Source organism: Lampetra fluviatilis, chromosome 2, assembly GCF_964198595.1.
Source record: "Lampetra fluviatilis chromosome 2, kcLamFluv1.1, whole genome shotgun sequence".
In the NCBI taxonomy this organism is placed as follows: Eukaryota; Metazoa; Chordata; class Hyperoartia; order Petromyzontiformes; family Petromyzontidae; genus Lampetra; species Lampetra fluviatilis.
Window position 1 is genome coordinate 10,058,264 of NC_136276.1, and position 144,179 is coordinate 10,202,442.

General features: G+C 46.7%; 7 protein-coding genes and 1 non-coding gene across 12 annotated transcripts; 6 read left to right on the forward strand and 2 right to left on the reverse strand.

Annotated features, from left to right (window-relative positions):
* Positions 1–317: 317 nt before the first annotated feature.
* On the reverse strand, positions 318–10,657 carry CCDC47 (coiled-coil domain containing 47). Its single transcript, XM_078865225.1, has 13 exons — positions 10,320–10,657; positions 8,589–9,005; positions 8,168–8,266; positions 7,692–7,866; positions 6,374–6,495; positions 5,571–5,636; positions 5,312–5,413; positions 4,290–4,400; positions 3,638–3,723; positions 2,965–3,023; positions 2,474–2,583; positions 1,306–1,473; positions 318–546 (listed from the first exon to the last, which is right to left on the reverse strand). The coding sequence occupies exons 2-13, from the start codon at positions 8,979–8,981 to the stop codon at positions 466–468; spliced, it is 1,572 nt and encodes a 523-aa protein (XP_078721351.1). The 5' UTR covers positions 8,982–9,005; positions 10,320–10,657; the 3' UTR covers positions 318–465.
* Positions 10,658–12,329: 1,672 nt separating this feature from the next.
* BCS1L (BCS1 ubiquinol-cytochrome c reductase complex chaperone) lies at positions 12,330–18,913 on the forward strand. Its single transcript, XM_078865239.1, has 8 exons — positions 12,330–12,541; positions 13,781–14,202; positions 14,349–14,488; positions 15,361–15,555; positions 16,124–16,187; positions 16,920–17,089; positions 17,490–17,607; positions 18,238–18,913. Exons 2-8 carry the CDS (start codon positions 13,883–13,885, stop codon positions 18,515–18,517), a joined length of 1,287 nt encoding a protein of 428 aa, XP_078721365.1. The 5' UTR covers positions 12,330–12,541; positions 13,781–13,882; the 3' UTR covers positions 18,518–18,913.
* Positions 18,914–20,072: 1,159 nt separating this feature from the next.
* CNOT9 (CCR4-NOT transcription complex subunit 9) lies at positions 20,073–29,095 on the forward strand. The gene is made up of 8 exons (XM_078868742.1): positions 20,073–20,198; positions 22,953–23,108; positions 23,536–23,651; positions 24,089–24,198; positions 24,307–24,416; positions 24,676–24,774; positions 24,900–24,991; positions 27,715–29,095. The coding sequence occupies exons 1-8, from the start codon at positions 20,175–20,177 to the stop codon at positions 27,875–27,877; spliced, it is 870 nt and encodes a 289-aa protein (XP_078724868.1). The 5' UTR covers positions 20,073–20,174; the 3' UTR covers positions 27,878–29,095.
* Positions 29,096–30,739: 1,644 nt separating this feature from the next.
* CYP27A1 (cytochrome P450 family 27 subfamily A member 1) lies at positions 30,740–46,121 on the forward strand. The gene is made up of 9 exons (XM_078868756.1): positions 30,740–31,297; positions 35,806–35,996; positions 36,851–37,044; positions 38,356–38,553; positions 39,450–39,613; positions 40,188–40,354; positions 41,361–41,442; positions 43,145–43,348; positions 44,722–46,121. Exons 1-9 carry the CDS (start codon positions 30,992–30,994, stop codon positions 44,836–44,838), a joined length of 1,623 nt encoding a protein of 540 aa, XP_078724882.1. The 5' UTR covers positions 30,740–30,991; the 3' UTR covers positions 44,839–46,121.
* Positions 46,122–47,523: 1,402 nt separating this feature from the next.
* TACO1 (translational activator of cytochrome c oxidase I) lies at positions 47,524–51,925 on the forward strand. 3 transcript variants are annotated; one of them, XM_078868788.1, is made up of 6 exons: positions 47,524–47,754; positions 48,350–48,655; positions 49,168–49,274; positions 49,855–49,988; positions 50,207–50,381; positions 51,522–51,925. In XM_078868788.1, exons 2-6 carry the CDS (start codon positions 48,388–48,390, stop codon positions 51,732–51,734), a joined length of 897 nt encoding a protein of 298 aa, XP_078724914.1. In that variant the 5' UTR covers positions 47,524–47,754; positions 48,350–48,387; the 3' UTR covers positions 51,735–51,925. The 3 variants fall into 3 exon arrangements, with proteins under 3 accessions (XP_078724914.1, XP_078724923.1, XP_078724932.1); XM_078868797.1 differs by having other exon boundaries at positions 47,524–47,750; XM_078868806.1 differs by having other exon boundaries at positions 47,524–47,641.
* An 86-nt stretch (positions 51,926–52,011) lies between these two features.
* On the reverse strand, positions 52,012–68,416 carry ACAA1 (acetyl-CoA acyltransferase 1). 2 transcript variants are annotated; one of them, XM_078868769.1, is made up of 13 exons: positions 68,105–68,416; positions 65,060–65,241; positions 63,575–63,668; positions 60,726–60,783; positions 59,405–59,484; positions 58,848–58,890; positions 57,517–57,624; positions 56,306–56,386; positions 55,318–55,505; positions 54,853–55,032; positions 53,962–54,017; positions 53,325–53,470; positions 52,012–52,286 (listed from the first exon to the last, which is right to left on the reverse strand). In XM_078868769.1, the coding sequence occupies exons 2-13, from the start codon at positions 65,237–65,239 to the stop codon at positions 52,211–52,213; spliced, it is 1,290 nt and encodes a 429-aa protein (XP_078724895.1). In that variant the 5' UTR covers positions 65,240–65,241; positions 68,105–68,416; the 3' UTR covers positions 52,012–52,210. The 2 variants fall into 2 exon arrangements, with proteins under 2 accessions (XP_078724895.1, XP_078724903.1); XM_078868777.1 differs by having other exon boundaries at positions 68,359–68,415.
* Positions 68,417–84,815: 16,399 nt separating this feature from the next.
* On the forward strand, positions 84,816–117,302 carry MARCHF4 (membrane associated ring-CH-type finger 4). 2 transcript variants are annotated; one of them, XM_078868821.1, is made up of 4 exons: positions 84,816–85,559; positions 96,183–96,338; positions 99,429–99,621; positions 111,608–117,302. In XM_078868821.1, the coding sequence occupies exons 1-4, from the start codon at positions 85,068–85,070 to the stop codon at positions 111,883–111,885; spliced, it is 1,119 nt and encodes a 372-aa protein (XP_078724947.1). In that variant the 5' UTR covers positions 84,816–85,067; the 3' UTR covers positions 111,886–117,302. The 2 variants fall into 2 exon arrangements, with proteins under 2 accessions (XP_078724947.1, XP_078724958.1); XM_078868832.1 differs by having other exon boundaries at positions 84,817–85,526.
* Positions 117,303–134,195: 16,893 nt separating this feature from the next.
* On the forward strand, positions 134,196–134,301 carry LOC144947224 (U6 spliceosomal RNA). Its single transcript, XR_013640010.1, has one exon. It is a non-coding gene; the product is annotated as a U6 spliceosomal RNA (small nuclear RNA).
* The last annotated feature ends 9,878 nt before the right edge of the window (positions 134,302–144,179 follow it).

The window sequence follows — 144,179 nt, forward strand, 5'->3', positions numbered from 1 at the left end:
TTTTTTTACAAGGAGTCATGTTTGCATAGACCACAATACCTGCAGTCATAATGCAAACAAAAAACATAACTCAGATAATGTATGCACTGTCCTTGAAGTTGATTGGTCCACACCCGAGACAGCTTTCCTTAGAGCCTAGTCTCACATGCTGTTGGACCAGATGACGCCAAAAGGCGCACTAGCTGTCTCGGGTGTGGACCAATCAACTTCAAGGACAGTGCATACATTATAAGAGTTGTGTTTTTTGTTTGCATTATGACTGCAGGTATTGTTGTCTATGCAAACATGACTCCTTGTAAAAAAAAAGGTGTCAGTTTTGTTGCCAGATAAAAGGGTAAAAAAACAATTATCACTGGGAACACTCAAATTGACCGCGGAAATGCGTCAGAAAATCGTGATCTCTTGCTTTGCCCACCAGGAGCCAAGCATAGCAACACGTCGCTCCGCCCCTAGCAACAACTCTGCTCACATGGCCTTCACTTTGATCTGCTTCATCTTCATCTGCTTCTTCTCCTTCTTCTTTTGCTCACGGCGAATCTGCACCTCCTAGAAAGTAAACAGAAATGAGAGGCCAAACAGTTTATCAACGACAGCAACCACTATTTGTATTTGCAGAGCACTTCAGTGCAACTGCATCTCAAGACGTTGTACAGAAACCACAAGGGAAAAAAACAGATTAGAAAACGGAAAAAAGAGAGTTCCTGGGCCGCTAATGGGGGATGTGGCAGGCCCTTGCATTCAATTCACTTGAATTGGCTCAGTTGCAGATGAAAACACCCACGTTGATGTGTAGACACAAGCAACGGTAGTCGTGGGTGCAATGGCTTTACCATGTGCCACCATGGTGCCAGGCGACAGGCAGTGTCCATTACTACCGTCCAGAGTGAATTCTCAGGAGCACACACACACAATCACAGGAACACACACACACCTACCCATAGGCACACCTCCACAAGAATACAAAGACAAAATGCAAAGATCCCCCATGGAACTGTCAACAGACTGTTAGGACATGTTCTGTTAGCAAGCACCTATTGAGGCCGGCACGATACACGAGTGGCTGGTTGGCCAGCACCAAGCCTGGCCACCTTTGTCTCCCCAGGGCTGATGTTTACACACTGCACTAGGTACTCATTTAAGGCTGCGTCAACCTAGGAGAGGCCCAGACCCGGTGTTGACTGTAAGCGGGAATGCAATTCGGGTCACTGGGTTCACAGAGCAACGCTACCGCTCCCCCATGCACACAAACACACACACTCACCCACATGCACACACCCATAGGAACACGCTCGGCACGCACGGCACCTCCAGCTTGCGCTGACGCTCGGGGTCCTCCTCGTTCATGATGCGCTCCTTCTCGGCGCGCTTCTTCTCCTCGCGCCGGCTCTGCGCCGCCTCCTGTCTCTGCGCGTGCGTCAGCTTCAGGAAGTTCTCCTCCACGCGCGTTCGGTTGCGCTCCGCCTTCTGCTTGGCCTAATAGGAGCAGGCAGAAGCACGCACACATATTAAGGGTGTCCCCATCATAAACACCAAATGGCATTACAATAGAATGAACATTTACGTAGCGTTTAAAGATGCTGTATAGAAAAAGCAAGAATTTTATTTGGCAGAGTGGGGCAGTCAGTCATAGGCAGGGAAAAATTAACCCGTAAAAACAAAGTTTTTCACTATAAATCCTTTATATGCGTGGCGGCTAGAGTCCTCTCATCCTCTGGCTTGAGATGGCTGCCACCTATGGGTCAGATGATTGCCTGCCACCATTAAGCAATTGGTAATTAAATATAATTAATTTTTTCCTAAAAAGTGTAAAATTTAGGAATTTTTTTTTCACGAAAATAAATTGTCACGCACAACGAGTCTGTGTGCAAAATGTCAACTCGATTGGATCACGGGAAGTGGGTTAAAAAACGACAGAAAGATTTGCACGGTCATAAGCGCGCAAGCAAACAAGCAAGTGAACTTAATATAAAGGATTTTTTAAAAGTAAGGTTTTGAGCCTGGACTTGAACAAGGGCAGAGTTCCTGACAATAATGGCAGCAGAGGAGATTGAGCGACCGCCCACTGAGTGAAGATGGACTGGGGGCTTCAACCAAAATCCTTGGTTTTTGGAGCAAAAAGTACCTTCGGAGGAGTAGAGTGAGGTAGGCAGGGGAAAGTTAATGCATGATCTTAAAGGCAGTGAGTGTGCTATTGAAATCAATCGTGGATTAGATTGGGAGCCAGTGGAGTTATTGGAGTATTAGGATATTGTGGCCTCTTTTGACAGATGCAGGCATGGAGTCTGACAGTGGGAATTTGGATCCATCGAGTTTTGAGATGAGGAATTTTGGAGAGAACATAACACTCAGAATTCAATACAGCAAGTGATGCTCACCCACAGCCCTACTGCCCCACAGAAGTGTTAGCCTGAACCTAGCCTCACTTATAGCTTCTGTACCATGCATCCCACCCCTCCACTACTGCACTGCTCACCTCTTTGCCGAGCCGAAACCTTTTCATCTTGTCCATGCAGTAGATGACCATCTTCATGAGACCCAGCATGCCCTCCATGTCTCGCGGGGATGTGTGGCCTGCTCCAGGCACTGACAGACACGTGCACACACTCATCATGTACACAGAATAGTCCTTACTTGAACAATAGACACATACATAATTTATGAGTGCACGTTGATACTGGCATATAAAGGGAATTGTGGCATAGACATTGTATTTGCTAATTATACATGTAATATATTTTATGTTCAATGGAAACAATTGTTTTTGTACCAAGCATTACGTTGGCAAACTTTTGTTTATGCCAATCCATACCCATAAAATTACAAGTATCGGATGTATGCATTTCCTTGCGAGTTTTGTTTCTAACTGTGGAGCATGTAGCATTTGAACATGCATTCATACTTAGATTTTTGCTCCACAAATCATACGGAGGGTTCCAGTGCCCTATAACTAAAGTTCCAACTCACCATTAAATGTAAACAACAAACACTTTTTTGCATCAGGGAGCTTTATGGGCTGGCCCTCCCTAAAGAGACACAAAGCACACACACTTTACCACACAAACCCATCGCAGCACTTTCCCTAAATACAGCATTTACAGAAAACAACATTTTCCATGAGGAATATTATTTCAATTAAGATGCATTATCTAAGAATAATATGACTTGATAATTGTTTTTTTACCCTTCTATCTGGCAAAAAAACTGACACCTTTTTTACAAGGAGTCATGTTTACATAGACCACAATACCTGCAGTCATAATGCAAACAAAAAACATAACTCTGATAATGTCTCGGGTGTGGACCAATCAACTTCAAGGACAGTGCATACATTATCAGAGTTATGTTTTTTGTTTGCATTATGACTGCAGGTATTGTGGTCTATGTAAACATGACTCCTTGTAAAAAATGTGTCAGTTTTGTTGCCAGATAGAAGGGTAAAAAAGCAATTATCATATTTTTTACTGGCAAATGAGGTTCCAATGAAATAATATGATTTGATACGTTAATTTGTTTATATATTACATGTAAATGTTTTCTGTAATTCTGATCATTTTAAGCTATAGAATATAATATAGGTAGCACGTGGGTAACTGAATGCATGAAGTTGTATATACTGTATGAATGAATGAAGACTTACTCCTGGGTGACCTTGGGCCCTGAGTGCTGGTCGGACATGTGGATGGACTCGATGGTGTCGGCATGCGCCTTTACAAAGCTGATCATCTGCAAACAAAAATTACCCAAACAAAAATGCGACTTGTGGTTTTGGTTTTTTTCACATCTTAGGCAGTGTTCCTGATATGCCGGGGCTCATCTTTCAAGGAAAGAAACTGTAGATTTTTTCAACACAATTAAAAAAAAATAACGTGCATAACGTGCAGAGATCTACATTTTAAAAAAACATTCTTCTACTTTATTGACACATACAGGCTCGTATCAGAAAGAGTTGTCTTGGAAATCCGCTCCATGGCACTGGTTCACAATCGTGTGCAACTGCAAATAAAATTAGGCTTTTAATATCTACATTACAGTGTACTACTATGCCCTTCAATAGCTCAGCAGTAAGCCTGTGTGGAGCCATGCATAGTTTTTGGCACAGTTGATATATCTACGAGTCATCTCAGCCAGTTAGCCATAACACCTTGGTCTGTCCCATGACCTCATGCCAGCGAGCCTTAGACACCTCACGTGGCCTAAAAGTGCACCTAGCCTGGCACAGGCGTTGTGGTAACATCACCGTCGCTTAGTAGAGAGTGGTAGATGTTGTTGATGCTAGGGCCGTGCATCACCTTGGGGTCCAAAAGGCAGTCAGTGATCTCAGAACTTTCGCTGAGCACCACCAGTGAGTCAGGCAGCCCGTAGCGGCCCAGAGGCTTGGGTTTGTCCGTGCAGTACAAGCTCTAGCAATGGGTAAGCGCGAGCACAAAAGAAGGTGAACTAGAGGTAAGAGCTCCTGCACGGTGAATCATCATCAGCAGCCATGATGAACCCACTGCTGGATGAAGACCTCAAGCCATCCCCATTTCTCACGGTCTTGCAATGTAACAATCCATCTAGCAGCTCCACACGAGTATATTTTATCACTTAATCTCTGCAGTGGACGAACTATTGGGCGCAGTCCCTTCCTTGGTTGCAACTCCATAGTTATCTCTCAACCATCAGCCATTATCTATTTTATTCATGTGTTCTGCGCAAGGTCACTTGTTTTTATGAAGTAAAAATATTGTTTTAACCCGGTTTTTAATCCGCGTATGTTATCATGTTCCCCTTTCTATCTCTTTGTAATTCCAAGCACATCCATATCTCACACATGTCTCTTCCACCACCAAGAGGCACACACATATTGAAAAGTCAATATTTACTTGTCATAAAATAATACATTAAATTACAGCTGCAAAAACGTAGTGGCCAAACACATATACTTATTACTTTAGTCTGCCAAAAACCCAACACTGCTTTCACTCGGTAATACAAACACATTTTCCATGCAGCATGTATCCACAAGCATGAGCTGGATTTTTTTTACAAATGTAGTCATAATTACTGGGGTTCAAGTAGATGCACCTGCTCACTGTGACAATGCAAACAACTATATGCAATACAGATAACGACGGCAAAGCACCACGAGTACAACGTAATATTGCTTTTGTAATCGGCATGAGGAGACGGGGTGGCAGAATTGCCAAGTTTATCGCTGTCGTTAGCATAACCACATTGCACAAACACACAATGATCCGTGCCTGCATGAGGCATCCTGTTTACAAATGCAAACGTGCACTGCAGTCATATTTACAAGCAGAAAATGACATACCAGGTCCTGCATCTCCTTGTGTAGCCGGCTGACAGCCTTCTTCGTCCCCACAGCAAACACCATGCTGTCCATGTCATCGATGGTCATTGTTACCTTGATGTTCTACAGGAAAGCACAACATTCAAGTGAATTTCCAACGGATGGGCAGTCGATACGTCAGAGAGTGGCGAATAAATGGGTGCCTGAGCAACGGGCGGCAACGTCGTGAAAACACTATTGCTGCAAGAACCCACCATCCACGACCCTGGGCAGTACGTACCACTTGATCTGATGTGGGCCTCATCGTGCGAGCCAGCACGTTCAGCAGGTCCTGACGCTTGAGGAACTGTGTCCACACCCAACGCATGGCAATACAACATGACAACGCGTCACATGTGAGATGTCTGCAGTCCTCACGTGTTATGTTTGTTTGTTTTCACTTGATTAAAAGCTTATCACCTCAATGACCAGACCGTGTTAATTGTGCTTCATTGGCTGGATCTTCTTCAGTTTTCTTAGGGTAAAACAAAATCAATCAAATGTGTCTTTGTTTAAAAAAAAACATTCTAATTGTTTTATTTTACGTCATAAATGTTGCCCTTCGATACATTCGTCAGCTGAATAAAAAAAAACTGAAATTATTTGTTGGGCTCTGCAGCGTAGTTACATTTAGCTTATGCATGGCTAGAGCTTGAAAACTTTGAAGGTGATTATAACTGAGAGGTAGACAAGATGACACTGTAGTCATATCAAACCCAAAGCAAGTCCTTCACAGTGAATGTGAGAAAATGTAAATGTATAAAATCTATCTTAATAAGTCAAGTGACACTTTTGAGACATTAAATGCGTTGTCAGATTGTCGCTTTCAGTACTGTGTACGTACAAGCAAACAGCGAGCAGCGGCCAGTGGCACGCCTATCGAGTGCGCAGACGGTGCCACTGCACCGGGGCCCATGGGCCGGAGGGGCTCAGACACCAGGTTACGAAGAGAGGGGGCAGGGGTGAAAGGTCTAACGGGGCCCATATATTATTTCTTGCACCAGGGTTCGTGCCGACCACACAAAGCCAGTAACAGCAGCTCACCTTGAGTTGCACCAGCATGCCCTCGCAGCACACGCGACCCGAGCACCACAGACTGTACACGTGCTCGTTCTCCTGGTTCAGCGCACCAGTGCTCATCACTTCCTTGGCTGTGCCATCGTCACCTGCAATAAGGGACTCGTCATATTCACGTCACTTTGTCCATCAAGTGGTGGATGAAGGCCTCCCTGCACTCTGTCGGCTGGAGGGGTTGTTTGACAATATTTGACTATACTGGTCAGTGTGGGTTGGTGATGGTGGGGAGGGATGAGGCAGGATTTGTTCCGATATCTGATGTTAGCTATGGCTGGGAATCAAACACAGAGATCCATGTTCGTAGCACAGTGCGCTATCAACTACACGACTGCTCAACCTGATGACTCATTGCTATGACTTATTCATAGGTAAAGGACAGGTACAATTGTTTGCAAGATATATTAAAACTATGCCAATTCACAATAATTGCTGTTGTGCGGAATAGTCACCATGGAACAATACATTGAATCACTTATTGTCTTTATGAATTCATAGTTTTTTGTATTCTTGTATTTTGTGTGGTTCATATCATTATTGAAACCACAAGAAATGCTAAATGTACTGCACCATTATGAAATATAGTGCATTTTTAAGTGGAATTGTGATCATATATCATGATAATTTATGAAAAATTTGGGGGAGTTATATATTATATGCATGTCCTCTATGTAATATATATGACTTTAAATCACATAAACATTACTCAAGTGTGAAATTTTACGGTCATTTTACAAAAAGTGCTTTACAATATTTTAGGGAATATACATTTCCACAATGCGTGATATATGTGAAGACTTTCGACATGTAACATGACTGTGGTCACAGTATATGGGTCATTTAAATACTATTAGACCATCAACTTGAAGACCCATTAAGTATGTAACAAATACAGTTCGCTTAGGCTAAAACGTGGATACTGTATGAAATGTGGATACTGTATTTATCAAATACAATGTTATATATGGCAACAAAATCATTACAAATTCTGATCAAGTGTAAACCAACCACTGGCTTAGGCTCAGCACTACAAATTAAATACACAATTTCATTACACGGTGAAATTAAAAATGACCAAATACAGTTGTGAAATTCAAGTACTGCTGAGAGAGAATGAAATCCGCAGACAAGTCCATTCAGCGTTATGCGATATTTGCTTAGCTGAAGAAAAAGCTGACTCTGTATGCGATGCTTTACTAAGCGCAAGCGAGTTCAGTGTACTTTTAATATAGTGGCGCTTAATGTTACGCGCGGAAGAAACACGAGTCCGGCAAACGAGATGGCTTACCCACGAGGCAGAAGTTTGCCTCCAGCAGCTCGCGGTGCGAGTTGAACCAGGCCTGTGCAAGGCGGCTGTTCTTGTTGCGGCCGATCATGTAGTTCACGATGTAGGCGAGCAGCCCCGTGACCATGAGGATCTCCAGGTAATAGCTCTCCCATCCGTTCTGCAAATGGTCTGGCACCTGAGCACAGGACCGCCGACGCCACATGTTACAAGAGTGTCTGCCTCAGTCTAAAAACGTAATGTAAAATTCAATTGTGTTTATTCCCGCTGGCTGACGAGGTTAGATATATGCTATATCGATATGTTATTTAACATTGATTAATCTGCTGAAAGTTGTATTCATTAATCAATGCAGGTAATTGTAAATGATGACAGAATTACAAAGAAGCTGTTGTCACACGTCAACCACAAAAAACGATGAACACAGCCAAGGGTTCATTAAGTCCACAACATCGTACCTCTTAGCCAGCATTACTTACCACTACAATGCGAATCGGAGTGTCAATGCTGTGCTTCTTCCCGCCAGACTTGTCCCTGATCCCTTCAAACTCCTCCTCGTCAAACTGTTCAACATCATCCTAACAGTCGCACGCAAATAAACGTGCAGACGCACACCCGCATACACAGGCATGAAGACCCTCACTTCGTGGACAAATAAGATGTATGTATAAATGTATGTACGCTTGCAACTATTAGGAAGTGTGCATATTTTAAAAAGCAAGCTGCAACAATTGCATTTACAGTGGCACACACACACACAAGTGGACACAAATTTGTTTTATTATTGAGCAGTGCGCAAATAAAACAGTTGTTTGCATGTTAATCAATGCATTCGGAAATAGATTTGTGTTACACGGGGAGAATGGGGCCATGTTGTGCTTGTTTGCCTCTGGCTAAGACCTCGTCAGGGTTATCGGAATCTTCAAAGTCATCCGCAGCCTCTCCGTTCACTTCATCGTCCTCATCCGAGACCTCTCCGTCATCGTCCTCGTCATCATCAACGGCCCCTGTCGGACGGGCTGCCCTCTCCGCGCTTGGCCGTGCGTCTTCCCACGGCGCGTGGCTCTTGATGGGGGGTGCTGGGGTACGTTCCCCCCCAGACTCCGGGAAGAAGCCATCCTCGTCTTCACCAAAGTCTTCAAACTCTGCAAAGTCATCCTCATCTCTGTCACGGCCGCCATTGTCATCGTTGTGGTCGTACTGAAAGTGGAGGCTCCCACGTGTCGGACGGCTCCCAAGAACCAACAGGGCAGCAAGCGGCACAGCCAGCTCCAGCAGAGTGTCCATCCGCATGGCACTGGTGGAGAGGCAGGGAGCCTAGGCAAGATGGAGGTAGAGAGGCAGGGAGGGAGATGGGGAGATGGGAAGCCAGAGAAGTTGGGATGCAGGAATACAGGGAGGCAGATAGACTGGGAAAGGAAGAGGGTAAGGGGACACATGCAATCCGATATTGGAATTGGCCACACAACAGCTGCACCACAACAAAAATTGTTAGAGGGTACTTCTAAAACCTTGGGATTTGGGTCACCATCATTCAGTTAAATGCTTCTGTGAACGACTGTCAAGTATTATTTAACGTCCACTTTAAATTAGACTATGCTGTTGTGGTTTGAGTGGTAAGCATAAAAATGAGTAGGCTATCCAGCCAGTTTAACACAATTCCATTATTCAATTAAACACGTTTATAAAAAAAAAAACATTTAGGTAATGAATGGGTCGGCTGCTTTTACAATCTGCATAACTGGTTCATTTGAAAACCGATTACAATAAATTATCAACATCAAGTGTTATTGGTTAAAAAGTTCTCAACCATGTCACGCCATTAATCGCCGGAATTCACCATTCTCTTGAACTTTCCCCAGGCTGGTACATTCCTTCACATCCCCAAGTGTTCTGGAACACCTTCACCATTTTATTCTCTTTTCACGTGGCCTGCCAAAGCTAGATTTATCATACTGCAAATTATGAGGACCGGATACATCCATTAACGTATCCAACTTTTCAGCGTTCCTTTAAGTTCTTCATTCACACACTTCTATTCCCATGAGTTGTTTTAATGAGCACGTCACCATCACATTTCGGACGGCCAACGTTCTCTAAATGTTCAAACGTAACCTATTATTTCTCCAACCCATGTCTGATCACGACAATGATGATCCATTTATATATATATCCATCCTTGCGGCACAATTCGGTTTCACGAGCACTGGGGTTGCCTGCCCAGCTCCCCCACGCCTCCTCCTTCCTCCGGTCTGTGCCTCCCTCATCCCCAACCCCCCACATCATCAGCAGCAGCAGCGGCTATCATCGAAATGTGCGACAATGTTCGTGCTTGGCAGTGGCGTGCCCTGAGGCCACTACAGAAGAGCACTCCGGTGCACCCCGTGAGACATTTCCATTTTTGCCATCACCATCAGCACCGGCAGCAGACAAACTGACGACCCCCAACACTGCAACCCCATCCCACCACCACCACCACCGCTTCAGCCTCAACGCCACCACGCACTGCAAATGCCACCACGCACTGCAAATGCCACCACGCACTGCAAATGCCACACGCGCACGCCACAGTCCATCACGCGAGCATGTTACCGTGCGGTTGCAGCTAAAGAAATTGTACATTTCGCTCACCTCCACGGGTTTTTTCTTCTTCCATATAATTCGGTCCAGCCCGCGTGAGATGCGTCGTCTGGGCTATTAAATACGAGACGCTTTCGACTGCCCGACCACCGCAGCGTTGCGCTCCCAAGAGCGGATAAGCTTGGGCCAGCGGCATCCGCTAAGGGGCGCTACTACACAGCCGTGTGACAATCAGAGCCCTCGAAAATTCATGAAACAAATTGGGACGCACCAGATTTCAGCTCGAATTCCGACGTCTCCACACTCCACCGCGTTTTCGTTTTTGTCTCATCTTCATGTCACATCTCTCATCTCACGCGTGTCTTACATTTCTCAATCTTTAGCTTTTGTCAACATCTCCTATGTCAACCCAGGAGGAATACATCATCGAATGAGCACACCCCCCCCACCCAAGAAATACCTACTTAGGGCCCCCTCCCCAATGGGACAACACCAACACGACCGGACATCTGTGAAAAAGAGCTTCACGGATTATCTGATTTCTCCAGGATGAATATTGTTGGTTCTCGCCAAACCTTGCGGGGCGAATGTGAGCCGGTGGGGAGCGGGTGAATCGACACTTGGGTAATCGCGTATTCGACTCCGGTGAGACCGATTAAAGCGTGCCGACTCCGCATTGCAGGTGAATCTGTAGATAATCGAGATTCGATTATGCGCGGATCTAATTGGAATAAGCAATATCTCTTGACTTAAAGCTTTCGTGACTGCAGGAATTTAAATTCTTTGGGTCTTTCGGTAAAGTCACGTAGATAGGTTCAAAGAAAAGAACAACAAAATAACTAAAAACTACGACGTTTCGATCACAACACAAGCGATCGTCATCAGGAGGGAAAAAGAGGATGACGATCGCTTGCTTGTGTTGTGATCGAAAGGTCGTAGTTTTTGTTATTTTTTTAATTTTATTTGAACCTATCTACGTGACTTTACTGAAAGACCCAAAGAAAATACAATGTCTCCTAGCACATATCTGTCTCCCCACGAAAAACATCTCAAAGTATTTTTCTACGCATGCCATCGGCCCCCACGGCCTTCTGAATGCGCATAATTTCAACATCAGTGATTAAAGACACGCTACCTCAGGATCACGCTTGCTTGAACCAATGCTGGGGAACTGGGTCCTAGTTCAATAATTATCTAATTGCCACAAAATATCCCAAGTCAAATCGTCTTGGTTCCACCAGAGGTCACTATACACCCACTCTCCACCCTGTGCCCTAATCTGCACAATGTACTCCCCATGCATCATTACCAGCGATTCAAGTCGCTTATTTCGTCTCGTAATAATGATTGACAGCCCTTTGTTGCTATCCACTGTGAAGAACAGACCTCACAGCGTGTCAATCACTGGGCTTGATTGACTCTACCTCACCACGCTGATCAATACGGGTTGAATGGTGGGTGAGGGACGATAACCGGTGCATACATAATTTGTTCGACATGGCTTGGAATCTTACTCAGGATAAATACCAAATAAATTGTCAGGCTACATATGAGAATACTATGAAACGTATCGTGCTGTATTAGTGAGAGTAAGTCTAGTTTCACAGTCCTGTTGTAATCCCACTGTTGAAATTAAGGCGAATCCACGCCGTGTAGATGGTGGGGGTTGTATTCTTTATTCTGGTCTGTACGGGAGTGGTGCAAGGTTGGCTCAGAACCTGCTCCTGATATCGCTCGATGTGATTTCATTGTTTCGCCGAGTCCTGGAATCGAACTCAACGAGGTTCGTTTACGCAGTGCACGAAAGCGACTGCGCCAAACCCTCCCCGCCCATGCCAAGTGCTGTGTTCCTCACTGGAAAAGTCTAAGTAGCCGTGGTGTTGTTATTTTTAATTCGGTGTCAGACGAATGTCACCGTGGAAGGGCACTTTGGCCGGCGCGCACGTGGCTTTGCAGACCTCCACGTGGCGTTGGAACGCGTCACGTGACGGCCCCCTGCGTCACGTGACAACGCCCTGCGTCACGCGAGAAGCGTCACGTGGACCCGCAGTACAGTGCGTACAGTAAGGGGGAGGGTGGTGGTGGCTGCGTGAAACGCGCGTGCGTTCGGCTGTCAATGTCAGTGCTGGGGCAAAGTGCTCGGTTGTTGTTTCCCGTCCGAGTTGCGATTACAGAATAGATTAAGAGGGCCCCCTGGGAGGGGGTCAGATGTCCAGGCAGCCTTAATGTCAGGAGAGACAACAGCCCGTAACAGCCCTCACAACCTGGAACGGGTAAAACTGTGCATCTGACAGCTTGTCCAGGGCATAAGCCTCCGCTTAGAATGTGCTCTCTGCCGTGCTTACATGACTGTCTGTCATACATTGCGGTCCCTTCATGCGCATGGCGCCCTTTTCTCAATGCTTGCTTTGCTGTCTCCCGCACGTTGCTAATTTAACGTCTCCCATGCTGACGTTCACATTCATTCGTGCATTGATGTCCCTCCATGCCTCTTTTTACGGTCTCCCACACATTGCAGTTCATCGTGCTGTACAGTGTTCTCCCTGTGGCCTTTGCGTTTCTGTTGTGCTTCGTCAATGCCCGCATTGCTGTTTCCCGTGCTATCATTGCTGCCCCTTTACTTACAGTGCCATCCCTGTTATGCTTGTATAAACATTCCAGGCTTACATTGCTGGCCCTAAATTATTAAATTTCTCTACCAATTGCCTACAGTGCTGTCCCTCTGCACATGCCTTCTCCAACGCGTACAATGCTGGCTGTCCGTGCATTCATATCTCCGATACGTATATTCCTGTCTCGTCCCACGATTATTACATTGCCGTCCCTCGACACATTAGTCTCCCCGAGCTTAGTGCTATCCCACTTGCTTTGTTGTCCTCGCCATAGTTTAACACATCCCTGCGGAGGGAGCTGGTAGTAACGTTGGGTTGCTCGGTCAATGGCCAGGGTCAACGGCGGCGTGGTGGATTCCGCAAATATGCCCGACTGTGAGGGCGGGCACAAGCCGGCATGAGTAGGTTAAACGTTGAGTTTTATAAGGGCACCACGGGGTGAGCAGCCCCTCCCCACCCAGCCCCACCCAGCCCCTCCCCACCCAGCCCCTCCCTGGTGTAACCAGGAGGTTACTACCAGTATAACCCTGCTAGTGCCCCATGCTGACACTGCTACTCAGCTTTTATAACTGGTCAAAAATGCACATTGCTGCTGCCTCCATGCTTGGCCAGATTTTTTTTTATAATGTTTAGCTCTTATTCAAATCACTGCTAAATATAAGTCACCCCACGCCGTCTTAGTCATTGTGGTTGTTTTTTTTTTACCACACTTTGCCATACTAGTCGGTGCGGCTTGGTGAAGCGGGGAGGCCCATGACCGGTTGAGATATCGCCACTGATGTTACTCTTGGCCGAACATCAAACGCGTGTCATTAGATTCATAGCACAGTGTGCTAACCACAGCACCACCGCTCCACCCCATTCTGCATTTATTTTTAAAAAATGTATTTCTCATTACAGCTCAGCCATCGCCACCACCACCACGGGCAAAGGAGGTGGTGAGACATCCTGCACCGTATTTTCCCACGAGGGAAGAGGGTGACTGACTGACGGCCCTGCGCGATGCCGCTGTCGGACTTCATATCCGCCCTCAAGGACAACCCGTACTTCAGCGCGGGCTTTGGGTTGGTCGGGGTGGGCACAGCGCTGGCCGTGGCGCGGAAAGGCGGGCAGGCAGCGGCCGTGGCGTTCCGGCGCCACTGTGTGACCACACTGGAGGTGTCAAGCCGGGACAAGAGCTATCACTGGCTTTTGAGCTGGGTGACGCACCATGCGGAACACACGCAGCACTTGAGCGTGGAGACCACCTTCTTGCAGCACGAGAGCGGCCGCGTGGCCACCCACTTCGACTTCGTGCCCAGCCCTGGCACCCACGTCATCTGGTGCGAGGGCGCTCATCCACCGGAGGAATTGCTCACGTATCCACCACACACACACACCTGGCGCGTTTTCGAGGGACACCGAAAGAAGCGTAAATGCCATTTTAAATAACTGCACGTGGTTCACCCCGTGTGTGTACTGTGGCCAGGTACAAGATGAACTTGATCCGGATCGAGCGGAACCGAGAGAAGCAGATGTTGGATCTCAACACGGGTATTCCCTTTGAAACTGTGACGTTCACCTCCTTCGGACGAAATCGGCAGCTCTACTTCAGCATCCTCAATGAAGGTGATCAGATGTTTCCCACCAAAGACAACTTCACTTCTTGAATTGGACGTCTGGCCAATAGTTTTAGTACACTGTGCAGTGCCCTGTAAACTATGTCCCTTAGTGATATTTTCTTTGTAGTATGTTAATATGAAATGTGAATATGAAAACATTTCAATATACATATTAACAGGGCATATATAAATAGGACTTAAACGCTCAATCAATATGTTCTGGATTACTGATAGACTGGAGTTGGCCTGTGATTGGTATCCACAGTCTTAGCAAGATGTACACTAGATGAACTGCAGGAAATATTTTTCAGGGTGCCAACTCACAGTGAAGTCCTGCATGCTTTTCAATCTTAGCTGACATTATAATCAGTCCACTGCTGGATGAAGGCTTCTAAGCCATCGCCGTCACGGTCATGTGATGTAACAATCCACCTAGCACCTGCACATGAGCTATTCTCATTGCTCCATATCTGCAGTGGACGTCTTTTTGGGTGTAAGCTGAGAGGCACCGTTAATATGGTGGGTGAAATAAGGTGTGTGTATGTGTGTCATGGGGAGCGGTAGTGTAGCGGTTAGCGCGCTGCGCTATGAACCTGGCGACCCGGGTTCGATTCCCGCTCACGGCAAACACCAGTGACGATTATCTGAACCGGTCCTGGGCCTCCCCTAGGTCGACTCAGCCTCAAATGAGTACCTGGTGCGGTGTGTAAACATCGCCGCTAGGGAGACAAAGGCGGTCGGGCGTGGTGCTGGCCACCCACCCCCTCGTGTACCGTTCCGGCCTTAATAGGTGCTCGCTAACAGCACTTGCCCCTAGTCTGTTAAGGCTATTGGGGGATCTTTGTCTTTGTGTATGTGTGTTGATGTGCTCTAATGCAGCACGGGAGTTGGCACTGAGGCAGGAGGAGGGCAAGACGGTGATGTACACGGCCATGGGCGCCGAGTGGCGGCCGTTTGGGTTCCCGCGCCGACGCCGTCCACTCAATTCTGTGGTGCTGCACGATGGGGTCGCTGACAAGATCAAGCAAGACGTGCATGAATTCATCAGCAACCCAAAGTGGTACTTGGATCGTGGTATGCAAGCCTCCTTGTGTGCTTTACATTGGTTATTTTTTTATTTTATTGGCATTCTCACCTGCACCCGTAAACGGTACCACATCACCCTAATCACTCCACTGGCTTCAATCCAATCCCAATTAATTTTCAAGATCGCACTCATTGTTTTCAATATCCTGCATGGACTTGCCCCTGCCCTTTTAATCTCGCGCTACTCCTCAACACGCTGTCTAATCAAGTGACCGAGCCTTTATTTGGAAGCCCCCAGTCAACCTTTGATCAGTGAGAGGTTCCTCTTTCTCCACTGCTGCCTGCATTGTCTGGAACTCATTGTTGACTCTGCCCCTATTGAAGTACAGTACAACCCCAACAATTGATTTCCTCGGAACGCCTTTATCTACAAAATAAATATGCTCACAGTCTCTGTATAGTGTCTTGAGATGTGGTCTCGTTCAACCTATACATTAATACAAATTGTATTGCAAAACAATTCTACGAATTAATTGTACATTATTGCAAAACAATTCTACGAATTAATTGTACATTATTGGCAGTATGTAAAGACTGTTTTGTCTCTTGTGTACAGGCATCCCCTACCGCCGAGGCTATCTGCTTTATGGGCCACCCGGCTGTGGCAAGAGCAGCTTCATGTGAGCTCCACAACTCAACGATGCTGCCTAGACATCACATTCGAGCTGGCGTATATTGCACTGCATTAATTTTGTGAATGAATTATATTAGATACGGTCCCCTCCACTTGTGTATTTCCTACGTAAAATGCAATTTGGTGTTATGCAAGAAGTTACTGGTAACTTTCTTCATGTTAATGAGTAAGCATGTCAGTGATTAATTAAAATTGTATCTTATTGTTGGGATATATGCATAAAATAAAACCTGAAAGATGTAATGAGTTAGTGCTTATGCAAAATATATATAATTGTTACCTTGAGGCTAATGAAGCAAAGGGAACAGATTAAATGATGGCGATTAAATCCGTGTGTGAATAAATCACCCCGAATGTGCTCCATCTGGAAATGTTAGACGCTAACCAGGCTTGATCCTGGATAGTGCTTGGCTGAATCACCACTATGCATATAATTAATATATGTCATAATCTGCTGTGTGGCTGTGCTACATTATCAGCAGAGGGGAGTACAGCAGATTCCATGTATATACTGTACCATGCTATGCCATCTATGTTCCCACCTTCAAATAACCCTCACTTTATGCACAGCATCAGGAGGGCCTCATCCAGAAGTGGATTGAAAGGACTGAATATTATGATCACATGCAAATATTATCTGGATGCTAATGGAATGAACCATATGGAATAAACGTGTCTCTTGGTCAGTGCCCCTTTGATGTGTACTGTCGACCTGCAGCACAGCACTGGCTGGCAAGCTCGAGTACAGCATCTGCCTTCTGAGCCTGAGCGACCGTAGCCTCTCGGACGACCGACTCAACCACCTGCTGAGCGTCGCTCCACAGCAGACGCTCATTCTGCTGGAGGATGTCGACGCAGCCTTCGTCAGTCGAGAAACGTCGACTGAAAGTACGAATGTCCAGTAACTTGCAAACAAAAAAAGGCAAAGGCCACCTATATAGCCTACACAGACAGGGAAAGTGCTGCTAATGCGCACATATTAAGACTGGGATGGGGCACGAGGGAGTGGTGTGGCCAGAACCATGCCAGGCCGCCTTTGTCTCCCCAGTGCTGATGTTTAACTAGATTGTTTGGTGAGCATGGGTACGAATTTTATCTCAGATTTACAGATAGTCTGCTGTGGAAACAGTATTAAATGATTACTCAATATAAATTGTATTCCAAAACTTCACGTGGGTAGTAATTTAAGTTTTTTTCCACTGAGAACAAATGCGCAAAATTGAACTACGTTTCCTGTGTACCTCTGACGTCCAAACAGCCTGGCATCCCTCATGACTTCTTTATGCAGATCCTTCAGCTTACCAGGGACTGGGGCGTCTCACCTTCAGTGGACTTCTTAACGCGCTGGACGGAGTGGCGTCCACTGAGGCCCGCATCGTCTTTATGACCACAAACCACATCGACAGGTAGGAGATTTGACTACACGTGTCTTCTGCTAAGGTTTAAATCTGTATCCCCTGTGATTTTTAATAACGTTTATTTTCAGTGTCAATTTATAAACTAAATTGATGTATGTATATTTGTTATAGAGCAATGGTATTTATTCACAAAGAAGAAAAATCATATGTACACACATTATTTAACTCTGTCCTCATTCAAGCCAGCATGAGGTGACGTCATATGTGATATGACATATCACATATGACGAAGGAGATAACATCACACATAAGGGGAGTCATCGGCAGGAGGCAAGCACATGCTGTGTGACATCATCTTGTCTGAAAAGGATTTTATTTAATCTTTTGTGTTTTGTTATCACCACATTTTACATAACCCTTGGATCAATTTGTCCAGTTTTCCAAACGACAAGTCCCTAATAGCAATACATTCTTAATATGAACATTTAGTATATATATTGGATTTTATCCGAAAGTGAAAGTTATGTCCTCACTATGGAGAGAAACAGGCCAGAGCTAATGTATTGACACTTTCAACCCTTTTTCGTGAAACATTGATAGAACAACTGCCGATCTGCACAGAGAAGCACAAAATAGCTACTTTTTCCCTGTCACTTCATCGATTTCCCTGTATTTCAGGCTGGATCCAGCCCTGATCCGCCCTGGACGCGTGGATTTCAAGCAGTATGTGGGCTACTGCTCGTCCTGGCAGCTGGAACAGATGTTCCTTCGCTTCTACCCGGACGAACCAATCGAAGCAGCGCGTAACTTCGCGGGCGCGCTTGCTGATCTGGCTGTGAAGGTGACTGGGAATACTGAGTCGCTGCAGCTGAGTCCAGCACAAGTGCAGGGGCATTTCATGCTGTACAAAATGGACCCACAGGGTGCCATTTGTAACGTTGGCGACCTCGCAAAGTGATTACCGGGTTGACCCACGGGGCCACAAAAACTCTGCTGACACGTGACAAGCATGCAGCCTGCAGCTTCGATAACTATCACTCTACGAAGGTGCCATGAGAAGAGGATGGTGGACGGAGGCTTGTTATCTTCTTCATTTACTAGAATTGTCAAGGGAAGAGGTTGATTGTGAATGAGGAGCAGCACGCATCGACCAGCTCAGGATAATTGTTCTGCCAGTGGGCTGCATAGACCAAGATTGTTGTGCTTTTACAAACAATATTAAAATGAAGGTTTTCACGTGGAAGTCGCAATGCAGTGATTTGGAGAATTGCAGGTGAACTTAAATTGCTTGATGGACTTTATTTTGATATAATAACGTATATTTATTGTTCATTTGTCATTGCTATTCAGGAATAAAAACATGAGACTCGCCTGTGACGAATAATTGTTCTTTTTACGATGTGTTTTCTTGTACTAAATCAATTTGCTGTGTATATTTGTTCTTACAAATGTAATCACCACTAGCCTTGCCATGTCCATTTGGTTGAATTGGCACAGCATGGTTAGCTGTCATTGAAATAACACCAGTAGGTAGGGTGTCTGGAATTTAAACTTATTCACTGAAAAATGATCACACTATTTGTTTTTGTTTAGAATATAAATTATCGTATTGGTTTTAAAATGTCAGCATGCCTCCATTGCATTGTACTTTGTACAACTACTATATTACTGAATATAAACTAAGCCAGAAACTGGTTTCGCACTCGATTTACACATGCAGGATTTTTTCGTCTTTAAAATAAATTATTAACGTCAAATATACCACGAATATGACTGTCCATTTGTCATGTAAATCAGCAACTTACAGATCAGGGCAGCATTGTATTAGATGGGGCAGTTTCAAACAACAGGAAAAAAGAACTTTCCATTCCAATCCACTTTTCTATCTGACCTATTAACGACTGCTGAAAGGTCTGCCTCTGGGAATCAACTGTTTGTGGAGTCCCCATATCCACACTAAGAGGGCCCTTGAGCTTGGCTTGTGTCAACACACGTTAAATCTGCAAATTACGAAAAAAAAACATAGCAGAAACAATGTGGGCTGGAAAACCATGTTTCAAACAAAACACGTAGTTTCCAGAAGTAGTGCATTGTGGTTCTCAGAGACAGACTTTGCAGATGTGAGCATTGGTGACTGTGCTGATGAGTCCTAATTATAACCAAATTGATCCACAGTTGCCTTATCATTGCATCTCAGCCGCTGTCACGTGTTCTCACATGTAATGTATGGTGCTCTAAGACAAGACCGACCACAATTCCTCTTCTTCAGCAAGCACTGGCGGTGGGGGGTTTTTTCCCTGCCATATGCACAATTGCCGTGTGCCTTTGAGGCATTTTCACGTCTTGTTTGAAACTTCTTTGACGAGAGTTTTACCTCCACCCCTCTCTCCCACACTAAAAAAAACCCAATGGAACGCGTCACACAGAAGCCATTCGAGTGTTTAGACAGATGTCGCCGCTGTCCGTACTCGCACAGAAGCCGCGGTCCACCGCGCGGGTGGTAGAAGTGCGCATGCGCGATCAGCGACAGCCGTTGACGGCTCCACCCGGGGCCCAACTCCGCCCGCTTCGTCTCGCTCGGCCGCTTCGTCTCGCTCGGCCGCACCATCGCAGCCATGCACAGCCTGGCGACCGGCACCGTGAGTTCCGTACCGTCGCCGCCGTCGTCGTCGCCGTCGTCGTTTTGAGTCGTAATCGCTCCGAGTATTGCCCTGTCCGCCGAGTTTGGCGTTCAGGGTTAGAAGGCCCTCGGCGGCGGTGGCGGCGACCAATGGGAGAGTTCGTTGCTAGGGCTCCGCGCCGACGCGGACCAATGAGCGTCGTGCTTACTGCCGTGGTGGTCGGTCGGTCGAGGGGGGTCCATAAATGAAACGCAATTGTGAACAACTTAGTGGATTAGAAGGCAGTTTATAAGAGCTGGCCCTCGTTTTTTTACACGTTTCGGACACTGGCTGTGTGACCTGGCGTATCAACGAGTCGACTGCATAAATGTGTGGTTAAAAAAAAAATGTTTATTCTGAGGCGCCCCGCCACGTGAACGTGGAGTTTCCACTCCTGGCTCAGCGCGTGGGGGACCGTGTGGATTTGAGGTTTTTGTCGCGCCGTCAAATCGACCGATGAGAGAGATTTCCTCGCCAAGCAGCCCCTCTTGTGTTGAGCAGTGCACGTAAACAAGCCCTCCCGTGGTGTGGCGGGCATTTCCACCACGGGAGTTGTTGAAAAGGGGCCGCGTTTGCGCGCATTTTGTTGTTGTTAGGAAAGCCACGTTAATAGACGAGATCGATAAACGTTCGCGTTCAACATCTAGGGGATCTTGTTTACCTTTCGGTCACAAACGCACGGGTGAAGGCGCCCTGCGTTCGTGTTTACGCCCGTGGTCGTCGTCATGGTTGGGCCCTCTCGATTTAACCATGCCACAGCCGAAAGTATTGTACAAAAAAAACTAACGTTACATTTGGCGCCTTCTATGATCAAGACGTTTTAAATCGCTTAAAAAAGACGATTGGTCAAAACAAGTACAATATAAACGCGAAAAGTCAATGCTTGCATTTATAGTGTGTTCGTAAGCATTGTTCTTACATGCTTTGTATGCACTGTACAGTACTATACCGGTACTGTATATTCAACTTGCAGTAGCCAACGTGGTGAAGTATGGTAAAGCAACCACAATGACGCCACCCACGCGTGGGTAAAGCGTTCAGCTGTGGATTGCCAGAGCCGTAAATCAAATCAAATTCTCATATGGACCTTCACGGGGCGACATTACGAAAAGGGACATCCAAACGCAAAGGCCACCTGAAGGTGATGGTTGTGGTGGTAAAAAAAGGCACCACAACCCGCGTTCACAGTGGGGGTTAAAGCGATATGGGTCCGTTGTACAAGTCTTTACCACGTGCGCATCCATTCTCACATCAACTTCAAAAATGTCAAGCGTGTCTTTTATAGAAATAACATTTACAAAATTATTGAGTTATGTTTGTAAATTACACAATGTTACGTCTGAGAAAATATAAAATACAAGTTTTTGTTTTAAATCACGAGTATTGACGTGGCTGTCTTTGTGGACTGTAAAATGCCTTTAGAAACGTTGCACAATAAAACGTCTAACTTCAAATATGCCCCCATCATTTGAGGTTCAACTGGTATATTTGTAAATGTGTCTATGGGTACTCGTTGAACTACGGTCCCAGTTGCGTGGCTCCATACAGCACAAGTAGCAGTTAGATTTTGAATTTGACTGAGCTTCCTCCAAGTCATCTCAGCCTTTATTAGTACCCTGTGTGGTGTAGTGAACGTGCTTACCCCATCTTTAACAGTCGGCCTTCGTACATACCTAGCAGCACCAGCAAACGACTTGTTGTAATCGATTACATATTTATTATAACGCACTTAAGATTTAATCATAATTCACCACGCTGATCAGTGCAATTTGGTATACGTAGGGAGCATAGACGTTGGAGGGAATACAGTACAATTATATTCTTAGGTTTTTTCAGTAAAGTCACGTAGGTAAAACATCAAAATTAATGAAAATAAAATAAAACAAAAATCACGACGTTTCGGAGGCAACACAAGTCTCCGTCATCAGGTGGGACCGTCACAGCCGAATTAGCTGCATCAAGTGAGGCAATGATTCAAGATGTAATCCCTTATAAGCAAGTTGAAGGGGGGAGGAGAGGGGGGGGAGCTCATCAGAATGTGGTAGCCAATGAATGGAACGTATCGGGAGGGGGGCGGGGCTCAAAGACAGCACGGAGTGCTCGGGAGGGAGGGGGGCGGGGCTCAAAGACAGCACGGAGTGCTAAGTACAACACTCCGTGCTGTCTTTGAGCCCCGCTCCCCTCCCGATACGTTCCATTCATTGGCTACCACATTCTGATGAGCTCCCCCCCCCTCTCCTCCCCCCTTCAACTTGCTTATAAGGGATTACATCTTGAATCATTGCCTCACTTGATGCAGCTAATTCGGCTGTGACGGTCCCACCTGATGACGGAGACTTGTGTTGCCTCCGAAACGTCGTGATTTTTGTTTTATTTTATTTTCATTAATTTTGATGTTTTACCTACGTGACTTTACCGAAAAAACCTAAGAATATGAATCCTTGCAGTCACGAAAGCTTCAAATCTAGAACAGTACAATTAATTTGCCTGCACTGCCCTCTGCTGCCCACTAGGTAATGTAGTCCGGCAGCTATCGGATGACCTGATTTGCGTGGTAGCTGCCCATCCAAGCTCTTTCGAGGCGTAAACCCAATTTGCTTTCTAGATCTGCCAAAATTTGGTACGTTCCAGGTGATTAAATTATGTACAGTCGCCTCATCGCGATTTTTTTTCATTGTTCATACACTAATGTACACGTTTCATATTACACGGAATGCAACTGCACTATCACAGGTTGACCGAGAGAAGATCTACACCTGGATCAATGAGTTGTCAAGTCCCGACACGCGGGAGAATGCACTGTTGGAACTCAGCAAGAAGCGCGAGTCTGTGCCAGATCTGGCGCCCATGCTGTGGCACTCGTTCGGAACCATCGCGGCCCTCCTCCAGGTAAAGCTCCTTGGTGTTAAGAGCTACATTGGCCAACCTTTAACTATGCATTACAGCTGATTAACCCATTGACCACCGTTCGACTCACTGGGGTGTATTGCATTTGTCGGCTTTTCCCGGAGGGCCATGCAATCCACCAATGGCCATTGTTGCGTTCTTGACCTCCGCGTGCATTTGGCCACTGAGGAAGGAATAAGGAGATAGTTTGGCTGCCGTACCACTGAGGAGCAGTCCAGTTGTGGGGTAATCGGTGTGTTAAGGGGTGCCCCTTTTCACACAGATTATTTTTTCAGCACTAAGTCATCTGTGAATGAGATCTGGCTTTGTTACATACGTGTCAGAGAAATTTGTAAGCTATAAGTTTGATTGTAAAACCTAAGTACACGGCAAAGAAAAGCTCAAACGGCTAACATATATTTATTTTCAGGAAATTGTAAATATCTACCCATCAATCAACCCGGCGACGCTGACAGCACACCAATCCAACCGCGTGTGCAATGCACTGGCTTTGCTGCAGTGTGTGGCCTCGCACCCAGAGACAAGGCAAGTTTATTCTCGCTAATTATTGTGGACATCTTTATTTAAAAGTTCATGAGAATGATTTCATAAGGTATTAACTGTATATCTAGGTGAGAATTAATTCAGACAATATCTTTTGCAAGGAAGACCTGGTATTTAATCGTGTACAGAGCAGAAATCTCTGTTATGGAAATGTAAATTAAATAAAGGAACAGAGTAAAAAAGAAAAAATGGGCCCATGTATAGAGATAAAGGTGCAGCCCTGCAATTTATTACTCACACCACTGCTGGCAGAAGGGCCTCCACTATAGAGAGCTCTAGAATGCTGGCTTTGGACTTGGAAGAGGTGGTAGTACCCACACTTTACCCCACCAGACACGACCTACCAATCAACTGACAATGGGCTCGTATAGTAATACACATTGAGGTAATATATTACTTTGCCGTTACATTTTTTTCAGGTCTGCCTTCCTATCTGCCCACATTCCTCTCTTCCTGTATCCGTTTCTTCACACCGTGAGCAAGACTCGTCCATTTGAGTACCTTCGTCTTACCAGCCTAGGAGTCATTGGTGAGTTGGATTGTTATTAAAAAACTTAACACGCAAAATGTGTTTCAGTTGACTTAAAAAAATACAGGTTTGACGAATGTTCTAAACAAAATGCATTTGTGGTGATAGGTGCCTTGGTGAAGCCTGATGAACAGGAAGTCATCAATTTCCTGCTGACCACTGAGATCATCCCTCTGTGCCTGAGAATCATGGAGTCTGGGAGTGAGCTATCAAAAACGGTGCGCTTTGGTCCTTATATTATAATATGTTAATGGGATACGCAACTTTAGTGTTTAAACAATATTTTGTTGGCTAAGCTCAATCAGGTATGTGATGCTTTGGGTTCTAGACACATGTTGGCAAATGTTCCTTGTTGTCTCATCTTTGGTGATATAGTTCTGACATATCCACCAACAATAATGCAAGTTGCCTAAATGATGTGTTTTAGGTATTTAATTGTAATGTAATTGAAACATTGTTTTGTTTGCATGAATGCAGGTGGCTACATTCATATTACAGAAGATTCTTTTGGATGATACAGGCCTTGCTTACATTTGTCAAACCTATGAGAGATTCTCCCATGTTGCCATGATTCTTGTAAGTAAATTGCCTCTGCAAATACATTGCATTCAGAATTTAAAAGAGCATTGACTATATATTTGTCCACTTGAACATGACCTTGATGTGACCCAAAATGTGTTTTTTTGTGGGTGTGTTTTCAGGGCAAGATGGTGCTTGCCCTGTCCAAGGAACCGTCCGCTCGTCTCCTCAAGCACGTTGTTCGCTGCTACCTCCGTCTTTCTGACAATCCCAGGTTTATTGATTTTCTTAATACACGACTGTCTTGTATTTGATTGTGAAAGGGATGCTTCTTTCGTATTGCCAATGAAGAGCAACTATTTGAATCTTCTTGGTTCTTTCGGTAAAGTCAGACGCTGTCGCCTCGACAGACCTGGTTTTACCTGAGGACGGCTGCTTGCGTTGTGGCCGAAGCGTCGTGAGAAAGAACCAAGAAGATGAATCCCTGCAGTCACGAAAGCTTTAAATCGGAACTATTTGAATTTCGGTTGTGATTTAGCCATTTATTTGCTTTGAGAGTTAGTGATTGTAGATGCACTTGCCTTAAAAGTTTTCAGTATTTCAGGCAGGGCGAAGTTATATGATCCATGGTTTAGATTTCATAGCTACAGTCGCGCACGGGAGAGTTTAATTTCTCAATTGTGCATTAGGTGTCCACATTTGCATGGTTTGTGTGGATCTAGTTAATTGCTTCCCATTATTTCTGTGGAATAATAAAGCTGGGGCAGTCTAGTAGTGGGATCACTGATCAGATGTTTGTTCAGCACATTGCTCAAAGCCACATTGGTCGATGCTGAAATCCACTCCAGGCATAGTTTGTGTATGGTTCCAAAGCTGCTTTATGGACCAACGATGTGGACATACAATGTTGTTCAGATCATTATTGATTGACAGGTTTGGGTCATCTTCTGATTAGTGAACTTCACAAAGTGTTGCAACATTGCAGCAAATATCCAGTGCTGTAATATTTCACGGTACATAAAGCCAAGGCACTGGCATAGATTTGTAAAGTTCCTGTGATGGTTTGCATCAACATTAATTTGGGTGTCAATGAGTTGATAGTCGTGGCTTTTTTAGAAAACTGGGGCATAGAACACTGGTTGAGTATGGAAGGGTGATGGCCAATGTCTGAAGCCCCAAGGTTTCAATCCTCCAGCTCCGACTGATTATTTTTTTCAGTGTGTGGACAAGTGTCAAGCCAAGGTAGGTCAGCGAACTGGTTCTGGCTAATCCTTGCTAAAACCAGTTTAACCAGTTTTTATTTGCATATTTCACAAATTTAGCTGAACAAAGATACCTCATGTACCCTAGATAATTATAGCTTCTAATTTGGGAAACAAAATTCGACTTTGCACTGTTTATTTCTTCGTTTTATCATGTATCATCCATGTATTGTTGCAAACACAATGCCATGTAACAATACATAAAACATAAGCAATAAACCAATGCTTTAAACATTGCATGGGATCTATCAAATTACTTGGCAATATTTTGCCGTGTAAACATGCTGCTCTTCTAAGACATACGTTTCTGTATGTCCGCATCTCAATCTCTCCTTGTGTCTCTCAGGACAGACACACATGGAGATACAAAGACAGATACAGCAAGAGGAAAACAGACAAGGATAGACAATGAGGCAGACAAGTAGACGCACAAAACAAGGACATTGAGAGACTGAAATACAGACTCTTAACCATTGGTGTATGTGATGATGGCCAAAAATAATAATGGAGTAGCCGCCAAATAATGGAACAATTCCAAGTGGATCTCTGTCAAGGTGATAGAGCAATGAATTCAGCTAATGTGCAGGTGCTGGATGGGCTATTGCCACTGGTGGAGCCAGTGGGGTGGGGTGGCACGTGCCCCCCCAATGATCCGAGCAAAATCCCAAATTTCGATCGGATCATTGGGGGTTATTAGTAATAAATCGGCATTTTGCGACCCCCCACTGCCACTGTGTAGCATATTATTATGTGCCAGGGACTCTATGAGATGATAGGACAATAGTTTGAGTCCATAATTTGCAATAAGTAACGGCAAAGCAGATATAAGTGACTCAGAATTGTGCGCAGTTGCGTATTCAGTCCACGGCTTCCCTGAAGGCAAATACCTTCAGCGAGCGTGATGCCGATCACACATGGTTCGACCCTCGATCGATGGCTGCGCCATTGCCGCACACGCGTCGAATAAAGAGCAGGGGACAAGTCCTTACTTGCTAACAACTATCATTTTTCATTGCTGGAGGGGCTGCCCCCCTACCTGAAAATCCTGGCCATTGGCTATTGCATCGCAGAATCATGAGATGTAGCTGCATCGACTTAGCCTCAACAGGTGGTTGGTAACATCGCTTTCTCCAATAGTAATTTGAAGGCTATACGGGGGATCCTTGTGTTGATCTCTTTACACCGTTGATGCAAAGCATAACGTTTGTTTTAGGGTTTTTAATCTTGGAGCATAACGTGCAGTTTTTGTTGTGGAAAATTAACAGGCAAAACCGGTTTTGCGTTCTGGTTTTTGGTTGAACTCTGTGGCCATGTGTCGTCACAGCTTGTTGTTTGCTTGTCGCCATGTATACGACAATGGTACCCTTGTCCATCACTGGATACGTGAGTTCTTGGAGTGCAAAGAAGACGATGTTGTTCATCGTCAGTGTCTACGAGTTACTCGTGTTTTACTAAAGGTCGTCAATGTTGAGTTGACAAATCTATATACCCGGGACAAATGTAGGAAGGTTTGGCCCCGAAAATGACGTCTTTACAGCTTGTAATGTTGGTGTTCTGACAGATGTCTGATCATCAACGTTTGGTTGCCGTTTTGATGACATTTGTTGTTTTCCACGTGAAACAGGGTGGGACCTGAGGAGGCTGTCATCTTCCGCCTTACAGTGGATGATTGCACAGTATATTGTTGGGAACCAATTAATGTCTCGCTTGTGTTATGTTTCCGATGTGTACACAGGGCACGTGAGGCTTTGCGCCAATGCCTGCCTGACCAGCTCAAGGACAACACATTTGCCACAGTTCTGAAGGATGATACAACCACCAAGCGCTGGCTGGCCCAGCTTATGAAGAACCTGCAGGAAGTGACAGACCCGAGGGGAATCCCACTCCCCACCCAGTGATGCATCTCTTGGGATGTTCTTCTAGCAAGTCACATTGCCCAGGGCATTCTGACAGTACCAGCAGTAGTTGCAGTCTTTGTGTAAAATACAACTTATCATTTTTTATTGAAACACTTATTGTGAAACCAGTACAATCTGCCTCTTGGACTTGTTCTGCATAACATTTTCCTCTTCAAACCTCAGAGCTTGGGGTAATGTTTTTCATATAATGTAATTCATGGAAACAGGCATTTCCCAAGCTTTATCGTGGAACAACATGGTCATGAATTTATGGTTGGTTGGTGGAATGTTTGCTTTAATTTTGGAAATGTAAACGCTGTTTACCATAAAAAATTACAGTATCACCATATTTCAACAAGTTCAATTGTAACAGGAAGCACAATATACTGATCTTTACTTTAAACTGCATGCTTGGAACAGATTTCTGCAGTTTGCCCGAGTTAATATTGTTGCCGATTATATCCAAAATATTCCTATTAAGGCATACAAAGTCTGTGCTATAACTTTTACTTGATAAAATCAGTGTTTATTGATACTAGTCAAAATGGTACTGTAATAAAAAAAATATACCACGTGCAAAACGTTTGCACAGCATTACTTTTGTAAAATAGAATCGTTTAAATAGAATTATTCTTTGAAGTTGTGTGTGGCAGCTAAAGATACCTGCACATTTGGCAAAATTGTTTGAACCCTTGTAATTGGTTCACCAAGATGAAATAAAGCCATGTGCTCATATGCTAGATAGCAAACACACCTTCTCAGTTGTAGGCTACTGAAACGACCATGCGAGTTTTTAACAGCACAACTTATTGATTGACATTAAAAGGAGAAAAGTAATGTTACTTGTTCAGTTGGCAACATTGTTAAAATTGTATTATATGCTTGTGTGTGTATCACAAAGTATTTTTGTATATGCAAAGGCCATAAATCTTAGGTTTAACTCAACGTTTATAAGGTCATTGTGATTGTGTTCTGACGCGATTACATTGTACAAGAAAAGCATTTACATTGATTGCATATAATGCACTGAATACCATTTAAAAGGCTTGTGGGTCAGAATATTGAGTACTTGGCAACAAACGTGCGCTTTGTGAAGGATAGTTTTTCAAGATCAGCAAAGGGATAATGAACTTATGTCAATGTTTACTTTAAGTGCAACTTATGTTGACAATACTTTTTGTATTAAATCTTGAGCTCTGGATAAAGGTAAGCGCAGAAGTTTTTTTCTGTCTGATTTTTTTGCAGACTCGTATTATTTGAAAGATCTAATGCTGCCCTGTGATTTATCTTTATGAGATGTACCAAAACAATTACATGGTTACTTATACCTAGATACAAGTTCAGACTCGTAGGGGAAAGTCCTGGTCCAGTGAGTGAAAAAGTCTGGCCAGCCATGACTTCAATTAAAATCTGTATATAACACCAAGTACGTGTTATACACTCATACTGTGCAGTATAATGTGTTAGACCACATAACAAAACTATGGTGTGCGTTGTACAATACGGACAGTCCCTGACTTGCGTATGGACTCAGTCTGAGGCATTTCCGTAGGTCTACTATAAATGCACATACCGTCGGTTATTAAATGTGTTACGGTTCAACAAAGGGAAGCGTTGTTAAACTCTTATAAGAAATGCAAACCTGTCGACCCCTTATCAGTGCCTACCTTAATACAGACAAATTCAGACTTTATTGGTCACACCGTGCCCTCATAAATCTCAACGTTCATCCGACAAAGTCCCATCACAAGAGAGCAACACAAACACTTTTTTTTTGCTCAATTTCGCTGTACGAGAATACGGGTAAACCGTATGGGTTGACCGGAATGGAAATTTGTACATTTGCAGACCTAAATAATCCCGCTGTTCGATTTGCGAGTGCGAGTTCACGTTCGCAAGTCCGATAACAAAAAAAAATATTCAGGAAGCTCGTTCGTAAGTGCAAATGTTAATAAGTTGGGCACTGCCTGTACTCGTAGTTGGGTTTATTGGTTCGAGGGTACACGGCCGTATTCCACAATGTAATGCACTTAAGCTACACTTTACAATACTCGTGTATTTTATTGTGCATTACATGACATGCTATAGTGTATGTTATGTGAAATATGCATTATTCGCAACTAAAATACAATTTGAGATGTCTTTTTAAATTAACCGACCTGGTCCGGCTAGGCAGGACCATACGAGATGGGAGGCCCCCACGCCCCAACGCCTTCAAACTAAATCATAAGTGTTACATCGACACGCGCCCCCAAGGCGCGGTGCGCGGGGCGATCTTCTCCCATTCGCAATACCTTCGGGACGGCTCTGCGGCTCGGTGTGAAATTCAGTGAAGGCGGGTCCGGCTAGTTGGGGTTTCACCATTTGCTAAACTCAATTGAACGTTCAAACCCCCCAGATTCCATACACAGTTCACCAAAGTACTTACATAATTTTTTTATAACGGGGGGGGGGGGGGGGGGGGTGGTTTCAACCATTCAAACAACAAAAACTATTCAGAATTTCTCAAGAATTGGATTGCTATTGCGTGCTTGTTGATGCAGATGATAGGGCATGTTAAATCACTGCAGTTAATCCACATCCAAAGACGTTCACTGCCATGTGTAACCTAAGATGGACTAAACAGCTTGTAAATTCAACATGTGCGTGACAACCATCAATTGGAAAATAGTCTTCAGAGCGCAGCGGATAACTTTGAAGCACAACGTGTTTTCAAATAAAATACAGCAAAAGCAAAAACTACTCTTCTACACATTCTGGAAGAGAAAAAAAAACGTGAATGCGAATGCATAGTACAGTATTCACAGCAGTGCTTAGAATGTTAGATAGAGGGCGGTACTAAAATATTTTTCCAGCAAAAAAACAAAAGACCTATAACCCACACGTGACGAAATACTGCGTATCGGTTGTGTGTCGACGCATGGACACGACACGAGACGAGAAGAACCAACGTAGACGCGTTACGCGACGCGTGTCGCGGACTCCACTCGATCACGGGACAGCGCCCACCGGGTCAGCAAATGCCGCCGTAGCCAGCGTCCTTGCAGCGCGGGGTCATCGTGAGCGCGCAGTTTGAGAACAGAGAACTCTGCCTAAAGAACATAAAGAAACGCCATGGCTGCGTGGTGGACGAGGATCACCCGCTTCCGTCCCCTCTCTCTGCTACTCCGACCGGCACCGCCCGGATTCGCTCGCGTTGCCGGGGCCGGGACGCGAATTCGGACCTGGACCGAGACGCGCACCGGGACCGGCGCCGAGACGCGCTCACTGCGCTGGGCGCACGGCGAGGCGGCGGCTCCCGGGGTGGTGATTCCTCCCGTGGCGGAGAATTTGCGCTCGCCGGAAGAGCTGACGGGGCCCGGCTTCTTCTCCATCATCTACTGGGTCTTGTGCCGAAACGAGAACGCGCACCTTTTGCAGGTACAGCGCAGACGTCTCGCGCGCAGGTGGTGAACGACGTCTTGCGCAGGTAGAGAACGACGCCACGTGCAGGTAGAGAACGACGGTAAAGAAATTACGTCTTGCGCAGATAGAGAACGACGTCTAGTGCAGGTGGTGAACGACGTCTCGTGCAGGTGATGAACGACGTCTCGTGCAGGTGGTGAACGACGTCTCGTGCAGGTGGTGAACGACGTCACGTGCAGATAATATATTGTGCAGATTGACCACCTGTTACATTCAGGTAGAGAAACATCTGCTAAAAGTGACTGCTGCAGACTACGAGTTAGACTACAACATCTGCAGGACGATGACATGGGTGGAAATAAATGAACTTGTTGGAGTTAGTACAGCACACCGGTGTGTTGGAGAGCAAATCCACAGCATTTACAATCTGAGTATTCACTAGTACATCACACCGGTGTGTTGGATCTCTCCAACACACCGGTGTTGCTGTACTATTCAGATTGTAAATGTTGTGGATTTACTCTCCAACACACCGGTGTGCTGTACTAGCAATCAGTTGCCTAGTTCTGTTTACTTGACAAACCTTACTCATTGGCCGTGTCGGGTGGTGGCGGGTTTAACGACACATTTTATATTTACACGATCTAACCCCAAAAAAACCTTTATTTTGCAGGAGTTAGCTGGAAAACACATTCTCATTGCTTTTTGAGAATTTGCTGCGGGTACAATGATTTAATTAATTATGAAAGGCAAGCAACTGCTGCCTGGCATAGCTCAGAGATGCCTGTTGTAGATAACATGCAAACACGAGTGTTCCTGCAGTACTTCGTTTATTTTTGCACATCTAAAGCCATTGGGCAATACTGCACACGCTCATAATTTAAGATGGGGACTTGGTTACACCATAAAAACATCGTTTCGGCAACAACAAAAACCCGCTAACAAAACAATCCAAAGTCAACTGCACGGGGTCAAATTCCGAATGGCGAGGTCCTGCAACCCGCACAACCCGTCCATGGCTAAGAGAACGCATCACGTACAAAAACACTGATACTGGTAGGAACTTCCTGGTTACACCAGCCCACAGGGGATTATTGTGTCCGTCCGTCCGTCGTCCATCCAAAAATGGGAGGGGTGGGGCTGGGTAGAAAGGGGAGGGTGGGGAGGGGCTGGGTGGGGAGGGGAGGGTGGTGAGGGGCAGGGTGGGGAGGGGAGGGTGGGGAGAGGCTGGGGGGGGAGGGTGGGGCTGGGTGAGGTGGGGCTGAGTGGGGCTGGGTGGGGAGGGGCTGGTCACCCCGTGGTGCCCTTATAAAACCCAACGTTTAACCTACTCACGCCGGCTTGTGCCCGCCCTCAGTCGGGCATATTTGCGGAAAACACCACGCCGCCGTTGACCCTGGCCATTGACCGAGCAACCCAACGTGTTCCTACCAGCTCCCTCCGCAGGAATGTGTTTATTAACGTAATGTGTGCAAAGCAGAGTGATCGCTTGCATGCACACTTTAAGGGCAATCTGAAGTCCAAATGTGATTTAAAATAGGTCAAGAATGTTACTGTTGTTGAATCCTAAACATTTTCGCTTGGACACGACAGAGATCAGGGTGCTGACATGGAGGGGCGTGGGGGATTTCATCAGGGACAGGGATGAACTTCTTATGATACGGAACTTTACATGGGAGATTAAACGATCCAGAAGCTATCAGACCTATTCTAAGAACACGTTTAGGATGAAGATATCCAAATACCGTTCGATGCGTACATAAAGGGGGGGTAATACCAGTTAACATTTACATAACCCATTACAATACAAGTGAAGTTTCTCTTAGGTTATGTTACATCCGATATTACTGTTGTTCTTAGACTGCTGTCGTTAATAAATTGATGTTTTACGCAACTCTCTGCAGGTCTGCAGATACTTCTATTCTGGTTTAATCGTCTAATATTGTTCATTACTGTCAAACTGTAGCAGAAACAAAAAAAACTCACATTCGTTCATAAGTCAATATAAGACTGCCATAAAAGCAAAATAATAATATGCGAAGTTCGGGCAGCACATGGATTCTAAGGCAGTGTTATTGACGAATGTTTTTGGTTGTCCTTGTGGGCCATCATTAACACGGGGTTTACCATGAAGAGAGGTGCTGAAATCACGCCACATTCCCGCGAATTTAAAACCGTCCTATTGAACTTTGTGGTGCGTGTCGAGATAATCAATCGGCCCATTGCTCGTTTTGTACGCTGCTTCTGAACTTTTTTCATTCCACGGCTCACCCCTACCCCTCTTCCCCCTTATCTCTGGCTCCATGTGTCTTTGTCTCTGTGTGTGTCACCCAAAGACAAAGATCCACCAGTTCAATTCCCACTTTCGGTCAATACTAGTGATGATAATTATCTGAAACAGTCTTGAGCCTCCCCTAGGTCGATGCAGTAACTGGTGTATTGTGTAAACATTGTCATCGGGGAGACAAAGGTGGCCGGGCGCTGTGCTGGCTACACTTGCCCCCTCCTCCCCAGTTGCATGACCCTTTTAAGTTACAAAGACAAATGTCCACCACATAGCCTTAAATACTGCTGGGGCAAGTGCTATTGGCGAGCACTAATCAAAGCCAGCACAGCACACGAGGGTGTGGGTGGCCAGCACCACAACCGGACGCTTTTGTTTCCTGAATGGCGATGTTTGCACATCGCACCAGGTACCCATTTGAGGCTGAATCTACCTAGGGGAAGCCCATAACTGGTTCAGTTAATCGTCATTGGTGTTGGCTGTAAGTGGGAGTCGAACTCAAGTCACTACGCTACCGCTCCCCATATCTACATCACATTTATTTAATAAATCTGAGTTGCTCACTGTGATGAAAGAAATTAAAGAATAATTCATTTCTCGCTCTCAAAAGCCTCTCCTCTGAGTGATTCGTGCACAGAAACATTGAAATGTCACGCAGAAAGCAAGGGCAATGAGTCTACTTTTGATTACTAAATGAGTTTGCCTCGAAGCAGCAGTATGCTAATGTAGTCCACTTAATTATCAAAACCATAGTAAACGGAAGCATACAAATAATAACCTTGTTTAGTTATTAGTTTCCCATCTCTTTTTTCGTAGAAAGGCTGTCAGTAAAGAAACTACATTTTGGAGATGACCCACACAAAACAAACGAACCATCGCCAACAGCACTGCAACAAATAGGGCTCACTGCAACAAATAGGGTTATATACAAAGGGAAAACAACAACAAAAACCTGAGAATTCATTTCACAGTTTCAGAATCGATGTGACGGTTTCAAAATGCAGGAACCGGTAATCAATTTCGGAGGAATGTAATGCACGGATTGCCACGTAGGGACGGAAGTACAAACGGCCCAGAGTCCCAAGTCACCACCTGGTAAATTTGCCATCTTGTCTCGGTTAAAGGGCGCAGACCTGTGGTTTCCCTACTGTTGGCGAAAGGGCCTCCCCCTCGAGTGAGCTTTAGAGGGGAGGGGAAGGGGGTTTACTCACCACGCCGACCAGACGTTGGAAGAGGTGCACGTACCCACCAACTTGTTACCCCACCACACACAACCTGCCGGCGAATCGACTAACTGTGGCATACCCATTATTATTGCTCAGTGGACAGAGGCTGAGAGATTTATGAAAATTACCCCATGTTTCAACTGCCATGCCAGGAGATCCAACCTAACCGGTGACCCTCTTTTTGCAACTCCAGTGTGCCACATATCGTACATCACGGTAGCTCACTTAGTTTCCCAGAGGTAAATATATTATAATTTCCAGACATTTCTTTCAGTGTGGTAAATGTAAAAAAATCAGATTTTCATGACCCTAGTTCACATATCACTTTTTCACTGATGTTAGCCGTGGCCTGGAGTCCCATTAAGGTTGGGATTTATGGCGCATTGCTCAAATAACTGCGCCATTGTTCACATACTATTGTATGATAAAATACAGGCTAGTACTTCGGAAACATAATACATCCCTACAATGTTCCAGGATCATTCTAGAAAGTTCGGTGCATTACCTTTATCTTATGCCTATATTTGTGCGTTTTTCCTGGCCTTGAACTTTTACTGAAACAAAGTACAATGTACCCTTTGTTATTGCAAGGACAGCAGATAGCTTTAAACCAATGTATGACAAAGTAAACTCGTAAAAGTTGCTCAACTTTAATGGGTCAAGGTTGTTGGCTTTTTTCAAACATGGAATGTTTGTGCCACATTGCAGCAGTACGGGATTATGATGGTTAAAATATCTTGCCTACGACAGACGCAATTTGACACGTAGGCTTTAGTAATCTAAGAGAGGGTGATGCGGGGACATCATACCATGGAATTTGTAAGATGCACATAGAGTAGCAGTTGAAATATAGTATGATATATCGCTTATAGAATGTTCTGCAGAAATTGACTGGCTCGAAATAGACTGGAGGGCGTGGTTACAATATTGTTTTCAAACAAAAACAGATTAACAGTACCAAATGAAAAAATTTAACTCGCTGTTTTAAGTGTATTTTATTGTCGCTTTTTCAGGTGGAATGCAAAAATCGTTATGGACCTATGTGGAAGTCAAAATTTGGGCCGTACACGGTGATTAGCGTGGCAGATGCAGACCTCATTGAGCAGGTTATCCGCCAGGAGGGGAAGTACCCCATGAGGTTCGACATGAAGAACTGGACCGACTACCGTGACCTGCGCGGATACGCCTATGGGCCCTTGACCGAGTGAGTCTAACACCACAACCTCACGCTGAGCAATGACTGTTGCTGGTCATGAGGTTATTGGTATCATATTTTTGTGGGTGTAAATACCGGTCATTATTTGATTTATAAAGAAAAGTCTTTGACCTCAGTGACTGCAGAGTTTTCAAAATTCTCACCATTCTTCGGATTCAGCACAAACGCCTTCGACATAAATGCATTCTGAGTAACATTAAACCGTTTATTAAATGGAACAGTTATATGCATAAAGCATAACTCATTACTCCGTGTATAATTTTATGCATTATATATTCAAAGAACTTGCCAGAAAAAGAGCCTTCCCACAGTGCAGCAAGTGTACATATTCTTATCTTATATAGATTTATATGCGCCTTGGTTCAAGGCGCTTTCAATAATTATTTAATTGTACGTTAGATGATAGTGGTTAAATTAAAGAGTGGGGTTATTGAAAGTGGTGGTGTAGCTATGGTGACAGTAAGGAAGACAGGTGGGTGTGGTTAAGGAAGAATTGGGGTAGTGATAGGGGTTAGTATAGGCCTGGTCGTAACAATATGCAAATTGGTTGTTTACATTGGCGTTTTGCAAATTGCATTTGCTGATTTTTTATTATTATTGCATTTTCACTTGTAGTTTTCCAGACTTCTCCTTTGCAAGGGACTTGCTGTCTCAACAAACTCCTACAGCCTCTGTCTAATTATTTACCTCTCAACACATCATCCCCTACAACTCTTTATAAGAAAGTGAGGATCCAATGTGTATCCTCCACGGACCCACTCTGCCTGCGTCACAGTGCAGACCAATTCAGGCCCACTAGTCCTCATGGCTGCCCCCTCACCACGTTGCCCGTGTCTCCGCAGGAATGGATCCAAATGGAACCACCTACGTTCCGTGCTTAACCAGAAGATGCTGCGGCCGCGCGACATGATGGCGTACGTCAAGCCCATCAACGAGGTGGTGACCGACCTGGTGGCGCGGCTGCACATGCTCTCGGATAGCAATGGCGGAATGGTGAACGACCTTGCCAATGAGTTTTACAAGTTTGCCTTTGAAGGTACTGAAACGATTCTTAGTGTTTTTCATGTACAGCCTCTTTGATAATCTGCTGCTGCACGAGGGCCTACCCATGCTGTGTGGGATGTGGAGAGAGCACTAACAGGGCACATTGCGTCGAAGGAAATAGGTTTACCGATTTCAGAAAGAAAATCGCTTTCGAATTACTGATACACATACACACGTCATATCCTATCACATGCAGCTAACGAGTGCATGAACATTGTTCCAGTAAGATTTTCTGCACTATTAATTATTTATTTGGGAAACTCTATTTCCAGTTCGGTTTGGAGAGCTTTTATTGTATAGCTCAGAGCTTACAACCATATCATAAAGTCAAAGTCCGACCAGGGTTTATTCAGGCCATCATCTTTCTGCGGTCAGTGAAATAACTACACTGGGAGAGCACTGATTGATGGGATACGTTACAAATGTATTGGTTCTCATCATAGGATTTTTGAATTTCCACCACTTTCTCAGGACCTCAAATGGCAATGAGCACTATGTTTAACAACACAAAGATATGCATTGCTTGTAGAAAATCTATTTTTCTTATGCAGACCGCCATCTCCAAAGAACTGAAGAAATGTGTAGCCTAAATTTCGATTTAAAGCTTTCGTGACTGCAGGGATTCATCTTCTTGGTTCTTTCGGTAAAGTCACGTAGAATGGAAATAATAAAATAATAAAAAATAAAACATTATTAAATAATTCTCACGACGTTTCGGCCACAACGCAAGCAGCCGTCCTCAGGTGAAGACCAGGTCTGTCGGGGAGACAGCGTCTGAATGTCTCATCTGAGGACGGCTGCTTGCGTTGTGGCCGAAACGTCGTGAGAATTATTTTATGATGTTTTATTTTTTATTATTTTATTATTTCCATTCTACGTGACTTTACCGAAAGAACCAAGAAAATGTGTAGCCATTTCGTAGTTTTTAGATTGTCAACTCGAAAATTTGTGAAATTATGGCAAATTTGAATGAAAATAAACGTATCTGTTGTGATAGCTTTTATCGGCAGTCACAGATTTGAATTCTTGATCTGCCAACCTTCCCAGGTAGATGCACCTATCATGTTGGTCAGCAGACCTCTGCTAAGAACAGTTTCCCATACATTGAGACCATGTTACCTAACTCCACAAAAACATAAGAGAAAAATCTATGACCTACAAAAATGATAGGTGGTGAAAAACAAAGTGAGGAACATTCTCCTCCTTTCTAGAGTGCAATCTGGATAGTGACACCCATGCCCTCTTCCCTTTGTCCTCCCGTCCTTCCTCTGTCGACATGAACTAATCTGCTGTGCAATGCAAGGCATCTCTACTGTGCTGTTTGAGAAACGGCTCGGCTGTCTGGAGCAGTCGGTCCGGGAAGAGACGCAGGTGTTCATCAATGCCGTCAGGACTGTCTTTGTTCACTCGGAGAAGATATCGCTTATTCCCACGTGGATTCGAAATTTCCTGCCGTTATGGAAGCACTACTGCAACGCATGGGACGTGATCTTTTCATTCGGTAGAGTCCAATGCACACACCGACACGCAGACCAGTACACAATTTATGTTTAGAAACTGTGTTACTTAGAGCCTAAGAGCCACACTGCATTTTCTTCTTCTTGGTTCTTTCGGTATAGTCACGTAGAAGGGAAATAATAAAATAATAAAAATTAAACATAATAAAATACAATTCTCACGACGTTTCGGCCACAACGCAAGCAGCCGTCCTCAGGTGAAGAACAGGTCTGTCGGAAAGACAGCGTCTGAATGAAAACACCACACTGCATTGTTGCATTTAAGTTTTTTCTATGGAAAAAACACTTATTTATGCACGTGGAATAGCCACTCATCATTTAATATAACATTTAATATGGCCCCTATTACGTGCTCCATTAGAGAGCACTGATATATATTATCATGTTCACATGGTATCTGTACTTCATCTGTTGAGCTATATATGTACCCATATTTATAAGGTATTGCATTTTCTGGTTTCTTCCAAACACTCAAATATATCCTTCAGGATATTGGGCAGCTTTTTCGATCAGGGCTGTTCTGAGTCTTGGTTGGCCATTTAGTATTTACAAACACAATCACTTCCAATGACGTCATTGCACTGGGCATTTTATAATGTATGGGAGTGGCATCAGAGTACTATAACAAAAACATTCTCAAAATAATATGCCAGATCGTAATTTTAAGTTTTATTTTCTCACGAAGGAAGTTTTAATGTCATGTAACACAGCTTCGGGCATAGCTTAGATACATATTTAAATTTAAGAGCGATAAGCTTTGTTGAACTCAACTATAAGTTATTAGTTTATTACAAAAATAAGCACGATTAAAAATAAGCACTATTGGTTTGCATAATGCCATTTTGACAAGCCAGCATTGTACATATGTCACACCGAGCAGGAATGAAAGAGGTAGACAAGAAGATGATCAAGATCAGCGAGATGGTGGCACGAGGCGAGCCGGTGGAGGGCGAGTACCTCACGTACCTCCTGTCTAACGGCAAGCTGACTGAACACGAAATCCACGGCAGCATCGCCGAGTTGCTGTTGGCTGGAATTGACACCGTGCGTGACCACTGCATCATCTATTACACAGAAGGCGCAAGACACCAACCAAGAATATTTAAGCGCAGGGCATGGGTGATGCAGGCATTTGAGGGAGCGCACTGCTGAGACTCCAACTGCCACTTCATTTTTGCGTTTGTCACATCTAAGTGCTGTCTCTCACGATGAGACACAGTTCACTGGGCAGCTGCACTTCGCCTGTCTGAGTAATTTTAAAGGGCGAGGCATCTTTCCACGTTGTTCTATTTTCGCTTTGGCTCTGATGCATGAATGGTCTACGGAGGCAGACGGAAAAGTCCTGTGTGCATACAAGAATGCAATTTTGTGTGAAGATCATTTGTGTTTATCTACACGATCCACATGAAAGGCAGTAACGTTTCAATTGCATACATGATTCATAATAACACATTGGAAAATGTTATTACCAGTCCTTGTTACGGGACAGACCTTGCTGCAAACAGAGTAAAGTTCATGTGTGAATACATGTTATTTATTTTATGATGGTGAATAACTCTTTTCGCTTTGATATAATGTGAAGAGAGATTACCAGTGCAGCTTGTGTTTTTCCTGATAGACGTCCAACACCATGTCCTGGGCCCTCTATCACCTGTCAAGAGAGCCCCACCTGCAGGAGAGGCTGCACCAGGAGGTCGAGAGCGTCTGTCCAGGGGACACCGTCCCCAATGTACAAGATCTGGCCAAAATGTCATTCCTTAAGGCTGTCATCAAAGAGACTCTCAGGTGAATCGCCACACTCGTTTGTGGTCGATGGGAGAATTCGCTGGAATGATCGCAACGTGGCATACAGACGATGATGGCAAACATGAAAACCAATATGTATTGTCTGCTTTTACAAGTACTTATTTTATATCATTTACAAGTACATTAAAACCTTGGATTGCGAGTAACTTGGTCTGCGAGTGTTTTGCAAGATGAGCAAAAATTGTAAATAAATATTAATTTTATAAACGAGCGAGGTCTTGCAATACGAGTAGTACGTGTATACGCTTTGTCTGCCGAGCGTCACGTGATCACAACTGATATACGAGTGCTTTGGATTACAAACACGTTTCCGGATCGAATTATGCTCGCAATCCAAGGTTTTACTGTACTTATTTAATATCATTGTATATGTAGGACTTAACTGCCATTAACGAAAACTAGATCCCTTTGTGTCCTGAATTATATTAAAATTATCTTTCACGTCATTTTAAAGGACATCAACTTTACAGCATAAATCATACATTACAATGGCAATGTACATAACCAAGGTTACAAAACCAAGGTTGCAAAAAACATTAACAATTAAACTGCTCACTGGATGAGAGTACAAGGCATTTTACCAATGTAAAGGTTACTTGAGTGCACTGAATTAATGGAGGTCACGTCCTCAAGCCAATGCCCATCACTTCCAAAGCTCTCTCTCTGTCCATGTTTGGTGAAAATATTTCTAGAGGTTTGTTGAGTACCACAAAACTAAAACAATTGCAATATCGTACAGATCACGGAATCCAAAACCAAGATGAAGTTAAATGTAAATAGAGAACATTTAAGTGACTTACAAACGAGATATAAAATGAAAGGAAATGCAAAAAAACATTCGTGTGCATTCTTCTACATATGTTTTCCAATTTGTGCTGTCCAGCATGTGGAGTGAAACTTCACACATCATGTTGATCAGCATACGGTAAAACCGGAGAGGCATCTGCGTGGGAACTGAGTGCTCATTGTGCATGTGTGTGTGCAGATTGTATCCAGTGGTGCCTTCGAACTCGCGCCTCATTGGGGAAGGAGGATCGAAAGTGGGCGGATATGTCTTCCCCAAAAACGTGAATGTGTAGATAGATTATGCTCACACGTCCACACTCATCACACTCACACAGGCATGTACTCACATCATTGTCTGTCTTGACACCCTGCAGTCTACAGACAATTGTGCATTATTGTAACATTGTAACTGCATGTTAATCCAAGCTTCATTTAATTACGATTCAATTATTAAAACGATATGATTGCATTTCCAATTAAAACCTAATCTTTAAATATCTCTACATTTAAAAATATTTTATATTAACAATTTGCTATCTTACATCAGTGCACGCTACAAAATACAATATGATACTGTGTACCGGAAAGCCACCGGGCCAGACGGAAGCCAAGTTGAAAATCATGCAAATCAAGATCCTGCCGAGGGAGATTCTGAATAGAATCCTGAACAAGATTGAGCAGTAAATTGCGGATAAGTAAGTGGGATTTTGGTCACACTGCAGCCCGTGAGATCAGATCACCAACCTCCAGATCAACATGGCAAAAACCAGAGAACACCAGCAGTCACTGGACATGTGCTTCGTGGACTTCGCACAGGTCTTCGACTAAGTACAGCATTTAAAGCTGTGGTGAATTATGCTGGAAATGGGTTATTTACCACACTTGCATCTTCTTGTGATAACGAACAAAAACCAGAGTCGTATCCGACTCAATCCAGATCCATAAAGAGGTCCAGCAGGGCTGTGTCGTCTCGCCATATCGGTTAAATATCCTGGAAGACATGGCCATGAGAAAGCCCCTTGAAGCTTTTAAATGAGGGGTACTCATAGGGGGCCAAAGGATCTCCAACTTGAGATATGCTGCGAACAACAGAGTCCTGGCAAGCTCGACAGATGAACTCGAGGAACTGATTGATCGTTTAGTCACAGCCGAGAAAGAACATAACCTTGTTATCAATATCAAGGACAGAATTGCAATACGCATCTACGTTGAAGCCAAACAATTGGAAAAGGTAATAAAGTTACGTACCTCAGCTAAGCCAATACAGAAGATGCAAGGTGTATAGAAGGCGTCTGGGAATGGCTCGCCCTGGGTACGGCAGTCATAGCTTCTTTCAAGCCGATCTGGTGTGGATGGAATATCGCACTACCAACCAAGATTCACCTGCAGAAAGGGCTTGTGTGGCCGGTAACATTGTACGGATTTAAGGGTTGGTCACTTAGGAAAGCTGAAGAGGTCAGGATCGAGGCCTTAGTGATGAAAGGACTCCATTGCATACTGAGGATCCCCTGGACAGGCCGCTGAACAAATACAATGATCCTAAATGAAACCGACTACAAAAAGGGGTTCCCATAATTGAATCTAGAAGCGAAATATGTTCCTGAGACACGTCCTGCAGAGACCCACAGGATGTGTCTCGGTGACAAGAATGAGAGTCCAAGGTGGACCGAGAAGAACTCGGATAGTTCATCCCACAGCCAACAATCTGATCGAAACAATGTATTCGCGCCACGTGCAATTCATTTACTTGATGATGTTTCAAAAATACACTGTCCACAGCTAATCTTTCCAAGATTATTCATAATAATAATCTACAACATTAAACATTTTCAACTTGCCTTAATTGCTGATTAATATACACAAATAACAATACAATACAAATATGTACAAATGTTTCCGAATTCTGAACATTCATGCCACAACTAATCTTTATCTCTGTGTTTTCTCCTACGTTGCATGCACATGTTCTGCCATTTCACTCAGACACTGTTTCAATTGTGCCACTACGCGGTGTCACACAATCCTGAAATATTCCCGGATCCGGAGGCATTCAAGCCCGAGCGCTGGCTGCGTAAAGGCACCATGTTGGCACACCCCCCTTTCGGATCCATTCCGTTCGGGTTTGGCGTGCGGGCATGCGTCGGGCGGCGCGTGGCTGAGCTGGAGATGTACCTCACCTTATCCCGCGTGAGTTCGTGAACAGAGATCCTTCACAAGATTCAAATAAAATGCGTTTTTCAGATGTGAATGATATGAAGTGTGCTTGCAGGCCATTAGATGTATTGCTTTCTGTGGTGTTTGGGTCATGACGATCTACTTCTGGGTTCTGGTTAATTCATAATGAAGATCGAGATGCCATCTTGACCACGCCAGCATGTTTTACTTTCTTCCAGATCCTGAAGCTATTGCAGAATAGACACACGGACCTCGAATATATCCCCTTAAACCAAATACCACCATCTGGCCTTCAGTTTTTCCCGTAGTTGCCAGACTTGTGGATATTTACAATTCTGCCTTGGCAAATCGCCTTTTCCCCTTCTCTACACTTTAGGCAAACACGGCTGCACTAGGGTTAATCTAATCTACAACACTGCCATGATCTCTTCGGAACTTTGCACCGCATATCCAGTATTGCCACTAAAATCCTAGCGTCTCTGTCGGATATATGCACTCAAATGCAAGCAACTTTTGTTTGAGCAAATTATTTACGATAAAGCTCTCTGACCCACACAATAATTATTACAGATCGCATTTCTACCTAAAAGCTCATTTCTACCTAAAATACCATTTCCTTTATGCTTGGACGGATTTCTCTTCTCTTACAAAGTGGTTTCCATAGCCAATTGAAATTTGGCTTGCAAAAGCATAGTGCCTTTTGATCTTCTCACAACAGTTTTTGTCATGTCTGTAAGTCGCTTAGTGTGCTTATTTGGTCATCTCCCTCATGAAAGTTTGAGGTTGATAATATTAATGCTCGGTAGTGTAGCAGTTAGCGCGCTGCGCTACAAACCCGCCCACCCGAGTTAGACTCCTGCTCACGGCCAGCATCGGTGACGATTATCTGAACTGATCATGAGCCTCCCCTGGGTCGACTCACCCTAAAATGAGTACCTGGTGTGGTGTGTAAACATCGCCACTAGGGAGACGAAGTCGGCCAGGCGTGGTGTTGACCACATGCCTCCTCATGTTCCCTGCTGGCCTTCGTAGGTGCTTGCTAATAGCACTTGCTGCAATAGTCTGTTAAGGCTATACGGGGGTTCTTTGTCCTTTTTTTGTCATACTCCACTTAATGGCTACCCCTCCCCGTGCTTCAGACTATCAATAACCCACATACGTATTACTAGCTTGACATAACATGCTTATAGGCTTAATTTAGGTTTTGGTATAACACTAACTTATTTCCTTTGATTGTGTCTTTCTTTGTCTCTGAGCCTGGATTTCCTGTTAAAATGAAGTACTGTATACCAAGTAAGGAAGTTGGTTATGTTTACCGCTTGGCGGACCGACTTGAGTATTGCCGGTGTTAATGTGTGTGCCACTGCGTCCCCTGTCTCCTGCAGTTGATCAAGGAGTTTGAGGTTCAGAGGGACCCGAGTCAGAAGAAGATTTTACCACGCTCGTGCACAGTCATGATCCCCAGTGAATCTATTAACCTTAAGTTCATTACACGCAAGTGAGGATGTCTTTTTGCTCAAAATGTTTGTGCAGCATATTTTACAGCTTGCAGGGTGCAGCAAAATTGGCCTGACCAAGTGACGTCTTACGTGTGCATTTTGGGGCAGACATTCGCACGTTTGTGTCATCAGCACTGCATACACGTTTTATCTCCATACATATAAAATGCAAAGTTGTGAATATGTGTGTCTGTTCAAAATGTTTAGCGTACTTTCCGACATGCAACAAACTGGAAATTTTCCATGTCGGTATTTTCCAGACTGTACACCATGCAAAAATTATGAAAATACACTTTCGTTTTTTGTGGGGGGGGGGGGGGAGCTCAATAATGCATACATTTTTTGCACGGCAAATGAGCTGTGACGTCAATCTGTCACGTGACTCGCGCACGTGGAAGCGTAACGCATTGTAGTGTAGTGGTTAGCGCGCCGCGCTACGAACCCGGCGACCCGAATTCGATTCCCGCTCACGGCCACCACCGGTGACGATTATTTCAACCGGTCCTGGGCCTCCCCTAGGTCGACTTAGCCTCAAACGAGTAATTGGTGTGTGTGAATATCGCCACTGGGGAGACAAAGGCGGCCGGGCGTGGTGCTGCCACCCACCCCCTCGTAACATATGAAGAGTGCTTTAATGATGAACACAATGCATATTTTCATTTATGTATATTTCAACAAGTTTATTTTTATTTGAACGTGAAGTTAATATTCACAAAATACATTTCAATTTTACCAATCCTTTATTGCATTGAACAAAACTATAATGATTTCTATATGTATTTGAATATACTAGACTGATTTATATTTAATTTCATACAACGGTAATGAAATGTTTACTCAGACTATGTTTGGGTTAATTTCTCAAAACCATGTTGCTAAAAATCTTAAGTTTGGGATAAAAGTGTAATTTTTTTAGGGTTAATATTTTCATACTGACGTAATTATATATAATGTAACAACAGCTGAGAAACCATTTCATTAGCAGTTCACCAAACCCGCATTTCGACACAAGTGCCAGAAAGGGCTGCATTACGTTTAGCTGTCACCGTGAACTGAAAGCAGCACTTGTGAAACTACTAAACATCTTGTGCACACAGCAACGTCCAATGTTAGCTTTTGTAATGTATACTAATGCCATAAAACCTAAATACGTTGTTATTGAGATGTACCATTGAATTTGGTCAATGTCTTGCTTGGTTATTAACTAATTCTCTATTAACCAATTCTCTATATTCAAATGTCATTTATAGACAGTATGATTTACATATAATAAATACACGCTTGTATGTTCCGTGTCGACTGACTTCGGGAAAGGCTCCGATGATTTAAGTGATTGGTCAGAGTTATGGGGGTGGCTTTAATGCTGCAGGGGTGCGAGAGCAAGCTGGAGCGACTACCCACGACGTTAGTTCGTAATTGGATGGTCCATTTCGTAAGGTCCATCCATTTATCCATCAAAACGCAAGGGCCTCTTGCACTCACTTGCACTCACAAGTGGATGTTGTGTAGAGCTCTGCATGTGTGTAAATCTGAGCCGTCCAATGTGTTTGAAAGCCGTATTCGGTCCTAAGTAGGGAAAGATTCCTCACCCCCGATTTGTTACGGGGTAGGTTGGGCTATAAGTAGGGATGACCAGAGCACATGGATACTTCAGTGACATCAGTGTTTTGGTTCTGTTACATCGACGTTTTGGCGTTGATGTTGGTCCCTTCAATAACATCGAAATATCGATATTTTCATTTTGATGTTTTGTTTTCGATGTTATTCACATTGAAAAAAAAATTAACTTGTTTGTAATGCAGTAAAGTTGCTGGTTTATAACAGAAACCGGCCCCTTCACCACAGTGCCGGATGATCCTAGTGGCAAAAGTAGCTACATGTGTAGTAGCTACATGGGTAGTACCGTAGTAGCTACGGGCCCCGCACTTTCAAGGGCCCCGCGCTAAATGCTTTCAAGCTATCAATTCCGGTTCAATGAATCTGCACTTGCTCTATTACTATAGTACTATACTGCCTTCAACTTTTATGAACGACTGAGTGTTTAATGTTAGCGATTTGTCGTATTATCTGTCTGTATAGCAAATAAAAATACAATTGCTTTACTATGCAAGTAAAAAATTAGTGTTTTCATTTTAGTTTTTAACTTATTTAAGGCCCCTTTATAACATGCTACGGGCGTACCGTACTGAACTACGGTACTGTGTTTGTTTAAAGTGAACATCTTTAATTACAGCCCTGAGCCCGTGGTGGGATTTTCTCTGGTTAGATGGCGGGGCGCCGAGTCTAAACCACGTAACGACCAGTTGTCTATCTCCACAGAAGTTGTCTTTCTCTACAGAAGTGGCGCCACTGACTCCCTATAGAGACCCCCCCCCCCCCACAGTGTGAATAAATCACAAGCAGCATGCTTGGGGCAGAAGGCTGGAATGTGGGGGCGGGGCCTTGGGTGGTGAGTCGGGGTGAGATGGGCGGGGCATCGCTTTTGGGGCGGGGCTAGAATATGAAGGCGGGGGCCTCGCGTGTAGGGGGCGGGGCTAGAGTATTGGGGGCGGGGCATCGCATGTAGGGGGCGGGGCTAGAGTATTGGGGGCGGGGCATCGCGTGTAGGGGCGGGGCTAGAGTATTGGGGGCGGGGCATCGCGTGTAGGGGGCGGGGCTAGAGTATTGGGGGCGGGGCACCGCGCCGGGACCTCCTAGGGGGGCGAGGCCCAAGGAGCCGCGCTGCACGCCGGGAAACTGTCAAGGCGGCCCCCACGCTTGCCTAGGCCTCCTTCAGGAGATTCGAACTTAAATTGGGACGCACGAGGTTTGCGAGCGGATAAAGCGGGTTTAAAGCGTGTCGTTCCGCGGTTGAATGCAGTTTAGTCGCGTTCACTCCCATCGAGATCGCGGACGGTGGCACTTGCCCTTTACCGGCAGGTGACGTCATGCAATTCAATATTCTTACACTGACAGTATCACTGCATGGTTACACATTACCGCTGTATTGTTACGCTTCTACGCCTGTTGTTGGCCAAGTGGCAATGTGTTAATGTTGCTCAACTCGCAACGTAAAAGGTTCGGATTTTAAAGCCTGATCGAGTCGGCCCAATCGGCATTCTCTCGGGCGTTAATAAAATGAGTATGCAACGTTGTGGGGGGGGGCAAGCCAACATTGGTCGTCTTCTGGAGTGACCAGGCTTCGTCACGAAAATGTGCCGGGCCCCCTACTGGCTCAGGATCGCAAATGGAGTTGAGCGCGTCGCTCAAAAGAAACTCAAGATTTGCATGTCTCTAATTCAAGGACGGCTTGGCCGCTCGTTCGACAACTCATTCCTTTTAATCTTCGTGAACAACAAGTTGCGTTGAATGTAATTCAAAGGCACGCGCTGTGCTGTTCGGAGTTAAAATGAACGCGGTGGATTAATGCACGGCGTAATAATACACTACCCAAGACAGTGCATACACATGTAATTATTCCATCTTCCAGAATTGAGATAATTAGTATTTTCATTTGTCTCGGTTTGTACCTCAGAGAAAGCAACCTGAGAAGGCCGCGAGACTATTCTACGAATGGCTTGGGCGGCTACACTTAAACACCTTCCCAGGAGATTCTGGGCACCCCTCCGAGCGTCTCTGCAGTCCGTTTTGCTGGACTATCCCGTGGAAAGTGGCTTCTCTTATTCACGGTGCCAAACCGTCCGTGGGTATCGCGTTTCGGCGCGGTCTCTGGCCGGTCACAACAAGTGGTCCAAAGTGAAGAACATCAAGGGCCCTAAGGACACTGCGAGGTCATTGGAGTTCAGCAAGTTGGGAATCATGATCCGCCATGCGGTGAAGGGTGAGTGCCTTCTTAATTTTGGAGCTTTCGTGACTGCAGAAATGATTCTTTGGTTCTTTCGGTAAAGTCACGTATAAAGATAAAATAATAAATTAAATAATAGCATACGAAGTTTCGATTGCAACACAAGCAATCATCATCAGGTATAAATGAAATAGCAACAAAAAATCTAACCAGAAAACTATAGACAGACATATAAGCAGACAGATATCACCAAGATACATCGAGAGAGTAACACAGGTACAGAGAGTGAGATCGTCTCTGTGGGGTGGCCTTAAATAGACAGAGGGGGGCGGAGGCAGAGAGAGGGAGGGGTTAGAGAAATTTTTTTTACATGTCAATGAGGACGAAGAGACGCGTAGTAAAGTACGCAGGCTTGAACATTAGGAGAGAGGGAGTGCATTCTCCACACAGGTGATGTTACTCGTCATATCTGCTTTGCTGTGGGTCGGAGTGGACACGACCAAGTTTCAAGTGAGAGCTTTGAAAATTGAAAACTATAATCTTTGCAGAGGGTGGACCAAACCCAGACATGAACTCAACACTGGCCAGCCTGCTTGAAGTTTGCCGTTCCAAAAACATGCCCAAAGCGACCTACGAGACGGCAATCAAGGGCGCGGTGAGTAATTAAACCAAAACACAATTTTAACTTTTTCCACAATCAAATTACCCGTAACCGTTGCCCACCATCATGTGAATTTATCCGTAAATCTGTGGAGCACAGGATCCAGTTATACGTTTTCAGTAGAGGGAATTTGGCAATTCACTCCCAATTACTGGTGGGTTATCGTTTCATATTTTAACGTTAAAATATGCCTAGAAAGACACACAGACACAGAAAATTGCACGGAAACAGACGGAGACACAAATATACGGGGACAGAGCGACACATGTTTTTGAAGAAACGCATGTTTTTGAAGAAAAGCATGTGTCAGAGTCCCCTCGCTGTGCTTTAATACTTCAAATTGACGATTTTTTGTGCATAAGTGGAGTCGCGTGGAACAATTCTCCAAATTATCCGTAATTATATGCGATTTTTTCCACGGATAAGTGGAGTAAATTTGCCAATAACCCAGCAGATGTGATGTGCATTATTGATCCCCCACATGACAAAGACAAAGTTGTAACAACGTAATATTTACATGCAACAACGTGGTATTTAACGGAGACCATCTCCCCTTCCTCTCCTGCCACCTCAGGACAAGAGCAAGCCTCTGTCAATCATTAATTTTGGGGTGCGTGGACCAGGAGGCTTCGCACTGTTAGTGGAGACTTGCACAGACAATTACAAAAGAACCAACGGCGAAATCCGCAACCTTGTGAACAAAAATGGGTAAGCTAAAGCACTCTATTACAAGAATTCCGTTCAAGGTTAGATTGCAACAAAAAGTTTAACTTTACAAAGTTTCCCTTAAAAGAAAGTTATCTAAATGTATTTTTCTGGTAATCTTTGGCTTGAAATACTCTATAAATCGTGTGGACTGCAATTTTTTTCAATTATTATTTTTAGAAGTGTGTTTAAAGTGTTTTCATTTCTTGCTCTCTCTAAAGGGGGTCAATATTTGAAGGGGCAAAGAATAGCTTTGAGCAGAGGGGAGTGGTGACGATTCGGAAGGACAGTGACAGGAAGAACTTGGGTCTAGAGGAGGCACTGGAACTGGCAATCGAAGTGGGAGCCGAAGATGTCCGTGAGCAGATCAGCGAAGATGATCCAGTCAACCTCCAGGTGAGGTGCTCTGTCACACCTGCAACAATGGCACCAGAAGGTTGCCCAATAATAAAACGTTGCTTGCCAATTGTTAGTAAGCAGTGCACAGAGGTCGCAATCAGGTACCCGATACCCGTACCCTACCCGATACCCGGCTACCCGTACCCGGCCGGGTACGGGTACACGGCCGGGTACGGGTACCCGTTTGCGACCCTGGTGCGGCCGGGTATGGGTAGGCCGTGAATCACTGGTGAGTAACCGTTTGTCACTCATTTCCCAACATCTTGTCTCTTCTCACAATTCAAGTTCCTAGAATCAACCCACCCGCGCCTGCAACATGGCTTCATCCCATAGGTCGCAATCGGGTACTCGATACCCGTACCCTACCCGATACCCGGCTACCCGTACCCGGCTGGGTACGGGTACCCGTTTGCAACCCTGGTGCGGCCGGGTACGCGTAAGGAATCAAAACCCGTTTGCGACCTCTGGCAGTGCATTGTTTTAAGTGTGATATCTTATGACAACTCAACTTTTCAGCTTATATCAAGAAAATGTGGGCAAAATATTATCCGGTCCAGATATTTAACATACAAATACGTCTAAGCACTTCATTGTTTATTGCAGTGGTGTTCTATTCATTATGCATATTTAAGCACAAAGTGTGCCATATTGTTTACTAGCTTTACTACCCGGCTTCGCCCGGGACTTGGATTCTTGTCTTGGATTAATACACGGCCTACGCGGAGGGTGGGGGGGGATGCGTGACGTCAGCAGGCACACTGCGTAACACTACCGCATGCAGGTGACATCACAAATGTGACGTCACCGCTCACTTGCCGTGTAAAAGATGTTCATTATTGCGCCCCCCCCCCCCCCCCAAATACAAAAGTATTTTTATACTTTTTGCATTGTGTACAGTCTGGAAACTACCCACGTGCCAAATTTCGAGTTTGTTGCATGTTGGGAAGTATGCTAAACATTTCGAACAGACACACATTCACAAATTTCCATTTTATATATATAGAGATAATCAAAACGCCGAGAGCAAAACAGTATAAATCTTCTGTTGCTTTTGCATAATTAGCAGCACAGACATGTCAAAATCTCAGCATTGCTCTTGCCAACGATACGCATTTATACCGTGCTTGTGGGACTCAGTTCGTATGCGCAGTACAGTCACTGCGCGAGGTACGTGAACGCCTGATGTCCCTTGGCTTTACTCCGCTCTCCTCGGCATTGGAGTTCATACCGGTGCGGACTGTGGAGTTGAAGGGCGAGGAGATGGATGTGGCGGCACACCTTGTGCACCTCATGGAGAATCTGCCCGATGTCGTGCGAGTCTACGACAATGTCAGCTCCATCGACAGCTGAGACCAGTGTTCCTGCTCAAACCCTGCAATTTCACCTTGGACACTTGAAGAACTTAACTCTTGTTTTAATTCTGCCAACTTCTGCATTTTTTTTCCTTGATAAAGGAACATCAGTACAGCTACAATAATTGCACTGCACCAACCTGTGTCCAAATGTAATATATATTGTTTTAAGGATTTTGAATATGGTAAGTGTAATACTATTGCTGCAATAAACAAAACAAATGAAACCTTTTTAAAATGTTTATAGATCTTTTAATACAGTATTTTAAATCTAACTTTGAGGTGTATATTCATGAGAAAATTAAAATCTCATATTTTTTTCAATTAAACTTCATGATTGATGAGATGTACAATCAAGGAGAATTTCATATTTTTTGTGTTAAACTTAAGGCAATCTAGTATAGTATAGAGATATCAAGTTAGTGATTAGAGTATTCCAAAACTGGAAATCATGTGTTATGTGCTCAATTTCCCTCAGTTTCCTGGAAATTCAAACACTGCAGCAGCTCCCATGCCAGTTCCAATGCACATTGAGACTACGCCATATGCCCTGGGGAGAGAAGACAAAAATAATAATTTTAGACTCAACCTCTAAATTATATTGCTGGGTACTCGTGGCAGAGCATCAAACTTGCAATTTGGGAAGCTGACTAGGCCCAAATGAGCACTGTCCAAACTTGATTGAGCATGAGCACAATTATTTGCAAAAACAGCATTCAGCAGACAATGTTTTACTTGAGGATTTGTCGATCCGACAACATACTGCAATGAAGAAATATGCACACATTGGTTGCGGTGGTACAGTGGTTAGAACACTGCTCTATGCACCTGGTGACCTGAGCTCGATTTCTGGTTATTTTTGGCATTATTAAAGAATGAGATAGTTGTGAGATTCCCCCGCCACTTTCACCAATCTGCATTGACCAGTGTGTATGATCAAACAACCCCTATCCAGCAGTGAATTGTCAAGAGGCTGTAATTTTTTTTGCATTATGGTAAGATGCATATAGAGTATAAGAGGAAACATTGCAAACAATTTGTTTTAAATCGTCTACTTTAACAGTGATCAATGGTCATATTAACCAATATGACATGATAGTAGTAGGTTTTTACCCTTTTAACTGGTACAAAACTGACACCTTTATTCAAGGCATCATGTTTGCAATGACCACAACACAAGTAGTCAAAAAAGCAAACAAAAAGAAGCAACTCTGATAAAGATGATAATATGCACTGTCCAATATGACATGGTGTGACAGACAAATATAGAAACTTCCCAGGGGGGCAGTTTTGAAATGTCATGCTTTTTAAATAAGGTCCACATTCATAAATACAACATTGCATGTGTTTTCTCTGGAAAATATCAATATTAAAATTTTCAGAGTTTTAAGGGGCGGTTGGTTGTGGGCTAGGTGAGCGATTGGCCCCATGACCCAACCCCTGGGATCTGCCACTGTGGCGTAGACATGAAGGTTATGTAATCCTGGTTAGGTGTGTAAACCTAGTTAAGCTTGTAATCCAGATTATCCGTGTAATCCCGGTTGGGTGTGTAATGCCGGTTAGATGTGGGGAGTGTAAAGGACGAGACCTGCGGCCACGGCGTCTCAGCTCGTGCAGGAGGGTGATGATCTGCCGCGTGCCCGTGCAGCCCAATGGGTGGCCCAGTGCGATGGCACCTCCATTGGGGTTCAGCTTCTCAACGGGAATGCCCAGGCGCTTCACACAGTACGCCGCCTGCAGTGAAGGCACATCACCGGCCAAGCCAGATTGATGCTTCTGTTACTTTTGGCTACTGCGATTTTGACACGTTACAGTTTTTACGTCACCCTGACATCAGACAATGGGATAAACTAACGGGGTGGCTGAAAACAAACATCACTGCTGCGCACTGCATTGGATGTGACTCCTGGATTGTGATGACCTTTACTTGACCGGCACAATCATTTAAGGTTTTTTTATTAGTCACAAAATGCCAACACTGGAGATGTCGCAGCAGCACACAGCCCGTGCCAAGTTTGACAAAAGAGCTGCTTCAGTCACCAAGGCTGCTGCTCCTGGGAATCTTTCCCTGTAACTGCCACTGCAAGGGAGCTGCAGCATGACACATTCCACAGGTTCTTTGAAGGGTGCCCATGAGCAATATATAAAACAAGGAAAAAGAAACATGGTAGAACCTATATTTCGACTTATTCCAAATAAATGAAACCCACTACTTCTCAACTCACCTGACTGGCGAAGGCTTCATTGATTTCAAACACATCAACGTCATCGATTGTCAAACCTGTGGAATAAGATATACAGGGGAGTGTAAGAGATATCGAAAAGGTTTTCAGTGCAAAATCAGATAAGCTGAAAAGTATTGCAAGGCTGTTTTTTCAGATGAATGACCAGCAATATACATACACACTTAGGCATGTAAGGATTTTTTTTAAAGATGAAAACAGGCACTTAATTTAGCATTTCAACACCAACACCAGTATCTTTTAACGGGCATTCATAAATAAGTTATCACACCTAATGTCATCGACTGAACTGTTTGACTGAAAAATAAGAATAACCCGTTTAACACAAACACCACACACTCCGATTTAAAGCTTTCGTGACTGCAGGGATTCATCTTCTTGGTTCTTTCGGTAAAGTCACGTAGAAGGGAAGTAATAAAATAATAAAAATAAAACATAATAAAATAATTCTCACGACGTTTCGGCCACAACGCAAGCAGCCGTTCTCAGGTGAAAACCAGGTCTGTCAAGGCGACAGCATCAGACGCTGTTGCGTTGTGGCCGAAACGTCGTGAGAATTATTTTATTATGTTTTATTTTTATTATTTTATTACTTCCCTTCTACGTGACTTTACCGAAAGAACCAAGAAGACACCACACACTCCTAAACACATCCCGCACACCACAGATACACAATTGACACAACACACACGATCCAAGACACCCCAATACTCACCACATACACCAAATATAACACTGACCATTACCCAAGCCGTGTAACTGCTCTCTCTACACCAAATCAAAATGTGTCATGGTGTGCGCTGCGAATCCGAAGCTTCAGTGCAAGCGCCGGGCGATAGGGTGATGCGAGAGAGGAGCCGACTCATCTCTCACCAGCCTGGCTCAGGGCGGCCGGGATTGCGAGCGCGGGGCCGATGCCCATGACGTCGGGCGGCACCCCCACCACGGCGTAGCTCCGCAGCACCCCCAGCACAGGCAGCCCCAGCTCCCGTGCCGCCCTCCGCCGTGCCACCAGCACCGCTGCGGCGCCATCGCTCACCTGACTTGAGTTTCCTGTGCGAAGAGGAAACGGTTGGCCGGGTTTGAGGGCGCGCAGGATGCAGCCGGCAGTAACGGCCAAGGAGCAATACGGCTCCTGCTTTGTTTTAAGTAGGCATGTGATGATTCAACCCTTGCCCACCCACTCACTACCATCCCCCCCACCCCCACAATCAGGGATTCAAGAATTGATTCTTTGTGCATCTGTCTCATACCATTTTCTGTCTTGTTTGAAGACTGACTAAAATTCCAGTTTGTTATCAAAATATATATTCAAGATGATTTGAGTGAATTCGCGACCTGCGGTGGTGGTGCCATCCTCCTTGAAGGCCGGCCGCAGTCGCGCCAGGCCCTCCATGCTGGTGTCCGGGCGGATGCCCTCATCCTGGGTAACGGTGATGGTTTTCTCCTCGTCGCCCATGAGCACCACTGTGGTGACGGGCACGATCTCCTCCTGGAATAGGCCCAGCTTGGTGGCTCGTGCAGCCCTGGCCCATATGGCACCGTCACCGCAACAATCACGCACATCGGCAGTGTTAGTCGCTTTCCAAGGTTACAGAGGTGATGTGTTGCCCTGGTCAATATAATGCTCATGTCTGATGGTGGCTCCTAGGCATGGCTGCAATCCACATTCCTTTGGTTGGGGCCATTATTTTCATAGGACAATGACAGCTGAACTCACACTAACATGTAGTAGTCAATCTAATGACTCGAGGATGTGATGAGCTGAGTCGACCACCTACCGAGATAAACATTTCGTTTTGTCGTCAGTCTTAGATCGCAGAAACATGAGAAACGGCGACAGCTTGGAGAGGCCTACGTAAAGCAGCGGATTGGTCATGGCCGATGATGATGGTTACACGGCCCTTTGCCAATCAACTGCTGGATGAAGGCCTCCCCACTCTGTCAGTCATGGGATTTATTACTATGCTTCACCACACTGGTCCATGTGCATCGTTCGCTTCAATGCACAATGTGCTAACTGCTTCACCACCACTCCCCCCACCAGGATATAAATGGACCATCCAAAAGATACATTTTAATTCTGCAAACTGCACAGTGTTCTTTAAAAATTATATATATATGGCTTATATATAGGCCAGACACATAAATGATTATACTGCCAATAAATGGAATTGCAACAGCACTGCTTCACAACTGATGATCTGTGCAAGCCTTGGATCCAATTACAACTTTCTCGTGACAAATCTACCCGTGTTTTCATTTTGTTTTGTGCCGCCCACATCGACCGCTCTGCGATGTTTCCTGTGCGATGGTAGGGACCCACTTTTGGTGCGAGGCGACAGCCAGGGTGTCCTGCATCTCCCTGGTGATGCCGTACCGCTCTGCCACATTCTCAGATGTTACCCTGCAGGGGGGTGGGGGGCAGGACCCGGGATGTCACCAGTCACAACCAACACGGCCATGCACCCGGGTCACACGCTCCATCAATAATAATAATCCTAATTTAGAGTTTGAGTGTCTTAGTACTAGCAGCATCTCCGGATGCTGTACAGCAACAACTATTTACATACAAATAATGTGGTCATTGTCACATTAACCAAGTACACAATGGTAAAACACAACGTGAAAATAGGATTAAAATTAGATAAAATTGTAAAAGCAAAACACACCATCCAGTTAGGATTATAAAATTATATCCTGTAAGGAAAAACCTGTTTACCGGAAATCCACGATCGCATGACTCTGTGCTGCAGGGCAAGATGAAAATGATTTGCCAGCTTGATCAGCGGACACTTTAGTAAGAGGTATAATTATGCAACCCACCTCGGGAACGAGTTCATAAATCACAGTAATTTATTCCAATAATGGATTTTTTTTTTACTTTGTGGTGATTGTAAGCACAATCACGATAGCATCTAAATGCAATCGTATCTTAAGACACCATGGAAAACAATGGAACATCACAAGGGGAAAAGAGGAATGTTTATTTATTTGTTTCATGACGCAAAATATGCTCAGGTATCGGCAGAGGATAAGGAGGTCAGGGCGTTGACAGCAGAGGAAGAGGAGCAACTTTCCACTCTGCCGAAGTTGACTGGGAGATTCAACAGAAGACCTTGGTTGTTAGAATGGTGGATTTGTCGAAGGGAGTAAAGTGAAATGAGAGTGAAGAGGCAAGCAGGGACGCGTGCATGGATGATATTGAAGAAGCCGAGGGCGATCTTGAAGTTGATCTGGGAGAATTTAGCAGCTACTAGTGGCTGTCGGGGCCATTCCAGATAACATGAGATTTTTTTTCTTAAATGTCGATCCTTAAACACGTGATTCAATACGTGAAATTAAAAATTAACATTATATCGATGAACGAATGTCTTGTCACTCTGCTGCAAAAGAGCAACACAAATAGAGCAAAACGGAGGTCAGCAGGCCATTAAAATAGAGCAGTTGTGTTGCTCCCTGCCATTATTTATTTTATGGCCTTATCGCATCATCCCCAGCAATCCCTCCACCATTCAACGGTGTGCCATAGCTCACCCCATGGGGATGAGGCAGTCCCGCGCCTTGTCATCGTCCATCATTCGCGAGCTCACGTCCCCGACATTCTTCGGGTCCCCAGGCGAACCGCGAGACATGAGCTCCACGCTTCATGAGAACAGCACCGAGCATGCAGCTGTCACTCGTCACCGCAGTGCTCGCTCCAGAGAAAGGAACTGCGGTTCCCACTCTCTATCTCTCGCTCTCCGATTATTACCGCTGTGTTACAGCTGCCTGGGCCAGGTGCAATTTACAAAGAAGCCAGGATGGTGTGCGACACATCATTCCGAAAGTGAAGAAGTTACGATGTTAATTTCCATGTTTTTATCCTGATTGTCCATTGTTATCAAATATGTATGTCAATCACTTATTAATGAGGGGGGGGGGTAAAATATAATAATAATTAACTGCTCTTTTGAATGAAGGCATTCACCATGATGGTCAGTGAAGATTGGTGAAGAGGGACAGCCCATGGCTGGTTCAGTTACCACTTGACCTCTGGTGTTAGCAGTGACTGGGAATCAAACTCAGACCGTCAGGTTTACAGTTCAATTCCTTTACCACTGCACCACCGCTCCACACTGTAATATTGGGTATGGTTTTAATAATGGATTAAATCATTAAATGTAATAATAGGTTAAGTAGGTAATAATGTAATAATATTTGATCAACTTGCTCCATTTTTCTTCACAGTTTACAATGGACCCGCTTCCCCTTATCAACCGAACACCACCCACTCACCCACTCGTATCCTAGCCCATCTATGTTTTTATCTTGTAGTTACACTGACGACACAATTTGTTTGAACCTATGTACTTGTTTGTTTGTGTCTTTCTCTGCTTGTCAATTTGGAGTGTGCTGTACATTTATGTTTGATAAAATATTTATTTGGAGAGGAAAAAAAGGGTTGCAGTGGTGACACAGTGACTCGTACACCGTGACCATGAACCCGGCAATCTGAGTTCGACTCACAGCCACAACGAACGTCAGCGGCGAGTGATATCAGAGCTTGTTCTGAGTAATCCCCCACCAACAACCCACACTGACCAGCGTGGACAAGTATGCCAAAACAGATTGACACGGCGTGGACGGCTCTTCATCCAGCAATCGATTTCTAAACAACTGTATGTTATTTTATAGTTTATATTTTCGTATTTACATTTAACTCATGGTTTTTCTTAATTAGGTTTAAAAGAGTAAAAGTTATCTTCTTTCAAGCTCTGCAAATGCCCCATCCCATTACCAACCTGGCAGCGAAAACAAGTGTCACTGATTGGAATGGAAGCCACTTAATCATCACTTTGTGCCCACAATCAAGATCATTTGCTTACCCGCACGCCATGCCAATGTCATAGGATCCATTACGTATTCCACCTGTGCACACACACACACAGTGCAGTGGGACATGGCAGCAGAGACTGTGTCACGGGCATCGTGGTTGTCTGAACAACAACGCTGCGACCAATCGGCAGCACTGACCCTATTGCTAACCCAACTCTTATCCATTTCCCTCGCTCCCAGGCTCTGTTGTGTCGCGCCCAGGAGCACTCCTCTTACTACGCTCCCCTGGGACCCAAAACCAGCTCCAGGCATGCACGCCGACAACGTGTACAAACAAGGGAAGTATTAAACATTACATTGTTGTTTACAGCAGCGTGTTATTTATGATACAGGAGAGGCGTAAAGGAAGATGCAATTCAAGAAGCTAGTGGACACACAGCCCCCACATGACAAACACGAAACGTGGAAAGGCCCTCATTCATCAACGTATTGAAAAAGGGTGTGAATTATTGTTTAATTTTGAAATAAAAGCAAGCATGCCAAGTGTACGAGTGGGCGTGTGGGCATGCCAAGTGTACGAGTGGGCATGCTGCGTGTGCTCGGGTACCGGCGATGTTAATGAAGGCTTGCAGTCCAGACGAGCACTGCCTGTTCACACAGTAAACGGGCACGGTCTCCGGAATACCGCTGGAGTGCGAGTTGGGAGGATGGGGTGGTGCAGAAGGATGAATAAAGTTAACAAAGATAAGCACCGTTATCTGCACACTCCAGCTGCAAAACCTGTTAATGATCATGAAAGTCACATCAAACATATTCTGGAAGGTTCCAACGCAGCATGAGTACGAGAGAAAATATATACATATATTGTATATGTATATGCAAAGCCTATTTCAGAATCACCTGGGATGTACCGATCTATTCAGATTTTGCAAGATAAGGAGGTTTGAGCCTGGACAATGCTTAGAATGGTGACTACCATATGTAAAACAGGTGCTGTAGGCATCTGTGGGGTTACATTATAAGCAGGACAGCAGCACAGAAAGACATTGTTGCACTGTACTATGCCCCAACATCTATACTCCCTGTCTTCACCTACCCACAGTAAACAGCATGGTGGGGTATGGTCATATAATCCCCTCAACTCGCATGGGTGTGGGGAAGCCCTCATCTAACAGTAGATTGGAATAATAAAGGGATGTACATCTACACAGATCTATGAAATATAAGGTGTTAGCAAATTCTCATAAAACTAATTGTGTAAATTATAAGCTGTCGAAGCAATTATTTTACATATATTAAATAAATTCCCACGATTAATTTCAACACTCAGAAGCTAGCGGTGCATATACAACGTCCTTATGAATCCACCACAATCAACGTCCTTTCTTCACAGCCAAAGTGTGGCATTCAGAGCTTAATTTCTCACGGAATATTTCCCAGGTGGCTGGCAGACTGGAGTACGACTAGAGACAGCACCGTAGAGGAAAACAGGCATTGACCCCGTAAAAAAGGTTACCAACTCTCCAGGCACAAATTCCGGGAAGTGGCGCGTGACTCGTAGCTGCGGCTTTAACGAGAGGTATACTGGATGCAGTGTGCCGGGTGCGGTGATACTGCCTGGTTTGCACGTGACTGGCAGCCACAATCGCAGCGAGTTATACTGGACGTGGTGTGTTGGTTGCGGAAATATTTTCCGGGGCGTTGGTTGACTGCAGTAGGCACATGACTAGTAACCACAGCCAAAGTGAGAGGCATATTTTTTGTGGTGTGCTCGATTAGAAAATATTATTCGGGTCACTGGCAGATCGAGAGGTGGGACTTGACTGACAGCAGCAGCCATAGCGATATGTATACTGGATGCAGTGTGCCGGGTGCCCAGGTTGACCCGCCTGAAATTATTTCCTGGTGGAGCTCATCCTCATGGTTACCTGAGAAACTGCGCAACCCTGGCAACGACGGCACCTGCTCCCGGCTGCAGCACGTTCCCTACATGTGGCACACACAGCCAGACAAAGCATTACAATTACAATTCAATTAGGGCTTAAACATAATTTAACATTCATAGGGATGCTGTCGTGATATAATGGTTAGCCCACTGGACATGCAATGCAGAGGTCGCCGGTGCGATTTCACTTCCCTTGGTGACAGATGAAACAATGGGAACATTTATTAAAATTCCCCTGCCTCTCTTAACCCAGCAGTATAAATGGTTCCACCAAAATTAGTTGATTGATAGGTTGATGTGGCGGGGATAAAGTGCGGGTACACCCACCTCTTCCAACATATATGGCCAGTGTGAAAGAGTAGGCAAAAATTCCATTCACAGAGGCTCTCTAGTGGAGTGCCTTCTGCAAGAAGTGGCACGATAAAAAACAATTGCAGGGCTGCACGTCAGCACAGTGGTGAGTGGACTGCACTATGAATCCTGCAACCTGAACTAGATTACCAGCCATGGCTAACATCAGTGGAAGAGCGATGTCTTAACCATCTCTGGATGTCCCCCTTGAACCACCTCTTTCACCATTCCGCACTACCCAGCATGGTGAAATATGGTTAAAACAACCCTGACTGATCCAGTGTGGGGAGGCTTCGTCCAGCAGTGGATTAACAATGGGCTGTAAACCAAGATATCGCTTTTCAACAAGCTATACAAAAATGGGGGAAACGTGGACTTTTTTAATCGCAAGGAAATTAGGAGAGAGAAAGAGCTAAGATGATGTTACGCTAGAAGTGCAAAGGCAATTCATTGTGAGAGTCCATATGCACGGACGTCCAGAATAAACACCTTCATACTTCTTTTGGAGCTTTCGTGACTGCAGGAATTACTCTTTGGTTCTTTCGGTAAAGCCGCGTATAAAGAGAAAATAATAAATGAAAGTATTTTTTTCGGTAAAGTCACATATAAAGAGAAACAAATTAATTAAAGGTTTTTTATTTATTTAATTTATTATTTTCTCTTTATACGTGACTTTACCGAAAGAACCAAAGAGTAATAAACACCTTGTTCGAGATCCAAAAATCGCACTTCCCGGCTTGGACATTCCTCAAAGACAATGGCGATCAACCCACATCAGAACATCAACAGGGCCGGGTGTGTACATCTCCTTCATGAATGGGGATTCAACACAAGCCCACAGCGCGACTGTGGCCATGTAACCCAAACTATGGGGACCAGATTGTTAAGGCACTATAGTCAGTGCTCCTTCAACGGAGGAGGGAGGAATAGCAAACCTACACAAACTCTCCTCAAGACCTCTTGTCGTGGCTAGCAGATCTTCGACAGTCCGCCTGTCACTCCTGAACATATCGGCATATGCCAAGAATAGAATATGCACTGGAAAATTAAGATAATGTTATCGGGGACATCGTCATATGCAGAAGAGCAGATGAAAGTCATGAGCGTAGACTTTGAACAGAGAAAACAGGTCTCAGCAGTGCTGACAGCTAGAGGAAGGGAATTCCCCATGAGGACAGCAGATGAGAGGGAGCGGACCTCCCATTGTGTGAATGTCAACCGAGGTTTTTTGATAGGAACCGTTGGTTGCCAAAGCGCAGGGGCAGGTCCATAGGGAGTAGAATGAGATGAGAGGGGGCATTAATCTTGCCTCTTGCGACACACCACCACTTATTTATTCATCATCATGCCTGCATGTGAAGTGTGAATGCCGAGGAAAGAAATTGCCCGCCCTTCTAATAGTCGTTGCCTCACAGCTGAGCACTCTCGTTCCATTCGAGATGTTACAAAAAAAAAAACATGTGCTCTTTGAAATCTTCATTCATATTCTATTTAAAACAGACAAGTGTGTCTGGATAAGTGACGACAATGTTTCAATCGTACTTGGAGGAGAGTTTTAATCTGGCTCGCACTGACGTTGCTGCACTGCAGGGAAGACAGCCGGATTCACCAACGATACCATGAGGTGCACGTTGTGAAGGCGTAGATTGAAGTGGCAGGGGGTTTCTTGGCCACATTAACACAAATGCAATATTATGCTACTGCCTGACAAATGTTATTTTTTGTTTAGCAAGGACATTTTATTCCAATTTTCAAAGTTGCTGCTACACACAGATTTGCACTATCATGCTGGGGAACAAAAACATGATATTTGTACAAAGGCAAAAAACTTGAACTTTGCCCAGCAATTTAGAGCTCTCGCTTGCTGAAATTTGCTATTTATAGTGCGACTCTTAATCCTGGGAGACTGCCAAGGTGTCATGGTTCGCATTGTGGACTTGCAATCCAGAGGTCGACGGTTCAATCTCCCAGCACGGCAGTTGACAAAATGTTGCAAGATTATTAAAACCCTCCACCTCCTCTGTCCACCCAGCAGTAAAACTGGGTAGGTAACAGTCAATCAGCACATGTCTAGCCAGCATGAAAGTAGTAAGCAAAAATACGACTCTAGAGGGGCTGTTTAGAGTTCCCACTAGTAAAGGCCCTTATGCCAGCAGTGGCGTGAGAAAGAAATTTGCAGGACTGAACCTTTACCTTTTAATCCCAGTTTAGCTGACACACACAGCAGCACATTAATATGCTTGACATTAGTATGCTTGATAAAGAAAATTCATTTTAAATTAGGTATGTGATGTGTATATTTGACGTTTTTGACAGTTAATCAACTGCTGATGTTACAGCAACAAATGTAAAGCACACATTTCTTGCCGCTTAAAAATATGAGATGGCGACAGCCTAAAGGAGGCCTTCATCTAGCAGTCGATTGATCAAGGCTACTTGACGATGGTGATAACTTATAAAGGACAGGATGTGGCCACCCACCCACACAGATGTCCCCAAGCTGGCTTGGCTGGAGTTTGGTGGCCTTGAGCAGGCCTGTCATAACGGCCATCAGAAGCTCATCAACCATTGTGTCCTGCAAGTGGAATATGGCACAAACAGATAAAACCTCAAGCACCAAATTCACATTCCCACACACAGCCCATGACACAGACATCAGATTATTTAGGTAATTCACTTGTAAATGTCTGGACAAATTTTTATTCCAAATGTCGAGACAAAGGAGCCATTCATAACTCCTTAAGAGAATGATCTAAGGAAACAGATATTACAGAATTATCTCTGAGATCCCTTTAAGTTAACGTTTTTAATCCATATATTAAAGGGGTGTTGTACTTTTCCACATGCCTGGCAACAGAGACATATTTATGACATTGGCAGTTGATCCAAGAGAATTTTTTATTTCTCAGAGATGGAATTTAGCCAATCTTAATCACGTTTATGTGCAGTCATTGGTGGCTGGCGAGAGACTATCTGCTCACTACAACTGAGTACCCAGTTTCATCATAGATGGCTGAATCCCGGATTTGAACTCAGGTCCTCAGTGGTGCTGGCGAAGTGCTCTGATCCCTAAGCACCCAACCACCCGCCCCAGACACAATTCAGGATCTCCAACACCCAACCCCATTCTCTCCATGACCTCCTCCACACGATTACCTCTCAATGCTATAGAAAAGTTGCACAAATGTTCATAACATTTATGGGAAGTCGGTGAAAATGTTACTGTAAATTACAGCGTCCGTGCTTTTAAATCTCAGTAAATGCGGATTACTCTTTACATTTCACGATTTCCAGGCTTCCCAAATTAGTGGTGTGGATGTTTACAAATGTCATTATTACGCCTGTCCAAAAATAAAAACTCGGCGACATCATCAGTGATGTTCCTGTGATGCACTACCATGTGCGTAGTTTTCCCACGGTTAGGAGTGCAATCAAAAATATATTCTTCTTTTAAGCCAGAAGTCCCATTACTGCCTGGGGTTTGCTGTTCAGATTTCCCTTCTCAATGATATGCCTTTCCTTGAGTCATATCCAATGTCCTCATATTTCAATCTATCACATGCTTCCATCTCACCCTCAGTCGCCCTCTCCTCCTTCTGCCCTGCACTAGCATCTCCATAGCCCTTATCAGCACAGTTCAAAACTTTCAAAGTCGAACCACACTTACCAGCACAAGAATATTAGTAACCCTTTCTAAGGCTCTGTCTTCATCAAGCTTTGTTTCCCTCAGACATATCCCCAACATCCATCTTAGTGAGATATCAGAGATATTCCCAACATCCGACTTAGGATTCTCATGTCTGTCATTTCAAGAGCTCCATCTAACATCTTCGCTGATGGCTCTGCACCATATCGTAAAACAGTGTAGACCGTGAAAAAGTGTTCATGCAAATTGAGCAACGCAGAAATATGCTCCATTTGTCAAATAAATAAAATCTGTTTGGTCTCCCTTGGATGCGGTGGCACCTTAAAGACCCCGCGCTTTGCTCTGCCGAAGGGCGTGCGCACGCCGTGCACCACCACAATGTCATCGTCCGTCTGCGGCACAAAAGGGACCACTCTTGCGCCGGCTGACGAAACGGAGCGAGGGGTGGCACCACCGCACCGCGGCGCCAGGTGCTGCAAAATCACCGCCGCCCGGTCCATGTCTGTGGGCAGGGAAACACAGCGGCCGCGAACGGCAGTGCTTTGGAGGCGAGGATTGGTACATTGCATCATGCACATTTCGCGTATTGCATTTCAATGTGAGCAGCCGTGATCAAAACAAGTCAATGCGATTTTAGTGGACCTTGTATCGTACGGTGTGTCGCAGTGTCGCTGCATCTCGACAATACTTATTGGTGCTTTCACTCAGTACAAATAGCATACACAGTGAAAAGAGAAGCTTCTGCAAAACGTAACGTATGAGCCACACGAGACTGTCCGTCATGTCCCTGCAGCTGTAATGAGGAACACAAAAATTGTCTAAAGTCTCTCTGCTCAAAATCCAGTGAAAACGGTTTACCTTTCCTGGCAGTCCAAAGCCAGTGGTGAAAATCCACATTCTTATGATAGGACTGTTTGCAGTATTGCGGCATGTCGCAATTTCAACCCAATGTGGCTAAAAACCAGACAGCACTGGTGGCGTTAATCAACGTAGGAATGTGGAAATAAAAAATAAAAACCTTTTTTCAATCAAAGTTTGAACGAAGGCCCCCTACTCTATGTTGGTCCATGGGGTTGCTTTAACCATACGTCACCACAACGATCAGTGCGGGTTGGTAAGGAGACAGAAGCAGGCATTGTTCAGATATTACTCAAAATCTCTTGCCACTAGTGTTAGCCGTGGCTGGGAATCGAACGCAGGCTGTAGGGCTCTTAGTAGAGAGTGATGTTATCACGACACCCCAGCAGGATCCAGCAGTCCCAAGAGAATGGAGATTTTAAAAAATGGGAAAGGATAAATAGAGCAATGATGCTCAAGGTAATATATAGGAATGGGTTGAATCATTTTAGGAGCTCATGGGACGGGATGGCTTGGGGGAAGGGAATGGGGCCCATGGGAACGTGGTAAGAACATTACGATGATTAAGACTGGTTTATAAGAAAAAATAGGCTAATGCTTTGGGCAAAAAACCTTCATGAGAGGAGGGGGGGGGGCATGGGTAGGGGAGAAGCGGTGACATCGCTGAAGATAACAATTCACACTTTGACCCTGAGAAAAATGTGTCTGCTATGCAATTGACAAAAGAACAGTTTTTCATTCGGATGCAAGGTCAAAATGTAACAAAAAGATTGAAATGAACATAAAATACGTGGCACAAAAAAACACTCACGTGGAAACTCTCCCTATGCAATTACGAACTGCAGCTCTATCGCATTCTTACGATTCCCTGTATTTTCTCAACAATGGGATCTCCACATATACATGAGCACATGTCAACACCCCAGCCTCTGTGTAACAGCGCAGCACACGTGTGTTCAACGCATGTGCATAGCCAGGCACGCATACACATGCCCAGCACACACGTGCACTACACAATACGTGTGCACATGGCACAGCACACACGTGCACTACGCAACACGTGTACACACATGTGTACACACGTGCACTACGCAACACGTGTGCACATGGCACAGCACACACGTGCACTACGCAACACGTGTGCAACGCATGTGCAATGTGCAGCACGCATACACATCGCGCAGCACACACGTGCACTACGCAACACGTGTGTAAAGTGTGCAACGCATGTGCACACGTGCACTACGCAACACGTGTGCACATGGCCCAGCACACACGTGCACTACGCAACACGTGTGCACGCGTGTGTACACGCGTAAGGAGATCCACACGCGTCCGCCGTTGTTTGCAGGCGTGCGGTGTTGTACTAACGCGGGCCTCGCGATGTTAGATCCATCGCTGGTCGGTAACAAAGCTTCTCTGCGGCTTAATGCGAACACACCGCGCCCAGAACGCACAAGCTGCCCTGTTACACGAAGCACACGTAGTGTACACACACAGTGTACACACACGTAGTGTACACACACACACACGTAGTGTATACACACACACTAGTGTACACACACACGTAGTGTACACACACACACTAGTGTACACACACACGTAGTGTACACACACACACACTAGTGTACACACACACTAGTGTACACACACACACACGTAGTGTATACACACACACGTAGTGTACACACACACACTAGTGTACACACACACACTAGTGTACACACACACACACACGTAGTGTACATACACACACGTAGTGTACACACACACGTGTACACACACACACGTGTACATACACACACGTGTACACACACACACGTAGTGTACACACACACACGTAGTGTACATACACACACGTAGTGTACATACACACACGTAGTGTACATACACACGTGTACATACACACACACACGTGTACACACACGTGTACACACACACAGTGTACACACACACACATAGTGTACACACACACACATAGTGTACACACACACACATAGTGTACACACACGTACACACAGTGTACACATACACACACGTACACACAGTGTACACATACACACACGTACACACAGTGTACACACACACAGTGTACACACAGTGTACACACACACACAGTGTACACACACACATAGTGTACACATAGTGTACACACAGTGTACACACACACACATAGTGCACACACACACACATAGTGCACACACAGTGTACACACACGTAGTATACGCGTGTGTGTACAAACAACAGTCACTTCCACGTGTGCGCATGTGCACTGTACGTATGTGGGTCATAGGGCAAGTAGCGATATATTGTTACCTTGTGCACACACTCACACGTACTACGTTAACACACTCACGTACACACACACGCGTGTTCACGCTGCACACACACACACACCACATGCTGTGTTGTGTGTGTGCGTGTATGTGATTATACACTGCACGTGCAAGCGCCACAGGATTGATGTAAAAGTGTAGTCGTGGAGTCTTTGCAAAAAAATAACATACCGTCGAAGAACGTCGGCTTGTTCTCAACACGGAGACAAATATACACACACAAGCGTGTACACAATTGCACACAGACTCACACACGTGTACACCACACACACTTGTACACCACACAGACTCACGTGTGCACTACACAGACACAGACTCACGTGTACACTACACAGGCACACGTGTACACTACACAGACACAGACTCACGTGTACACTACACAGACACCAACACAGAGACCCACGTGTACACAGACACCAACTCACGTGTACACCAACACAGACTCGCACAGAGACCACGGCCCAGACTTCCGATGTCGTCACGCGTACGACGCGGACAGCCAATCAGCGCGCGCGGCGATGCAGCGTGCAGGAGGAGTGACAGCCAGAGACACCCTGCACGTGTCGTGGGTGATGTGCAGGGTGGTGGGTGATGTGCAGACACCCTGCACGTGTGGTGGGTGACACGTGCAGGGTGGTGGGTGACACGTGCAGACACCCTGCACCCTGCACGTGTGGTGGGTGACACGTGCAGGGTGGTGGGTGACACGTGCAGACACCCTGCACGTGTGGTGGGTGACACGTGCAGGGTGGTGGGTGACACGTGCAGACACCCTGCACCCTGCACGTGTGGTGGGTGACACGTGCAGGGTGGTGGGTGACACGTGCAGGGTGGTGGGTGACACGTGCAGACACCCTGCACGTGTGGTGGGTGACACGTGCAGGAGGAGTGAGAGCCACAGACACCCTGCACGTGTCGTGGGTGATGTGCAGGGTGGTGGGTGACACGTGCAGGCACCCTGTGTCAGGCACCCTGCACGTGTCGTGGGTGACACGTGCAGACACGTGGTGTGGTGGGTGACACGTGCAGGAGGAGTGAGAGCCAGAGACACCCTGCCCGTGTGGTGGGTGACACGTGCAGGCTGGTGGGTGCACGTGTCACCCACGACACGTGCAGCGTGTCTGCACGTGTCGTGGGTGACACGTGCAGCCACCCTGCACCGGTGGTGACGTGCACGCATTCCCTACAACCATAAGCATTATACCAGCGGTGCAGTGCAGACGTCGCCTGTTTTTATGTTTCCTTTGCAGGATACGGTGTTATTGACCAATCTGTTGAGTGTTTTTGTTGTGATTTGTGCTCGTGCATCTACTATTAATGTGGCATCAACAAATGTTTTTTTTATTTCAAACACGCTCACAATGGCCACTGCTCCCCGAAGCCACGTGTGCTACAGATGGACAACAGGTCATGTTGATTATGATGAACGTGGGCACACACGTTTTCAGATCTCACGATTTGCCAAAAGCCACCGTGAATCCGGCGAGGGCCCGCTGGCTAGGACACACGAACAAGTCTGGGTCACCACTGGGTGTCACTTGCTGCCACTTGCAAGTCCATTTTTCACTCAGCCCCTACCGTGTGCTGTCACTTGGCGCAGAGCAATCTCCTTCGTTTAGTTGTGTGTCGATGCCTATGACCAGTGGTGGACTTTGTGTCCCCTACTTGTTCTGTCATTGCAATGTGTGTTAATGATCAGATAGATTCGAATCTTTCGTGACTGTAGCTTTCTGTGTGTCTATGTGTATGTCTGTCTCTGTGTGTGTCTCTCTCTGCATGTGTGTTTGTCTGTGTGTCTCCGTGTCTGTGTTATGTCTCCCTCTCAAATTTAGGAATCTTTGGAAGAACGTCATCAACCGGGTCGGGTGTTGACTGTTGTGTTAGCCGACTTTCTGTGTTGTAGTGCATTATATTTCTAAGCGATTCTCATATTTTTGGTACTGGCAAAGTAGGTTCCATGATATAATTTCTAAGTTTACTGTTTGTTTTCTCATTCATTTTTACCTGATGATGGTTGCTTGTGTTGCAATCGAAACGTCGTATTCTATTATTATTTAATAAATTTTATTTCTACGTGACTTTACCGAAAGAACCAAAGAGAAATTATCAGACAGCAAAGTATTTCAGTGTCATGGATGCAGTGGGTGAAATCTACAGCTTGCAGTGTATCACCCTGTATCAGACAACAAGATGACATCACTAAACCATTTTCAAGTCAATTTATATAAGTCGTTCGCCACCCTAGGGACACGCATATGTATATTCCCCGTCAAGATTGCTGTGTTGATGGTGAGTGGCCGGAACAATAGAGACAATTTGTATTCCACTCTTCCCAGAGCTTTGTGAGTACCATTGATCTCTGAGGAGCGCACATCTGGCCTCAAGTAATCAACACATTACCCAGGCATTCAAGTAGTAGTCTCCACGAAACCGGCGACCAAGGAGAAGACCTATGAGCAGGTGGTGAGATACTGAGGGAGGATCTTGGAGGTCCGTATATCTAGCGTGCAGCAGCTGGCTGTAGAATCTGGAAGAGGGTGGTAGAAATCGTTACTGAGGTGTGGTGGTATCAAATGGCTTTGGCAAGGAATACTTCTTAAAATATTTCTCGTCGCATACCAATGCAACCTGAGGTTTTTAAATTTCAGAGCTGGAATAAGCCAAATGTGTGGATGTAGAACTTTCGTTCGCACAGTACGTAGCCAACCAAGGACAACAAATGAAGTGAATACAGTACAGTACCCACATTTAATGTGATGGGGTTCACTTTACAAGTCAATGGAGGTCGGGCTGAGGCTACGAACTCGCGACACTTGTGAACCCATTTTAATCACAGCGCAGGCCCGGTGCCCTAACCCCAAGGCTACGGAGCCACCTCCAGATACTCAGATCTTAAATTAATTACACCACGTGACTCGCCGCATCTGCCCGCGCGGAAATTGTGAAATGCACGATATATTGGTCTTCCAAAATGTCCCATTCGTTTTGTTTAAACGCCAGATGTGACAATGACGATGAGAGATTTGTGGTTAAACCAGATATGGCCTGCAGTGACGTTAAACGGTCGTGAACAGCAGGATTTGTGCTTTTGTCTTCGAGCAAAATTCACAGGCTGGAAGTGAGTTAACCCTTTTCTGTCAGCCTCGGGGCGAGAGAGATCCTCTTCAGCGAGTCAGCCCACATCACTCGAGCACTCCGATGTGTTTTCGGGTTGTACCGTGTGTTGTTCGGCACGACGTCCGACGTTTGTCGCTTAGTTCCTGAAGAAGCTTCTCGGCACTTGGAAACGATACGTCGGACAACATGATTGACAGCACGCGGTCCAACCCGAAATCACATTCAAGAGCTTTACAGCACAACAGCGAAAAACTCTGCAATAGTACACATTGATCTGACAACCAACGCATTTGAAGTAAACCGAACGTAGTATTTAATCGCAGCCTTTACAGTATGTTACATAGCTTGTAGTAAACAACATGTCAACTCGACAAGGACACCGCATATACCCTTTCCAGTTCGCAAGGTGAAGCAAATATTGATTTTTATTCACCTATATTTTTCATTATCATTACCATTACCGTTCACTTGTGTAAACAGACAATTTCTAGGTTGACAGAAAAAAACGTGCAGGCTTTCCGACAGTCTGATGTGGCCATTATTAACACGTCCAATAAATTAAACATAGCATCTGCGTGCGATTAACTGTCAACAGGAAAACGCGAATGCACGCCTAAATAATTCAAAGGCAAATCGTGAGAAAATAATCTTATCCAGGGAAGACTACCAGTCCCAGAACTCATTTCAGGAAGCTCCCGGATTGTAATATTTCCACCTCCATTAAGGAGTGTTTTAATTGATCACAATGGGGTTCATTCCAAGTGATCAATCGAAACGACATCACATTGAGAGATAGAGAGGGGATAACGTGGATCATAGAACATACGCAGGCGAATGGCATCATTCAAACTGTTAAGAAAAGTCGTTCTTTGGCAGGACACGCCAATGAAAAGAGAAGGTGACTTCTGGTCAAGAATAACGATGGGGAGCAGCAACAAAGGAATTCAAAACTTCCGAGAGTCACGTCCACCGCGGAGATGGAGCGATGAAATGTGCTCGTGTGCGAGTGTCAGGTGGTTTGCAAGAGTTGGCGGTAGCTAGGGGAGGCTTTTCTCCAGTAGAGGTGTGACCATATCCGATGATGATGACAATGATGATTCAAACAACTCGACATTTTAAATGATGGTGGGTGTCAGTGGCCATCAACAAATTTCAAAACATTGTTCAAGTGGCTCAGGGTCCCCGACGTTTGTGATTATATAACCGTTACACAGACAATGGATTGGCTGAAACAGTCACAAGCAATTCAAACTATTGCACATGAAAGCGTTTGTTCTCCAGCCGTGTCTCCTCCTACACGACATTTATACCTACGTGACTTTACCGAAAAAACCTAAGAGCATGAATCCTTGCAGTCACGATAGCTTCAAATCTAGAATTTATACAAGTGTAGTGTAATAGCGCCGTCTGTTGCTCAGCAACGGCAACTGCGGTGAACGAGTCGTACACACGCCGGTGAGCACTTACGCGGTGTGTGTCGGCAGGGCGGAGGAACTTGGGCAAGGGTCACAGAGACCCCGTCTTGAAGCCCCTAGAACCCGCTAGTGGGTTCTAGAAGGGAGGCGCGGCCAGGGCGGAGCCAGGCCGCGCTGAGTAGATTAAAAGCAGCGGAGAGCGAGAGCTCCGGGTTCTAGGAGTGGACTCGTCGTCGCTGTCGTCTTCGCCGCCTTCGTCGCTGCCGCCTTCACTCGATAATTGCGCGGCCGGATAGTTGTTGGCTGTCTCGGTCGACGCCGTCAGTGTAACACGGCCAGGGTTGTGTCTAGGTTGGGCTATATGACTTGGGAGAAGCGAGCGTGAACCTGTGAACCTGAAAGGGTTTAATAAAGAAGGTGCCTCCTCAAGAATCCTGTCTTCCGCTCCGTTGACACTACACAAGCATCAAAATGCATGCTCTGGTTAAAATTATTGGTGGCTTTGTGTGGGAGCACAAAAGCCACGTAAATAATGTAACTGTGTTTCCGTGAATGGGTGAAATTGCGGCAGACAACAACAGCAGCGTGCTGATACAATGATGAGCGGGCCATATATGAGCATGCTGACAGCGAGTCAGTCTCAATGGCACGGACGCTTTACTCACTCTGTGTGGGTGCCTGGGAAGATGAGATCGCCCTCCTTCCCCAGAGATCTCTGCGGACTGTGTTGGAGATATGGCCGATAGTGTGTATGCATCTCTCCTTGTACTATATTTACCTCATCCCCACTAACCACACGAGCAAATCAGCACACTAACCAGACCCAAGCACCATCACACGACCTCTGACTCTAATAAGCCACCACTCTTCTTTAATACTGGCTGCACTAGCGCTATCCACGCGTCTCTCGCTCTATCCCTAACCATGCTCAAAGTTATTTCCTGCTTAAATGAGCATTGAGGTGGTGCTCATACCCCGATTACAGCCCTGAGCGAGTCACGGACATTCAAGATGCTAAAGCCATAGGACCACCACTGTTGACTCCCCCATAAATTGGTACTCATTGCATCGACCCCAGAGGGATGATGGGCTGAATCAACCCCCCCAACCAGGGTTTAAACTCGCAACATTCCGATTGCGAGCCGCTTGCTTGACCGCTCAGCCACCTGGCCAGATCCAAACCACACGAGCCAAGCCCTAAGCATTATCACACTCTCCAACCACACTATAGCTGTACCTCAAAGTATAATCACACTATCCAACCACATGCTATAGCTGTACTCCAAAGTATAATCACACTATCCAAACCACACTATAGCTGTACCTCAAAGTATAATCGCACTATCCAACCAGACATGAGCACTGACTCGAACTTTCTACACGGTTGCGACTTTTTCAAGATTTTGTTCTTGATACATTTTGCTCATCGATTACGTGTCGGGCAGTGACCATTGGTGTTCTGAGTGGTGGACAATCCACATTACTTTGATGGGGCCCAGTCTATCTGCAAAAGTTGACTCTCAATGATGCAGCCTTATTAAGTGACTCACCTTTTATTGTTCCTGAAAGAATGTGGATGATGACAAATTATTTATTGATGATGATTTTGATCATTATTAATGATATTTATGATGGATGGGTGATTTGAGGATGATGATGATAATCATGATTGATTGATGGGATGTTAATGATGTATGATGTAAGGAATGGATAGGGGTGATGATCATAGATAATTGCTTGATATTTTTTATCTCGGAAAGTTAACACTAAGATATTACATTTCACTCTTGTAGGAATGTAAATAAAAGCAAGCGTTAACCAAATGCAAAACACGAGATGTTAAGTTCTCAAAATTGTACTGCCATTAGCCTTGGCAAGATATATGCAATGTGTAAACTTTGGTTAATATTTAACAATAACATGAATTTACTAAGAGCAAACGTTTTCATCCACTATTTCATATGGCGAAATAAGGGTAAAATTGTCAGATTAACATCTTCACAAAAGTTGCATTTATGTCAGATTTGTTCGGGCGAAAATATGCCAATGTCTCCATGACTAACACTGGGGAAGGTCTTCTCAGCGGCGTAATGCGTTTCAGCTGTTCCACCACGTTACGATGAATGTCCTGAGCCAGGGGTGGAAAATCCTCATTCCCATGATGGACAGGGCCATATTGAATTTGATTGGGGCCCAGAGGCTGTTATACTTTTCGGAGCCTCTTTTTGTACATTAAAACATTTTTCTCCTTTCCTCTTTTACCCCCACCCATACCTGATGCCATAAATGCCATCGTTATTCACTGTGGTTATGTAACTTGCAAAACTAAATTGAATTGTAAACAAATAAACCTATTTTAATGTGGGGTCATAGCTGATAGGAAACACATGATGAGATAGCTTCCATTACCAAGTTACCTATACGATTCACAGCGCTAAAGTATTGCGTTGCAATCATTAAAAACAGCCGTACAGAGTTTGGCCAGTCCCTTAAAAACGGAGGTGCTAGGCTTCAACCCCTATAAAACCTGCGCTAATCTGGCCTTGATGACGATGAGAATCGGTCTATCTATAGGACGAATTCTACCATTGATTTTGCACTAAGTGGTACTCACATAAATGACTCCAGGTGAATGATGGGCCGAGTCGTATGCCGACTGGGATTTGACCAGGACATTTTTTTAGTGGTTGTAGCACTTTGATGACAGCACGCGGCTGGATATGCAGAGATATATTTCAAGTAGTGCTTTGTGACTATGTAGCCAATTATGAATGCACTCCAATATGGAACAAGCGTGTGCAGCACCATTCAAACACGTTTGGAGTGAAATGTCATTTTTCAAATTGCATGTCCAGCTGCCTGCATTATTTAAACGAAAATTACTTAAATCTTTTGATATTTCTGCCTCACACCTTCAATAAAATTTGTAATTAATTGTGATGGCAGTTGATGAAAAAGCAACATTTTGGAATTACTCTCCTGCTTTCTTCTTTTCCAAACACTGTGTTTTAATGTAAGAAGCATGATAACCAAGCATTATGTGTAGGTACTAGGTGGTTTGAGGGATGGTGATAACTTTAATGACGCAAAAAGAGATGATGGGCTGAGTTGACTATCGACCAGGATTTTAACTCGCAAGAAGTAGTTCTATGATGTCCACTTCCGTGGATACTTAGTCTCGTGCATTTGAGAGCTGCATGTGTCCGGGTTGGTGTCGTGGGAAAAAAACGTGCCGGGTACACTACATCCAGTATACGTATCACTTATACAAGTCAACCGTGCCTACTCCAGGCGACCAGTGGATCCAGAAACTATAAAATTAGAAATTAAGCCGTGGTCCGGTGGCATAACACCGATAGCACAATCAAGATATAATTGGGGGAAATTGTTTGAAGGATTGTAAGCCGAGTGCTCCCAACACAGCACCTCCCGACCGCATCTTACAAGACAAATAATAAAAGTTCGCTGATTTATGAAGATATATGTAATGGTGCAGCCCTGCAATTTCTTGTTCACGCCACGGGTGGTAGCGATCTCTAGATCGTCCCTCTAAAGGATATTTGACCTACCACTGCAACACCCACACTCCACCCCACCACACGTGCCTTCCAAACGGCTAACGGTGGTGTACCCATTTATACAGCTGAGTGGACAGAGGCGGGGACATTTAAGACACTTGACCATTATTTCAACTGATTTGAGATGCTTAGACAGGTCCTTTGTCGTGATAATATGTTTTGCGCTGGGAGAAACCCGACGCAAATGATAGAATGCCACTCAAACTGGCCGTAAATTGGTCAGAAATATTATTGCATGCAAATAGGCATCTCGCTGTCTGCTGCTGAGTGTCACGCAGAGTCCCATCTCTAAGTGAACCACAATCCTCACCTCCGAGCTCACTGTGTTCAGCACGTGCTTTTTAAGCATGCGTGGTGATACGATTGCAATGCTCTGAGTGTGATACGTTTGTAGTGACCCAGCAAGATTCGCCTCGCAAAGGCCACGACTGTGCGCAGGAAGCATAATAATCACCATCAGCCATAATCTATTTACGTCTGCATGAAGGCTTCCCCACATCGTCTGCATCCCTCACGGCCAATCCATGTGGCTCGTGCACACGCGCCGATCTAAATCGCTTCCGTCTCGGCAGTGTACGTTTCTCTGGCTGCCATTCCGTCATCAGCCTCGTCCATCGACCAGCAACGCTCCTTGCCATTACGTGTCTCTAGCAAAGCCCACTTAGCATCGCAGTCAATATGACGTCCATAATTCGCGTTTGTTCCTTGATCCATGTGTTCCTATTTCCGTCTCGCGGTGTCATTCGAAGCGCGATATCTCCACGCCGCTTCTTTGCACACTTTGGGTGGGAATTACACGGCCAAATTGCAAATTTGGCCACACCGCAATTTAGCCAAGGCACACGGACAATGAGTGGCGCATTGCAGGTGATTACGGGCTACGATTATTACACATTGACGGCTCAAAAGGACAAGGCAATTTCATCGGCGCGGTCCTATTACCCATTTACATGCAGCTGCCTCGTTACTCGGCATGCTCTCATCATCCCACCCCGGACGCCCCCCCCCCCCCCCGCTACATTCCTCCCCCTACCCCCTGACTGCTCCATCTAAATAGATGCCCCTCCACCCCAATCCTGCTGCTAGGTTTATTAAGAAAATGCAGGCACGAGGACTGACGCACAGCCAGATCGACCAGAGGTGACTCCACACCAGGCGCCGGTAGATGGGGAGATCGTCACGGTGCCGTCAGATGGCGTCTCGTGCGCAAGGCTGGTGGGCGGGGGAGTGAGATTGGCTTTGATGTTGAGGGTGACCCCACGCGTTCTTCGGCGATGGTCCTGAGACGGGTCGCGAGTTTGAAATCTTGGCTAGGGATTTAATCGTCGTCATCTTGTTCAAGATCGATGTCGTCATCTTCTTCAACATCGATGTCATCGTCAAAATCGTATTCATCATCTTTGTCGTGATCGATATCGATTATCGCAATCGTCAATTATTGGCAGGAAATCACAATTGTGTTAAACATTTAAATAGAGGCAATTGATGAACAAATAACATTTGAGTGTACTTTCAACTGTGTTTGTAATAATTATGAGCCTTTTATATTTATTAGGAGCTGAAAGCGAGATGATTTTTAGGGCACCGTTCTTTTGCAATGAATCCCCGGCCCATTGAGTTTCTTGTAACCCTCCACCATTGCTTGCTTTACTTATGGCAAGTGACACCACAGGACAATTTAACCATATCGCTGGCGGGGGTGAACCGCTGCTATATGCCCGGTGCGGATGATGGATGTCAGGGAGGAGTGGGTGGATGGCAGTTGTAGTTGAAGGATGCTTTATGGACAAACTACGTAGCAGCAACAGTGAGTCTATATAGCAACGGGGAAGGCTGCCTCCTATACCTCATCGACTCCACGCCTCCGTATGGATTAAATACGACCTAGAAAATCCATTCACCCAAACACAACTGAGCGCTCATGTGTGCGTGTGTCATGGAGCGAAAGTGTAGCGCGTTTGATTTCCGGCCAAAAGGCTACCCATCAATGGTGATTATATTATCTGAATCGGTCGTGGGCCTCCCCTAGGTCTACTCGGCCTTATGCGAGTACCTGGCGCAGTATGTAAACATCACCAACTGGTGACACAAACGCGTGAGGCGCATAGAATAGATGCGCATTCGACTAACGAGTGGCAATTTATCACGCTCTGCCTTTGCGAGCTGCGTATGCATTGATCGCAAAATGCACCAATTAAGGCGGTCGCGTGCGCGCGGGGCCTGTCCCACGCAGGTGCTCATTACTCTCAATTAAGCCTCTTGTTGTACCGGGGATGCGAGTCGCGACGATGTGCGATGGGTTGCTTTCAGGAAATGGCCATCGCCCATAACGTCCCATATTTATATAAATATACAGTAGATGTTTAAGGCAGTGTTATTGACGAATTTGTCTTAAAATTTTGATATAAAGTTTTCGTGACTGCAGGGATTCGTATTCTTGATTCTTTCGGTAAAGTGACTTTACCGAAAGAACCAAGAATATGAATGTGTCTTTAGTTTGTGTTACGTGTGTGCTTGTACACCACCACGACCAACGCAGTATCGCACGTATTGTTTATTTTAATTACGTGCGAGAAAAAAGCACATTCAATATTTACATAACGCTGGCTAACACTCGGCGATATCGATGTTATGAACTAGCATGCGAATTCCGTCATCGGCCATTGTCTCTCCACTGCTGGATAAAGGCCTCCCCACACGTTCACCATCCCTCACGATCTCGTGCTGCGCCCATCATCAATTCCACTCGCTCCTACATACGAGCCGATCGAATCGCGCTCCAAGTCGGGCGTGATCACTCCTTTGGCTGCCATTCCATTAGGGGCCGTCCATAAATGACGTCACGCACCTGGGGGGGGGGGTGGGGTCAGACATTTGTGACGATGTGTGACGAGGGGGTTTGAGAAATGTGAGGTCGCATCAAAATGCGCAACTTTAAATAAATATAGACAACACGTTCTACTTAATTAAATAGACGTTTTAATACGTGTTTTCTCCTACAGCATGTTTTTTTTTCAAAATGGAAATATGGTTTTGGGGGGGGGGCATAGCTTTGTGACGTCATATTGAGGTGGGGGGTCTGACTGTTTGTGACGCCGTGTGACGAGGGGGGGGGAGGTAAAAAAATCGTCCAAAATCACATGACGTCATTTATGGACGGCCCATTACCAGCCTCGTCGCCATCGGCCACGATCCAGTCCTGCTATACCACTATACGCCTCGCACATGAACGGATTACGGATTTCATCTCTCCATCGACACATCGGTCCTTCTTGGACGCGTTCTCCTCTTCGGGCTGCAATCCGCCACCAGTGTCGTTTATCGGAAATTATCTCTCCCGTCTAGCGACATGTCCCCCTGAGAATGCTGCGGTATTAAACTTAGACACAATGTACCCAACCGCCACCCCTCCCCCCGTGCCGATGGCTCGCTTTTGAAATGCAGCGGTGTTCTATTAAAGTTCACGGCGGCACGGGGAACGCTCCGCGCCGCTTTGAGAACGCTATGTGCTTGGCGCAGACGGAAACCCATTCATCATCGCGAGGACTGTAAAGCTTTGCTGCCACGCGTGCGGCGGTGTTTATGCGGAGTTTTATGTTAGAATGGAGCCACTCTCGGTTGAGACTCAACTTGCGTATATGCCGTGTGTGTGTGTGCGCGCCAATCATTGTTGAGGATATAGCCCCAAGTCATCATTCATCTTTCAACACTAAGCACCATTAATAATCGATTTGAATATAAATCGTCAAACCATCATTAACGTTATCAATCGTCATAAAATCATCATCAATCATTTGTCAGCAAAATGTATGAATTACAATCATTAATAATGCATCGTCATTATCGATTCGAAATCCATTGTCCATCCACTGCTCAATACTACTTATTAAAACACAATATTCACTCACTCTTGAAAAGGGAACGACTCAAAGGCGTGAGGAATCACACACACGCGGCAAAGGCAGCCAGGCAGTGAGCCGATGCCAACAGTTGCCCAGGCTCTGCGATCCTCTAAATATAAAGAGGTTTTCAGCCAATTGATGAAACCGGAGCACAGTGAAAAACTCACGAATGCGAGGGGGAAACACTACCCCATACGAATTGAACAAATAGCGTCCACATTGGTGTCCGGTACCGCCTTCTCAGGGCTCACGGGAAGGGAGGTTCGAAACACGTGTGTGATCACGTGTGTGACCCACCAGCCCTGGCCACCAAGGTGCCGGATGACAGGCCACGTGGTGCATCGTTACAATGGTGTTTTCATCCATCACAGGTCCTCCGATGCGTCAACACAGCTTGCTCCTAGGCTTGAACCGATCTCATCGCTCCATCTCCGCGACGGTCACACTTACAAGCCACAGTATTTGTATCGTTGATATAGAGTACACTTTTACACCCTGTTATGTGTTTTTTTTATTGCATTAATTTGGGAATTAAAATGCTTATCTTGCGGAGATTGAGCATTCTCGACAGAAATGTTCAACTTCGTAGATGTCGATCAATATCTTTTTGTCGGATCTAAAGTATGGGCACTGTCCGAAACGTTGCCCAATATATATATTTAAAGGCAGTGCTATTGACGAATGTGTTGAGTTTGCTGTCAATTGATTAGCTTGAGTGTGTGACGACTGTTTAGGGAGTCATCTAAACACAAGTGTTTGATCGCAACACTTGCTGCTCCAGTTTCTGATAAAGATGTCCGGAAGGAATATTGGGGGAGGAGGCGGGAATGGTGTAGGGGAGCGAGGTGGTGGGACTTTAAGTTGGTGCCGATACCTGCTGGAGCCCACGATTGGAGTTGATTCTTGATGTTCAAGTTCATGTTCATTTATTAGGTATAGCCCTGTGAGCCATTCGGCTCTTGAATCGGGTGCAACCGCAACAAACAAAAAACTAAAACATGAACAAAAAACATCTTAAAGTGAATATGTGATGTGAAGTCTATCGTAACCATCTCCTACATATATCTCACAGGCGTCCACTGCTCGCCTGGGACACTTACAATTGTGTCAATTATGGAAATCCACAGGTCTCCTTTGCACATCCACTCTCATCATTGGCACTCTAATTGATGGGCGGGTAAGGCGAATTATGATCATCGTGGCTGCTTGTGAAGTCCACTCGGCGTGGCGCTGCGTGTGCCGCCTTCAGATGTCTCTAACAGACACCCCCCCCTGTCCCTGTCCCCCCACCTGACATCTCATTCACAAATGTGGGACTCGACCCCCCCCCGACTCCGCCGGGCTGACGATGAAGGCGGTAGTGCCCACGCGTGCGAGTGAGTATGATGAGGGCACAGCTGTTGAGTGGTATGCGCAATGGATTAAAGGACAATAGAAAGAGAGAGGAGTAAGGGAGTTACGGAGGGAGGGTGGCGGTGGGAGAGTGCGAGGGAGAACGGGCACGCTGTGTCGATGTGCGTAACGCCGTCACCGAGGAGCGGACACCCTCAAGGTCGTTCTCTCCCAACTCCACTGCTGCTGGCACCCACAGACCTCCACCCATGAACACCCGGACCCTCCCCGCCCCTAACCCCCCCATTGATAGTCTCGATGGTTTCCGAAAGACTGTCTCGGTGTCCTGAAACATTTCTCTAAAATCGGAACTGTCGTAGGTTATTGTATTTTATTTGCTGGCCTCCTCATAAGGGCGAGGATAACCGAGTAGCGGCCGAGGTACACAGCGTAGTGGCCTAGGCGACGTTTCGGGCAATAACCCTTTGTCATCGAGTCGAGTCTTTATTAGTTCGTGTATGCGTGTCCTTGTGCAACAATGCCAACAACACATCATCACCAAATAGCGTTTAGATCCCAGAGAGAGAGAGACCGAGTGACCGTGGAGGTCCCTCCGTGTGGACGGGGGCTAGTGGCTGGGTGGGCGTGGTTATGTAAATGTAGGCGGGGGGGGGGAGGCGGCTGCCGGCTCACCGCCACGGGTGTCCCAGTTGAGCCCTCCCCAAGACACGTGGTCGGCTTTTTACCCTGGTTCCTGTAGTACTGGACTATAGTATTGGACTGGAGTCTCGACGAAAACCTCGCCGCACCACTGAGCAGTGTCGCCTCCCTTCGCAACTTATGGCTAAAAAGGTGATGAAGAAAATCAGACATTTTGCCTGCTTTTCAACATTCCTCCGGGTTTTGTTGAAACACAAAATCAACGTGGCGTGTTTTCGCACGTGACGACTTGATTCTAATTGGCTCTGTCGGGTGGCGGAGGGTAGAGCTGGAAATTGACGTTATGCGGGGTGGGCCATAAGTAACGATCTGATTTGAAATACCGGTATTGTGTTAAATTACTTTGCAACATGATTTTTTGTAGAAATAAAGTAGAAGCCTGGGAGTTTTATGATGAACCGGTATACACCCCAGCAGCGTGCAAGAATAGTTGACATGTATTTCAGAAACAATTGATCAATTATTTCAACACGGAGAGACTATTGCAGATATTTTAAGACCCGAACGGCTCCAACTCTGTACTGTATTGGGGCGTTGATTTCCCGATTTCGGGAATCAGAAACAACGGTGGATGCAAAGCGTTGTTGTTGTTGGCAGACCTCGAACCGGTCGATCTCCGACTTCGCCAGCAATTTTGAGGAGAGTGATGGAAAATGCCGTTGAAAGAGCACGGATTTTCCCAACGCAACGCAGGCGGTCATTTCCAGGATATTGTTTTCATGTCTAATTATATCGAATCTCCATGAATTAAATAATTTTCTATCATTTAGAGTTTGTGTTTTCATTGAAATTTTCTAAACTTATACGCAAAACAAATCAGGTAGTTAATTATGGCCCACACAGATCTCAACCCAAAATAAACTTTTCATGCATCGTAATACATTGGTCGTGAAAGCCTACGTGGGAATTTTTTGCTCTGCTGAGCTCAGCTGTTTGGATGAAGGCGTGGGCGGCGGGGAGGAGAAGAGAGGGGCAGGCTGGGTAGCCTAAACACCGCCGACTCGGTCCTGAAAGCCCAACTAAACCGGCAGTAAAGTCACGTAGAATGGAAATATTAAATAATAAAAATAAAACATAATAAAATAATTCTCACGACGTTTCGGCCACAACGCAAGCAGCCGTCCTCAGGTCAAGAACAGGTCTGTCGAGAAGACAGAATCTAAAATTTTGATTCTGTCTTCTCGACAGACCTGTTCTTCACCTTCTACGTGACTTTACCGAAAGAACCAAGAAGATGAATCCCTGCAGTCACGAAAGCTTTAAATCGAAATTTAAACCGGCAGTGTTACACCGACACGGTGACGTAGAAGCGCGGGGCCCGGGGCGGTCGCCCCGATTCACCGTACCCGGGGGACGGCTCTGATTGGGAGGGTGGGGGTCTCACAGTGATTGGGAGGGTGGGGGTCTCACAGTGTGGGGGTGAGTGGGGGTCTCACAGTGATTGGGAGTGAGTGGGGGTCTCACAGTGTGGGAGTGAGTGGGGGTCTCACAGTGTGGGAGTGAGTGGGGAGCGGGGTCGAAGCAGGGTGGCTGTGAGCGCACGGCCGAGGGGAGAGGGGGGGGGGGTCGTTCTACTCGCGCGATACACGCGACTTTTGACAACAGCGCGACTGTTGAATTGCAGCGTGTGTTTGTGTGTAAACTCTTGACAACGCATCCATGAGACGAACACATGAAATGTGTGCACTGTGCGTGGAGGAGACACTCCGCCGTGTCTGTACGTCTGTGCGCGTCTGTGCTTGAGGGTGTGGCAATGAGCGGAATGCTTCACGCTACAACAACGAAGTATTATTCACCATCATCATCATCATTGTAGTCATCATCATGAGTGAAATGGTTCATGCTGCAGTGATATTATACATATGCCATACGCATCATCACCACCACCACCATCGCAGTTATTATAATGAGTGCAATGTTTCATGCTGCAGTATGGAATATATTTGCCGTAATCCCCGTCATCACCGTCGTTGCAATAAGTGTAATGTCGCTCGCTGCAGACAGGGGCATGAGATGAGATGTCGCCTTCGTCATCGTCCCTCACGGAGTCTGTAGAGAGTAGATCGTCGGGGTATGGACAGTCAAAAATCATGATCATTAAAGACCCCCCCCAACCCAACCCTCAACATACAATGCATCATCAAAGATCCGTACTGATCGCGAGCAGCTGTTAAGTCCGGTATCACACCGACCCACCGCCACCGCGACTGTCATCATCCTTACCATTATTGTCAATCACCATCATTTATTCGTCGTCGCTACCATAAACACCACCTAGCACACATGATTTCATCAAGTGCCAGCTAACAATAAGAAAATCAAGATCAAGTCTGGTAGACGTCATCACCATCGTCTACCATCTTCAGCGACATCAGTCCTCCCCTCCATCATCACCACCATCACCACCACCGGTCGATAATCAGGAAGCAGGAGTCTTTATCGGCGGTGTGGATTGTGCACCGCGTGTGCTCAGAACGGAAGGGGTCGTTGTGGCGGCGGGTTCAGCGATGAGTGGGGCGGGCGGTGGGTGGGTGGTGGCCCAGCATGTGATGGGAGGGTGCGAGCGAGATGGGGCGGGGGGCAGGACGAGTGGTGGGACCTGAGATTGAGGGGGGGGGGACGAGGAATAAAAACACGGGAGCGGGATTCGAAGAGGAGGAGGAAGGGGAGCGGCACGTGCCCGCGGCAGGTCGGTCGCCCCAGCTCGCGGTGACGTCAGCGACGATCCGACAGCGCGGGCAACGCGCGCACCACCACCCCCACCCCCACCACCACCCCCACCACCAACCCACCACCACCACCCCACCACCACCACCCCCTCCGTCTCCCTCCCCCGTCTGCTCCCCGACAATCGGCATCATCAGCGGCAGCAGCAGCAGTACCCTGCGTGGACGCAGCAGCAGCACCGGCCCCGCGCTGCCCGGCGCGAGAGGACCGTGCACACCCAGCACACCTAGGGGTTTCTGGGATTTGGGAATTGGGATAAGGGATTTGGGGGGTGGGGGGGCAAGCGGGATACGGGAACGGCAGGGAAGGGAGACCCGGGTGGTTTAGAAGCGGCCCGCCGGTGATGCTGCGCCGTGGATACTGCGAGGACGCTGAGACTTGCTGCTGCGGCGGCGTTGGTGGGGGAGGAGGAGGAGGTGGTGGTGGTGGTGCTCTGGGCAACTTCAAGACTCTGCTGTTGCCCCCCAAGCGTTCAGTCAGCGCCGCCATGAGCGACCAGAGCGGATACGAGGACAGCGACAGCAGCAGCGTTGGGGGAGGTCGGCAGCTGACGGGAAAACAGCAGCAGCAGCAGCAAAACCATGGTGCCGGGACTCAGTGTGGCTCACAGGCACAGTACACAGACTACCGCGTGCAGCGTGGCGCCGAGGCTGCAGCAGCTGCTGAAGCTGCTGGACAGCGGCAAGAGGAGGAGGAGGGCGCCACGGCCAAGGAGCGGCACGGGGATGCCGAGTCGCTCAACAGCGGCAACACGGGCACGCGCACGCCGCTGTGCAGGATATGCTTCCAGGGTCCCGAGAAGGTGAGCAGCGGTGATGAGGAGACAGACAGACAGGTACACGCACGCACACATACACGCACATAAACACACAACGATCCCCCGTATTGCCTGCCACAGACTGTTGGGGCAAGCGCTGTTAGCGACCACTTCTGATGACTGGCACGGCACACAACGGCGTTGGTGACCAGCACCACGCCCGGCCGCCTTTGTCTCCCTAGTGCCAATGTTTACACATCGCACCAGGCACTCACTTGTGGCTGAGTCGATTATCTGAACCAGGACCGGTTCAGATAATCGTCACTGGTGTTGGCCGTGAGCGAGAATCGAACTCGGGTCGCCGGAGCGCAGCGCACTGAGCGCTGCACTACCGCTCCCCACAAGAATAGGCAAGCACACATACACACGCTGCACGCACACAACAAACAAAAGATCCCCCGTATAGCCTTAACAGACCGTAGGAGCAAGTGCTGTCAGCGAGTACCTATAAAGGCCGACAGGGCACACGAGGGGGTGGGTGCCCAACACCACGCCCGGCCGCCTTTGTCTCCCCAGTGGCGATGTTTTTACGCACCACACCAGGTACTCATTTGAGGCTGAGTCGACCTAGGGGTGGCCCAGGACCGGTTCAGATAATCGCCACAGGTGTGGGTCGTGAGCGGGAATCGAACCCGGGTCGCCAGCTCCGTAGCGCAGCGCGCTACCGCTCGCCACACGCACACACACACGTACACTAACCAACACGTTCATGAACAGATACGCATCAGTGGCATAGCAGCGTGGTTGGCACGGCGCAGACAATACAATGGGGCTCCCTGCCCAATATCTCCTCCGAACTGCGTGCCCCTGTGGGCGCCATGGGCTTCGTGCGGTGCAGCGCTTGCACACTCGAGAGCCACGCGACTGTCACGCGTCCACATACGGACACGCGCACACGCTGGTCACGCGTACACGCATCTGTATCGAAAATAAGAAAGAGTCGCAAAGATGCCCCCAACGTAGTCGAGGTAAACTGTTGGGGGTAGGTGCCGTTAGCGAGCGCCTATTACGGCCGGAAGAAGGGCGCACAAGAGGCAGTGGTGTGGCCAGCACCACGCCCGGCTGCCTTTGTCTCCATACTAACCGGCGTTTATATAACTCACCGGACACTCATTTAAGGTCAAGTTGACCTAGGTGAGGTTCAAATATCGCTCGCCACTGGACGCTCTCCCGGGCTGTGTTGGAGTCGAACTCCGGTGGCTGGATTTGTAGGGCAGTGCGCGAACCACTGTGCCACCGTTCTCCACACACGTACATACGCACAGATGGACATGCACACAGACGGACATGCACACACAAAAATGATCACAATTACAAAGATGACCTGCATAGCCTAAACAGGCGATTGGGGCAAGTGCTGTTAGGAAGCAGCTATGAAGCCCGAAACGGAGGGAGTGATGTAGCCAGGACCACGCCGGGCCGCCTTTGTCTCCCTAGTGGTGATGCTTAAGCATCGCACCATGCTGAGTCCACCTAGGGGAGGCCCAGGACTGGTTCAAACAATCGTTACTGGAATTGGCCGTGACAGCGCTAACCACCCCGCTATAGAAATACCACCGACAAAAACAAAGACGCACGTGCATACGTGCGTACATACATACAGACACACACACGCCCACACAGAGGTGCACATACGTAGGCACTAACGTGTAAAACACACGTGGGCAGTCTCGCACACACCTAACGGTTCCCGCGATGTGTCATGTCGGCGTCCTTATAAATCTATTTTATCGTGAGCCCTACTTTTATGGCCACACAATGTGCAGAAAGTACGTGCCACTTATTTAGAAAACGACACAAAACAGGATGTTTCACGGGCGCTAAAAATGCGACCGCGTCTTACTCAAGATGCTGCGGCACAACAGAACAACGTGCACATCCCGGGGACGATTATTTGATTTGATTTTGATGGAGAGGGTGGGGAGGGTGTTCTGGACAGGAGGGCATGAGGGGAAGAACCAAACATCACCGCTGTGAGAGGGGAAATAGAGAGGGGAAAGAGAGACACGCAGACAGGTGGACATGTGGACATGGTCAGGCGTGGGCAGTCGAGGTAGAGGAAAAGTGTCGAGCCTGGACTTGAAAAGGAAGTGGAGTCGGAAGTGCGAACGGTAAGGGACTTGCGATTTAGAGATTCAACCAAATTGAGTGTAAATCACGCGGATTTTGTCTGCTGTTTACAATAACCTGGAATGGTTTCCCATCGGTTTAACGGCACACACCACGAGAGGCGAATGATTTAGTTCGCTGATGATGGGGATCTTTTATTTGTAAGTGTTTTGCACAAAACTAAAAGCAATACAGAACTATAGACTGGCCTTGCCTCTCGAGTGAAACCAATACATATCCGTGGACGTTTTTGCGTGGCCCACGTTAGACATTTTTCGTTTTTGGCATTTCTCAATTTGCGGTTTATTCGTATCGTCATCAACAGCCGTGATCTATCCACTGCTGGATGAAGACCTCCCAAATCCATCATCGTCCCGTACCATCCCGCTGTACAACGTGACCTCAATGTAGCCCAGTATTTTAGCGCCAAGTTTCATCTTTCTAAGCCTTTTTAGAGTATCATTAGATTTATTCATCAGCCCCTCAAGATTGTCTGTACGAATGATATGCGAATGACGGCTGCTATGCGTACATCACACGCACGCATCTCCCCAACGTAATGCAGGTTGACGGGACTGCAAGTCGCGGCAGCTTCTGGTAGAGGGGTGTCGACTGTGTATTCTATTTCCTCGGGGGATAGTGCAGCCGCTCTCTCTAGCCCGTCCTGCACAGCACTGCACTAAAACAGCGAGCGCTTTAATGCTGCCCTACATGTATATGTAACAGATTCAATGTATGTGTCTGTGGATTTTTTATGCTAAAAGATATATGCAATACATGCGACCTGTACACCACCAGGCAGGCAGGACAATACTGTCCAAGGCTGTCCTTCGTCTAAGCATGCATTCATCAGGGCCAACACAACGATGAATGCTTACAATGATGTACTTTAATGCTTCGCATGTGCCGTATGCACATATGCTTCTTATATTTCATGTACGCATAATACATATATACATGCATGCATTCATTAATGCAGGCTTCCCATGCTCCATGCATGCATTCATTCGTACGTGAATGAATAATACATGCTCACTTTTCATCCATACATTATTTCATACATGTACTCATACATACATGCATCTCACGTATATCCATCACTTCCAATTTCGGGATCTCAGTCAGGAGATTTCTCTGAATGAGAACATCTAATTTCTCCCTTGCTCCGTCTGGAGAGGTCGCCTCGGCGCAGTTGACCTCTGCACTCCCTCTCTGCGCGCCCCATTCACAATCCCCGCGTCTGCTTTCGCAAGAGACGCATTTCCTGCGCTCGTTGTTTTGCAAAGTCTGGCTCATGCTGTCGTCGTGTCATGGCTAGGACACTGGACTTTCCATCCAGAGGTCACCGCTGGATCAATTTCCCGGCGCGGCAGCAAAAAGTGGGCAGGCTAACTCCCACCTCTTCCAAATACGTCTGGCCAGCGTGCAAGAAGAGTAAGCCAAGGGAATGTTATTTAGTCTTTCTTCAGCTCCCTATAGTGAAGGTCTTTCCGCACCTGCACATTGAGCCCGTCCAAGCCCACAGCTCGAATTGCACCCGGGTTGAACGCTCTCAGATGCTTTGCCGGCTGATTTACGATGCCCGTGTGCGTAACGTGCATGAGCTGTGTGTGTGAGAGATGTGGTGGAGCACTGCCGTAGTGCGAAGCACGTTGTGCTACGAACCCAGCCACACACGACTTCGATTCCTGAACACAGCGAACATCAGTGACGATTATCGGATCGGATCAGATCCAGAGCTTCCCCGAGTGTCCACCGACTTCAGCCTTAAACTTAGCACCTGGTGCATGTGTGTGAACAAAGCACTGGGGAGACAAAGGCGTTCGGGCGTGATGCTTACTACACTATCCCTTCGTGCACCGTACCGGCATTAACAAGCGCGTGCTAACAGCACGTGATTTAACAGCCTCGAACGGCTATACGAGGGATCTTTGTTGAATCCTTGTTGCATGCGCGGATGATTGTCTCTCATAGGGGTCATTTCCCCCAGCTTCAAAATGACATTCACGCGCGACCGCTAATGCGGTCTTGGCCCTGTATTGGGGAGAGAGAGAGGGAGGGTGAATGCACGTTCTGGGTAAACAGCAATTTGGCACAGGACCGATTGCAGGTGTTGCATCTGCCATTAATTTCAGCCAGTTAAGCCATTAACATCGGGGGTACAGCCTTCCACGTAACCTTGTGCCAAACCAGCGAGCCTTCCCATAGTTCACGTGGCCTCAGACTGCACCTAGCCTGGCACAAGCGCCGTGGTGACGTCGCCACGGGTTGTTGCGTGTGGAGGGCAGAGATGCCAGTTTGAGCAGGCACACGGACAGATGAGCCACGCAGCGTGAGTTCACACGTAGAGGAATATCCACGGACGCCATGGCGCACGTGGATGTGGCTGCGTCACCGAGGTGAGAGCGCCTAAAATCTCCACCTGTGAGCTGCAGATGTCACCCAGGGAGGACGCAGACTCGTAAAACAAAAAAAATTAACCCGTAAAAACAAAGTTTTTCACTCTAAATCCTTTATATGCGTGGCGGCTAGAGTCCTCTCGTCCTCTGGCTTGAGATGGCTGCCACCTATGGGTCAGATGATTGTCTGCCAGCATTAAGCAATTGGTAATTAAATATTTTAAAAAAAAATTCCCTAAACAGTGTAAAATATTGGAAAAAAATTTTCACGAAAATTAATTGTCACGCTCAACGAGTCTGTGTGGAAAATGTCAGCTCGATTGGATCACGGGAAGTGTGTTAAAAAACGACCGAAAGATTTGCACGGTCGTAAGCAAGCAAGCACGCAAGCAAGCGAACTTAATATAAAGGATTTTAAAAAAGACAAAGATCTCCCGTATAGTCTTTAATAGACGGTTGGGGCAAGTGCTTGTTATAGCGAGCACCGAGTAAGACGGGAACGGCACACGAGGGCGTGGGTGGCCAGCACTACGCCCGCCCGCCTTTGTCTCCCCGATGCCGATGTTTACACACTGAATCAGGTAGGTACTCGCTTGAGGCTGAGTCGACCTAGGGGAGGCCCAGGATCGGTTTAGATATGTCACCGATGTTTGCTGTGAGTGGGAATCGATCCCGCCTTGCCAGGTGCGTAGCACAGTGCGCACACAAACACAAAGACACACACAAGTACACACTGACACGCACACACACACACGCACAGACAGATACAATTAAGGAAACAAAGACCGTCCATAATACTTACAGGGACGATTGGACATGTTCTCTTGGCGAGCACTTAATTAAGGCCGGAAGAGTGCACGAAGGGATGGAGTGGCGAGATATACCCGCGGCCGCCTTTGTCTCCCTAAGCGCTGATGTGTATACGCCGATGCTGTTCATCAAGGCGAGGCTCAGGACCGATTCCCATATCACTCACCACTGATGTTAGCAGTGGCTTCAAACTGGAATTCAGGCTGCTGGATTCGTGCAGCCTATGTCACCGCTTCCCACTCATGCACTCACTCACCAAAAGACACGGAGCCCCATTTAACCTTGCGGCGAGTTTGTTGCTAGCGACCGCCCACGGCTCACGAGCTTGGGTGGCGGAGCAAGCACAACGCATCCCCGTGCCCGCCTTTGTCTCCTAACGGCTGATGGGTTGTACAAAGAACACAATGCAGGCTCGCATCAATTTTGTGTTATGCATTCGTGGTCGAATTCATCTCGTGGAGGTGCACATCGGATTCAGATAACCAGATAACACTCACCATAACATTAGTGCACACAAGGTCAAAGATCTACCCCCCTCCCCCCACCACCGTATAGCCTTAACAGACTGTTGGGGCAAGTGCCATTAGCGAGCACCTATTAAGGGCGGCACGACACACGAGGGGGTGGGTGGCCATGACCAGCCCGCCGTTTACGCATCGCGCCGAGTCATCATTTAATCGGCCTCGGGGCCGGTGAAAATATTCGACACGTGTCGGTCGTGAGTGGGAATCAAACTCGGGTCGCCGGTTTCGTAGCGCAGTAAGCCGCACACATTCGCATACACGCGCTCTCGCGGTGTAACAGGATTAGTTGATGGAATATCGGTCACTTAATCGTGTGACCCGCTGATTGACGCGGGATCACGAAATGGCTAATTATTAAAATGCCAGCCTCCTGCACTATACGCCGCATGCATTATACATGAGGCACTTAGCGCGCAAAAAACCACCACACACAGCGCGGCAGCAGACAGCCAGACAGACAGCAGCAGCAGCAGCGAATGGCTAATGCGGTATCCGCCCCTAACCACCTGGCTCTGGGAACGAGTCAATGCCTTTATGCAAAATGAGACGTGGTAGAGGAGAGGGATGTGAAAATACCCGCCCGGGCTGGCTGTGAGCCCCGGCGAGCGATTTTTCTGTATGACTGTTGTTCTTCTTGGTTCTTTCGGTAAAGTCACGTAGAATGGAAATAATAAAAATAAAACATAATACAATAATTATCACGACGTTTCGGCCACAACGCAAGCAGCCGTTTTCGACAGACCTGTTCTTCACCTGAGGACGGCTGCTTGCGTTGTGGCCGAAACGTCGTGAGAATTATTTTATAATGTTTTATTTGTATTATTTTATTGTTTACATTCTACGTGACTTTACCGAACGAACCAAGAAGATGAATCCCTGCAGTCACGAAAGCTTTAAATCGAAATGACTGTTGTTATTATAATCGCACGAAAGGTAGACGCGCCCCGCACGCTTTGGTAGAAGACATTGGGGTTTGTTTCCTCGGCTCTTCCAGAGACGGAGAGATGCGCCAAGCATCTCGCCTGTGCTTCTCGCCGCCTGTTGCACTCGTGCGTGGCCACGTTCCGCACAGGCCGGCCAAGGCGCCGCTCAGCACTGTCGAGGGAGGTTGGGGGGGGGGGTGGTCACGCTGCCGCCTGAAAGGTCACCGTCGCTCAATTGTCAGAATCGAAGCAAAAAGTTCCTGCTGGGGCGGTGCCCGGTGCCGCAGCAGTTGGGGTGTGGAGGGCGCGCGGGGATGTTGAGCAGCTTGCCGAAGTGTCCAGCTACGGAGCGAATGTGAATTGGCATCGGGAGAGAGAGGCCGCATGCAGACCGATGTGACGGTGGGTTTGTGCGAGGAAACGCAACGTTGCTCGGCTGTGTGTGTGTGTACCTGCACCGTCGAGCCCTCGTTTCAATGCAACTGGTGGATGAGGACCTCCGACCATACTTGACCAAGCTGGCCAGTGCGGGATTGGTGCAGGTGAGCATAGAATGTGTGGAGCATAGCAATACCGTATGACAATTGATTCGTATTCACTCGCCTCTACTGTTCGCAACATGCTGGCTGTATAAGCTTATTAGAAATCACTTGCACAAGCCGATGACCTTTGCTATGCTTGTTTATTTTCTCTCTCCCAGCTCTCCCCCCTTGAGAGACGGTTGGTCTCTTGGGCTCGCACCCTGGTTGTTATAAAGGACATCTGTCTTTATCACCCGTCGGGTTCAAACATATATATATGGAAAATCTGTACAGCTGCTTAGGCTCCTATTACTAACACAGTCATAGCTAATGAGTGACATTTATTTTGGACAGAATGTGCTGTCGTTACAATCACAGGGATTAGAGCACGTGCATTAAATGGGATTTCTCGTATAATAATAAGGGCTCACATAAGTGGCACATGGCTATTTAATATAATCTGTAATACCGATACAATCATCATGCATCATGCTTTAATCATTGACCCAACTCAAACCACATCGTATTCACTGAGCTTCATTTGTTGTAAATGTTGTAAATGTGTTTAAGCACGCAGCGAACAAATTGAGAGAGAATACTTATGGAAGAAGCCAAGTGATTTCTCCGGGTTGCCAATGAAGGCCCGTGGAGTGACTATCAATTCATGCGTATGCCACACGTACTGCCCAAACCACTGCTGGATGAAGGCCTCCTTACGCCGTGCAGCTCGTGACAGTTTTTGTTCATTCGTCACCACTCGAGTTGTTAGCGCGGGTTGGGCAAAGTGGGTCCATGGCGGGAATCGAACGAAAGTGAACCGGTTTAAATTAGCGCAGTCGCCCCTTAACCACCGCGCGCCACCGCTCCATCTCCTGGGAGACGGTACGGTACAACAATGGACGTTGTTCCATCGTCATCTGCTGTTCAATGTATGCATGTCAAACAAAATTAGTTATAATTTCACTTAGCGTTTCTGTACGTAGACCCAGCAGGCTGCAGCAGGTGCAAACAGTCCTCCCCTATTACTGAAACCGATCTTACTTAACTTACATTCTGTGTTTGGTCCCTGCAGCATCAATAATTCATGGCCCTTTAGCTCTGGGCGACGTTCGCGTCTCTCTCTCTCTCTGTGCTTATTACAACACCGCCTGTTAAAGCGATGTCTCTAACGCCCTTAGAGCCCGAACGAGTTGTCCATTAAGTCGCGTAAGAGAGTTCAAATGGTGATCCACTTCGTTTGTGTTTATCGATTAATCTAGCATACAGGGCTTCCTCGATATTCCGCCTCCCGAAAGCGGAAAACCCCTAACAAGCCACGCCAAGTGTCACGCAGCCGATCATGCTGCGATGGCAACACCAAGATCTGCCCATCACCTCCCGTCCAGCAGCACTTAGGAATGGAGCGGAAACTTTTTCCCAACTATTTTAGTCTTAACCATAAATAATCTGACATCTCACCTCCAATTTAGCATGTGCTGCCCTTGCAGCAGGAGCAGCAACTCAAAAGGTGGACCGTGTAGCTTTGTGCCAATTATTGTTCTGTGGCAGACTGAAACCACACCTGCTCCTTGCACCTCTGCTCGGTGCACAGGATTTCAGCCCAGGCGAACGCGATGTCTTGGGATTAATCCAGTCGAGGTGTGTCTACCTGCGCAAACATGAGCTGCCCTGAGACAAAAGTAGACATTCTACATTATCATGACGGGAGACATTGACTCCATTGTACTCCGACTGGAGGCTTTAAAACAATGCTGTGCTCTCGGCGGAGTAGCTATCGAGCGTGCAGGCAGTGTGACTGCACTGCCCCCCCCCCGGGTCAGAGGTGTGGGGGGAGGCCCAGACGGGGGGGGGGGTTAATTGGATAGGGGCCCCCTTTTGAATATTTGTACCACAGTCACCGCCAGACACACTACGTCGAGTTGATGCTCAACTGGGATTTTAATTTCGTTCACTGTGATTATGTACACACACACATGCGATCAATATATAGATACCCAGGTGTAATAACACGGATATAGAAAACAACGCTTTCATTAAAACCTCTTCATGTCTCCCACCAATCTCAATACACTTGTATTGAATTTTTGAACACGCTCCCGATTCCCTTTGTCCAACATAGCCGGTCGGATTTGCTGACTGACAGTATGCAATGGCGTGTAAGCTAAAGTAAGTGATTAGTGACTCATCCTACGTGTGTATCATTGGAAGCAATCGCGCAGTGGTTAGTGATTTACGCTAAGAACCCGGCGACCCGAGTTTGATTCCCGCCGACAGCTAATATTGGCGACAAATATCTGCACCGGGAAATACGCGTTCTGTTGGTTGACTCAGCCTTCAATAATCATCTACGTTTCGGTGTGTGAAACATATCAGCATTGGGGAGACAAAGGCGGCCGGGCATAGTGCTGGCCACCCACCTACTCCATGTACCATGCCGGCCTTCATAGATTCTAACTAGCAGCACTTTCCCTAACAGTCTTATACGGTATATGGGGTGTCTTTGTCTTTGTGTGAATATATATATACTGTATAATGAAAGTGGCTCTCAGGAGTTGTCAGGGACTCATAACGAGCTTGGGGAGCAATGGAGAGCTTCCAAATGCAGGTCATGGACGTGTTTCAGGATCCGGCTCAGGGACCTTGATCTCGCCGTCTGGGGCCCGTCCACCACCACTTGTAGTTTCATCAGCCTCAATTTATGCACCACCCTTGCCAATCACCAGGAGCTCCTCCCCTGCGGGCCCTGACCCAGAAAAGTGCTGAGAGGTCGAGCGCAGAGGAAGTGATGCGATTCGCTGGGAATTGAATCACCATCGTTGAGAGTAAACAAGGCGGACGATAACTTGGTAATTCATAATTTGTAGGTAATTTCAACGCTTTATGCATATTATGTATATTTTAAAACAATTATGCGCGGGGTGGGGGAGGTCTCATCCAGCAGTGGGTTGACTAAAGGGCTGTAATATGTTCAGGTCTACAAAAACAAAGATCCACCGTATAGTATTAAGAGACTGTTGGGGCAAGTGCTGTTAGAGAGCACCTTTGAAGGCCGACAAGGCACACGAGGGGGTGGGTGGCCAGCGCCACGTCCGGCCGCCTTTGTCTCCCTGGTGGCAATGTTTACACATCGCACCAGGTACTCATTTGAGGCCGAGTCGACCTAGGGGAGGGCCAGGACCGATTCAATTTATTGTTCACTGGTGTTGGCCGTGAGTGGGAATCAAACTCGTGTCGCCTGGTTCGTAGCGCGGCGCGTTAACCGTTGCACTACCATTCCCCCATACAGGTCTACACACACGTGGCGAGGTTGTGCCGGGGACGTGCGCGTGATGCTGTGTGTATGTGCGACTGGCAGGGTGAGCTGCTCAATCCGTGCCGGTGCAATGGCTCCGTGCGGTGGACTCACCAACCGTGCCTGCTCACGTGGATCAGTGAGCGCGGGTCATGGTCCTGTGAACTCTGCTACTACAAGTTCCGCGTGCGGCCCGTCAACACCAAGCACCCGACACAGGTGCGTTGTGCGCACACGCAGACACCTCGCTCATCGGTTTATGTGGCCCATGGAAAACCTGCTTAAAACGTACGAAGAAAGGCTGTAATTTGTCACGAAGAAGGACTATTTCCCAAAACGTTGCATGCTATACATGTTTCAAAACAATCTATAGATCCCCTCCTACACAGGGTGTGTGTTATTGACGGATGTGTTCATTCTTTTGGGGTTATTTGTGCTTGTGTACCACTGCCGACGCATTGTGACCAGATAATTTGCTTAAACAAATGCTGCTGGAAAACATTGGTCGAGAAGGTCAAGAGGGTGATGACCCTAAATAGTAAGTTCTTGTTACGTGGTAAAGCAGATCATTGTTTGTCCTTTTTTATTTTTTATTACCCACAATCTGCCAAGATGGAGCACAATCAGGTTGTGCAATGCAGGTCTCGATGAGCTGCAGGTCTGGCACGGGCACCATGGCACAGCAGAGGGCGTGTTTCTGCCCGAACACCGAATTCCGTCGACACGACGTCCCTCGTCGTTGTTTTCAGACAACCGAAAGAATGAGCGCCGATTTTTTTAAATATTGCTTTACGAGGCACATGAACCGGTTGATCCAGTGGCTTGAGCAAACTAAGAGCTTAGGGCCCCAAAGCAGCTCCATTGCAAATCTTAGCAAAGATAACCATGTAACATTACAAATGATAATTTCCCACATTACTATTTTGTCTGTCTCTCTCTCTAGTATCTCATCTCACTATATCCCTAGGTATTATCTACATCTCCTCTGTTATCTCACGAATTTAGACTCTATAGGTGGATGTGGGGCACACGTTATGGATGCTCAGGGTCCCCAATGGGACAGCACCACCACCACTCGCAGTTGATCTGATCATTACAGATCAACCAACAGGCGTCATGTGCACATTCATACAAAGTTTAACTACCATTTCTATAAACAATCAACTCTACATATACTGGCCCCTTTATCAATCCACTGTTGGATGAGGGGCTTCCCACGCCATGCAAGCAGTGAGGGTTGTTCTTTGACCATACTTCACCACGCTGGTCAGTGCGGGATGGTGAAGGTAGTGGGGGAGTGCTACAGAACAAGAATTCTCTGCAATGCCCTCTACTCACTACAATACCTATTGCACCCGTCTCTGCGCATGGTGGGCACCCATCGAAGTACGATGCAGGTTCAAGCCTGCTTCACTTCCGAGGTATGAAAGAATCGTGCGCATTGAAGGTTATTTTGTCAAGGGGAGAGAATAAATCATCCATTAATGGCATTGGCCAAGCATCCCGATTCAGAGCCCTCATACAAAATGGCCGAATCCCAATTAGTCTTTTCTGCAAAAATATTTTATATTACATTTGATTTATTTCTGCACAAAAGTAATCAGTTAAAACAATCTATAGATCCCCTCCTACACATAAAGTTGCCACATGGGCCACCCATTATGGCAAAACTACCAACACCCTAATTTCAACAAAAAACTATTAAAAACAAGTGCAGCATCTTAGCTGCACTTAGCAGTCGACGTTAATTACCCACTTACCACTAAGCTTTCCCCTTGGACAATCCTGATTGTTTCGTGGACCAATTGCACACAGTACAGGGCGATTAATACTCATAAATCGTACATTCCCTATGCAAAGACATTGCAACCAATTTACGATAAAAAGGCACCGGCCTCTGAGATAACAGCTGGCACCGTCACCGCGGGGCACACCAGGGCACGCCTCTGATCGAGAATATTGGAGGGCAAGGATTGGTGAACCACGAAGATATGTATTCGACACCCAAGCCCATTGGGGTGTAAGGATGCCTGTGGGATAGCAATACTTAGTGGGTTCCTGAACCTGTCTGTGCATACTCTGTGTATTCATCCCCTTGTGTGAATAATGGGTTTTGTCTGCGTATCTCTGGTTTTCTACCACTTGGAACATTCCTTAAAATAGAAATTGGCCAAACATCTGAATGCAGGACCCTCCTGAAAAAAAATATTCTAGAGACCCATTGGTATTTTCTTTGGATAAATTGCATTGCTCTTTTATCTCTATCCATTGGTTGCTGTCTGTACCCAGAAAATTAAGGGGCATAAGATGTTGTAATGGCAGAGTTCGTGTGGCATCACATTACCTAGATTCTATGCCAGTGGCAACATGGGCATGAGCAGTCACTGCGCTCAAAAATACCAAGACAAATATTCCCCATGTAGCCTTTACCAGACTTTTGGGGCAAGTGCTGTAAGGGAGCACATGTTAAGGTCTGGACGGCACACGACAGGACACACACTGGCAACATTTGATGTGTATACACCACACCAGGTACTCATTTAAGGCGAAGACAACCTATGGGAGGCTCAGAAATCTTTTAGATATCGCTCGCCACTGATTTTAGCCATGGCCGGGAATCAAACTCAGGTCACTGGGTTAATATCGTAGTGCGCTAACCACTGCACCACCACTCTCAGCATACACACCAAGGATTGCAATAACACAGCCTACAGGGGATTCCAAAGGCAGTGCATCAGGGTTCATTGTTAGTGCCTGTGACTCAATAAGCCAGCGTGATGTTCGAACAGCACCGGAAAGCCACCTCGAATCGTTGCTATAACGATCATCATAAACACAGCCCACCTTAAATTTCGATTTAAAGATTTCGTGACTGCAGGGATTCATCTTCTTGGTTCTTTCGGTAAAGTCACGTAGAATGGAAATAATAAAATAATAAAAATAAAACATAATAAAATAATTCTCACGACGTTTCGGCCACAACGCAAGCAGCCGTCCTCAGGTGAAGAACAGGTCTGTCGAGAAGACAGAGTCTGAACGTAGGTAGTCTGGGGTGTTTCATTCAGACTCTGTCTTCTCGACAGACCTGTTCTTCACCTGAGGACGGCTGCTTGCGTTGTGGCCGAAACGTCGTGAGAATTATTTTATAATGTTTTATTTTTATTATTTTATTATTTCCATTCTATGTGACTTTACCGAAAGAACCAAGAAGATGACAGCCCACCTTACCACTGATGGCCGTTTAACCCCCCCCTCTCCCCCCATCACTTGTTCCGTGACCCTCCGTACCACCCCCCCCCCCCCCGTTAGTGGCAAGGGGTGTCGCTCTCGCCCATCGAGCGGGTCCAGGCCGCCGCGGTCTCCCTGGGGTGCCTCTTCCTGCTCGCGAGCCTCGTGTGGCTCGTGTGGTCAGGCCTGAGCCCTGCCGCCACGTGGCAGCGCCGTGACGTCCTCTTCCAGATCTGCTACGCGCTCTACGGCCTCATGGACATCGTCTGCATCGGTGAGTGCCCCGCACGGCCTGGCCACGCAGCGGCGTTGAGGGGGCGTCCCTCGTGGGTTGCTCCTCGATGGGGATGATTCATAATGGCCATGTCAGCAGCAGCACCGAGAGCCTGGGTTTGAATCTGGGTTTTGGCCATATGTGATTTGATCTGGGTTGTCGCGTGTAGGGTCATGGTTAGGTGATGGTCTATGTCTGTGTCCACTCATCAATGCTGGAATAACAAACTCAGCAGAATGAATACTGCGATTTGCTTTGATTGCCTAGAGATAAGCACTTCTACGGCAGGGCATGAGAATGTGCACCATACGTAGTGTGGCTAAGATATTTTGGAAGGAACCTCAAAAATCAATTAAAAACGAATCACATTCATCATTCGCTCTTCCTTCCCTCCGTAGTAGTTCTGTAATGTTATCCTTCCAATGTCTATACTCTTTGGTTCTTTTGGTAAAGTCACGTAAGTAGAAAATAATAGATCACGACGTTTCGATCACAACACAAGCGACCGTCATCAGGTGAGACCAACACAGCAGGGGAAATGATCCTTCCAATGTCGTTCTGCAACAATCGGTGACTTTACATTGATGTCTGCTGGAGTTAGTAATAGATGTCGCTTCTTCTGGTGGACACATTTAGAGACAAAGGGAAAACTTTTACTGGTAGGAACCTCCTGGTTACACCAGCCCACAGGGGATTATTGTGTCCGTCCGTCCATCGTGCAGGGAGGGGCTGGGTGGGGAGGGAGGGGCTGGGCGGGGAGGGGAGGGTGGGGCGGGGCTGGGTGGGGAGTGGAGGGTGGGGAGTGGCTGGGTGGGGAGGGTGGGGAGGGGAGGGGCTGGGTGGGGAGGGTGGGGAGGGGCTGGGTGGGGAGGGGCTGGTTGGGGAGGGTGGGGCTGGGTGGGGAGTGGGAGGGGTGGGGCTGGGTGGGGAGGGGCTGGTCACCCCGTGATGCCCTTATAAAACTCAACGTTTAACCTACTCACGCCGGCTTGTGCCCGCCCTCACAGTCGGGCATATTTGCGGAATACACCACGCCGCCGTTGACTCTGACCATTGCCTGAGCAACCCAACGTTCCTACCAGCTCCCTCCGCAGGAATGTGTTTTGCATGTAATAGAGGCTTCTATGGACCGCCAGCGGGGCAACTGATGACCCCACCTGGCTCTACCCCAGCACGTCCCCGGGCCAGGTTAACACGACGGCTCAGTATCACTCTTGCAAGAGGGACCTGGTCAACAGTGGTTAGGTGCAGGCAGTATTTTTTTACTACAGCAATTGATTATCATCAGTAGCAGCAACAGCCATGAACTATTCGCTGCTGGATGAAGGCCTCCATAAATGGTCACCATTTTAGTCTCACGATGCAACAATCCATGCATCACCTGCACACAACCTGATTTCGTCACTCCATCTCCACGGTGTACGTTATTTCTATTGGCTGCCACTGTCATTATTCTCGACCATCAATCATCATCCCCTGTAGTGATGTGACTTGCCTAAGCCCACTTGCTTTTCACAGCCAATATGATGTCTCCAACTTGTGTATGTTGTGTGTATGTTCTCGACTCCCTGTGCTACCTGCGGTTAAACGACCACGCATTGTTATTACGACAGCGTGCGCACGCTTGCGTTCATTCTCTTCACCTCATTTCCCTGGTGGATTGTTGCGGAATGCTTTGGTAGAGAGGTCGCTGTGGGGTCAGGGTCGCCGTGGTGCTGGTGGAGGTTAAAGGGAGATTAAACCGGCCACGGAAGGTCAAAGGTTCACTTGGGCGAGCCCCCTCCCCCCACTGGGTGGTAATTAACGACCAGCGTGTTGACGCATCATCGGATCGAACGGCCCAGAGATCTGCAGTTGTGTGTGCAACACCGAGACCACGATGATCCACACGGTGAGGTATAGGTGTATGAGGGATGAGTTTTAGATTTTAAATTTTTGAATATCAAATATATTTGGGATTTGTTTGGCCCAATCTGATATTTTTTAGAGTATTTTAAGATTGAACAAATTTAATGTATTGTTTACTCTGACATAAGTGATCATTATCTTTAAATACTTAACAAAGTCTAATCAGTAAAGCAATATTGTTCATATAAACATATCTATAGTCTATAGTATGTGCAAATGAAATCGTGTTTTGTCAAATGTATGTCCCGTGACATAGATTTTTGTGGTAAAATCACATAAGTGGCGTCATGTTAGGTTTTTGGATCATACGAACATTTCCTGTCGAGGTCCACATTTCACATTTTTGCTATTAAACTGAAAATTGGGAACGCATCGCTGAGATGTGAAGCCTCGTCTGCGTGAAGACTGTATGAGGACCAACGGGTTATTATTCTTGCATACTGCTGGACAAGTGCAGTTAGTGAGCACTTAGAGTTGGCATGATACGTGAGATGTTGATTTGGCCAGCAACACACACGTCTAACCTTTGGATCCCCAGTGCTGATTAAAATCTCAACTGGATTCTTGCTTGAGACTGCGTCGAGCAGTGGTCAGGCAGGGTTTATATTCCGATTGCCAATTGTATGCATCGTGGCACAAAATGTAACATGCATCAACAAGGTCATCGTGCATTTCTCTAAAAACACATCCACTGCATGTGGGCATAACACAGATCCCCCATGAGAGCCTCTAGGCTGCTGGGGCAAGTGCTGTTGGTGAGCACATGTGAAGGGGTGGTGTGACCAGCACCACTCTCGCCACTCTTTTATATTCCCAGTGACAATGATTATACACCACACTCGATACCAGGTCCAGTTTAGATATTCGTCACTGATGTTGGCCATAAGCGGGAATCAAACTTGCACTGCTGGGTTTGCACCACAGCGTGCTAACCACTACCCCACACATACACGTACCCACGCACACACTCTCTCGTGCGTGAAATACATAATTCATCATTAGCTTTGGCTACACAGTGCAGCTGCTTTCCCTGGTCAGGTCTTGCCCTTGTGAGCATCAATGGGCATATTTTTTGCGTTTGCTGCTACACATCAAATATTTACGATAACCACTGCGGCGCACGGCTCACGGCGCATGGCTCACGCTCAGCGAAAGTCCAATCAATGGCTCGCAGCTCCAATACGCAATCGAACCAATTTCATAACACCCCGTCCCCACGGAGCCCAATTTGAAAGCGTCCCGTTTAGTATGCGCTCATTTATGCATCGGAGCGCATGTTGTAATTTACCAGCTAATAACACCGCCGCTGTCCTATTAAAGCCCCTCTTTCTTATTATTTCCTGGATAGAATCCAATATTGCCCCGTCCGTGTTGCGTTCCCAGAGGTAGTGTAACTATCGACTGTGCGGTGGACGAGAAAAATGTGGGTGCAAAATAATTAATAAAAAGAGTGAGGTGAAATGCAGGTGGTATTTCACCACTGCTTGTTCCTTTTTTTTCACGCCGTCTGTGGCTGTTTATGCGTAATTTGTCCCGAAGGCATCCGTGGGAAAAGCTTTAATTATTCTCCACCGTTAGTGGATGATGTCGTCCACGCACACAGGCTATGCATGTACTTCGTGCAGCAATTGAGCCCGTCATAGATAGTTAATTTGACCTTAACCTTGGACCTCACGACGATGAGCCCGGATATGAATGCAAATCCGTTGTCTCATCTTAAACGCACAAGGCAGTCCCATTTCAGCCTTGTACGGGATCATCAGCAGGCCAAATGCCTCTCCCAAGAACCGGTGCTCAAAGATTTGTCCGTACAACATTTGTCTGGGGAGTAAAACCTGCCTGGTAAATGTTTGAGAAGAGACCTGATGGCTCCTTGGGACATTCTGTCTACAGGAAAGCCACCCACACAGATTCCTATCTGAAACCTGATTCCCACCACCATTCGGCACAGAAGAATTCCCTCATCAAAACACTACACCATAGGGCCCACTGCATTTCTGACCAACACCACCTAGCCAGTGAACTGGAACACGTACACCAAGCCCTCAAGATGAATGGATATTCGGATCGCATTATCCGCAAAGCTGTTTCTCCAACCATGGAGAAACAACCCCCTGAGACGCCGATCAAAACCATCACGTTACCATACATAGCAGGCGTTACCAAAAAGATTTCCAAAATCTTTAACAAACACAAGATCCAGGTCAGATTCAGTACAGTACACAAAATCCGTGATCTAATACCATCTGTCATTCCTGACATACAATATCCTGGAGTCTACAAACTAAGTTGCACCTGTGGTGATTGTTACATTGGGGAAACGAAACGACATATCTCGGACTGTGTTCACGAGCACAAGGCAGATCTGAAACACAGCAGAATTAATTCCTCCGCCGTGGCTGACAATTGCTATAACGCAGTGGGCTCTCATGATATTGTTTTTTCCGAGACCAAGGTGCTCTGCAAACCGTCTGGCTACTATCAAAGGTTTGTTCATGAAGCCATCCAGATATATAAACATAGACATAACTTCAGCCGGGAAGATGGATACAGATTGAGCAATCATTGGAAGGATGTTATCAACCAGGTAAAGCCATAACTGCTTTTGACCTCCCTTCATATCCGCATCTCCAGTTTCCTAACCCTCCAACTCCCAGCATTTTCTGCCGTGCTTACGTCTTACTTGTAGTCTCCGCTCCCCCTACCCCACACCCCAACCCTCCCTGTCTCTCCTCCCTGGCTCCTCCCCCCCTTCTCTTGCCTAGATGGCCTCTTGTTGCAGCAGCCCCTTTTGCCCACTTCAGCAAAATGTTTCTTGCTGTGGTTGTCCCACCTGATGACGGACGTTTGTGTTGCGCCCGAAACGTCGTGATTTCATTTATTTTATTTTATACCTACGTGACTTTACCGAAAGAACCAAAGAGTATGGTAAATGCATATTTATTATAATCCTCGCTCGCACAGCATTACCATAGCATTACCATATATTTGCTCTGCTCTTTACAAGCATACGATGCATGTTTTGATAAAAAAAAATACATGTTTATCTCCCGTTGACAATAATCCTGTTCTGTTTATCCGGTTGTGATGGGTCATATCTTTAATCCAGCACTGTCAAGGTAAAATTTGGTGGATCGTATAAAGATTTGAGATACTCCAAAGCCGACTGGGATGGTGGGATGTGAGGTGACACAAGATTTTGCAGTAAAGAAAGTAGGTTCAGGATCCTATCCGTGGTGACGTGTTATTGGGAGTGTTACCACCACGAACGCTTGGTTGGCTTGCTCTGGGTATTCCAGTTTAAAGCCGCTACACCCGTCCCTGTGTTCCTCTAGCAACATATAATGTCAACTCGCTTCATTCGGAAATATTTGATCATTAAATCCACACATTGCTCGTGTCGATTCGTCCCGAGACCCCGGTGTCCCAGGCTGTGCCACTCGCACTCTAGGATGTTTTGGTGAGAAAAAACATTTTTAATAATGGTGAGGAGTGCTCCAGTGATGTTGCCTTAGCGCTCCTTCGTGTGATTTAGAAGTATTTTTCTCTCTACTTTATGACGCCTACGTGTGGTTGGATACAGCTCGTAATCCCCCTGCGATGTGGATAATACGAGTGGTTATTTAATTTTGCAAATAACCAGTGGTGGGGTCTTAAGGAAAGAGACATACCCCCCACCATAGGAACGAGGAATTTCCAAACCGCCAGCTAGGGGCTTTAAAACGGAAGATAAGTGCCACCACACCACAGTTGCTGGTGGGAACAGACCCAGCGCACGCACACGAAGCACACGCTCCCAGGCTTGCACTAGAACGTTTTTTTTGTGCAAAATATTGTTGCAGCCGCAAGTTGTTTTTCATCTCGGCATGGTTATATAAGAGCCAAATATGCACTCGTAGATGCACACATTCTCAATCATGTTCATCCCAGGAGGAGCGTGGATACAGGTGCTGTGAATTGCAATCGCTGCAGTACAGAGAACTTCTGCTGCTGTTCACATTTATTTCGAGGCTTCATTTCTCTTCCGCGTAAGATTACTGCAATTATTTCAGTCCGAGACCACTCGATACATAAAAACACAAGACCAGCATGCCAAGGTAACACCACTCTTACACACTGTAATGAATGTGCCCAATATGTGGTGCCACCACAATACAAATAGCTCGCTGAGATACCTTTTGCGAATTGCGTAAAGAACAATGCCTTTTTAGAATGTTTTTTTTCCTACCCTGCACATTTCCCCCAACTAGTTGTACTGGCATTGCAGTCCGAGAAAGTACTCGAGTGAGTCCAACTTTCTCTTCCGCAGTGCACCAGCGCTGCCAATGGCTGCCCTCTTTTTTTGCCAGAGTGGCACTTGCAGAACTCACGGATGGACAGGACAAAGTTAAATCAATCCATCAAACACCATTTACGTTGCACGAGAGACGTGCAAACGCACACACAGCGGCTCTGCGGACGCTTTTCTCGCGCACGTGCCGAAGTCGACTTCACGACCTGACGTCTCGCCGGTTGCCGCACACACTTTACATCCCCGTCCGTGCCGTTACCGCACGTCGACATTAATTAAACGCGATCCTGTACTGACGACGCGTCGCTCAGATTACGCGGAAATTGCTCGTGCGTGGCGGGATTCACACATTGCAGCTCGCCGCCGGCACAAGCCACCCTTCCACGGCCGTCCTTCGCCCCCCACCCCCCACCCCTACTAAGTCATAGGCCCATCATCATCACTTACCGCCGCACAACCACGCGGGGCACTCATTACTCCTCCACTGCACGAATAGTCATCTCCGTTTCCGTCGCGCATGATTAATTAACCGCCTTTGCACAGGACCAGCGCATGTCCCAGAGATGCTCGCTATTCCATGAATCAATACATCATCATCATCATCATCGGCTCACCCGTATTTTTTTCCGCCTTTAGATGTAAAGAGCATTTGTCGCTGGCCGCTTAATGCACGGGACGAGATATTGACTCGCCAGGAGCAGCCAAAATTCCAACCAAAGCAGTTGAGAAGCCACGAACCACACTGAACAAATAGGTCACAGTCATCATTCAAAACTGCCTTGTAAACTCGGACAGTCGCTGAAAATTCACGCGATCTTTTCACATTTTGGAAGCTACGCAAGTTTGAGCCAGGATAGCGCTGGGATGTATGACTACCATGTGTAACAACAGGCGTTATAGAGGCCTTCTGGGCTGTGTGGTGGGCAGTACTGAGCAGTGCAGAAAAATCAACTGTTGTATTGTACTTCATCGACCCACATATGGTCAAATAACCCCCACGACCCAGATAGGCATGGGGAGGCCCTCATCCAACAGTGGATTGACCAAGGGTTGTTCATGTACACACCTCTGAAGGTGTCATGGCCTGATAAATCAGCCAATCGTACATTATTTCGCTGTGAGGCCGAGTTTTTACTCGTGTTTTTCTCGACTGCCACCAGTTCCTCAAAAGTTGCGAATTCCATTTTACCTTCACAATAAATTACAGTATCCTTAAAACATGCCCCCCCCCCTGCCCTTTGTGCTTTCATTACTTGATAATTATCAATGTGTCTCTTTGCTGCCTTGGCCCAGACTCTATCTTTGTTAATTATTCACACGTTAATTATGGAGACTGTTATTATCAACTCCCCGAGGCACGTTCATTAGGGCGGCGACGCGGCCCGGCTGCAAGCGCGTTCGCCGCCTGTTGCAGAGCTTCACGGTTCGAATCCGGTGGCCGCCCTGATTATCGCTGCGAGTGTAATAACCATAATAATAATAATACGACACGCCGTTGGCTTTACAGTGGACGTTGAATGTCCTGCGATGCCGGCGTCATTATAATTTTTTTTTTATCCGAAAATTACTCAACTAATTCCTGGCAAAATGAAGCCTTCTTGATCTCTTCAGTTCTTATTTTGTTCAACGAAATAAACTAACCGATTTGTCATGCGTTCATGGCAGTGCAGCATTGTACACGGGTCAGCTATCCACAACAACAAACACGTTAAATAACGTGTCGTCACATACAAATATACTTAAGGCCATTGGATTATTGGCTTTCCAGACCAATATTATTTTTCATAATTTATTTAAGCAAGCCAGCTCTGGCCCAGTTTCGACCTTGACCTTCTGTGTCCCAGGCTTGTTAAACAAATTCTGTTGGGGTACTGGATGCTCAATAATTCACATCTTCAAATATGTAAAAAAAACTATAAGATTCCCGTTTTTTTTATTCCGATTGTGTTACTGTCATTATGTCTCTTGATTCATATATTTCTGTTTGGATCTGTGTAGGAGCAGTGCATAACCAAGTATTTGAATGGCCCCAGAAGGTAATATCAGAGAACTACCGTACTCCTTAAATCACTTATATGAGGCACATTATCCACACTCGGAGAACACATTTGAATGCCCTGCGCATATTCTTTTGTTACGAGTCAATCATGTCTATCTAACTGAAAACCTTAAGTGTCAAAGCCACGTTAAGTGAAAAACCAAATAGAATGTTAGAGGGGTTTTTTTCCGTCGTTTGTGAGCAAGCCGAGACAATTAACTCGCAACGCCTGATAACTGGTTTGAATCGCGCGTGGCGGTCCAGATTCAAACCCAGCATCTCAGCAGCGCTGGCTCAGTGATGCGACCTCAGTCACCCATCCACATCTCAAATATTTGTTTTTATCCTCTGCCTTTTAAAGATCTGAATATAAAATTGTCCCAACTGTTTGCACACATTGATGTTGATTCTACGAGGTTGACACAAATTCGTGGGCTAATCTCCGTCGTTCCACCAATGTGGGGCTGTTACCTCCGGGTATAAATCACATGTGGCAGCAGTGGAGAGCATTTGGAAACTCATGCTCGTGGCTTTGTTGTCCTTGTCAAGGGGGCTGTATTGATGCATGATAATCACGTGTCCTCTCTGGTAAACATCGTTATGATGACATCAGACCTCGAGGGCAGCCCGATGCCAACGAGGTGCGATGTTTAGCTGTTGGTGTGAATCACTAATTTATTCCTCCAGAAAATACACGCGGTGTTGTTGCTTCGCGCGTTCACATGTCAGGGACTTATTTTGGTTATTGTGTTAATTTATCATTTCCATGGGCCGGAGAGCAACACAAGCCCACCAGCGTGGCCTGGAACACGTGCAGGCATATGCACGCTCCATCGCGCGTACGCTATCTGTATTCGCCGAGGTGACGAACAGCAAAAGTACGAGACATTTATTTCACCTGGTAAAAGCTGCCTGGGTTGATAAAAAACGGTGTTCTGCGGGTTCCATGATTCCGCATCGAGACCCAACGCGCGGTCGTGTTTGTACCGCAGGGTTCTCACTCGCAGCGCCGTCTCCAGCCTCTACTCATCACTCCTCCATACACGTACCACCATTTTGACTTTCATTTTGCCACGTGTGAAAGTTCATTGATATTCACGAAATATCATCAACACGGGGCTCGAGTATTTGTAGTTACGCACAGGACAGTCATTAACCCTTCATCGTTTTAAAGTCGGAGCGTATCTCCGCTGGTAGTCGTGTATGTCAGAGGTCCTAAGCCAGTGTAGGAAATTTCACATTACCGTGGCTAAGGTCAAGATATATATAAGACGGAAACCGCTGCCACAAAGCAGAGCAATTTTTTTTAATTGATGGTAGTCTGATTAGTTCACCGGTCAGTATTTTAAACTTGAGGTTGAGTCAAGCGCTCGAACCACAGCGCCATTCGGCAGGCTACAAAATAAATTTAAAATTTTGGGCAGTGGAAATTGACAATCGGGCAACGGCTGTGAATGACAATGCATCGATTCTCTTAACGCCCGATTTTGCAGCGCAAAAATCACCGGACGGAAACAGGACTCAAACTGCAGCGCCGTGCCAATTAATCGACCTTTCCGCATTTCATCCGCCCGAGTGAACGGCGTATGTTGTGAAACGCATCTGTGGAAGATGGACCAGGAGGCTAAGGATGCGAAATATGAGAGTCCCTCGACTCATGCAGCATCGTTCAATTAACCTCCCTTAGGAGGGAAGTACGCAACTCCTGGAGATAGCGAGCGAATGGGGCGATGGGAGAGAGAGGTGAGGAGGAGGGGGGGAAGCTTCAGTGAGCCACTGCACTTATCCTTAAACCCAAATTAACGGCTCATGCAAGGTCGAATTCAGTGCACAGTTTGTTTGCTTACACAAATGCCGATTGATGACTGGTCTGCAAAGTCAATCGGCTCACGGATCCAATTGTGTTTGTTATTTACATGGATACACAGAATGGAGATCTACTTATCTATGGTCTCTCGCGGAAGTCGATTTGTCATCCTTCGCATTTCCCCTCCTCTCCCCCAACATCAACCATCAAATATCCATTAGCACGGGGAGGTGGGTGGTGGTGGGGGGCTGTCCTCCAACCCCCAGATCGGCACGGATGCCGATGCCACCACCACGTTCTGTTTGCAATGAGTGCACCCACCGGATGCACACGCTTTCTCAAGTAGGATTTCCAGTCATAAAAGACGGAGATCCCTCCATACTGCTATACAGAATACTTCATAAAATGCTCTTAGCGAGGACCTATTAATGCTGGAACACGTGGCATACGAAGGCGTAGTGTGGGGGGGGGGGGGCTATAGCAACGATAGCTCCAGCCAAGCTGAACCCGATAACGCAAGCGGTCCCGAGTACCCCTGGTCGTGGCGGCGGCGGGAGCCGTCGAGAGCCTCCATGAATCTTTAAAAATGGGGCTCAGCGTCTCTGACCGATGGGGCCAAATCGTAAGCGCTGCGCTCAGCAAATCTCGCCATGCCGATTGTGTTCACAGTGGCGGGAGACTGTTGCTCTCCTTCGCGGCTGCTTGAACGGCAGCTCCCGGGAAAAAACAAACCTTCTCACTCCCATCTGAATGAGACCTGCAGCATCGACAACATGAATCTCACGCAGCCTAAACAGGGCGAACCGGTTGCAAGCGGCACGAGGGGTTTCGGGTTAAATACGTTTCCAATTTCTATGTGAAATGGAAGAGAAATGACTGTAAATGTTTATATTAAATAGGCAAACATCCCCCCCTCCTCCCCAATAACCTGCACAGGCAGCAAGTTCTGTTAGAGAGCACCATCGAAGGCCAACACGGTGGCACGAGAGGACAGGTGGTCAGCACCACGCTCGGCCCACCTTTGTCTCCCAGTGCTGATGTTTTACACAAAGCACCAGGGATCAATTTAAGGCTGAGTCGACCTAGGGGAGGCACAAAAATCAGGTTCAGATATTCGTCACTGATTTTGGCTGTGAGTGGCGATCAAACTCTGGTCGCCGGGTTTGTGAAGGCAGTGTACTAACCACTATTGCTCCCTCAGTGTTTTATATACATACACACTTCGGCACCATTTATGCTTAAACTGTGTGGGTTTAAATACTACGGATAAATGAGAGCGTCGTGTCGCAGCGATTGCGAACCCGACGACCTACGCACGCGAGTTCGATTCCCGACCATGGATAACATCAGTGATGAGCGATATCTGAACCGTTCCTGGGTACATCCCATGCTGACTCGTGTGGTAAAGTACGGTCAAATAACCTCCACCATCGACACGGCACGAAGAGGCCCTTCATCTGGCAGCAGATTAACAAAGTGGACTCTTTTCCTGGCAGCGATCTCAGCCGCATCATCTCTACATAACAAAGAGGCTCAGTCCCTTTTACACGCACCTTGACATCATCCGCACGTAGTTTACACAACAAAGGCTCATTCCTAACAGCGTGTTTCAGCCGCACCGAACCTCACAGAAATAATATTCAGGGCCTACCTTGGCTCCTCCCACCCTCAACCAGTATATATACAAATACTGTGTTCTTGGAATTTCTCTCACTTGATACAGCTATCGTGCTGTGACGGTTCCACCTGAAGACGGAAGCTTGTGTTGCCTCCGAAACGTCGTGATTTTTATTTAATTTTTATTTTACTTTTATTAATTTTAATTTTTTTACCTACGTGACTTCACTGAAAAAACCTAAAAATATGGATATTTTTTTGTTATTTTAAATGCTGAAACTCATCCACGTACACACGTTTCTCCACGTTCCCCCCAACCCCCAAGGCCTCCTGGTCCACGAAGGCCCTGCCGTGTACCGCATCCTCAAGCGGTGGCGCGCCGTGAACCAGCGCTGGCGCGTGCTCAATTACCAGAAGAACGTGGACAAGCTGGGCAAGACGGGCCCGGGCCGGGCCTCGGCTGGCTCTTCCGTGCTCTCGCCGCTGCGCTTCCACTTCGGCGTGCTCTTCCTGCACCTGCTCGATCGGTTCGGATCGGGTCAGGAGGGCGCTGATGCGGGCGGCGTCACCCCAGAGCTCGTCATGAGGGTCACGACTGTTTGAGGCGCGCAATGCCGAGCGCACGGAGCTGGGTGGCGGCGTGCCACGAATCGTGGCTGCAGGAGGACGAGACTTGCAGCGGCCAACGGAGGAGTTATTGGGAGAGAAAAAAAAAACTTGCGGACAGATCAACGCGGATTTTTATGAAAGTACTATTGCGATTGTTGTTATTATTGCCATCGGAATTTTATAGGCGAGGTGGCGGACGGGCGTGCGAGTGCCGCTGGGTGGTCGAGGGTGGGGGGGGGGGGTCATCAAAAGGACGATGAAAATTGAAAATGCGCGACCCCTTGGGCCCAGGTCTCCACGTGGCCGCGCTGTCAACAAGGCACCTTACACCTCAATCCTACGCTGGAACTCCAGGAGCGAGACCGGAGCCGCTTTGGGCTCGCTCCGCCGACCACGAGAAGGTGATTGGCTTTGACGATCGCGCACACTCGTCGTGTCCCCAGCGGACGATTGGAGGCGACTTGAATTTTAATGTCCCGAACGCGTGCAATGGCACTTTTAAAAGCTCTCCGAATCATCCTAACAGCAGCAGCACCCGACGGCAGCCTCTTCTGATGTCGCGTACGACTTTACAGAGGGGGGTGGCAGGGGGCGGGGGAGGAGGCGGTTGGTGAGACAAACAGCAGCGTGCATCGCAGGTTGTGCACCGGCACTTTTCAAGTTTATATTAAATCGTGCAAGTCACGGAGAAAAGCACGCACACGCATCCCACAGAATATTTCATTTGCCCTTTGTTTTGTATTCTTCCACGCTACTGAATAACCAAATATTACAAACAGTATGCAACGTGTGTGTACACACACCGCACGTGCGTCTGACTAAGAAATTCAGATGCGCAATGCTTTTACTTATTTATGTTGTTGTAAAACGTTTTAAGAATTTAGAATTTTGCAACGGTTTGGTGACTACCGACTATCATTTATTGCACAGTTGTTGAATTTCACAGACGATAGAAAAAAACCCCGTGGCCGATGACTCCGTCTCTTGTGCAGACAATGCTTTACCGTCGATGGTTTTGCGCAAGTCCACGCGCTAGGCAGTGGTTCTATCGGAAGGGATTACGCTCATGCACCCACACGCTGTGCTGGCAGACACCGCTCTTGCTCGGGGCGGAGGCGGATGTGTGCGAAATCCATCTGTGCTTCTACACAATCCCTGGCTTTTCCTGAGTGCGGGGGAAGGGGGACACGGAGGATGGGGTTTGCGAGGCTAAAATCTGTACGACGCGGTAAATAGGTAGGGAGGGGGATAGGAAAGGAAACACCCTGGATGGTATGAGCCAGAGATTTGCGGGTTTAGGAATGGAGGGCATGGTGAACGGTTACAAATGGGTGCCGTATAGTGCGACACTGCGGCAGCCAAACCCCAAACTCATTCCTAACCTCATCCCCAGACCTCGAAACCAACCACAACACCTGTGAAACACCATCCCTTCCTCTCTCATGCCCGCTTTGTCGTATTCATTTACACGTCAACGACTCACGCCCCAAAACGAATTCTGATAGTTTTATTTTTCACTCCGCTATAATAGCGCCCAATTGGGTACACAAACAAAATCCAAAACCATCCCGACCCAGTGTCACTCAGCCGTGGTCAGTAGCAGCAAAGCGTGATGCGGCATTAACAAATCCGTGCATCGTGCCATCTCCAATGAATACACGTGGGTGATATAAGGGCTCAACTGTCCCAGCTGTAGTCACGTGCCACACCGCTGCCTTACAGGCCACGGCATTGCATGTCTTGGTGGGTTGTGGGATTTATTCGACCATACTTCACCACGCTGGTCGGTGCAGGCGGGTGAAGGCGGCGGGGGACCATTTACATGGGAGCTAAGAAGTACGATACATTGTGGGTTTTTGTTTTATCGCCACTCTCCTCATGGTGACATTGCTGCCCGGTAGGAGCCGAGAGCACCTGTGTTCTGCATGGTGGTCGCTCATCGCAAGCACCTGTCAGGGGCTCAACCCTTGCTTAGCTTTTGGGCGTGTTATCAAATCGGGCAATTTAGGCAAAGGGGATGGATCGTGTGCTTATGAATTTGCCCCCCCCCCCCCCCGTTATGACGATATAGAAATTGCTTCATATTATATTATTTATCGAATTCCCAGCATCAGCAGCTACGGCGGAGCAATGAATGTGAACGCCTGGAGACATCCCATGTTTTATTCATCGGCCGAATGCGAATCACCGAGAAACACTCGCCTGAGATGAGAGAACACGCGGACAACCACAACTTCACATTCTCCATATTTTTTATTTCAAGTCATTCCTCCGTCTCGCCGTTAAAGATACCCCCCCACCTTCCACCCCATGAATGAATTGTATTAGTGTGATTGGCATGGCAGTCAGAACAATGTATATATGTATACAGCGTACGCTTATGACCAAGTGTACCCTGAATGTGCCTGATATCGTCGGATCCCGAAAGCTAAGCAGGTTCGATTTGGTTCGTGTCACTTGATGGGTGACCACCAGGGTGTGCAAGGTATTTCCGTTGGGATGGAAAGTGGCCAGGGGATGGCAGTGCCGAATATCGCCCCAGTATTTGCGTGACGCGGTTTCTAAAAAAAGGGTACTCGATTTTTTTGGAGTAATTGGCCAAACATCGCATTTATAGATTTGAGACACAGCGAGGATTTGTTGGATAGACAATTGGCTTTGGCATCGCGCAGTGAAGCCTCGCCGAGTCTTACAACGTCTCAGAAGGGTTCCAGTCTGGATATCTGGCCAATGTATTATTGAAGGAGCGTTTAAGTGGATAACGCTCGCAATGTGTGCGCAGACTCTTACAGTGGACGTTGCTTCTTGCAGTTTGCACTCTGTCCTGAGTCTCTATCGCTGCCCATCAATTTCTGCCGACGTATCCTGCCCAAGTCCACATTTCTTAACGGACACGGGACGCATTTGAACTTGCCATTTGTTTTCTCATCCATGCATTCCTCTTCCCGTCTCTCAGTAGCAAACCCAAGTCGTGCACCTCTTCCATGCGCCGTTCGTGTTTAAGTCACGGCGCCAATGCCTGCGACCCAGTCATGTTCGCGCGGCTGGAATGGATTGGTCCCCACCCCCCCGCCCGTCCCCCCCCCCCGCCCGTCCCCCCTTACCCAGGCCGTCAGCGGTATACGAGCGGGGGTGGGAACATGCCGCTCTGCATGCCAATTACTGCCAAGTGTTCACCCGGGGGATGCTGCCATGGAGAAATGGATACACCACAGTTACGTCGATCGGCAGGTGGCTCGCGATGGGGTGAAGAGTCGCGGGTGAGATGCAGCGTGAGTGAGACACTCCGGGGGCTGTACTTGTATCGTTCTATTTTTCCAGGAGAGCGTCGTTGAAGTCTGGAGATGATTATATTAGTAGTCGGACACGGCGTGAGTGGCCCGCACCACGCTACGCTGCCTTCGTCTCCCTCGTGGCGATGTTTACACACCGTTACAGATACTCATTTGAGGCTGTGTCGACCTAGGGGAAGCCCAGGATCGGTTTAGATAATGAGCACTGGTCCAGAACACACACACCCACGCGAGGGAATAACAACACAGAGGGCATACTTCACAGACTCAGCAAATTAAAGCCGTGGGACTCATCCATCGCCGCGTACTGGCATCTCTCGGCCACCGCAGCCTCATCACGCCTCCTCCGACATCCAAACACCCGCGCTCGAGTTCTTACGTAATTCATCACCCGCCCCCGCCTAAGCAACACACGATGTACGGTCGGACGCGTCGTGGGTTTCCCGCAGCGCACACGTGGAGGAGAGGGAGCAGCGGTGGGGTACGGCCACACGCTGTGCGCGGTTTGAGTACAGAGCTCCCAATATTCTGATGTCTGTCTGCAGGCAGTTTGTCATTCGGTACACGTATTAAGTCCTTTTTTAAATTCCACTGCTGATTGATGGTCTCCCCACGCTGTTCGAGCATGCCCTGGTCAGTGCGATGTTGGTCAAGGCGGGGACCAGAAGTACGGTTCAGAAAAAAAAATTACGCTTCAATATCTGCCACTGACCACCACGTGGTCCTGTAGCAGCCTATAACACCTGGTTACGCATGGTAGTCGCCCAGCCAATGCTCGGTTACCAACGATATCCAGGCTCAATTTAACTTCGCTTCCGATATCTGACGAGATCAGACGGATTCCTGGGGATTTTATAACAAAGGCTCTCTCACAGTGCCATTCATTAATGAATAGGGGCGCGTGAAATGGTCATTATCACGTGTAAATGGAGAACGATTCTAAACGCGCATGTGTGGATATGGACGTTATCTGGACATTTGCGCTCAGAGCTGCCCGGATCGGGAATGATGTCCTCCAAGCGGTTTCACACTAACCGGATAACACAAAACCATTGCAGGCATATTGGACAAGCCGATGAAAACCTAATAACATTTCACACACACACACACAACACTGGCAAATTTAGTCCAATTGCTATCGTTCATGTGCATCGTACCATTTTTCTATTCCGTACCACGGAGAATTTCGTCAGAGCCAGAGTTGCCTGAAGTAAATGCGTAGCCGGTGAAAATTGCGCTAAAATTGCCCCAGTGTATCACGGGTTGAAATACTATTAAAGGCCAAGTTGGCAATTGTGTTAAAATTTGTTTTTATCGTATTGTTGTGTCCTGTTGGGTAATTCCGTTTGTGTTGACCTATATAAGTAGTTGTTTTAAATTACATTCCCAGCCCTTTTGTTAACCCACTGTTGAACGGAACCCTCCCCACGCGGTGTCAATTATGGAGGTTGTTTGACCATAACACTTCACCGCGCTCTCCTGTGAAGACGGCGGGTGGAAGGTTGGTGGGGGATCGAACTCAGGTATTTGGGTTCAAAGCGGAGTGCGCTAACCATTGCGCCGTCACTCTGCCCCATCGTAATTCTGCACTGTAAAACCCTGTTGTCAATATACTGTTGTATGTACGTATGTTGAACTTCTTTAGCACCGCAGGTAGCCAACCATGCAAGGCAGGTGGTGGTGGTGATGGTTATTTGACCATACTTCAGTACACTGGTCAGTGCGGGCTGGTGAAGCCATGGCAAGTCATGCATAGCACATCGCTGCCATTTATGTGCAATCGGTAAACCCTGAGCGATGAGAGATTCATGCTCGTGGTAAGTTGTAGCACAAGGACCCTTCTGATTACGTTCGGTAAAAAAAAAAATCCATGCGAATGAATCTCGCCTCTCTGCACGGATCTGCACAAGAGACAATGTCGTAATACAGCGATTCCAATCGTCACCAAATGCAAATACTATGCCAACGTTCCTTCCCCAAGCGAGTTAATTGATGACTTATTTATAATTGCTGTTATCGAATTGCCATTTCAGAGATTTGCGAGTGCTAATTATGTAAGTTCTTTAATAATTCTATACATGTAAGACCCATGTGCTTTAATTATAAAAAATATCTTTTCAAAAGTTTGCGCGATCGATCTTCTCTGTGTGGTGTTGTTGGGATGTGTGATCGTCAAATCTACTCAACCCGGGCCAAACGAGACGGGACCGGCCCCACCCTCCTCCTCGCTCGCCGCGGGACCCAACCTTAATTAATCAATTACCATATAAGGCAGACGAAAATAATCTAGTGCGCGCGCCGGATATCATCTGCATATATATTGGAGAGACAGTGATGGATGAGGGCTTTGTCTGTGAAGCCTCCGTGGGCGGGGGTAGTTGGGGGGGTGGAGGTGAGGGTGACAGTGTGGGGAGAGAGGCTGGCCCAGTCTTTACAATATTGACGAAAATGCTAAATCCCATTGGTCCATTGAAAATAATGATATTTGATCATCCTTTATCAATCCAGTGCCGGGTGAAAATCTCCCCGTGCCTTGTCAGTCATAGGGGTTGATTGAACATACTGAACGCTGGTCGGCGTAGGTTGGTAAAGGGGGAGGTTCAAACCTAAGACCCTATCAGAGATCGGTGGCGAGCGAATCGAATTCAGGGAGCCGGGTTCGTAGCGCAGTGCCAAGCACACTGCGCCACCGCTCCACTGAAGCACCAACTGATTGTCGTTACATTTCGATTTAAAGCTTTCGTGACTGCAGGGATTCATCTTCTTGGTTCTTTCGGTAAAGTCACGTAGAAGGGAAATAATAAAATAAAAAAGATATTATATTTAATTTTTTTTTATTTTAGAAGGGAAATAATAAAATAAAAATATATATTACTAGCGGAAGTACCCGGCTTTGCCCGGGTGAAAAATATATTTCTTAAAAACCTTACATATATATACAAAGATACTAAGGTATTGTCAAAGCCCGGTGGGCTGTTTGAACATTTCTCCACCAACAAATATATAAGAGGCTTTCACAAGTCCAAAAAGTTGTATAAAGTGTGGGGTAAATAGTTGATGTCAAAAGGTTTCCGAAAAATGCGGTCTCCCCCCCCCCTCAAAAAATATCTTTACCCCTCGTAGGTATATGTACTAACAACACCTTACATACAACAGAGGAAGCGGTATCTATTGACTCTGTAGTAGTATCTACTGACTGTACCGTAGTATCTACTGAGCCAGTAGTAGCTACTGCCTGTGTAGTAGTATTTAGTGACTGTAATAACTACTGACCATAGTAGTATTTACTGGGCCTACAGTAGTATCTACCGACTATATACTCGTAACGACTAACTGTATAGTATCTGCTGACTCTATAGTTGTATCCACTGACTATAGTAGTAACTACAAAATGTATAGCAGGATCTACTCACTCTATAATAGTATCTACTGACTCTAGTAGCTACTCACCGTGGTAGTATGTACTGACTGTATAGTAGTATATACTGACTGTAGCAGTATTGACTGACTGTAGCGGTATATACTGACTGTTTTAGTATTTACTATAGCGGTATCTACCAACTCGATAGCAGTATCTACTATCGCTACAGCAGTGTATACCGACTGAGGTCGTACCTGCTATCACTACAGCAGTGCATACTGCTGTGTTGGTACCTGTTATGATGACAGCAGTGCATATTGTGGTGGAACCTGCTATGATTACAGCAGTGCATACTGCTGTGGTGGTATCTGCTATGATGAGAGGAGTACATATTGTGGTGGTGGTACCTGGTATGATAACAGCAGTGCATATTGACTGTACTCATCATTCACCCTCACCATTCACCACTCACAACTCACCCTTACCACTCATCCTCACCACTCACCACTCCCACTCACTATTCACCATTCACCCTCACAACTCACCACTCACCAACCTCCCTCACCAATCTCCCTCACCACTCACCCTCACCACTCACCCTCACCACTCACCCTCACCACTCACCCTCACCACTCACTCTCACCACTAACCCTCACCACTAACCCTCACCACTCTCACTCACCACTCTCCCTCACCACTCACCACTCACTCTCACCATTCACCCTCACCATTCAGCCTCACCACTCACCCTCACCACTCACCCTCACCACTCACCGTCACAACCACCACTCACCCTCACCACTCAACTTCACCCTCACTACTCACCATTCATCCTCACCAATCACCACTGACCAATCACCACTCACCACTCTCCACTAACCCTCACCACTCAACCTCACCACTCACCCTCAAAACTAACCACTCTCTCACCACTCACCCTCACCACTCAGCACTCACCCTCACCACTCACCCTCACCACTCACCCCTCACCGCTCACCACTCACCCATCACCACTCACAACCGCCACTCACCCTCACCACTCATCCTCACCACTCACCCTCACAACAACCACTCACCCTCACCACTCACCCTGACCACTCACCACTCATCCTCACCAATCACACCCTCACCAATCACCACTCACCCGCACTGCTCACCCTCACCACTCACGCTCACCCTCACCACTCACCCCTCACTAATCACCACTCATAACCGCCACTCACCCTCACCACTCACCACTCACCCTCAACACTCACTCTCACCACTCACCGTCACCACTCACCCTCACTACTCACCACTCATCCTCACCAATCACACCCTCAACAATCACCACTCACCCTCACAACTCACCCTCACCACTCACTCTCACCACTCACCACTCACCCTCACAACAACCACTCACCCTCACCGCTCAGCACTCACCCTCACTACTCACCCTCACCACTCACCACTAATCCTCACCAATCACACCCTCACCAATCACCACTCACCCTCACCACTTGCCACTCACCCTCACCACTCACCCTCACCATTCACCCTCACCACTCTCCCTCACCACTCTCCCTCACCACTCACCAGTCACGCTCACCACTCACCCTCACTACTCACCACTCACCCTCAACACTCACCCTCACCTCTCACCACTCACCCTCACCACTCACCCTCACCACTCACCCTGACCACTCACCACTCATCCTCACCAATCACACCCTCAACAATCACCACTCACCCTCACCACTCACGCTCAACACTCACCCTCACCACTCATGCTCACCACTAACCCTCACCACTCACCCTCACCACTCACTAATCACCTCTCACAACCGTCACTCACCCTCACCACTCACTCTTACCACTCACCCTCATCACTCACCCTCACCACTCACCCTCACAACAACCACTCACCCTCACTACTCATCCTCACCAATCGCACCCTCACCAATCACCACTCACCCTCACTGCTCACCCTCACCGCTCACCACTCAACCTCACCCTCACAACTGCCACTCACCCTCCCCACTCACCCTCACCACTCACCAATCACCACTCACCCTCACCACTCACCCTCACCCTCACCATTCACCCTCACCACTTTCCCTCACCACTCTCCCTCACCACTCACCCTCACCACTCACCAGTCACGCTCACCACTCACCCTCACTACTCACCACTCACCCTCAACACTCACCCTCACCGCTCACCACTCACCCTCAACACTCACCCTCACCGCTCACCACTCACCCTGACCACTCACCACTCATCCTCACCAATCACATCCTCACCAATCACCACTCACCCTCACTGCTCACCCTCACCGCTCACCCTCACCACTCACCCTCACCACTCACGCTCACCACTCACCACTCACTCTCACCATTCACCCTCACCATTCAGCCTCACCACTCACCCTCACCACTCACCCTCACCACTCACCGTCACAACCACCACTCACCCTCACCACTCAACTTCACCCTCACTACTCACCATTCATCCTCACCAATCACCACTGACCAATCACCACTCACCACTCTCCACTAACCCTCACCACTCAACCTCACCACTCACCCTCAAAACTAACCACTCTCTCACCACTCACCCTCACCACTCAGCACTCACCCTCACCACTCACCCTCACCACTCACCCCTCACCGCTCACCACTCACCCATCACCACTCACAACCGCCACTCACCCTCACCACTCATCCTCACCACTCACCCTCACAACAACCACTCACCCTCACCACTCACCCTGACCACTCACCACTCATCCTCACCAATCACACCCTCACCAATCACCACTCACCCGCACTGCTCACCCTCACCACTCACGCTCACCCTCACCACTCACCCCTCACTAATCACCACTCATAACCGCCACTCACCCTCACCACTCACCACTCACCCTCAACACTCACTCTCACCACTCACCGTCACCACTCACCCTCACTACTCACCACTCATCCTCACCAATCACACCCTCAACAATCACCACTCACCCTCACAACTCACCCTCACCACTCACTCTCACCACTCACCACTCACCCTCACAACAACCACTCACCCTCACCGCTCAGCACTCACCCTCACTACTCACCCTCACCACTCACCACTAATCCTCACCAATCACACCCTCACCAATCACCACTCACCCTCACCACTTGCCACTCACCCTCACCACTCACCCTCACCATTCACCCTCACCACTCTCCCTCACCACTCTCCCTCACCACTCACCAGTCACGCTCACCACTCACCCTCACTACTCACCACTCACCCTCAACACTCACCCTCACCTCTCACCACTCACCCTCACCACTCACCCTCACCACTCACCCTGACCACTCACCACTCATCCTCACCAATCACACCCTCAACAATCACCACTCACCCTCACCACTCACGCTCAACACTCACCCTCACCACTCATGCTCACCACTAACCCTCACCACTCACCCTCACCACTCACTAATCACCTCTCACAACCGTCACTCACCCTCACCACTCACTCTTACCACTCACCCTCATCACTCACCCTCACCACTCACCCTCACAACAACCACTCACCCTCACTACTCATCCTCACCAATCGCACCCTCACCAATCACCACTCACCCTCACTGCTCACCCTCACCGCTCACCACTCAACCTCACCCTCACAACTGCCACTCACCCTCCCCACTCACCCTCACCACTCACCAATCACCACTCACCCTCACCACTCACCCTCACCATTCACCCTCACCCTCACCATTCACCCTCACCACTTTCCCTCACCACTCTCCCTCACCACTCACCCTCACCACTCACCAGTCACGCTCACCACTCACCCTCACTACTCACCACTCACCCTCAACACTCACCCTCACCGCTCACCACTCACCCTCAACACTCACCCTCACCGCTCACCACTCACCCTGACCACTCACCACTCATCCTCACCAATCACATCCTCACCAATCACCACTCACCCTCACTGCTCACCCTCACCGCTCACCCTCACCACTCACCCTCACCACTCACGCTCACCCTCACCCCTCACTAATCACCACTCACAACCGCCACTCACCCTCACCACTAACCCTCACCACTCACCCTCACCATTCACCCTCACCACTTTCCCTCACCACTCTCCCTCACCCTCACCACTAACCCTCACCACTCACCCTCACCACTCACTAATCACCTCTCACAACCGTCACTCACCCTCACCACTCACTCTTACCACTCACCCTCACCACGCACCCTCACAACAACCACTCACCCTCACAACAACCACTCACCCTCACTACTCATCCTCACCACTCATCCTCACCAATCACACCCTCACCAATCACCACTCACCCTCACTGCTCACCACTCAACCTCACCACTCACGCTCACCCTCACCACTCACCCCTCACTAATCACCACTAACAACCGCCACTCACCCTCCCCACTCACCCTCACCACTCACCCTCACCAATCACCACTCACCCTCACCACTCACTGCTCACCCTCACCACTCTCCCTCACCACTCTCCCTCACCACTCTCCCTCACCACTCTCCCTCACCACTCTCCCTCACCAGTCACGCTCACCACTCACCACTCACGCTCACCACTCACCCTCACTACTCACCCTAACCAATCACCACTCACCCTCAACACTCACCCTCACCGCTCACCACTCACCCTCACCACTCACCCTGACCACTCACCACTCATCCTCACCAATCACACCCTCACCAATCACCACTCACCCTCACTGCTCACCCTCACTGCTCACCCTCACCCTAACCACTCACACTCACCCTCACCACTCACCCCTCACTAATCACCACTCACAACCGCCACTCACCCTCACCCTCACCACTCACCCCTCACCAATCACCACTCACAACCGCCACTCACCCTCACCACTAACCCTCACCACTCACCCTCACCATTCACCCTCACCACTTTCCCTCACCACTCTCCCTCACCCTCACCACTAACCCTCACCACTCACCCTCACCACTCACTAATCACCTCTCACAACCGTCACTCACCCTCACCACTCACTCTTACCACTCATCCTCACCACGCACCCTCACAACAACCACTCACCCTCACAACAACCACTCACCCTCACTACTCATCCTCACCACTCATCCTCACCAATCACACCCTCACCAATCACCACTCACCCTCACTGCTCACCACTCAACCTCACCACTCACGCTCACCCTCACCACTCACCCCTCACTAATCACCACTAACAACCGCCACTCACCCTCCCCACTCACCCTCACCACTCACCCTCACCAATCACCACTCACCCTCACCACTCACTACTCACCCTCACCACTCTCCCTCACCACTCTCCCTCACCACTCTCCCTCACCACTCTCCCTCACCACTCTCCCTCACCACTCTCCCTCACCACTCTCCCTCACCACTCACCACTCACGCTCACCACTCACCCTCACTACTCACCACTCACCCTCAACACTCACCCTCACCGCTCACCACTCACCCTCACCACTCACCCTGACCACTCACCACTCATCCTCACCAATCACACCCTCACCAATCACCACTCACCCTCACTGCTCACCCTCACTGCTCACCCTCACCCTAACCACTCACACTCACCCTCACCACTCACCCCTCACTAATCACCACTCACAACCGCCACTCACCCTCACCATTCACCACTCACCCTCACCACTCACCCTCACTACTCACCACTCATCCTCACCAATCACACCCTCAACAATCACCACTCACCCTCACCACTCACGCTCAACACTCACCCTCACCACTCATGCTCACCACTAACCCTCACCACTCACCCCTCACTAATCACCACTAACAACCGCCACTCACCCTCCCCACTCACCCTCACCCTCACCAATCACCACTCACCCTCACCACTCACCCTCACCACTCAACCTCACCCACACCACCACCACTCTCCCCCTCACCACTCTCCCCCTCACCACTCTCCCCCTCACCACTCTCCCCCTCACCACTCTCCCCTCACCACTCTCCCCCTCACCACTCTCCCCCTCACCACATGTTAAGGGCGATCCTAAAGGAATCTACAACCTTCGATGATTTCTTTGTGCGATTCAAAGAATCGATTCCTGGCGCATAGGTTTCCATTTTTAATTACAGAGTTTTATTTCCATTGTTATGTTATGTTTTAAAGTTTTCAGGAGTTTATAATTATATTTTAGCCCCGGTCAACAGCCGGATATTTCCCATTCGTAGCAGTTTATATCAACTCTATAACCAACTAATATTAAACGGAAATAAGGCGATTCTAAATGAATCTACAACCTTCGATTCGTTTTCGCGATTCAGAGAATCGATTCTTGGCGCGGTCGGGTTTAGAATTTTAATTACACAGTTGTATTTTCATTGGGATGTTATGTTTTAAAGTTTTCAGAAGATTTTAAATGTATTTTTCCCCCGGGCAACGCTGGGTATATCGAGTTTATACCACAAAGTCGACGCCTGACAGACTTGCGTGTCGAGGCCTAGTACCGTGCAGAGCCTCCGGCCTCGCCTAGATTGCCCAACCGGCTGAGGCTGGGTACTGGGGCCGTTAACCCCCCCCCTCCCCGCGCTACAATAATACTGTCTAATCGCTATAATTTTATTATCTACCGACCCTATAATAGTAATTGCACACATTGGGGTAGGGGGGGGAGTGAAGAGGACGTGAAACTTTGATGAATTTACCTCAGAGTCGCGTGTTAATGCGTGCGCATATTTTTAACGGGAATTAAAAATGGCGTCCACCCTGCAGCGAAGTTGTTGCTACTCGTTGCCAGGGGCAACCGCCGTGGTCCGCGCCGGTCGGCGATATTAAATAAATAAAGCTTTAAATAAATAAATAAAGATAAATCGCACTAAATCGATAATTGGGCCGATTTAAAGTTTAGAGACGAAAAATCGGAAATGCCTAAGTTTACCGCGGGGCCGGGGGCGTGCCCACCTGCAAAATTTAATCTCGGCAAACCCCACGGTCCGAGAGCTACATGCCCCGCAAGGGAGCGTATGCAGACGGATGGACAGACAGATAGACAGACAGATAGACAGACAGACAGATAGACAGACAGACAAAACAATAATTATATAGGTTAGATGTTTGATTTTTATTATTTTATTATTTCCCTTCTACGTGACTTTACCGAAAGAACCAAGAAGATGATTGTCGTTAATTCATGTTTGGTATATTTAACTTGACTTTTAACGCTGAACGGCGCCCTGCCCTAAGCAAATACGAAATTATAGGTTTGGTTGATTTGCCCAGTTCGAGTTTCCCAGTGGTGTTGATGCCTCGACACCTCGGTGATAATATTAGTGTACACTAAATAGGAATCAAATACCCAGGACAGATTCCATGTGTCTTGCTCCCTTGGAATATTTGGCCAATTCCACGAATGAGTGTTTGGATTCAAGTGGCAGGGGAGTGACGTTGCCCGGATACAATCCACGATGTATAAACGGAGCGACAGCACAGATTCAGTCCACAGACACACCTATCTCATGTAATCTATCAAGGATCTGCGGAAGGGGGGCGGGGCCATCGTTGTTTCGCTCCCTCGCGATCACATCGCAGCCCGCGCAACCCGGTATGCAATGGTAGTCACCCAATATACAAAAGCACTAACCAATATTCTTAGGTTTTTTCGGGAAAGTCACGTAGGTAAAAAATTAAAATTAATAAAAGTAAAATAAAAAATAAAATAAAAATCACGACGTTTCGGAGGCAACACAAGCTTCCGTCTTCAGGTGGAACCGTCACAGCACGCTTGCTGTATTCATTTACTTGATACAGCAAGCGTGCTGTGACCTGAAGACGGAAGGTTGTGTTGCCTCCGAAACGTCGTGATTTTTATTTTTATTTTACTTTTATTAATTTTAATTTTTTACCTACGTGACTTTACCGAAAAAACCTAAGAATATGAATCCTTGCAGTCACGAAAGCTTCAAATCTCGAAGCACTAACCAAGGCTCAGCCGTCCTTAGCTTCCAAGCTTTGGACGCGGAATGGGCACACCGAGGGGCAATTGAGTCGCGTGAACATGGAGGGAGGGGGGGGGGTCTCATAAAGGAACTTATATCGCGAACATGAGCGTCGGGTAACGCTGAGCTGAGCGCAGAGAAGCCCATGGTGATGACACGGAGTGAACGCGCGGGTTGGGCAATCAAATGTGGGCGCCCGCTGCTCCCCTCTCCCTCCGCGGGACCATGTCCCCCCCCCGCCCCCCCACCACCCGCCCTTGTAAATCTCGGCAGTGGAATCCGCATTTCATAAAGCCGCTCGAAATTAGGTTGCCAAGTTGGGTGCACCGCCAAGAATATTAAACCATCGACATATCACACTTATTCAATTTGCAGTTCTCTCTCTCGCTCTCTCTTTAGACGATGCCCAATTTGCTCCCAGCGTAGGGGGCGACTGCTCAATACGAGTCGTCGCCCCACCCCCTCGGCTCGACACAAATGACAGCAGTGGGACATGATGGATACACAGTGCCGATGAACCATGGAGGCTCGTGAAGGCGAACAATGCGATTTGCCCACCTCGTCAAAACTCATGGAGAGAAGATTATCTTCTTCCTTTCTTACTTTCCCAGTCACTACCATCGACACCATCGTCATCGTGACCCAGCCACGCAAGCAACATTTTATGGTCAAAGCCATCTGCATTCATATTCTTTGGGTCTATCGGTAAAGCCACGTAGATAGAAAAAGAAAATCAAAATCACGACGTTTCGATCGCAACACAAGCAATCGTCTTCAGGTGAAAAAGAAGACGATTGCTTTTGTTGCGATCGAAACGTCGCGATTTTGATTGTATTCTTTTTTCTATCTACGTGGCTTCACCGAAAGATCCAAAGAATATGAATTCCTGCAGTTTCGAAAGCATTAAGTCATCTGCATTCCTTCATGATCCCTTCATTAAAATCCTACATCCTCATTATTACCTAATTTCATGAAAATCTTACATCACCATCACCCACATTGCTAATTTATTGAGAACTGCTTTTTGTGTTTAGTTTGTTGTCCGTCCACCGCACCCTCCGATTAGCACGTTTGGCTACATACGGTGCCAAAGAAGTTCATACATCAAAACCCTACATCATTAATACCGACATTCCTACATCATCCTTGCCAACGGTGCCCCTACACATTGCTCTATCGTCATCTTTTAAGCAATGATCGTCAATCTCGCGCCCAATCATGCGTGCGCGCGCGCGTCTTCGTTTCATTTCACTGCGACGAAGCGACGCATCTCTCCGGCGGATTAGCGATATCAGTTTGCCAGCTTCCTTAATTTCAGCAGCGGTGGTGGCCACACGAGCACGGGGAGGGGAGAAACCCCGAATTGAGAAGCTTTGGGGGGGTGGAGGGTGGGAGCCAAGAGCGATAGAGGCCACCGCTAATGGCCGGGGCTCAGTGCGGCCTGGGGCACGGCTCGCGTGTCGCTTGACTAATGCGCTCATTTGCGCGCAAAGCGGAGCCGGCAGACACGTTCATTAGGCGGTACACGAACCGTACTTATCGGCGTCTCGCCACCACGACCCCTTCTTGCTCCCCCCCTCCCCCTTCATTGCTGCTCCCCAACCACCCTCTTCCCGCTGCCGCAGACCCACACGCCTCCCCCTACCTCTCCCTCTCCCTCGCCGAGCATCAACCTGCAGTCTCGTGGGGTCATCCTCTTGGGTGCGAAAAACCCTCCCATAGACCAGATTATTTCACGTTCGATTTTTTTGGCGAAAATACTCCGACGTCACCATCAGTAGCGGCGCTGGAGCCGACGTTCTTTTTCTCCAGACACCAACAACAACGATGGTTTAGTCCAGCGGCCCTTTTGGCTTTTCAGCCCAATATTATCCAGCAACTTTTATTTTTTTACACACGTGAACTCAAGATGTGCGTTGACATTCCGGGTCTCATCAGCAGTGAAGCTTGAAAGCCAATAGGTCGATGGACTGAAGCTATATTTTATTAGTATGTGGAGACAACAAAACGGGTAGGGGTCTGTTTATATTTGTCAATATACAATTCATTCATCCCCCAGCCATGCAGATAATGTCCTTGGTGGCCATGGGTAGTTCTCATAGCCCACCTCGTGACTGCAGACTAAACTGTATTTTTTGTTAAATAAAATAAAAAATAAATCTCTACTGCAGTGTTTGCAAAGGATACGATCTCATTTTTTATATAAAAATGGGACGCATCACAACAAGACTGAATTAAAGGGCATACGATGATTAATCCATTAAGCCAGAATGAGGAACAATTAAGATATTCGTAAACATTTAAAATAATCCCCGCAAAATATTTAAGGCCACTTACAAATAATGCAAATTAAAAATCTCACCGTCTCTTTTCTCGAAGAGCACTCTGCAGCTGGAATGAAGAAAAGCCTCTTCCACGTGACCACGTTCCTGTGGTTGCATCTATCGACAGCCACAGGAGCCAGGAAAAGTCAGATTCAGGTGCAAGTGTCAGATTTGTTTTTCTCATCCACAATTAGCTGCACGTGCATATACGAATCGAAGAACATGCATCTCTACTTACGGGCACTATCGTGAGCTAAATCATCTATTAGTTATCGATCATTGCACGCATGCAGAGCGGAGTAGCACGCCGCGTGATATTATACGGCGTCTACATCTATTTAGCATATCCCCCCCCCCTTTCCAGTTCCCAGCCCTCCCTCCACCACCCACTACCACCACCCACTACCACCCCCGCATATCTTTACGCGTTTCGCCGCTTCGTATGACAAATCGCCTCGCTGTGCAGTGAGCGGAGATGCCGCCGTGTCCCCTGTGGCAGGGAATCAGAGCCGGCACTCAACGCGAGCTGCGGGCACGGGCCATCATCACGAACACCGCCGCCGTCTCCAAGCCGTGCTGACCGATTATATAATTATTCATCTCGTTTTCGCCACCGTATCGTTTCTACAGCTTCTGTTTGCGCCATCATCGTCGTCGTCGTTAGCCGCGGTCAACCCACTGCCCGATGCGTGCCACGCCAAGCTGTCGCCGCATTCTCTTTGGTCACTCCGTTGGTCTAAATGTCACATGGACAGATCGTGTGTATAAACAAAAACGCAAAACAATTGGGTCTTACAAGCACGGTTATACGGAGCCTCAACATTTAATCGCGAGCCTGATAATGTATGTTACTCGATGGCTGTCCTCGTATCTCGATTGTTCACCTGCCAAATCTTCGGCTTTTATCCATCGAGTCACAGCAGCTGTCCTGTCGCACCTCCGATTATCACGGTTGGCTATGTACGGTGTGAAAGAAGTGCAACATACATACTGGGTTCGCTGCAGTGGCGGCGCTAGGCATAAGCAAGCCAAGCAAAGGCTTAGGACCGCATGAGCTAATTAGCACGAAAAGACAATGCATCTCCATCACGTCTGCATTTCCCTTCTCATCTCACCGAATATCTATTGATCTCTACATTTATCTCATCTCATGAAAACCCACAATATATAATATATCTCATCAATCCTTTCTGGCACCTCACTAGAATTGTGTACATTTAAAGAGTTCCACTCAAATAATTTTCTGCGGAAGGCCCCCGATGGGCCAGCAGCACTGCCACCACCATCGGTTTCCTGTGAGATTTGTACTTTGCAAAAGTGACACTTTGTTCCACGATTATTAATAAGATAAAACGCGAGGCTTATTCGAGTGAAAAAGTGTTTTTTTCTCTCGAAAAAAGGACAGATAAAAATACTTACTTAAAATTATGCATCTAACAAGGACACTTACAAGGTATTACCTTTTTTATGAATAAAATGTGCGATAACGAAGCAAACGATAATAAGGACATTTTGTATTCGTAGTCATGAGTCATCTCATTCCTCTAATTGGAAACCCAATTATGACACTGCAGTTGGGCGAGGAAGCATCAACCGCTTCATGCTTTAGGATGAGGAGGGCCATTCCCAACCACAGAAGCAGCATCTCAAGTCAATATTCACCCATCATTACCATGTCCTGTACAGCCCGGCAAAGCACCCATTGAGAGTCAAGGTCTCTTCAGGAAGAGCCGAGTTAAAAGCAAGTGCTGCTCTGTAGCACATTAAACACAGGACAACACGAAACGAGTAGCGCGGTGCAAGAATGAGGCGCTATTGATGAACAAAAAACACAACAAAAACACCGTTAAAAATACATCATATTGATTGCTAAGAAATAGAACACGAAATTAGAACTAGCGTCGTGACAGCAGAGCAAAATAAAATTCAATAAACCGTACACCTGCATACACATTTTTGTAACACATCCCATCAGCTACAAGGCCTTCTGGGAACGCATAACTTGAATAGATTTCATTCAAGACAAGTCAAATCTGGACCGGCTTTGACGCCGACTCACATCGGCAGCCAGGCCTCGCTTGAACCGATGCCGGTGAACTGTCCGACGTTATTATCGGCAAGGATTGAAGTGCGCGTGAGCAGAGATGGCCTCACCAGAACGGGGCGATCACCGGGGACCTACCGAAGGAGATGGAGCGATGAGATCAGCTCGTGTGCAGGTGCTGGCTCGATGGATTAGGAATGGTGAGGGATGGTGACAGCTTGTGGGAGGCCTTCATCGATCAGCGGATCTTGGCCGAGGACGATCACACAACAAAGTACGGTATATATCTTTAGTTTAACATAGGATTTTTGAAAGCGGATACAAATCTGGCACAGCAAAAAATAGGCATTGTAAACATTCGCCACACTCCGAGTAAAAGATGGCACTTACAAATTCGCCATCGATTGTCCCCCTGGTTGCTGTCTCTCTCTCGTCGACTGGAGTTGCTGGAGACTCGCGTTGCTTGCAACCTCAATACGTGGGGGGAGGGGGGGTCTCCACGCCGAGATGAAGGTCTCAGCGGGACGCGGCTGAAGAACCCCGCGTGATTTATGGCGCAGGGAGCAATTTGTTTTACTTCATGTTATTTATGGTTATTAATTCCGGGCCAGGGTCAAGGAGGGGACCTTGGCCCCGCCTGTTAAGAGGTTTGGTTCGTTTTGCTTGCTATCGAGGCCACGGTGTTTATAAAAAAAACGATTAGAAAAATAACGAGAACAGAAACCAGCGAACAACTCGACAATCACTGAAGACGTCATCGGAATCATTGAGGACGTAACCATCGGAACAGTAAAGCGGGAAATCGGATTGAAAATTCACAATTAAGTAAGATGGTGACGGCTTGGGGAAGCCTTCATTCAGCAGTGGATTGATCATGACTGATGATGAAAGTCCATAGATCCACACAGGGGCGGATGGATAATCTTAATGCATACTTGTTTGGAAGAAAGACACATTTATTCAACCACGTTTCTAGTCGTCATTATTTAGTTGCAATGCGACATCATCCCGGTTGCAAGTGTTTCCGAATTCTTCCTTAAGCAACGAAATTCCTCGATTCGCGGAGGGCTCACTTTTACTCGCCAAACGTGCAAACCCCACCGGTGGCGAGATGTTAACTACCTCACCTGGTATACAGGAGGTCGTGGGTTTGATCCCGACCCTGACGCCTGCTGTATATTTGGAGTTTGCATGTTTCTCCCCGTGGTCGCGTGGATTTTTCCTCCGGATCTTCCGGTTTCCCCTCTACATCCAGAATCACGGCGTTTCGAGTATTTGGCCGCTGTAAATTTCCACTTGATAAGCCACTTCGTTGAGCTATCATTTGTGGCCAGGTCGCTTCTGAAAACAGAGCAATATGGCTCGGTGGGCCTTACCCGGTGAAATAAAAAGTAGTTTTGTTTTCGTTTTAAATTTCCGACAAGGGCACACATTGCTCTGTCGTGCACGTCCGAGACCACCTTACGAGATGATTTCTTTATTCCTCCAAGCCGAGTGCCTGAGTCGCTTCCAGCATTTCGTCCCGAATGTGCGCAAGGCGGGGCACGTCAGGTGGATTCGGCGTGCAGGTGGTGTTGGGGGAACACGAGTTCGTTACTTACGCGTGAACCCACACGCGTACACAATAACATACGCGCGCGTAAATACGTTCGTACACAGACACACTCACCCATCCACACTTGCACAATCACGCACCAACATTCACTCCGCACCCACCAACATGCATCTTCCTGTACTATGTATATTATTGGGCCAAGTTCTATATATTAATAAGTATAACCCGTAAAAACAAAGTTTTTCACTATAAATCCTTTATATGCGTGGCAGCGAACTTAATATAAAGGATTTAAAAATACATTCGCCTGTGGAGGACGCGGGGATCGATCCCGCGACCTTTGGCATGGGAAGCGAGGGCGTTACCAACTGCGCTACTCCGCCACGGCCTGTGGAGGGGTTACGCTCTGGGCTCTTATACTGTGACGTTCAGCCAAAGCCATGAATGAGTTCTATTTGAATATATGTAAAATAATTTTTTTTGCCTAAAAAGTGTAAAATTTTGGGAATTTTTTTTCACGAACATTAATTGTCTAGCACAACGAGTCTGTGTGGAAAATGTCAGCTCGATTGGATCACGGGAAGTAGGTTAAAAAACGACCGAAATATTTGCACGGTCGTAAGCAAGCAAGCAAGCACGCACGCAAGCAAGCAAGCGAACTTAATATAAAGGATTTAAAAAAAGACCGACACAGAGCACGAGGGGGATAATGTGGCCAGTACCACGCCCGGCAGCCTTCGTTTGCCCAAGGATGATATTTACACATCGGCTTCGTAGCCGAGTGCGCCAACCAACACGCCACCGCTCCTCACCGCGAAGGCTTGCCCACATGCACACACGAGCACCCGTTTCTAACGACACATCGCACGCGTGCACACGCCGGATGATCAAGGCGACCCGGGCATGCAGAGCCATGAATCGGGACGCAAATTCTTAACTTCGTGTCTCTAAATGCGAGCGAGCGAGCGTAGTGGCCGAGCAACCACCCCACCCCGCCTTCTAGCCGCGCGCGTTCTGTGCGTTCTGCGGCTGAGGCCGGGGACTCTGGGTATTGATTGACACCGTCTCCTGGACTTTCCAGCCAGGAGCCTGTCCCGAGGGAGCGATCCGCGGGCTCATTACAGGACGGAGCCATTAGCCGCATCTGCCGTGCGCCGCAGCCGAATGCCCACCCCGCGCAGTTTCCGCGAAGGGCCGTGAACAAAAAAAACGAATACACAGACATTTCCATCACGTGAACACGTTCAATCCGTTAACCTGCGGGCATTCCCGTCAAGCCGTGCGTTTCTTCATTTTTAAATCCTTTATATTAAGTTCGCTTGCTTGCTTGCGTGCTTGCGTGCTTGCTTGCTTGCTTACGACCGTGCAAATCTTTCGGTCGTTTTTTAACCCACTTCCCGTGATCCAATCGAGCTGACATTTTGCACACAGACTCATTGTGCGTGACACATTTTTTTCGTGAATTTTTTCCCAAAATTTTACACTGTTTAGGGAATTTTTAAAAATATTTAATTACCAATTGCTTAATGCTGGCAGACAATCATCTGACCCATAGGTGGCAGCCATCTCAAGCCAGAGGATGAGAGGATTCTAGCCGCCACGCATATAAAGGATTTAGAGTGAAAAACTTTGTTTTTACGGGTTAATTTTTTTCCTTCCAGAAGTATTTAAGCAGACACACTGTGGACAGGCTTCGATTTTTAAGACGCTCTTCAGCAGCGTCAACATCGATTTGCTCCGGCAGTACATACACTAAGATTGGAACGATGCAGAAAATCTTAGCATGGTCCCTGCGCAAGGACGACACGCAAACATCTCGAAGTGTTAAATATTTTCACCGTAACCCCGATTAGCACAGTTGGCTACGTAGGGTGCGAAAGAAGTTCAGCATACATATTTCAACCAAGGCCGTTCGGCTGCCCGATGTTCATAGGCGAGAACTCGACGAACACATTTGGGCTCAATCAGCACAGGACAGCAAAAGTGTACACGACTTCTCACGCGTTAATACAGTAATCCCTTCCCCGTAACAGCGTAGCTGTGATTTTAACAATTTCACACCGACTGGCGTGATGAAGTATGGCGAAATAACCCCCATGATTGACGCGGCGTGGGCAGTCCCTCCATCCAACCGCGATCTGACAAAGGGATTTAATCATGGTGAATACTGTATCAACCATGAAATACGAGCCCGTCCTGTTTCACAGTGACCTTTTAAAGATCGCGTGACGTCTTTCGAAGTCGGTGTGATTGTCCTCGTATTAGAAAAAAGTCCTCGCAATTTCATTAAGTGGAAAAAAAATCTGGCAATCGTCGCCCCCTACTGCGAAAACCGAGCAGATGCCCTCCCTTAAATAGTCGATGGGTTTTTTTTCTGGGTAAATAAAGTACGTATACTAAAAAACCTACATTGATCAAGATCATTGTGGCCTTAATCGGAAAATATATTATAGGCGACGTTTTGGGCAATGTCCCTTCTGCACATCACAAGGAGAGGTCAGAGTGGATAAGAGTTGGAGAGTGGATAATAAGAGTTACACTTTATACCTTGTGGTCTGATGAAAATTAACGTTTTTTATATTTTATGCAAGACCGGTTTTTAAATTTGGTACGTGAAGTTACCTAAAATAGCACCGATTGGGCAAAAGACAAACTCCTAAATAAAAGTTATTATTCATTGATACTGAAATTCTAAAATGTTGCTGGCACACAATTGTGGGTAGATTTGTTCACGCGAGCACAAGGCACACTCCATTTGTTTAGCAATGCAATCCTGGGGCCCGATAGTAAAAGCTACAAATTACTCAGATTTTTGTTACAAGTATAATTAATAAAGCTTTTAATAAATGTTGCGATCGGCTGGTGTTTAGCGCTTCATATATAACAGTCTTTACCGGTGGTGGGGCACACACATTAGCACATTAAACACATTATGGGTTCTCCTTTGACAGTACCAAAATATGATAATAGGTTTCCCTTTTTTCACATTAAACACATTAACACCGCAGTCACTTCCGTCTTTTGTATCCACTTTTCAGGTGATGAATATCGTTAACGGTACGTACAGACGTTTCAATGCACAGCAAAAGTAAATCCAGGAGAACATACTTCAGAGAATGTCATCCATGGTGAACACATCCACGACGCACTTATTGAGCAACCTATTTACAACCACGCGACTATTATGCGTTTTGTAATATAATCAGAGCTTCATCTTCTTGGTTCTTTCGGTAAAGTCACGTAGAAGAAAAGTAATAAAATAATAAAAATAAAACAGAATAAAATAATTCTCACGACGTTTAGGCCACAACGCAAGCAGCCGTCCTCAGGTCTCCCCGACACACCTGGTCATCACCTGATGACGGCTGCTTGCGTTGTGGCCGAAACGTCGTGAGAATTTTTTTATTATGTTTTATTTTTATTATTTTATTACTTCCCTTCTACGTGACTTTACCGAAAGAACCAAGAAGATGAATCCCTGCAGTCACGAAAGCTTTAAATCTAAATATAATCAGAGCTATTTTACAAGAGGTGACCGTAAGATCGTGGGTGGAGCAACTCTCAACAATCTTACAATGTCTTTCACAAAACCTAATTATGCAAGTGTTCGACATGAATACGCTATACCGTTGGTATAATTACGCATGCCTGTCCCATGGTCGCTATCAACTCGTACTGCAGTGAGTTTCAGTGTAGACCACTCTATGCGCACGCTACGGCCACTACTCTTGCTGTAGGCCGCTTATCCGTGGCTGCCCCGCCAAGGCCATCACTCTCACTGGCCCTGGCTATACCATTGGTCATCCTTGCAGCCGCTTTTAGCTAACCATCGAACAATGACGGGTCACTGCATCGCGCAGCTTTCAGATGCGCATGTGCGCCCGTCTGGGACGTTCTTTCTTCCGATATTAGGAAGCCACTGGAGATATGTAATTTTAAATCTTGATTGAAAACGAATTTCTTGGAACCGCTTTATGTTTAGATTGTTGTCCTTCCCCCGCACCGATTAGCATGGTTAGCTACGTACGATGCGAAAGAAGTTCAACAAACATTACCTACACGATCTCCGTTTTCCGTGCCCTTTTTCTCTCGTTTTCTGCCACTTTCTTCTCTTGTCCTTGGCCGCTCCGATAATGACAGTCAGTGTTCAGTCCCGGTGTGTACGCACTGCCGATCTGCGTTGGACACCCGTCGCCTTACATAGCCCCGATCGCCAAAAAAATCCCCTACTACCCCCGAATATGGTTTGCACGTTCATAGTGCGGCGCTTCCAAACTCACGAATCGCCGTCTCTTCAGCCAATGGTTCTCCTAGAATCTCACTCTCAGCTAAGTGGACCTCCTGTGATCATAGCCCTGCAAACTGCAGTCTTCAGTTTCTTTCTCTCTATCTTTCACAGCTTTTCCCCGATTGGACGCCATTCGGATCCTGGACATTTATCACAAGGCATTTTACATGGTCACTTTAAACGCGTGTTTTTATTGGCTGTGGGATCTCCTCCCCACGCCCGCGTAACACACCAAGCACCACGCGATGAGCGCCGGACGTGAGCCCTTCAAACCGCACCGTCATCTCCGCTTGCATTAACATCCCCATTAACTCGTCATCGTGATTATCCTCGTCACCACCCTCAATTCCATCTGCGTTCAGGTTGCAGCACGTCAATATAAAGAAAGTGGAGAGGCCCCTTGCAGTGAGATAAGTGGCTGAGCGAACTACAATTCAAAACATTTTTTAAATGTCGAAATAATTCCCCTCTTTTTAGTGCGGGGAAGATGGTTGTCGTGACAAATTGTCCGTTGGCCTTTTTTTCCAGGTGGTAGGTCTCATAACCGCGGACTGTTCCCTTACTGCTAGAGTAAAAATATTTTTGCAAACACAATAGGCATATGTAAACACCGCACAAAAAGACCATTCTAGACATGACGATTTACCACCAGCCAATATGGCATTTGGAGGCTGCTCTAGGAGGGTATGAGGGTTGGAAAATCGACCAAAGGCCAATTCCATCAGGGACCCTTGGCCAGGGCCGTTAGCCCCATTCTCCCATCACCATTCGGCGCACCAATGTGGGGTGTTGTTTGCCAGACAATCGCAGCATTACTCCACATAACACCGCAACCGTACATTTAATATTTAATCCCCGTATCACCATCATATTTTTGTTCGTAAGAAAAGTTAATTTAGGGCCGCCCAGTGGGAAGGGGGGCAAAAGGCGCAATTTGCCATGGGCCTCACAAAAGAGGACCTCACAAACGAGGTCTGTTTGTTGCTTATGAATCAGTCCCTCCAGAAAAACGCGGAGTTTTTTGGTGATTGTTGCGGGCAAAAATCGTTGATTATGCGGCACGTTTTCTTAAAAAATGCGATGGAATATGCGGGATATTTATGCAATTTTATGCGATTAAATTGCGGGAAATTGCAAAAATTGCGGGAACTTGCAAAAACTGCGGGAACTTGCAAAAACTGCGGTTTGATGAAAAAGAGAAAAAAAAGTGATTCCCCCAACACCCTCTTCACTAGGCTACTACTTTAATGTAAAGAGTCATTTCTTATTACTTCCTATGATAAGCAAGCATACTACATCACAGAAAGTGCTGGGAATATTTAAGTTCTCATCTTGTTTTATTTCAGACCTTAACAAACAGATGGCTCAAACTTACAAAACATTGAGTCGAACAAGTTCTGTAGCTTTACAAAATGAATATGCTACAACTTCTGTAAAAATGAATAAATAAAATATTAAAAAATAAAATGTGTGCTTCCTGTTTTACAGAGGTAGCTATACAAAACAGACATCTTCTGTTAAAATAAGTGTTTTCAGTGCACAGTAACGTAAGCAATACAGTAACAGTACAGTCTTACAGTAATGTAAATTTACATACTACTAACAAAAAAGTGCAATCTTACAACTGCTTTGCGCGGTCTTTTGCGCTTATGTTTGTTGGCAAATGAGAAAGATTTGCGGGCTTCATCATGGTTTCATTGGCATCGCGGGGTTTGCAGCTTTTCAATGATGTCGCGTAATGAGTGACGTTACTTCATAACGTTCCCATGGCAACAGGGGAAATGGCTGCGCTTGTGTGAAGTAAACGCAACATTTTTCAACTTTCTGCTAAGATATATGTGACTTTTTGCAACGAAAATGCAGGGATTATGAAATCATGCAAGCCCGCATAATTTGCGCGCGGAAATCTGCAATTTATGCGGCGAAAGTGCGGCGTATTTGAAAAAACGCGCCCCCCGCATAAATATGCGGACTTTGGCTGATTTTGCGTGGAATCATGCGATCGCATAATCGCGTTTTTCTGGAGGGACTGATGAATAATGACCCCCACGTGACATTGACTGGATCCGCAAGGGAACTTTGCTCAGTCCCAGGTTCTATTTTGTCAATGCTTGAACGCATCGGAACACTTGAGCGTGCGTTAAGTAACAAAAGACAACGCTCCATTCCCATATTTGCCTCTCCATATAATGTCATTCTTTACACATACCATCAGCCACATTGCCTTCTGTGAATATCTTCTCAGCAGCATTGGGTTTAATACCAGCAATCTCTGGACCGTTTTTGACGCACTTATCCGAATCGAGCTTCGGATATTTAAACTAACGCTGGTGAACTTCCCGATGTTTAAAGACAAGGACCCTTTGATAGAAATAGGTCCTAGTTTGAAGAAAAACTATATAATACACGACATTAATTGATCGTCCTTGTTCCAGAATGCTAGTACAATAAATTATGCAATGTAAGGCATTAAAGGCGTTTGAGTCGTAAACGCCACTTGCTTAAAACTGAACCGCACCTGAAGCTGGGCTAATGACATCTCATTGAGACGCCCTTCTCGCCCTCAGCCCCTCGCCCCACCCCCATCTGTCTGATACCCGCTCCTTCCTCCCGTCCCCACATCTCCTCCCACCCGCTCCCTCTCTTTCCGCAATCTGCTGCGCTGCTCAGGGGCAATGCACCCTGCCGCGCGCGTCTCGCCAAACTCGCCGAGGACAGCAATTGCAATCAAACCCCAAGGAGAGAATACGCAGACCACGAATGCAATCTCAGCCAAGAGTTCCATAAAAAAAAACATCTGCACCACAAACTTAAAAAGGCATTTTTCGATTTAAAGCTTTCGTGACTGCAGGGATTCATCTTCTTGGTTGTTTCGGTAAAGTCACGTAGAAGGGAAGTAATAAAATAATACAAATAAAACATAATAAAATAAATCTCACGACGTTTCGGCTACAACGCAAGCAGCCGTCTTCAGGTGAAGTATGAAACACTGCCAAGCTTGGAGCATATATATAAGCTGGGTTTGAGGTGGAAGAAGAGCGCCTTGACAAAAGAAGTTGTATATCAAGAGGAATTTAGCATATTTATGGGAAATGCGTAGAAGGTAAAAAAGGCATCTTACAAATAAGTGACGGCAATGCAGGACTGCACACGAATTCGAGATTGGGGCCTCATTGTGCAGGATAAAATAATTTTTTTACAGACACCGCCAATAAAATATTGTATGGTAATAGGCGAGAGAAAACAATGTTATTTCAAAGTCTCAATCCACACGCCTCCAACCGAACTCATTTGACATTCCATTTGTTACTCTACTCGAAAGACATAGGAGCCATGACTTTTCACGATTTTCAACCTCGTCAAATCTCGACAAAAGAACGAGGGTCGCTATAAATAAGCGGTGTAACGTCGTTCTCAATTTGTAAATGTTGTGGAATCACTCTTCAAACACACCGGTGGGCTTAAGTAGTAACTATCTGGCGTTTTGTTAACGTGACAAATCCCTTACTGATTGGCCGTGTCGGGTGTTGGAGGGTTTCGACATTTATACTTACGCGATCTAACCAAAAAAACTTTATTATGAATAATATTGGTCGCGAAAGACTACGTGTTAAGCGGTGTAATCTACACAAAAATCGCCTTGTACGTTGAGTACCGTTTGTCAATGATCAGTAAAAATAACAAGAGTGGAAAGCAACCGAGAAGGACGCCGACCGGAAGAGATGGAGCAAATTAAATAAAATCCAGATAGATTTTTTTTAGAACTGCATTTTGTGTTTAGTTTGTTGGCCTTCCCCCGCACCTCCGACTAGCACGGTTGGTTACGTACGGTGCGCGAAATAAATTCAACATCCACACAATTGGCTCGTGCGAAGGGTGCGAAGGTACATTAGTACATCGCATGTTCGCGACAGTGGCGGCGGCTTGGATTGACCAATGAATGGTGCCGACGATGAACACGTGGGAGTGTTGAGGGCACGGGGAGTTGCGACCGCCAGGATTTCAATTACCACGAGAGCTTGGGGTGGTGGTGTTGGGAGAATGAATGGCGGCTGCAAATGATTAATTTCCGGTGATGTCACTGTCATCGGTGGCTCAAAAAAAAGGTGTTGTAATTAGACACTTTATAAAGAGTGCAACAAAAACATTACCCGTCTCGCGGAAACCTCGTGGGGTGTTCTCGTTAACGAGACTGGGGCTCATTCCACGATCTGCAAGTCAGAACACATTAAGGGACTGCGCTGGCAGTGGATCACAAGCACAATTAAAGTCACTTTCGGCGCAACTTCCATTGTGGAAGAACATTTAGAGCTCAACTTTTTGGGCAATGGCTCTGCTTTATTCCACTCGTAAGGAGACATTGCATGAGCCGCGAGATTTTTTGAGAAAAATGCCAATTGAATAAAATATTAACCCGCACCGACCAGCGGAGCCGAGGTAATGGTCAAACAACCCGCACGACGTACAGCCATTGGGGCAGCCTAGATCCAGCACTGGATGGAATTGGCTGCATTTTCATATATATTATTTTTTACAAAATTCATTCCGAGTAATATTAAAATATACGAGCCTAGGGCTGTTTGCATAAACTCCCTAAGGTGACACTTCGCCGAGGTTGCCATGTAAATCCGTGTGAGCAACACAGACATTTCAAGGATGTTTAATGCTTCTGGCCCATGGATCCTAAACCAGCGGTACGGATGAATGAATGCATAGCAACACCGCTCGTTCTATCGCTCAAGCGCGTAGCCAGCGAGTGGATTGGGGGATGGGTTCTCGTTGATGGGGCCGTGCGCTGTTCTATATTCGGGAAATCGACAGCGCATTCTCGGAAAGCCTCTCACTCCGGCCGACCCATTTCCGTCTCCCGATCAATACCGACTCTGGTCGCGCGCGTGCGTATGTCGCTTCCTGGCCTCTACCGCCCCTGTTTGGTGGCGAGTGCTGCGCGCTTTGTAGGGGACAGGCGAGGAGGGAGACGTTCTTTGAAATGTCCACTCCTCCACCAGGACTCCCATGCACACCGATGTCACCGTTTGGTAAAAACACTTTCAGTCAAGAAATAAGTCGTTACCCGATTGGCTTTTTTGTTCAACAATGTCTCACCTCGCTTTAGGAAACACAGGGCCAAGTCACCCGGAACGTACTCTCCATCGTTCGATAATTATACTTATAATCAGACGCGAAGCAGGGTCGAGCTTGGTTGTACTAAGATGGGTGGCAACCATGCACAAAGAAATATAGTAATGTAACTATGCAATTAGTCTTCACTGCACAGCCTGGTTTAGTGTGGGAGTCACTCTTCGAACAATGCATTCCCGGAACACCTGTACGTGTACACAGCTTGCATTCATAGTATACAGAATGTCTGTCCAGGTTTAAGATGGTGCAATCATTGAGAAAAAAAGGTGCCTGGAATTAGGTTGCACAGGGCACTGTACACCCAGTAAAAAATAAAACACGGAACGTTGAGCTCAAGGTTTAACAGCATGCTAACATTTGTCCCAGTAAAACCAGCAACGATGGACCAATCTCCTTTAAAATGTCTGAATTTCCTGAATGGGGCTGTATGGCCCTCTGGGATTGCAATTTCAGTGAGAATTGGCAAAGTGTTTATTTCACTCTCTCGGTCAATGCTGCTGAAAATGTCAAACTCATTCATCCAGGAAAGACTTACATCAGAGCAATACTGCACTGGGATGTGTGGCCAAAGTATTCTGCACTTGGAGGAAACCAAAGTGCCATAAAACCGGTTGATGAACTCACTACTGTTCTAGCATCTCACCAACAAGTGCACTTAGCACGCATCTTTTATGCAAGCCCACTAATCCGCACTAAAGATTGTAACAGACGAATTTGCGTATTACACATCATACACATGTTAGACAATTCCGTTACGAGAAGCCATGGCAAAGGGTTAAGGGCAATGAGGGAATTGCAGCAAAGCAGGGAAACATGTCAGGATGCCCAGAGGAGCTGGAGGGATGAAATGCCTTGACATGCAGATGCTACGTGGATTATTAACATCGCAGGGGCATGGAAAAATGGTGATATTTAGAGGGTCTTCGTCCAGCAATGGCTTGTTCAGGTCCGATTAAACACATTAAAAACGCGTACAATACGAGTCACTTAAATTACTTGATACACTAGTAAAGAATACAGGTTTACCAAAATATATCCCGAAACTAGCTGACCATTGTTTAAATAACACTTCTTACGGAGAGGTGATTTTTTTTAAACAAAAGGAAGGAGCCGCAATGGGCTCTCCTTTATCTCCTGCTCTCGCAAATCTGTACAAGGAAAACTTTGAAACAAGAGCACTTGCCTCGAGTACATTAAAACCATCTTTTTGGTTTAGATTTGTTGATGACACTTTGGTTGTCTGGTCACATGGTAAAGATACACTTAATGATTTTCTAAATCATCATCTCAATGCGCAAAATCCGACCATCCAGTTCACCATGGAAATGGAGGTGAATAACACACTCCCGTTCCTAGATATTTTGCTTGGACATGGTCTAAATGGCAAAAATAACAAACACACAGCGTTTACCAAAAGCGAACGCACACCGATGCCTATCTGAATGCAGATTCACATCATCACCCAGCTCAGAAATCCTCTCTTATCAAGACGCTCATACATCGGGCTAAAACAGTGTCAGATGGTGAAAGTCTAGTGAGAGAGATCAAACATGTTAAAGGAGCTCGACGATATAATGGCTACAATAATGCTCAAATTAACAGAGCACTGAATGCCAAATCACGAATGCAAAGCAACACTGCTGAAAGCGATCAGATTGTTAAAACAATTAAAATACCATATATCTCAGGAGTAAGTGACAAATTAGCCCGTGTTTGGCAAAAGCAAAACATTACAGTAAGATTTGGTACAGTACACAAAATTCAAAAACTAGTATCTTGTACTAAAGACGAATTGCCTAAATTACTAACAGAAGGTGTATATCGGATTAATTGTTTATGTGGTCAGACGGGACGTAACATCAGCGTAAGACTGAAAGAACACCAAAGAAATATTAAATTATCTCAAACACAACTGTCGGCAGTGGCAGAACATGCTTGTCAACAAGGACACTCAATTGATTTTGATAACGTTGATGTGTTGTGTAAAACTAATTATTACTGGCCAAGACTAATTAGAGAATCCATTGAAATTGAGATAAATACAAATAACTTAAATCGCTCTGACAGCTACAGGCTTAGTGCGGCCTGGAAGCGTATTTTTTATATTACAATTACAATTCTTTATAGGGGGAACAAATACTAATTAATAACAATTGAATGATTACCAATCTCCATATATATAAAAGGCAAAGTTGTGATTATGTGTCGGTTCAAAATGTTTAGCGTACTTCCCGACATGCAACAAACGTGAAATTTGCCATGTGGGTACTTTCCAGACTGTACA

Bases quoted from the DNA above. Each gene is read 5' to 3' on its own strand.
- CCDC47 (XM_078865225.1), bottom strand. From the start codon at position 8,981: ATGCGGATGGACACTCTGCTGGAGCTGGCTGTGCCGCTTGCTGCCCTG. The intron at 5,637-6,373 runs GTGAGCTGCTGT...GTGTGGACACAG, and splicing joins GCATGCTGGTGCAACTCAAG to TTCCTCAAGCGTCAGGACCT. The intron at 3,724-4,289 runs GTGATGCACGGC...TTTTGTTTGCAG, and splicing joins ACTGCCTTTTGGACCCCAAG to ATGATCAGCTTTGTAAAGGC.
- BCS1L (XM_078865239.1), top strand. From the start codon at position 13,883: ATGCCGCTGTCGGACTTCATATCCGCCCTCAAGGACAACCCGTACTTC. The intron at 15,556-16,123 runs GTATGCAAGCCT...TCTTGTGTACAG, and splicing joins AAAGTGGTACTTGGATCGTG to GCATCCCCTACCGCCGAGGC. The intron at 17,608-18,237 runs GTAGGAGATTTG...CCTGTATTTCAG, and splicing joins ACCACAAACCACATCGACAG to GCTGGATCCAGCCCTGATCC.
- CNOT9 (XM_078868742.1), top strand. From the start codon at position 20,175: ATGCACAGCCTGGCGACCGGCACC. The intron at 24,775-24,899 runs GTAAGTAAATTG...GTGTGTTTTCAG, and splicing joins CCCATGTTGCCATGATTCTT to GGCAAGATGGTGCTTGCCCT. The intron at 24,992-27,714 runs GTTTATTGATTT...ATGTGTACACAG, and splicing joins CGTCTTTCTGACAATCCCAG to GGCACGTGAGGCTTTGCGCC.
- CYP27A1 (XM_078868756.1), top strand. From the start codon at position 30,992: ATGGCTGCGTGGTGGACGAGGATCACCCGCTTCCGTCCCCTCTCTCTG. The intron at 39,614-40,187 runs GTGCGTGACCAC...TTTTCCTGATAG, and splicing joins TGTTGGCTGGAATTGACACC to ACGTCCAACACCATGTCCTG. The intron at 43,349-44,721 runs GTGAGTTCGTGA...TGTCTCCTGCAG, and splicing joins TGTACCTCACCTTATCCCGC to TTGATCAAGGAGTTTGAGGT.
- TACO1 (XM_078868788.1), top strand. From the start codon at position 48,388: ATGGCTTGGGCGGCTACACTTAAACACCTTCCCAGGAGATTCTGGGCA. The intron at 48,656-49,167 runs GTGAGTGCCTTC...TAATCTTTGCAG, and splicing joins GATCCGCCATGCGGTGAAGG to AGGGTGGACCAAACCCAGAC. The intron at 49,989-50,206 runs GTAAGCTAAAGC...CTCTCTCTAAAG, and splicing joins AACCTTGTGAACAAAAATGG to GGGGTCAATATTTGAAGGGG.
- ACAA1 (XM_078868769.1), bottom strand. From the start codon at position 65,239: ATGGACCGGGCGGCGGTGATTTTGCAGCACCTGGCGCCGCGGTGCGGT. The intron at 55,033-55,317 runs GTCGCGAATTCA...CTCTTCGCACAG, and splicing joins GGATGGCACCACCACCGCAG to GAAACTCAAGTCAGGTGAGC. The intron at 53,471-53,961 runs GTGAGTTGAGAA...CCTTCACTGCAG, and splicing joins ATGAAGCCTTCGCCAGTCAG to GCGGCGTACTGTGTGAAGCG.
- MARCHF4 (XM_078868821.1), top strand. From the start codon at position 85,068: ATGCTGCGCCGTGGATACTGCGAGGACGCTGAGACTTGCTGCTGCGGC. The intron at 85,560-96,182 runs GTACACGCACGC...TGCGACTGGCAG, and splicing joins ATGAGGAGACAGACAGACAG to GGTGAGCTGCTCAATCCGTG. The intron at 96,339-99,428 runs GTGCGTTGTGCG...CCCCCCCGTTAG, and splicing joins ACACCAAGCACCCGACACAG to TGGCAAGGGGTGTCGCTCTC.